This window comes from Phaseolus vulgaris, chromosome 3 (assembly GCF_000499845.2).
Source record: "Phaseolus vulgaris cultivar G19833 chromosome 3, P. vulgaris v2.0, whole genome shotgun sequence".
Lineage (NCBI taxonomy): Eukaryota > Viridiplantae > Streptophyta > Magnoliopsida > Fabales > Fabaceae > Phaseolus > Phaseolus vulgaris.
In genome coordinates, this window is record NC_023757.2 from 42,117,827 (window position 1) to 42,262,005 (window position 144,179).

The 144,179-nt window shown below is 30.1% G+C and overlaps 11 protein-coding genes and 1 non-coding gene across 18 annotated transcripts; 8 read left to right on the forward strand and 4 right to left on the reverse strand.

The window, feature by feature from the left end:
• Positions 1–3,397: 3,397 nt before the first annotated feature.
• Positions 3,398–4,836, forward strand: LOC137807833 (protein JINGUBANG-like). Its single transcript, XM_068608652.1, has one exon. It carries the CDS (start codon positions 3,511–3,513, stop codon positions 4,693–4,695), a length of 1,185 nt encoding a protein of 394 aa, XP_068464753.1. The 5' UTR covers positions 3,398–3,510; the 3' UTR covers positions 4,696–4,836.
• A 3,750-nt stretch (positions 4,837–8,586) lies between these two features.
• On the reverse strand, positions 8,587–17,550 carry LOC137807834 (uncharacterized). 2 transcript variants are annotated; one of them, XM_068608653.1, is made up of 8 exons: positions 17,011–17,288; positions 16,740–16,932; positions 16,546–16,655; positions 15,579–15,657; positions 15,419–15,486; positions 14,410–14,476; positions 9,430–9,516; positions 8,587–9,079 (listed from the first exon to the last, which is right to left on the reverse strand). In XM_068608653.1, the coding sequence occupies exons 1-8, from the start codon at positions 17,197–17,199 to the stop codon at positions 9,009–9,011; spliced, it is 864 nt and encodes a 287-aa protein (XP_068464754.1). In that variant the 5' UTR covers positions 17,200–17,288; the 3' UTR covers positions 8,587–9,008. The 2 variants fall into 2 exon arrangements, with proteins under 2 accessions (XP_068464754.1, XP_068464755.1); XM_068608654.1 differs by lacking the exon at positions 8,587–9,079 and having other exon boundaries at positions 9,108–9,516; positions 17,011–17,550.
• Positions 17,551–26,395: 8,845 nt separating this feature from the next.
• Positions 26,396–29,371, forward strand: LOC137807836 (putative DNA glycosylase At3g47830). 2 transcript variants are annotated; one of them, XM_068608657.1, is made up of 5 exons: positions 26,396–26,828; positions 26,918–27,118; positions 28,587–28,643; positions 28,713–28,896; positions 29,158–29,371. In XM_068608657.1, exons 1-5 carry the CDS (start codon positions 26,472–26,474, stop codon positions 29,307–29,309), a joined length of 951 nt encoding a protein of 316 aa, XP_068464758.1. In that variant the 5' UTR covers positions 26,396–26,471; the 3' UTR covers positions 29,310–29,371. The 2 variants fall into 2 exon arrangements, with proteins under 2 accessions (XP_068464758.1, XP_068464759.1); XM_068608658.1 differs by lacking the exon at positions 29,158–29,371 and having other exon boundaries at positions 28,713–28,992.
• Positions 29,372–31,947: 2,576 nt separating this feature from the next.
• LOC137807835 (alpha-mannosidase I MNS5) lies at positions 31,948–40,861 on the forward strand. Of its 2 annotated transcripts, none has more exons than XM_068608655.1 (15): positions 31,948–32,220; positions 32,582–32,624; positions 32,708–32,773; positions 32,850–32,911; positions 33,055–33,154; positions 33,343–33,525; positions 35,655–35,703; positions 35,785–35,964; positions 36,157–36,277; positions 36,425–36,506; positions 36,596–36,681; positions 36,817–36,917; positions 37,342–37,483; positions 37,617–37,767; positions 40,355–40,861. In XM_068608655.1, the coding sequence occupies exons 1-15, from the start codon at positions 32,087–32,089 to the stop codon at positions 40,571–40,573; spliced, it is 1,719 nt and encodes a 572-aa protein (XP_068464756.1). In that variant the 5' UTR covers positions 31,948–32,086; the 3' UTR covers positions 40,574–40,861. The 2 variants fall into 2 exon arrangements, with proteins under 2 accessions (XP_068464756.1, XP_068464757.1); XM_068608656.1 differs by having other exon boundaries at positions 37,688–37,767.
• Positions 40,862–43,711: 2,850 nt separating this feature from the next.
• Positions 43,712–44,891, forward strand: LOC137807837 (snakin-2-like). Its single transcript, XM_068608659.1, has 4 exons — positions 43,712–44,022; positions 44,155–44,214; positions 44,326–44,368; positions 44,547–44,891. Exons 1-4 carry the CDS (start codon positions 43,966–43,968, stop codon positions 44,729–44,731), a joined length of 345 nt encoding a protein of 114 aa, XP_068464760.1. The 5' UTR covers positions 43,712–43,965; the 3' UTR covers positions 44,732–44,891.
• Positions 44,892–64,226: 19,335 nt separating this feature from the next.
• Positions 64,227–69,407, forward strand: LOC137807841 (calmodulin-binding protein 60 A). 2 transcript variants are annotated; one of them, XM_068608665.1, is made up of 7 exons: positions 64,227–65,005; positions 65,331–65,409; positions 66,517–66,569; positions 66,728–67,215; positions 67,664–67,824; positions 68,229–68,432; positions 68,524–69,407. In XM_068608665.1, exons 1-7 carry the CDS (start codon positions 64,932–64,934, stop codon positions 69,103–69,105), a joined length of 1,641 nt encoding a protein of 546 aa, XP_068464766.1. In that variant the 5' UTR covers positions 64,227–64,931; the 3' UTR covers positions 69,106–69,407. The 2 variants fall into 2 exon arrangements, with proteins under 2 accessions (XP_068464766.1, XP_068464767.1); XM_068608666.1 differs by having other exon boundaries at positions 68,229–68,395.
• A 3,852-nt stretch (positions 69,408–73,259) lies between these two features.
• On the forward strand, positions 73,260–76,433 carry LOC137807842 (LIM domain-containing protein WLIM1-like). The gene is made up of 5 exons (XM_068608667.1): positions 73,260–73,752; positions 74,830–74,926; positions 75,013–75,053; positions 75,192–75,281; positions 76,012–76,433. Exons 1-5 carry the CDS (start codon positions 73,615–73,617, stop codon positions 76,258–76,260), a joined length of 615 nt encoding a protein of 204 aa, XP_068464768.1. The 5' UTR covers positions 73,260–73,614; the 3' UTR covers positions 76,261–76,433.
• Positions 76,434–81,273: 4,840 nt separating this feature from the next.
• On the reverse strand, positions 81,274–83,129 carry LOC137807838 (uncharacterized). Its single transcript, XM_068608660.1, has 3 exons — positions 82,399–83,129; positions 82,134–82,267; positions 81,274–81,674 (listed from the first exon to the last, which is right to left on the reverse strand). Exons 1-3 carry the CDS (start codon positions 82,691–82,693, stop codon positions 81,555–81,557), a joined length of 549 nt encoding a protein of 182 aa, XP_068464761.1. The 5' UTR covers positions 82,694–83,129; the 3' UTR covers positions 81,274–81,554.
• A 17,556-nt stretch (positions 83,130–100,685) lies between these two features.
• TRNAD-GUC (transfer RNA aspartic acid (anticodon GUC)) lies at positions 100,686–100,757 on the forward strand. The gene has a single exon. It is a non-coding gene; the product is annotated as a tRNA-Asp (tRNA).
• Positions 100,758–103,569: 2,812 nt separating this feature from the next.
• Positions 103,570–109,962, reverse strand: LOC137807840 (nucleobase-ascorbate transporter 6-like). Of its 3 annotated transcripts, XM_068608663.1 has the most exons (16): positions 109,501–109,934; positions 109,353–109,388; positions 109,120–109,261; positions 108,176–108,273; positions 107,834–108,010; positions 107,352–107,452; positions 106,973–107,048; positions 106,846–106,905; positions 106,528–106,712; positions 105,883–105,979; positions 105,047–105,133; positions 104,670–104,728; positions 104,488–104,579; positions 104,314–104,391; positions 104,049–104,209; positions 103,570–103,966 (listed from the first exon to the last, which is right to left on the reverse strand). In XM_068608663.1, exons 3-16 carry the CDS (start codon positions 109,229–109,231, stop codon positions 103,748–103,750), a joined length of 1,602 nt encoding a protein of 533 aa, XP_068464764.1. In that variant the 5' UTR covers positions 109,232–109,261; positions 109,353–109,388; positions 109,501–109,934; the 3' UTR covers positions 103,570–103,747. The 3 variants fall into 3 exon arrangements, with proteins under 3 accessions (XP_068464764.1, XP_068464762.1, XP_068464763.1); XM_068608661.1 differs by having other exon boundaries at positions 109,353–109,962; XM_068608662.1 differs by lacking the exon at positions 109,353–109,388 and having other exon boundaries at positions 109,501–109,931.
• Positions 109,963–122,551: 12,589 nt separating this feature from the next.
• LOC137807843 (rac-like GTP-binding protein ARAC8) lies at positions 122,552–126,527 on the reverse strand. Its single transcript, XM_068608668.1, has 8 exons — positions 126,231–126,527; positions 125,872–125,959; positions 125,557–125,666; positions 125,011–125,074; positions 124,072–124,136; positions 123,928–123,993; positions 123,213–123,307; positions 122,552–122,811 (listed from the first exon to the last, which is right to left on the reverse strand). The coding sequence occupies exons 1-8, from the start codon at positions 126,333–126,335 to the stop codon at positions 122,772–122,774; spliced, it is 633 nt and encodes a 210-aa protein (XP_068464769.1). The 5' UTR covers positions 126,336–126,527; the 3' UTR covers positions 122,552–122,771.
• A 4,993-nt stretch (positions 126,528–131,520) lies between these two features.
• Positions 131,521–136,246, forward strand: LOC137807845 (protease Do-like 9). The gene is made up of 9 exons (XM_068608669.1): positions 131,521–132,347; positions 132,725–132,924; positions 133,043–133,223; positions 133,348–133,539; positions 134,229–134,461; positions 135,148–135,249; positions 135,334–135,384; positions 135,487–135,591; positions 135,675–136,246. Exons 1-9 carry the CDS (start codon positions 131,744–131,746, stop codon positions 135,771–135,773), a joined length of 1,767 nt encoding a protein of 588 aa, XP_068464770.1. The 5' UTR covers positions 131,521–131,743; the 3' UTR covers positions 135,774–136,246.
• The last annotated feature ends 7,933 nt before the right edge of the window (positions 136,247–144,179 follow it).

A 144,179-nucleotide genomic window follows, 5' to 3' on the forward strand; every position in this document is an offset into this window, starting at 1 on the left:
CCAGATTAAATGAGTTTTCCAGTGGTTATGACTTATGAAGAAACTCACCATAAACTGCAAAGGCTATGGGGCAACAAAATTCAATGATGAGTTCACAAAAAACAATTGCCACTCGTTAATAGGGTCCATCATTATTCCCATCAGAGGCCCCTCTTTTATCAGACAAAATGGTAAATGCTTCAGTATCACTTAAGGAAAGAGAACTCCTTATGAAAGAAAAAAAAAAGGTCTTAATATGTAGTATCTTTTTATTTTAATTAATGTGTTAATGCATTATTTTCTATACGAATTAAAGATAAACATCTTTCATAATATAAAAGTTACTGTAAATTTTATTTTGTGAATCAGTTTTATAAAATTGAATTATACTTAAAGTTTAATCTTTAATATAATATGAGAATTATTTAGATAAATTCAAAATCAAATTATCTCAATTTAATTTTTTTTATTAAAATAAATTTTAAATAACTTTGATATTATATTAAAAAATATACTTAAAATCTTAGGATGAAATTATTAAAAAGAATTCAGACAAATAATATAATTTAATAAGAAAAATATACAAGATCAATGCGGAGAAAAAATTACAAAAATAAACATTTATCAATTAAAGTTGTTAATATTATATACAACATTAATTAAATCCGTCAATCTCTTACTTAATATTTATTTTTAATTAAAGTAACATATTGAATTGACAAGTTCAGTTTAAATAAAATGTAAAAGTGTATTTTATTTAAATTGAAATTGTTAACAATTGGCAAAGTTAAAAAAAATCTTTCAAAAATAATAATTAGTATCTTTTAAAATAAATAAATATATAATAATAATAATAATTTAGAAATTATTTAAAATTACATTAACTAAATAAAAATAGTGTAAAAATTATTATTTAATAGATAAATAATATGAAAAAAATTAAAACTAAATTTTGTTTTGAAAAAAAACCAATCTTATCTTAAATAAGTTTTGATATATTAAAATTATATGAATTATTTTAAATAAATTGAATTAAAAATCGGTTGTGCAATACATCTAAAATGTTTAAATACTGTTAAAATTAAAAATATTTTTGTTGTTTTAAAAAAATTGGAATATTATGTTCTGAGGTAGTGTTTATAGTTAACACAATTATAAAGAGATAGCATTTAAACAATATTTATATAATAATAAATAAGATAAGTTGATTTAGAGTAATTTTATTTTTTGTGAAAAAAAAATATTTTAATTCTTCAAGTTCATATAGATTTAAAAAATTTCTAAGTTATTACTATATACATATTTTTATTTAAAAAAATACTAATTATTATTCGTGGAAGAAAAAAAATTCAACGCAGTTGCTATCAAGTTGGCAACTTCAGTTTAATATATCAAAATTGCCAACCCAATATATAACTTTTTTTTTTTACATTTTAAATAAAATTGAAATTGTCAAATAAATTCTTTACATTTTATTTAAACTGGAATTTTCAATCCAATTGATGATTTTAATTAAAATAAAATAACAGATTAGTATTGTATATATCATTGATAATTTTAACATAAAAATGTTATTTTTTAATTTTTTTTTACATTTGATTACTTATGTAATTTTCTTATTAAATTACAGCAATTTGTGTGAATTTTCCTATTATTATACCATTACAGTACGGTAAGAATCGGGAACGTGCACATATACTATACGTGTGTAGATATATATTAGATATATATTTCTGATAAGCAAATTCACATGTGTGAGTGATTGAGTGAGACATAAATGAAGACAACTAGACAAGAAGGCCATGCATGGATACATATGGGACCAAGAGTTCCTTAGTTAAAGCCAAATGGCTCGAGTTGACCTGCCCCAACTAGGTTTATAGTTAACAATAAATATATATCTCTACTATATTAGTTTTTAGGAAAAAAACTCTTATTTCAATAAAATATAAAATATTTATAATTAAAGGGGAAACCCAATTTGGATTTTTTAATCCAGTATAAATGTTTGTAAAAGTTATTTGAAGACAATTAATTCCCATTATTCTGAACTTGAAGCTAAATACTGAAAAAATGATCTGAAGTTATATTGGTTGGGTTTTAAACACAATAACATTGATGTTGGGAAGTATGTAGGGGACCTTCACCTTGAGTAAAATAAGTTGTGTAATACTCTGGAAGAGACACAGGGACAACACTAGAATCCCCCACTATTGGTGCAGTCATCACACACCTAATGTCTATGCTGTTCTTTATTGTAACTTACTCCATCAGTTTCTTCGTTGGCATCATATAAGCCAAGTCTTTTAAAGATATAAATGCTTATTATATATATAAAATCCTGTTCTTAACAAATCAGTTTCATAGCTTTCTCTCCATGGTTGTTTCTAAGACATATTGAACAGTATCTGTCTATATAACCGACAATTCTATTTAATGTCCCTGTTATCTTTCATTCATACGAGTAATTGGTGCTGTTGAAATTACATGATATGCAGCAGCAGCAGCTACAAAAGATGATAGTAACAGCCACCATGATTGTAGTGCAATTGTTATACAGTCATTGACACATCCATCTTCACGGATTATTTTATGCTGTTTGTTGCCAACTAGTCCGAACTTTGGTGGATCTGAGTTAGAAATCACATACATGGAAAACAACACAACCTGATGCAGCACGACCTAGTGTTGGACAACTTTTACAAAGATTACCAACAAGGTTAAAAATAATTGAGTGTTTCATTAACTTAAGGGTTTCTTATATAAATGTAGCAAATTCTCAAATATCTTGTACGAATTTCGGTTCAGACAGGTGATTCCTTTATTATGGGTGAACAAAAGTCTATAGGATCGACCCCAACTTTTAATGACGAAAGATATGCTTTAACAATATGAAGCCCGTTAATGACTTCATGTTTCTCTTTATATATAAAAAATTCTGAACTTGAATTCAAAATAAAGGATTAAATCAAATAATTAAACTCTAACAATTTCGTCAAGTCGGTATCAGATACGCATTTATGCAGGAAATCCAATTAGATACTCCGGGTTTGAATTATCTTTAGTCGTGAAACACGTGCACGTATCCAAATGAAAATCCATTGTACTTGCACTGTAACCCTAATAACAAAATCCAAAAAAAAAAATAATGACCATGGATGCACACCTTCTCTTTTAATCACGTTATCTGTGGAAATCTTCGTCAAATTAAAAAAAAATAATGACATGACAGCAACAGAGAGAAAGTGTTACTATTACAGTTCTTGAAAAGGAGGGGAAATTGAGAAAATAATGAGTAGAATTAGAAAAAGCAAAACATAAGAAGTAAGTAAATAGAGAAAGATATTTGAACAGAAATGGAAGGGCTATGGAAGCATGTATATATGTGTATACGTAAGCTCCATGCATGCCCCACTTAGCAGGGTATGATGTTGGAAGGAGTGTGAGGAAGTACCAAATAATTTGTGTTCACCATTTGTATAAAGTCAAAAACTCTCTTTCCTTTCCACCATATACAACTTTTTTCTCACCATGGAACGCACTGCGTCCTTCAACCACACCAATAATACTCTCTCTTCTCAACCAAGTCTCGCTTCAGTTCCCTCCCTCAACTCACCCTCACACCTCTTCAACGCTTCCACCGCCTCTCACACGTGCCTCGCCACTCTCAAACCCCACTCCTCCTCCTACACCTCCTCCCTCACCCTCGCCGGCAAGTTCCTCTACGCAGGTTCCTCCGACAGAGAAATCAGATCCTGGAACTACACTATTTTCCTCTCCGAAGAACACTCACAAAACACCAACATCTTAACGGCGGGAAAAGGTGCTGTGAAATCCATAGTGGTCCACTCCGACAAGCTCTTCACCGCACACCAAGACCATAAAATCCGCGTCTGGAGAATCACCACCCACGACCACGACCACGACCACGACCAGCAGAGGTTCACACGCGTGGCCACTCTCCCCACGCTCGGCGACCGCGTCACCAAAATCTTGCTCCCCAAGAACCACGTTCAGATTCGGCGGCACAAGAAGTGCACCTGGGTTCACCACGTGGACACCGTCTCCTCCCTCGCCTTGTCCCACGACGGAACGCTGTTGTACTCCGTTTCTTGGGACCGCACGATCAAGGTTTGGCGGACGAAAGACTTCGCGTGCTTGGAGTCCATACGCAACGCGCACGACGACGCCATAAACGCCGTGGCAGTTTCTGCAGACGGGCACGTGTACACGGGATCCACAGACAAGAGAATCAGGGTTTGGAGAAAAAAGGAAGGGGAGAAGAAGCACTCGGTGGTGGACACGTTGGAGAAACACAAGTCAGGGATCAACGCTTTGGCTCTTAGCAGTGACGGGTGCGTGTTGTACTCTGGTGCATGTGATAGATCGATACTGGTTTCGGAGCAGGGAGAGAATGGTAAATTGGTGGTGGTTGGTGCTTTGAGGGGGCACACTAAGTCCATTTTGTGCTTGGCTGTGGTTTCGGATTTGGTGTGCAGTGGTTCTGAGGACAAAACGGTGCGTATTTGGAGAGGCCTTCGGAAGGACTATTCCTGCTTAGCTGTTTTGGAAGGACACAGGAGCCCAATTAAGAGCCTAACTGCAACGCTTCATCACACTCATCTCCCTTCCCAACTATCTCTTCTTCTCTACAGTGGCAGTTTGGACAGTGATGTTAAAGTTTGGCAGCTATTTCTTCCTCTTCTTGCAACCTAATTTTTCCCCTTTTACCATCTTATCTTAATACTCATTTATTTTACATGTAACTATTAGAAACAAACTCTAAGAGGACATAAGCAATGTTATATGTGTAAGTTGCTGTATAAATTTGTAATCAACCATTTCTTTTGTGATTAATCTTTTCATGGAGATATTTACGGAATATAATACATTTATATGCAACCCATTAATATTATTTGTATGGATTTATTTTGTCCAACACCTTCTTTAAGAAAGAGAGGTGAGAAGATATTTTGAGGCCTGATATATCCTTAATTTTCTTTAATTAAGAAAAAATGAAAAATATCTTTATTTCATTTTGTTGATTGAAGCATATATAATGTACGAACTAACCCCACCGAAGGTTCCTCTGAAAGGGGAAAGAAAAGTGCATGAACCACAACTCATTAAGCTGCTAATCATTGTATGCTTAAGAGATTGGGATACAAGTAAAAAAATTAATAGTTATTTGCAAAGATACTTTAATATTCAATTTAATATAAGTTAATGAATATGTATATGAAATGTTTTATCTATTATTAATAATATGACTACAAGAAAATTATGATGAAATAATTAGTTGTAATAGTAAGTAAATTAGAGACCATTTTAGAAATTAAATAAAAATTTGGTTTCTAAATTTTTTTTATTATTGTTAAATAGTTTCTAAATTGGTATCTAATTAGCAACCAATGTTTTAACTACCAATTGTTTAGTTTCTAAATTTAGTCTCTTGGTTGCTAATTAGATACTAATTTAGAAACAAATTTTTTGTTAGTTTATAAAATGATCTATAATTTAGTTACTATTGTAACTAATTATTTTGATCTCTAAAAATTGATTTCTATTTCATGATTTTTTATAAATTATATTAATAATAATATATTATTAATATTATATTCATATTATATTAATATTACAGTTCATTTTAGGAGTATTTTTATTGTAATAATTTACTATTATTGTTGTTGATGTTGTTTGATGATATTTTTTTAAAAGAAACAGTTTTAAAAAAACTTTATATCTCTTAGTAAGTCACTATGAATTGCAGTAAAAAGTATTTTATAATTATCTATAATATAATTAAAAATATTTATTTTGTATTTAAAATTATTTATTATTAATAATATTATTATTATGATAATTACACCAAGCTGAAAAAATTTGCTTGCTAGTTATAAGTCAAATAAGATATACAGTGCAATTAAAAAAATAAAGATAATAATAATAATATTTGAATATTTATATCACTACAACTAGAAAGGTTATATTTAACATCAACTTTGACACATGTTAACAATAAAAAAAGTTTACGCTATTTAATAAATAGTGTTAAATTTGCTTTGTATATGTGGTAAACTTTAGAAGTATGGATGTTAATCCATTGTCATTGATTTTTGAAGATCCATTTTATGTAATATTAATATAGACTCTAACCGACATAAATTTAAGTAAATATTAAAAATAATTAACACTGATTTAAATAAATATTATATATATATATATATATATTTTGACTAAACTACACTATAACTTAAATAAAAAAATATTAAAATTAAATATATTACTACCTAAACCAACCTTAACTTCAACATATCAAATTTTATTAATATTTTTGTTCTAAGTTTAACTTAGAGTTAAATCTAGCTTTTTGTTTTGATTTTTGTTAAATAATATCGATTACGTCAGCACAAAGTATTTACTTAATAACATAAATAAATTTTATAATAAATTTATATTTTTAACTCAGTAAAAATAAATTTAAATTATTTTTGTTATCTTAAATTCGGCTAAGCCTACACTTTTGTTTGGAAACTAATTTATTATTTTCTTATAATGTATATTTAATATAAATAGTAGTATTTATAGATATTTATAAACTAAAATTATATAGTTAATAGAGTGTTCCTATACCTAATAAATAAATTTATTATATATACATATTTTTTTTTTCATAATATAGGTTCATCCAAAAATTATATGAAAATAATTTTAAGGATTAAAATAGTTATTAATTAAATTAAAGACTATTTTATAAATTAAAAAAAAAATAGTATCTAAAGTAGTTTTATATTATTAATAAAAAATTATAAAATAGTTTCTAAATTGATATATAATCCTTAGCTACCAAAGTTTTAGTTATTTAATATTTTAGTTAGTCTCGATTAGTATTTTATAGACTAATTTTTAATATAAAGTATTCATAGCTAAAATCTTGTTAGCTACTTTAGATATCAATTTAAAAACTATTTTATAAATTTTTATTAATAATAGAAACTATTTAGATACACATAATTTTTTAATCTTTAAAATAGTATTTAATTTAGTTAATATAACAACTAATTATTTTTATTTTTAAATTTTGTTACTATTTAATAATAATTTGTTTAATGTATAAAATATAACCATAGCAAAAGAATCCATACACCTAGCCCAAGAAAAGTATTTTATCAAGAATTATTATTACAATATAATAATATGTAAATAGTCATGATATGAATACATTTAATTAATCCAATTGATTGTATTACATGCATCTTCAAATACCTATTAAGCATGTTGTACTAGATAGTGACATTACACTCTTTTTTTTTTATCGACAATTCATTTGTCATAGTTTATTATACAAATAATTATATAATTCAGATGGTAAAAAACTCTTTCTCAAATTCTCATTACAAAATATTATAGTATATAGTATATATGATTTAGACCATTATTAAGTAAGAAATACTCCCTTTTAAGAATGAATTCGTATACTACAAGTCACAAACTCATTTTCTTATGGACCCATACTTTTAATTGCATCCTATTAAATAATGATACAATGATTATAGAGTTGATATTAGAAGATCCAATTAACTGATGTTAAATATGTTTTTATTGATTTAAATTGTCGTTTACACTCTCTTAATCTTGTTAAAAAAAAATTAAAATAACATAAAAATATATTGTATTATTATACTATATTTAATCATATAAAAATGAGATACAAATTTATCTCAATTTTAAAAGTTTACATAAAATTGATTTATATTTTCACATCATCTTAAACTTGTATAGATTTTAATTTCATTATCATAATTTTTGCCAGTAATATTTCTCATAATATTTTTCTTGATCAAAATTAATCTAATGTATTAAAATACAAAATTCAACAACTTTAATATCGATAACATTCCATTGTTATTTCATAATTAAATTAAATTAATTTATAATTTAAAATAATTTTCTAAATACAAATAAAACTTGATTTCATATTGGAAACGTACAAGTTGTTTTTGAATGTTTATAAAAATAATTTAGACTTTAGGTAATCTTTCGATTTGCATGTATAAAAATTTATGTGCTCGCATAATCAAAACTGCATTCTGTACATTTCCCATAGTTTTATTCTTAATAGAAGTAAAAGTTTCTTCTCTGTATGATGTTGTCTTCTCTTGTTTCCTTTGTGAGACAGTCTAGCATAATCATTTCTTCATTATTAGAAGTGTCAATTATAAATAAGAATATAAGCATTACTATAATTTTTCTTTGACGGCAGATAAGTAGACAAAACCAGATTTCCAAATTGACACAAAAAATACTATTAATCTACCTTATCCGAATAAAACATCAAATCAACCATCATTTTGTTCCCATGAGTTATCCCTAAACTTGATACTTTCACATCTTTAAAACAACACCTCTTTTACAATTCATTTCAAAAATATCATAATATATATTATTACTTTAAAATAAATAAAAAACATGATTTGAATACTAATATTCTCTTCCTATTTCATAGATTCGTTCTATGAGAAATTTATTCCACAGAACTTTTAATTTAGTGACTTCTATACATTTAAAATAATTCATTCCTTATTTCCTTTTGTAAATAACGAAGCTATTGTAATATATTATTATTATTTACTTTATGATTAAAATAATTTATCTCTTTATTTACAAATTTCCACCATCAATTCAACAACGCTTAGGAAAGGGAATAAATTATACATTTATACTACATTAATCGAATTTGAAAAACAAAACTGAACCTGAAAGGCTTTAAAATTTATTACTTTTCAGTGCAAATAAATATCAAAGTTTCAATCTAGAATCTTATTAGTTGTGTTAATTAGATTTTTTTAAGGATTTTCCCTATTTAACCCAGAAGGGGCTAAGGTGTTAGGTAACGGTCATTTCTCCAGTGCCTGGATTTGTAAACATCAGACAATTTTGGAAGTAGGAATGCTACTTACAAAAAGAACTCACATTTCTAAACTGAATGGGTTCGTTGCAGACGTAGACATCTATACGCATCATCATAGTTATTGTGTAAAAGTTTTGACAATGGATGTGCACAAAACGTTTGCCTCCAGATTCCAATCATAGAGCAAATCTGTAATGAATACATGACAGGCAAGGAGAGGAAGATAAAGACAGCTTGCAATTTCCGTGTCGTTATCTATACAAAGGCAAAAAATATTGTAAAGCTTTGCATATATGCAGGTATTGTAGCATATTCCGAACGACGTCGTAGCACCAGAAACTAAGCTTGTTCTATATGAACTGAAATTCTAACCACTGGTGCACGTTATCTATATTGTTGTACACTACATGCCCCTCTTGCTAGCAAATTTAAATGATTCTCGTTGGTTCAAAGAGTCATGGGATTGGCTAATAAAAATAACAAAACACTGCCATCATAGTAGAATAAACTTGGCTACAATGGCTCTTTAGCTGGTGTACCTGGATCACGGGGATATTTCAATGGGGTAGGACGATCCTTTGAACATATGACAGCAGTTCGCTGACCATATGGACTTTGCGATTCCACTGGAAATGACAACATCAATGTAAAGTTACTTACACAAGCTAGCTGGTAATCCAGGTACGAAACAAATAAATTGAAATGAAATGCAAACACTTCCGATAGAATCAACAATACATGCACCCAAAGAAAAAGGTAAAAAGATCAAGAATACAAGGGCATACCCAGAATTAACTATTTCTGGAAATATGAAGAAAGATCATATACCCATAAGGCCATGCAGGTGAATCTTCTAATATGCGCAATATTGTTTTTACAATCTAATATGTACAATATTATAATTTTAGGGGTCGTGTAATACGGACTAGAGAATGCGTAAGACCATCTTTATTGCTCGATTCTAGGATGAATTCTTCGGTCAACTATGGTGGGAGTAGAGGAAAAGTTCTCCATGCTACCAAGAAAAAAATATGAAAGGGAAGATAACGAGAGAGAACGGGAAGGAAACAAGACAGAAAAAGCTTCAAATGAGTTCTTAATACTGAAAAAAAAAACCTCTTAGCATCTTAGGTGGCAATGTAGAACCCACATTTTGGTTTTATAGTTAGAGATGCTACACTAATATGCATAACTCCTAACAAAAAACATAATATTACACGTTATTGACTTCATGAAAAACATTGCCTTGGATAAGATAATATTATCATATATTAGTGATAAACAGTACAATATTTGGATAGAATAAAACACTTTTTGCAAAAGTACCAATCACTTGAAATAATTATATTTATTTAATTTATGCTAAACTTTACAGAAATAAAAGGCGTAATCTCTATAGTCCACAAAATCATTTAGGTTAGGCATTTTTGTCACGAGATTATAAAAATTCTACGTTAGTTCTTACCATCGTAAAAATCAAAGGTTATTAACAAAATTAAGGGCCTGACACGTCCAAACCATACAATCTTGAGAACTAATTTAGGGATTTACTCAGACGTTTCGAAAGCCTAGGAAAAAAAGTCATAATCCCTATGTACATTCGATTAAAAGAAACAAAACATCATCAGATTTGCATATAGATATATGTCTTATCAAAATCATAATAAGAAATAATATCATATCTAATAGCTAGTGATTGATTTAAGGGGTTCGCAGAAGCCTTGAATCCTCATGATGGCCAAGTATATATATATATATATATATATTTGTGTGTTTTTTTGGAATTGTCAAATGAACTGATTTTTTACTATCATTATGCATTACTATAAAATTAAGCATTGAAACATTTTGTTTTCATGTTTTATATGCATAGTTGATTATTATTTTTAAATACTATATTAAAAAAATTTGATCCTAATTTAACTTATATTAAAATATGAAAAAAGCTTCAAGTTAATAAATTGTAGTGAATATATTTAAATTTAAATATATTAAATTTTATAATATCAATTATCATCTGCATCATTATTTTCTTATTTTCCTAATATGCCATCAACGTCAAACAGTAGAGTATTGACTAATTCCAAAAGTGTGCCAAACGAGACCCTGATATTAAGGGGGTAAATTCAATATGGTATTCAGATTTTGCTAGGGATTGTGCTAATGTAGTAAACCTGTAGCGAGCTAAGAATAATTCAAGTTAATAAAGTTACGGCCTATTTGAGCTGGTTGCATCTCCTTTACATTAATACAAGTTAAAATTATTATCAAGTTTTATAACAAGTTTCTTCAAAAAGAAAATGTTAGAAGAAAAAATATAAAAAATAAAATTAACTATTTTACAAGTTAAAATTAACTTATGTTTAAATGAAAAATAAAAATTTAATGAAATTATGAGAAAGCTTTTACAAATTAACTAGTATATAAATTACAATTTTAACTTGTAAAAAAATGTCAATTTTTTTTCTTAAAAATTAACTCGTTCAAAAGTACTGTTAACTAACTTGTATTACCTTTTAAAATTCTAAAACTTGTCTTTACAGTTACGGTGAAAAATTAATTTTTTATGAGCCCATACATAAAAACCTTATCAATGCTAATTCCACCCCTACGACTTAATTTAGTTATCCATCATTTGATCGTATAAGAGGAATTCGATGGATAAGCTTACACAACAAAGAACTTGCATCAAACAATTGATATAGTCATAATATATAATACAAGCTTATCCTAAATCTGGTAGGGAGAAGAGAAATAGATTGGATGAAAAGAAGTCGATACAGTTGGATATAGTTGAAATAAATAAGAAATAAAGAAGAAACTAAATATGATTAATTGAAGAGAAACAGAAAAAAGATGAAGATATTAAAAAATGAATAGAAATAGATGAAAAATAATACACCGTCTCACCAATTTTAAAATTTTTGTTCTTTTTCCCTCACCAACCTATTTATATTAATTATTTTTACCTGTTCTCTTAATCGGGTTTAGGATTTAGATATTTTAACGTGTGGAATTTAGAATTTTGACAACTTCAGCTCAAGAATTGTTTACTTACAGTTATGGTTGTCTCAATATCTAAAGAAAAAACTCAGATCAAGTTCTATATATCCTTATTCCTTATCATCAAGTTCTCAAAGCAATTCAAATATGGCGAGAGGATGTTCTTTCTAGGAGTAAATAACTTCAATTAAATATTTATTACAAAATTTCAAATAAACATCTTCATGTCATCATTTATTGGAGACATAATGGCAAAGACATAAAGAACTTGATCCAAGTTTTGTCGTATGTTTAATCTAGAATTATTTGTATAGTTTTATTTATTATTTTTTGTTTCAGACACTGTTTATAAATACATAAGTATACACACACAACTATTAAATAAGAAATATTCAGTTAATAAAAATTTACCAGTGATTTACGGGGAATAAGATAACTTTCACTTATAGAAAACTACAATAGGACATTAGTACACTTGCCAATTAAAAGAGTATTTACCCCAAGTCTTCGTTAAGTATTCTGTTGTCGTTCACAGGGGATTATGGTTCCAATTTTATTAATTTGTATATTTTTCTTTTATATTAAAGTTTATGAATTTTAATTTCTTGTCATCAGTTCTAAACTTGCAATTCTAGTACAATTTTTATGTGAAACAAAACTTTAGTTGAGTCTTTACTCTCTGACTCTAAAATAGAAAAGACAACGAGAAGAAATTGTTCAGAGCCAAGGAAATAGAAGCTAGAATTGCAGCAGACAAACCAATCAATCTCAAACTCAAAACAACGCATGGCGGCCACTCGACATGAAGGTAAACAACAAAACCCACCTAGTAGAACTCTGGGGGCCTATGCCATGTGACGAGGGCCCATATGCTTCTCTAGCATTGTTGCTCCTCCTATATGTTAACTTCCTCTTCCTCAGAATTGTTAACACAATGATCACTAGGACGATTCCCTCCAGAAAAAATCACATTCAGATTTTGTTGCCATGAGTTGAATCAACATGGACAACAAGTAGTTGCGGAGGATGTTTGGTTAGAGCTTTTATTTACTGAGTCCAAATCTTATTTTATGCCAAGATAGCATCGCATGTAGTAAGATCAAGCCCTCCCCTTTACGTTGTATGGCTATTATGTTGGGCTTGATGATATGTTGAGGCAAAGGTATCAACAATTCTGTTATAGTGGCTTGTTCAACATCTATAGTCATTATGGCTCCTCTTATTGTTGCATCTAGTATCATCTTTGTTTTAAACCTCAAACCAATGCACAATATACTTAGTTGGGACACATCTTCAAATACATGACTTGAGCATTTTTCAAGCAACAAGGATTTGAATTGCTCTCAAGTTTCACAAAATGGTTCATCAAGTCCTTTACTAAAGGTAGAGATTTCTAGTTTGACACTGATGTGTTTGGTAGGTGGAAAGAACCTATTAAAGAATTTTTCTTCTACGACATTCCAACAAGTTAGGCTATAATTTGGATGACATTGTAACCAGGCTTTAGCTTTCTCATTTAGAGAAAATGGAAAAAGTTGAAGATACACAACTTCATATTCTCCTTGTGGAATTCTCATGGTTCCACACAACTCATTGAATGTTGACAAGTGTGTATGGATCCTCATGGTCCATTCCAATAAATAGATGGGCAATGATTACGCTTAGGAAAGTTGGCTTCATCTCCATTGCCTTTGTAGTGGGAGGAGCAACAATGTCGGACAAGTGTTTGGGCTCTGGCATGGCATGATCACTCAGAGCTCTTCTAGGTGGGTTTTATTGTTGACCTGCATGTCCAAGGTTTGTCATTGGTTGTTTTGAGTTTGAAGTTGATGTATTTGTCTGCTACAATTCTAGTTTTTAATTCCTTGTTTTCGCAAGATTTCTCCAAGTTGTCTTTTCTATTCCAGGATCAAAGTTAAAAGGTTCAGCTAGAGTTTTGTTTCGCATACAAATTGTGCTAGAACTGCACGGTTAGAATTGATAACAAGAATTTATAAAATTTGCAATCTATATACGTTTATACAGAACTATTAAATTAAAAAGATACAAATTAATAAAATTTGGTACTATAATTTCCAGCAACAACGCTAGAAAACTTGACAGGACCTAAGTACGCTTGCCAAGAAAAAAGGGCAATTTACCCCAAGTCCTTGTGAAGTTTTCTCCTCCTAAAGTCACTGGAGCATTGGCAACCATAGCCACTCCACATTGACCTTAAGTTCCCAATCATTTTGCAGACGCATTACATGCTAAGCTCCAAAAAAAACTCAACCAGAGGGAGTAGGAAGGGGTATCAAATCCATAAATTGGTGTTACCCCTTAAGCTTGTGATAAAACTAATCTATTTACGTGGTGGTTAGCAGCTTAGCGCTGTTGGACAAAGAAACCATAAATCTCTCCACTTCATTTCAGAACATAAACTCTTCCATATATTCCAAGAATATAAACATGTTTGAAATTTTTTAACTCAATACAAAAGTTTATATCACAAGAGCGGAGTTTAAAGCCGTGTGTACCTGAGCAAACTTGCAATAGAGATGCACCCACCTTCTGGATGGCACTTTCAGCTTTCTTAATTTCATCCTATCCAAATTTATCATGTAGGAAATAGATGATTCACAACTTCAGAAGTCCATGGGACATTAATAGAAAAGCCACACAATAACTCAGCTTGATTTGAAATGTACTTAATTGAAAAAATAAAAAATGATATAGATTGAATTAGATATTTACATTATCAGCCAATCATGCATCGACAAATTACTAAGAATTTGACCACCACAATCACTATGTAGGAAGTCTAACTTGTTAAATGATGTGCCAACTGCCAACACATCATTAAATGACAGTAAAAATCTTTGTGCTGACAGAAAAACATATTTAAACTCAAATAATATAAGCACAGTTGAGATATAATTTATTTATATAGTCAGTAACAAAGTTTTCACATTAACTTGTACAAGACACATAAGTCACTTGTCTGAGTCATTGCAATGAATGATTGAGTTGAATGTTTATCTAGGGCAAGAGGAATGAAAAACAAACTAAATAGTCAAATCAAATTATTTAAGGGGGTAAAAATAGCCTCCATTTTCTCTTTTTTCAATAATCTATTCCAGCTCCAGGCAAACTGTTTATAAGGATTTGATAAAAATTTCCGAAATCTTAATAATAACAAACTTTCACTGTAACTCCTAGACTATTAGCACATATATATCCTCTAAGGGCATTATCAAATCAGCACTACACCCTAAAAGTGAACTCAAACTAGAGGATGCCTGGAAATAATTCTTGTTTGACATTGTGAACTCTTCCTATGTTTCAGCACAAGGTCCGTAAGTTCTCCTTCAATATTGGCATTCAATTTTAATCCCCTGAGTAGGAGTACGTTTCAAAGTTTAGGGTCATTAATCACTATCAATACCAGTTACAAGTAATATTAAATAAAGCAATCGACCAGGCATTGTTAAATGCATAATATATGAATCGGCAAAATAATTGTTTAACATTTGTTATTACATGTACCTCAGGATCATGACCCTTTGCAGCTATAAACAACCCACCAACACGAACCAAAGGAAGACAGTATTCAGCTGGAAATGCAAAAATAGAAAGCCAACACTAAAGTAGTTACGAATCGCAAAGTGTCAATGCAACGAATTAAATTAGGAAGTACTCAATTTACCTAATATTCTCATTTCTGCAACTGCCCTAGCAACTGCTACATCAAATTGCTCTCTGAAACAAGGATTATGCCCTAAATTCTGCCCTATGCACAGAACAAGACATATTTTCAGGCAGTGGAAGGTATACTGAGATGATCACAAGTTAGTGATGCCAAAAAGTAAAACAAAACATAACAGCAATGTAAAGATCTTTGGGAATTGGAAGTGTTTCAGTTTAAGAAACGTGTTCCATGTTAATTGAGGTTAATAATCTCCATAGTGATTGCTTTAATAATGGAGATTGAGGTTAATAATCTCCATGGAAAATCGTGTTTGGTTATTCTCTCCTTTTGTTTTCTTTCTAAGGGCAATAAATAAATGTAACACTAATATTGATTATGTCCGTTTTGTGATGGTGCCGTGGTCCCATCTGCAGCAATAATGGTGCTATTGCTCAAGCATTTTCTCGTGGGCTTTCTCTTCGTTCAGTTCTCGAGGCTGATTTCATGGTTTGTTAATAGCCCATAATAAGGGACTGCAGAATCTAATTGTGAAGTCTGACTGTCTTGAAATAATTAGATTGGTGAATTCTGGTTGAGACTTGGAGGGTCAATTCTTTCAGCTATTGGATGAGACTAGAAAATTGAGGGATACTTTACAGAATTGTTTATTTGTGCATATTCAAAGGTAAGCTAATCATTTGGCTGACTTCTTTGAGAAACATGTTTTATTGCTTACTAGAGAAAGTTGTTTTTTTATGTTATTCTCATCGTACATATTACTCCTTTATGGAAGAGAATGATGCACCTAATCATACGATTAATAAATAAGTGTGGTTCTGGGGCTTTTGCCCAGACCCTGGCAAAAAAAGAAAAATGTAAACTCTAAGGAAAACAATTCAAAATAGCATAAAAAGATGGATAGACAAACAAAAAATAAGATATATTCAGACGGAATTAGTTAAAGAAAAACAGGAGTGTATTTTACCTCCGCTCTTCCTCTTACAATTTGAACGTTTGAGGAACCGATAACACCGACAACGTGCTCCAAGAAGACGCATCGCTTGTTCATAGACTCCATCAGCGTTACATCCCACTCTATTCCATTGAATCACATATTACGACGGACTCCGCTGACCAATGACACAATTCAGATATTGAATACATCACATAAGAAAAAACCTGGACGAGCTATGGCCAAAACTACTCCGGGAAGGCCGGCGCCAGTTCCAACATCGACGAGACTCAACTTATCGCATGAAGAGCCGCAGTGCAAGCGGTAACAATCGCTGAGCGCAGGCAAAATCGCGAGGGAGTCCTCGACGTGCCTTTCCATCACATCATTCACCTCTCTAACAGCAGTGAGATTCATGCGCTGAAATCGCAATTGCGATGTTCATTTGTTCAGGGAGAGTGTGAGTTGTGTTGTATACGAGTGAGAGAAATTGAATACCTTGTTCCATTGAAGAAGAGTGTCGACGTAGAGATGAATCTGATGTTTCTGGTGGGAGGTTAGCGTTCCGAAGTGGGAGAGAGTGGCTACGGACTTGTGCTGACACAGTGTTGTTAATTTGAATTTTCGTGTCGGAAGGTGTTTGAAGAAAGTCCACCGAGAAAACTGTAAGTTACTACCCAGCAGCATTTCCTCCCGCGCGCTTTTACGTTCCCGCACTTTACGACTTATGTTGCTAAGCTGGCTTGGGTTTACAAGCCCAAACCCAATTGACAAAACTATAAGGCAAATTCTATTTGCAAACTCTCTTTTCCTCGCTACGTCCCTTTCTTGTTTTGGTAAAGTGTTGTTATAAAATTACTCTTACTCGTTCAACTCCACACACTTGTAACATTGTCATCTTCTTTAATCTAGTAGAAATGTTGGGTGCAACAATTGCTATGACTTGGAGCATTATGCAATGGTACAAAATCACGAGCCTCTTCCTCATAAGCAGCTACGCTAATCTGGATTTATTATTGGGATGACATGATACTCACTGGATAACACAAGTACCGGTTGCTTACTAAAGCACCGGTATTTAGGTAATTTTGCACAGTAATAAAAACTATATTTATTTATTTAGAAATAAAAAAAGAGAGTTTTAGACTGTTATACAATAATAAATAATATATTTTATTTATTCTATAAATCATGAATATATTTTATACAATAGTCTAAATAAATATTTTAATTTTATATTTTGTTTATTCTATAAATAAAAAAATTATCTCAATAAAAAAATTGTTACTTAAATATGAAATACATTAGATTTTTTGTGAGGCTCCGTTCAAAATTCAAAGAGAGATGATGGATAGAAGAGATTGTAAGGATGTTTAAAGTGAAAAATGATTAACAGAGATGTAAAGATTATTTAGGGTTTAGGATTTAGGAATTAATTTATAATTTTTTATTAATAATAGAAATTAATATTAGTAGTTTTTAATTTATAAAAGACTACCTAATTTAATTAATATAATAAAAAATAGTTATTATTTAATATTTTTTTATATTGCTGATGTTAGTTAAAGGTAAAACATGTACTTGAATGAAAAATAACGGGAATAAACTTGATAACAAGATTGAAGCTTCTACTTGAAAAAGTTTCATATTTTAGACAAAATAGAAGAAAAAAAACATTGAAGTTAATTATTAAGTAACAGAGTTCAATCCTCCAACGTGAAAAGCTTGATGTTCAATTTTCTGTCTCTAACAAAAACTCTAAGGAGTTCATGATTAAAAAAAGGAAATAATGGATAAAGTGGAGATAAGAAATGAAGAAGAAAAGAAGAAGGGAAAAGGATGAGGAAGGGATGGCTTATAAAGTTAGAAAAAAAAGAGAGGTTAACATGGATAAATTGTAGGATTCATCCACTTTAGTAAGAAATTGTACTATAACAAACTTGTAGGATTACTATTATTATTATATTAATATTGTTATTAATAATATTATTAAATAAACAAATTATATTTTATTAGAGTTAAATATGATTAAAAAATTTAGAGTTAATTTGTTTTTCTTAATTTTAATGAAGATGAAAAATAAAATTAACGTGAACAAATAGTCAAAATCGTTTGTTACGTGATAAAATCGTTAACATCATTTACTTCTTATGTTTTCCATAACGATTAAAAGTGTAAAGATCAATTAACTCTACAATTTCAAAATAAATTATAATTTCGTATCAAAATCCATATAGAATAAAAACATACATAACCTTTTTAGAATGTTATCATTTTGGAACCCATTTTCCAAAAGCATGGTGTGTTGATGATGTATTTAGGCATCTTGTCAAAATGTGTAGATTCTTAGGCATACATATAGTATGATAGCCAATCACTACTTAAGCTTAAAATGGTATTGCAATGTTAAAGCTTCCTGTTATAGCACAAAATAAAAATCAAAACCAATATAGGTTAACCATTATGTTGTCACACGCTTGGAGATTTGAAAACTAATATACAGCTTCAAATTATTACATTTAGTATTGGTATTAGAACGTCTCATACTTATGTAGGAGATGAGTTGAACGAGATCACTTGTTGATGAAAAGTGTTTTGAATTCACCATGGACAACGATCAAGTTTAGATATCTAGATTTATGCATCTTCTACAAAGCAATTACCATGTAGTGGAAAATCGCCAATTATTTCCCTCTATTGAATGTCGATGACACAAAGACATTAACTATTTCTATTTCTTAATTAGGAAGATGATCATCACCTAAATCATTGTCTCGTATTACATTCACTGTCTTTGGTTAACTGTGTTCATTTTTTTTCTTCAATTATAGATAGTGTTTTTTTAGTTAAAGGTTTGTACACTTGTGCAAGACCTCCGTGATTGTAGGATACGTGCACTTGTTTACTACAAATTTAAATATGTTTTCAGTTTATATAAATATGGTGTTTGGTTCCTTTAAAAAAATATTTACTTGTTGGTTTCTCTAAAATTTAGAATCACTGCTTTTTGATCTTTAGTGTTATATTTTGTTTTATCAGTGATAAAACAATATATAAAAAAAGTTATTTCACGGGTGATCTAACCCATTTACATAGATAAAGATAACTCGCTGAAAACCATCCTAACCAATCCCAAAACATCTCCTAGACAAACGCTTTAAAACTATCCTTGTCAAAAATCAAACATCGGCGTAATTAAAGAAAATAAAGACAAATTAAAATATCAATACACAAAGAAAAAGAGAAACAAACAGAAAAATATTTAGTAGATATCAAAAACCAAACTTTTAATTAAACCAAAGAAAAAATTTCGAAATAATCCAAAATTCCACCTTTAAAAATAATCATAATATTCCTGTGACTCCAAATCATACTCATGAAGTTCGTAGATTTTGAAAAAAATATATATTAATTAAACGTTTCTATTAACGCAAGTTAATATTTTGATATAATGTCATTATGTAACAGTTAGAAAAACTCTTAAAAATCTGTAAAATAAAATATTTTTATCCATCATAAATTGAGTATTATAGATTAAAAGTTTATTTCAAATTATTGAGGGAAAAAAAAGTATAAAAAACTATTTTGCAGAAAATAAAACAAAAATTCACATGTTTTTTAAGAACTGTTTAAATTTTATAAAAATGAAAAAATTTTAAAAAAATAAAAATAGCTAATTTTACAAATACGAAAACATTTAAGCCAAATTATTATTATTTTAAAAATAAACTACATTAATTATTTAAAGTACTGTTTTAAGCAAGTAAATTGTAGTAATTAGGTCCGATGAAATCAAGATCATCTTCGTTTACAAAACAAAACGCAAAAAGGCTTTATCATTTCAGTTATAAGTTTGTGAGTGAATCCACTACCACATGCTAAATTTGAAGGCAAAGTAAATTTTTTTTAAGAACTTGTATTTCCTTGTTCATGTGTGGACCAGCAATGATAGATCTAACCAAAAAGGTTTTGGAATAGTTTCTCTCACAATTTTTATTTTATTTTTAATATAATATAAATTTATTGTAATAAATTGTCTTCATAATTAAAATAATTAAAAATAAATTTACAATGTGGGTTTTATTTCCACTAATTTATACTACATCCAGGGCTTGAAACTTGTGGTGAGAAGGTATTTAGTTTGTGTATTTTGGTCCCAATATAGCATGTATATCGGTGCAAAATAAGCCGAATGTGTCAGAGAAGAAAGGCTACTCCTCTTATGATCAGTTAAGTCACTCCTCTTGTGCTTTGATTCGTTTTTCAAATTCCTTCATGATTCCGTCTTTGAAATGTTTCAGAAAAGTGTATCAGATAACAGATCGAGAAAATCAAAATATGCAGGATTGATGTGGTCAAAGATGCAAGAATCAAATTCATATTGATGTATATGTATCTTGGGGATCATTTTGTTTTCATTTTGAAAGCTCAAAAGCGTAAGATTATATCTACTATTGATCTAATAGATGTTGGCATCAAGTAATTTAAAAAAAAAAAATCTTTTATAACTTTCATCAATCTTCTGAAAGAATAATTGTTCGCATATATAATTTAACAAAACTACTCGATTACTTTTCTTTTCTAGCGCTTTACTTTTTATGAGCCGTAGCAGAAATGTTATAACCACACAAAGTTTGACATCTTGAAAAATGAGAAGCATAGAAAGGAGTTTTCTGTTATCCTAATATCCATAAAATTATAGAGTTTTGAAATGTGGAGGGGTAAAAAACATTGTGCAGTGGCGGTCCAACTAATTAACCTCTGCATAAGAAATTAAGGACAAAGGGAACATGGCACACTGCGCACTTTATATCTTGGGGCTTAGACTATGTTGTGTGCCAAAAAGATTTGAATCTCTGAAAAGAAATCCACTTTCATTCTCTAGTTTTACTTTTCCACCAAACTAATTTGGTTTGCCACATTTTCCTCCATTGATGAGAGGAGAAAGTGGAAGAAAAGGCTGGCTAATGCGCGACTTTATCTGAGTCAAACATAAAGTCATAAGCCAAGGTTTAGATAGGTTATTTTCGAAAACTACTTTTGTCCTCTACATATATGCTCAAAACAGCATCCAAACAACACAACAAGGGGGTGAAGCCAATTCATAATCCAGTGGGGTAGAAAAAATAAACTAATGAGATTCTAGAACTGGAGCAAGGGGAACAAAAATGGACATTAGATAGGATAGGTTTTGAGGTAAAAGATAGGAGGAATTTGTTAGATAAAAAGAAGTTAGCTAGAAAAGAAGGGGTTGGAATTGGGGGCGTGCGGCAAAAAATGTTGAAAAAGCAAGAAAGGAAAGGGCAATATAAAAACAAAAAGAATTATGTAAAAGATGTTTTACACACATATATATCAGAGTGTTGAGTGGTGCGAGAATCAAGAAGTATCATCAGACCAGGTATATGGTACTGGACAAACATTCAAAATATGCTTATCTTGGAATCTTTTTCTCTATCTCTGTAAACAATGAATTATTGCTTCCAAGCTTCAGAATGCCGGGAACATTATTGCGTTATGTGTACAGTAACTAACATTTCTGTCCCCATAAACTTGGCTTTTGCACCAGGACAACCATTCCATTCAGAAGCCCACATATTCTATTTCTATCTTGTACTTAGTATGTGTCTTCCTCCTCTTAACATTTTTTTACACTTATATTCTCTCAAACTCTGCCATCCTCATTCTTTTCATCACTTTCTCATTCTTTATTCCCATCGGTATACTATACATATATATATGTCTCTCTGATCTGCCAAATTCCATCTTTAACTAAACCCTATAAAGCTCATCTCATAACCATTTCAATATATTCATCCACTTCATATACAGTCACAAACAGCCTTTTACTGCTTTTCAATTTAATAATTGCCCTTCACATAAACAATCTTCAACCCTCAATCCATTAAATCTCAAACACATCTCACTAATTCATCTACCAGTCAACACAATCACACTGTGTCCATGGGAATAATAATACTGTTACAACCACCCAATCATTTTGTGCCCCAATAATTTTGTTTCAACAAAATTTTCCACAAGCAATAACAGTGGTAGAAGAACCAGATTTTACTAATATTAACAGATAATTAATTCTTCTGTGTTATGTACAAAAAAGACAGTGTATATATGTAGTTGAATATGTGAAAGGATTAGTTTATATTAATTTTGGAAGCATAGATAAATAGGAAATAAAAAAAACATGAAATGGGGTCATGTTTCCTTTTCCTGGCAAACAAGAGCTGGAGGGCATAAAAAAGTTGGCACCACGGTTTTCGTGATAATTCTTTTTCTTTCTTAGTTGCCACAATACAAAAAGGAGAGAGAATAGAGAGGTGTATGAAGTAGTCTCTTTCTCTTTCTCAGAGAGATGGCACGAACTACCTTGGATTTTTCTTCAACCTTTCAACGCCCTCACCCAACAGCAATCATCATGCCCTCACCCTCCTTCCCCCTCTCTCTGACCGTCCATAACCATCATCATTACCCCCTCAAGGCTCCCACCCCTTCCTTTATCAGAAACATCATCATCATCATCATCCACCAACACCTTTTGCTCCTGATCATCACCACCTTCACCATCACAGCCACAACGCACAAGAACAACACCACCAACACAATCAAGGAACATCCAAACATGCTGCTGCTTAGCTTCTACTCATCACAAAACCCTACTTTCGCACCTAGCTAGCTTCAGCAACTTATACATATATATTGAGTCGTGAGAAGGGTCTAGCTTTTGCTGCCAGGATCCAGCCACTCACACTCTTGGGGAATCAAGCGTCTCGGTCCGATCCATTTTCTGTTTCCTTTTCTCTTTAAGTATATTAATTCTATGTTACTTATTAAGTAGCCTTTTTTTTTCTTTTCTTTCCAATTTTATACCAAATTTTAGTTTCATTCGCAGAAGGATTCTGTTAGTTTGCTTTATCACCATCTTCCTTCTCTCCTTCTAAGTGTGCAAGTGTTCTTACTTATTGTGATTGATAAACTTCAAAAATCAAAGGTTTGGGTACCATATACATGCTTTCAACTTTTTTTCCTCCGTCCTAAAATTGTTAGTGTAGAAACTCATAAGGAGATCAGAATATTGCTAGTCAGTAATATTTAATTAATGATTCGTTTCTTTAGTTCGGGCAATCATAGTTCTGAGAAGAGTCAAGGAACTCTTTGTGACTTTGTCACTGTATCCATATTCTGGGTAAAAGAATGATGCACCTATATTTGCTGGGTCTAGCTAGGGTTTCCCAGCAATATCTTTTTAATTTACACTAGTTTGTTTACTTCCTTTTGGTGTAGATTTTTAGTGATGATGCCTGGGAAAGAATATACATAGATACACAGACACAAAAGTATGAATCAGAAATCAGAATTCATGGATGAATTAAGATGAATCGAGTTACCTAATCAAGACTCAAGAGCAGAAAGTCTAAATTATTGACCAGAACTCCTTTTCCGTTGAATTTTCTACATCTTGTACTTCTTGCTTTCAATGTTCTTTGTCCGTAACTCCACAATCTCTAACTTTATCTAACCTTTAATTTTTCCCGGTTTTTGATGTGTTGCACGTCTAGTTGTAGCTAGCAATCACATCTTTCTCATGAACACAACGACCTACACAGATTTCTCTCTCTAGCATGTACGTGAATATATATGTATATATGTATATATAAAATGCAATTCATCAATGACGATACGCATGCTCGGACGGAGGTGAAGTCCTGAGAGTCATCGTTAAGTCAGAAAGAAAACATCTGAAATTAAATACATGTATTACATTATTATTTTTTAGGTACGTTCTTAATCGTAAATTAAAATGCTGCAAATATCTATTCATTTCTTACTTCACGTTTGGATAATTTTGTTCACAGATAAAAGAGAGAAAACAAAATTTTCTTAGGTTAAAAATATAAAAATGGAAGCAACGCAAAACATAACTAATGGTGGCACCCATTATGATTGAATGAATCCTTCACCCTGCAACATGACAGCTAAACAAGTTTCCGTGGTTTGTGAAGGAAGAAGTAAAATTACCATTTATTAAATATATACAGAAGAATAAGAACACAGTTAACCCTAAGAACTTAATTTCTAACCTGTTAAATAAACCATGATACACTTACATATGTAATAGTTAAATTTAATGCATATATGAAGTTGAAAAATAAAATGCTATAATTTTCATGGTAATAAATCGGATTAATATTTCATTCATCGTATGATAGACCAAAATAAAATCAAGAGCGAAAACGAGTTTAGAATTATGTTTTATACAAGGCTCGAAATTAACGTATAGTTTTCAAATTTATGATATATACAAGCTTCTTTAATGTTTTCCTTTTTGAAATTCTGACATGCTCTAAAAGTCTACTAAAAAATCTACTTTATAAAAGACCGTTAAATTAATTAATAAACCTACTTTTAAACATATAAGCAACAATTATGCAATCTCAGAAAATTATTATAACTTTTTTAAGTATCTTATCTTTTAAAAATTATTTACCTAACCTATTTAATATACTATGTTCAGTTAATTGTATGATCTCTTAAGAAATTATTGTAAAACTTGAAACAAAATTTGAATATTGTTCTCCAAAATATTCAAACCTTACTCCTTCCAATTAAATAAAGGCAGCATTTTTCTGTTATAAATATGATAATTTTATTTTGTTTTTCATTTTTTTAAATTAAATTAAAGGAGAGGAGAGAACAACATATTGCCAAAAAAAGTAGAGCCGCGACAACATACACCAATTTTGAGAAGTTCTTGTATGCTCATATAAAGTAAGAAAGAATTTCAATTATATTACTTTAATTATAAAACTAAAAAAATTGTTTAAACTCTTGAAAAGATAGTATTATATAAAAATAATATGGTAGTGAAGAACATCTCACTAGTTTTAAGTCAACGATCAAACTTGGAAGCTTCATTGTATGACTTTGGTTCACATACAGATGAAATGGACATGATATAATGATGAAAAGAAGGAGAGAGACGATTATATGAAAGAAAATTGTCAAGAAGATAACGAATACCTGCAAAATTGATACCAATTAGTGGTAAGTAAGGGTTTGACATGAAAGATTAGAACGTCGGAGATTATAATGGATGAAGAGACTTGAATTTCAGTAGGAAGAGCAATCCTAGTTGTATCAGTAGAAATATTTAGTACATAAGTTACACAGCCATAATTACAAAGATAATAAATGGTGTATTGCATTTCACCAAACACAAATTTCAATTTAATTGAATTAATTAATTTTAGATTATTTTAATATTTTTCCTATCAAATACCATGTTTCTACAGCACATTTACTAAATGAATTGATTTAGTTGACTGATTATGCTCTTGTTTTTTATCTCTAAAGTTTCACTTTTTTCATACGAAATTGTAAACACAAATAGAATTGATGCACCAAAATTATTTTTGCTTAGAATATCAACAGTGAAAGTATTCAAGACTTTCAAGTTGAAGAAATTCCATTAAAATGTGATCTAAAAGAGTTAGTTATTAAGTAAAATTTAGATTTGTTTTAAAGAAACATTCACTTAAAAAATAAATCTAAGCAAGTAATTTAGTTATAGCTTATTCAACCAAAAGTTTATCACTAATTTTGCAGAAAAAAAAGTTGATCATAGAACAACTTATGTATCATAAATTCGACCCGTATATTAAACTCGGGTGGCATCCAAACAAAGGGTAAAGGTTTTATAGTTGTGACTTATTTAAGAAAGTTGCAATTTTTTTTCAAATTTGTTTTAGTTGACATTTAAAAATAGTATTATTTTATTATAATATAATATTTTTTTAAAAATATTATAAAATAATTATTTTTTACTTTTAGAGTTTCACATAAACTTTATTCATTAAAAAATTAGCAAGGAGCGGTGAAGAAGGTAAAAATAACAGAGACTGCACACAAAAAATCACCGAGAGAGGGAGGGAAGAAAGAAGAGAATGGAAAAGAAGCGGAAGAGGAAGCAGCTGGTGCAGCGCGCTGAAGAGCGAAAACCGAAACCGGTTCGTGGCGGCCCAACCCGAACCGGCAATGTGAAAGATCCATTCCCATCCCACGCTCGACCCACCCCGGAAGAATGCGAAGCCGTACGAGACACTCTCTTAGCCCTACACGGCATTCCCCCGGAACTCGCCAAGTACCGCAAACTCCAACCACTCAATGACGCGGTGCAACCGGAGTCACCCGAGCCCGTTCTCGACGGTTTGGTCCGAACCGTCCTCTCGCAGAACACCACTGAGGCCAATTCCCAGAAGGCCTTCGTTTCTCTCAAATCCTCTTTCCCCACATGGGAACATGTGCGTATCAAACGTAATCGTTTGTAATCGCTCGCTTCAGTCTTGTTTTTTCTGTTGGGTTTTAAACGATGCCGTTTTCTGTGTTGAAGGTTTTCGGTGCTGAGTCCAAGGACGTGGAGAATGCCATTCGATGCGGAGGTCTAGCCCCGACCAAGGCTTCCTGCATTAAGAACATGCTGCGTTGTTTGCGCGAAAGAAGAGGTCAATTGTGTCTGGAGTATTTGCGTGATTTGTCCGTCGATGAAGCTAAGGCTGAGCTATCCCTTTTCAAAGGAATTGGTCCCAAAACAGTATTATTCTTTTTCTTTAGCAGTTCTACTTGCCTCTTCATTTTGCAGTTATTCACCTGATATTCAAGCATTAAAAATCTCAACACTTTGCAGCTCTGTTAAAACTATTTGGCCTCAGGGTACTTATGTTGGCTGTTTTGGGTTGTTTATAACATCCCGTTTTAGTCATCTGTACATTTGTTAGGACCTGGGAATACGAATTGCTTTTGATATGCGTGACTTTATGTTTAGATTTATGTAGATCAAGCCACCTTGTGACCGCGTACAATATTTCATGCCTGGTTATATATAAATCTTTGATAGTTCTTAAAATGCACCTTTTTCAATATACCATATATTTTGGAAATTGAGTATCAGAATCTTTTCCTTTAATTCTTTTAAAAAAAAATCCTCAAACGGTGCCTTGAATCCTTGTGAAAGGTGAGATACTTCTGTTTTAATTTGATAAAAATGTGAATTCTGGTACATGATGTTGTTTCCGTCGCAGTCAGTTTTCTGTTCTTGGTCTATTTTCAATTTTATGCTTATTTCAGTTCTTTGTTCTTTTCTCATGATCCAAAATTTTCAATTGATCTCAACATATCTATACTAAACATTTTATCTGCAAAAGAAGTGGCAACCTTGAAAAAATTATAAACATCCATTGTGCTGGTTTGCTTTATCAATAATGTTGATTTTCTATTTGTTGACTTATTAAGAGCCTCGGTCTAGTGGAGCTCGAGTAAGTCAATGTCACAGTAAAATTATTTTTCACGTGCATGCATGTGTGACCATGTTTTAGCAACTATAGGTGGTATATGAACTCTAGAACAGAGATAACACGGACAATGTAGAGAGATAATACAAAGCAGTTTCAGTATATAGAGAGAGAACTAGAGAAGGCAATTGGTCCTACAGGCCACTCTAACACACTAAATTCAAGTGCTTTGAGATATTAGATAGGCTTATTATTTAGGGGAGAACAAGCTTGATTTGGACGTTATGTGATTGCTACTAATGGTCAGGGCAATAGCTAGTAGGTTTCACACTGAATTCCCTCTTCTGTCTTTGCCCATTGGGGTCAAATGATAAGCTTTCTGTCACCATATTTCTTATTTGGTTGAAATATAAAGAAGTTTCCCCGGGGTCACTGTTTTCTTTAATCTGTTTTATGAGGAGGATTATCCTCTAGTTGAAATGAGGAAAAGTTTTCACTGTTTCCCATTCTTTTTTAGATATCGTGGTATGTAGGCATTCAGATCTTTGTAAGAGTACAGGATGGTTTATACTTGCGGTGGATTAAGTATGGCTTGTGTTATTCGTTGGATAATTTTTTGTGTTAATAACACATCAATGATGATTGTATTTGATTACATCCTCGCCCAGTAAGTAAACAACATCATGTGGAAATCTGTAAACTCAATTGAACACATTTATTTGCCCTTTCCCCCTTTGTGTTGGTTTCTCTAAATTGCGGGGTTGATTGTAGGTGGCTTGTGTGTTGATGTTCAATCTTCAGCAAGATGATTTTCCAGTGGACACTCACGTAAGCATGATTCATCTTTTACTGTTTACTCATATTTAGAAGACTTGATTTAGTTGAATATTTATGCAGATATTTGAGATTTCAAAAACCATGGGTTGGGTACCATCTGTTGCAGACAGAAATAAGTCGTATCTTCATCTAAACCAAAGGATACCAAATGAACTTAAGTTTGATCTAAATTGCCTTATGTTCACTCACGGAAAGCTTTGCCGCAAATGCTCCAGTAAAAAGGGTAACCAGCAAGGAAAGAAAGGTAACGATAAGTCCTGTCCTTTACTGAATTATTGTAAAGAGTCAGATTAAACTTTGAATTGGGCAAACTAATTATTTTCAATTTTTGGTTCTCAAACTAATATTCTAACTATATAGAATACTAGTAGTTTAGACTTAGGCTGTTAGGCAAAGGAACAAGTTTAATATTACATGAAAGAATGCCCAACACTGTGTGCTAGTTTATGATGTACTTGCAGGGATTATATTGTCTAAAGTTTTTCCCTTTTTAATCTTGTGGAAGGGATCTTGCTGGAAAATGGAACATTGTTTGAATCTCTCTTAATGGACATTAAACCTGCAGGCTTACTTAGTGAGTTGCGTATAAGGGCATCTCCAATGGGAGAAAGAAACCTATTTGAGTTTCTTAGTACATTAAATTTTTTGTCTCTGTAGTGTCACATCTCTCATAAGAAATCAATACATCGTTTTACTAATAAGAAACTCGAAGAAACTCACATTTATATCCTTTACTCCAATAGTAAGAAGTTGACACTTCAAGAAATAATCTTTTATGACGAAGAAATAGTTTCGTGCACAAGGAACCTCTCTTTAAGGAGAAGATACTCAAGTGGTACATAAACCTCTTTCAATGTGGTTTTTTTTTTTAAAGAAACCAGTTCGTCATCTTAATTAACAGGTATTGGAGTTGTTCTAAGATGGTCCCATTACAACCAGCTAGTTTGTGCTATTAATATTGATATTATATATAATATTAAAATAGTCTACTTTCTATTCTACCCTCATCCCCAATGACATCTACAATTCTTTTTGTTTTTTTTATAGTATAACTGATTTATAAAGTATATTATTTGATTTTTAGAAATAAAAAATTTAAGCCGTAATTAGTTGATGAGAAGCAGATGAATCTTAATTATATGGTTACATTGATGTGCATGTAAACAATTTTTCCTGGTTTGAGTTTTTAGCAGGTTGGGTCAATATATTTTATTTATTTTTTCAGTGAATATGTCAAGTTTGTACTTTTAATTTATGTCTTTGTGATCAAAAGCCTGTGGATTTTGAGTTTAAATACCATGAATTATCAATTCCTTCACAGAAAAGATTGACAATTTTTATGGTAAACTCAGGTCACTAGAATAAATAAAATAAAGTAAAGTATAGTAAAAGACGGTTTTATCCTGAAGGATGCTAGTTGAAAATTCTAATATAGTATATGATATGCAGAGTCAAGAGTAGTTATTTATTACTAAAATGACATCTAAAATTTTCTAATTTTAAAATGGTTATTAATCATTTTTATATTTTGATAAAATCACATTTATTTCGTATACTTTTTAAATGAATATTTGCTTTCATTCTATTTTTATTAAATTATACCCATGTTCTTTATGTTTTTAGTTATTAGTTTTTCAATATAGTGATACTTATCTCTATTATTTTATTTATTAAAATTTTTGAAATTTTTGTTTATAATTTTTTTATATTTTAAGCAATGTTATTTTTCATATGTATTATTTTATTAAGAATATAGAAGAATTGAATATCCTTTTATTAAAAAATATGTATTTTAAAACTAGAGATGATATAAATATTATTTAATGTAACATCAAAAGATGTAAGTACAAGTTTTCCTATGTATAAACTATCTAAAACTTGACTATCTCAAACAATATCCGATAAATAACCAACAAACCACTTGTTGGATATACAAAAATTATTAAATGTGTAAGTATTCATAAAAAAAATGTTATACAGTTGACATTCGGTGTTAAATTTTGTAAAATATCACTTTTGATAACTTTCTACAAAAATAGTTATCAATATAACCATTAATTTTGAAGTTTTAATAAAATAGATAAGTCCATAAGATTTATGTAGCTTAAAAAATTAATTTATATTTCATTATATTACGTTGCTTTAACCCATAATATTACATTTCTCTAATTTGAGGGAAAGTAATTTTTTTTAATCTAATAACACATATTAGATATAATGATTTCATTTAAATTTCAAAAGAAGTTCAAATTTTCAAATTAATATAAAAAGAAAATTCAGAAGGTTAGAAGTAAAAAGGAAAAAAAATGTCCAGATGAATGAAGATTTGACAGAAATATATAGAGATTTTAGTGAGAGAACTTCACTATTATATTTAGATATGTTAGAGGAAAAGAAAGGTAATTTGAAATAATTTATTTCTTATGTATTGTCTAAAAAATACATTTTTATAATAAATTTCAGAAAATGGATATTAAATTATTTATTGTTTTAAATATTTATCGAAATAGATAATTGTCAAGGATAAAATAATAAGTGAATTTAACTTAAAAAATGTTATAATTTTTAATTATAATTTTCTAACTTCAGTTATAATGATAAAATTACTTTGATAATTTATAAAACATTAAAAATATTTAGAAGCAGCTTTTGTCATCTATAAATAGAATTTTCCCTCAAAAAAACAATTTTATCCGAGCATGCCTTCTCTACTGATTTTTATTGTAATTACATAATTATATAACTTTACATATATTCAAATGGCTGATATGGACACACGTGTACATGTAGAACACACAAGATTTTGTCAGATCAACGGTGACGTGTAACATTGCCATTATCAACTGAGTGATAAATTATTATTGCAATAATTTTTAAATAAAAATAGTAACGATATTTTTAATTTTTAAAATAACATTTTTTAAACGTTGAAAACATTAATAAATACCAGTGAATGCATTCCGCATGTATATATATAAATAATTTTATAAAACTGATTTAACACAGTATATAAGAAAATTACCTTTTAAAGTGGAAAAGTTATGTAGTTTCTTTTAAATAGAATAGATAAATTATGAGATTGCATTAAATAAGAATTATTCTAATTATTGAAAGATGAAAATTTTAATTAAAAAATAACACTAAAATAGTTATAAAAAATGTGTATATTTCTTTAAAGTAATAGTAATGATAAAAGAGAATATTATTATTTATTTCTTTATTTGAAGATTTTTTTATCAATGTAATTCTTTTAAAATAATATATACACACATGTATGTACTGTATTTTGACAGAAGTGGAACAAGGGATACGGAAATCCAAAAAATGAAGCATTGATCAGATCTTACCGGGTCCTCTCTCGTTCACTGCGACAGCATACCATAATCCGCCACTCTTCTTTCCCTTTTGTTTCAAACCGAAGTCCTCAAAATCCCATGTTTCCTCCTCGTCATTACACAACATGTCTTCTTCTTCTTCTTTTCCTCGTACTTTCCGACCTCTCCATATCCCAATCACAATCTCCTTCGGCTGCCAAGAGAAAACGCATGAAAGAGAAAGTTCGCAATATGTATGTAAATATCACCTTCCCATTCCGTAGTCTTTTTAACATTTCAATTTTACCTATACATCTCTTTCTCGGCACTGTTTAGCTCATGCGTCCAAGTTTCTGAGTTAGGTATGGGGAAAACACATTATACGAAACGAGTCTTAAGTTTTCCTAGCTAAATACAAGGTGTATTGAACTTATTGATTGTTTTATGTGTTCTGCAACTTCGATCCTTGAATTATACTCATAATGAGTTTTACAGAGGCAATGAAAGTGGTAGGAATTGCCATAAGTAATTTTTGAAGTAGGCTGGGTAATGTTTTCTTCTCTGACGAACAGATATTTATTAATGTTGTTGGTTTATGACACTTTTTGTCCGTAGGTTTTACCACGCATATGACAACTATATGACTTATGCCTTTCCGGTCAGTTAATGTTGCTTTATGCCGTTATTTTTTTTTATTGACATACAATAGTGTGCAATGTTAAGATTGTTATATTTTTGCAGCATGATGAGCTTAAACCTCTCTCTAAAACTTTCACCAACTCCCTAAGTGAGTTGGGGAATTTGAAGGTAATGATATCTCTATTTAAGAACGGAAGAAGAAAATCAGTCAGAAAACTGTGGAAATAACTGTTTACTACTGCAGCTTGAACACTTGCCTCAAGACTATCATGGCTCTGCCCTTACACTTATTGAATCGCTGTCTAGGTATATAAGTTGTTAGTTTATGTAATTCTGTTTTCATTCAATTTGTCCTATTTATTATGAGTTCATTTTGTCTATCTTGTTGAAGTGGAAACTGATATACATACATACATATATATTTATTTATTTTCCTTTTTTTTTATTAGCCTTGTTATTATGGGAAATAGCACTGAATTTGAGAGGGCAGTGCTTTGGCTATCAGAAAATCTGACATTTGATGTCGATGCACGCATAAATCTTTTTGAGGTATATATTTCAATTTGGTTGAAATTCTCGAGTCTAGAGTTTTGTGTGACATGATGTCACTTTGCTCAAATTTTGAAAAGGGCATTGCTTTAATTTCTGCTGAATGATATTGAAAAATATTTATTCTAAACACTTCAATTTTGAAACACTATAACGTGTTTACCTACCACTTGATTGTAATCATTCAGTGCAACATAAGAGTTCTGGGAGGACTTGTCTCAGCTCATTTACTTGCATCTGATTCTTCAAAGAAGTTGTTTCAAGGGGCTTACAACAATCAGCTGCTAGTTCTGGCTGAAGATTTAGGGAAACGCTTTCTACCAGCCTTTAATACGCCTACTGCATTGCCGTATGCATGGATTAACTTAAAGGTATACATAAAGCATTCAAAGTCCTTCATTCTGTAAATATTTTATTTAGAGGGCAAGGACTCAGCTTACAAGTTATTTTCATTTAATTGGGTTTGTAAGCTTTTGAATGTTTGAAGATAAGTATGGTAATATTAATCCTGTAATCAACAGTTCTTTGCATTATTACTATTTCTTAAGAAAATAGTATTTAAGTGTAATCCAATCTTACAAAACCGGCTTAATAAGGTGACATCTGTACCTATTTATAATTTAGTCGTATCTTTACTCGATGTGGGCTCTTTAACACACACCCTCAAGCCGAGGACTAGACATCTCGAGCATGAGACTAGGGGGAACTCGATAGTGGATGACACGATTAATCCAACAAACTTGATTAGGATAAGTTTTGAATGACTCTGATACTGTCATAAGAAACTAGAATTTAAGCCTTACAAAACCAGTTTGGTGAGATAATAGTTTGGTTTTATCTTTAATCGACGTGGACAAAAAATTGAAGTTATGTTTTGATGTCCATGTTACATTTTCAGCTTGTTTTCTGCTGTCCACTGCAGCTGCTGTCACTAGATATTGTTCTTCCCATTGTCAAGTCAACAAGTTGAGCCCATAATTGGATTCAACATTAGCCACTTTGAGGAGGGGGAGCGGGGTTTATGAATTTTCACGTTAGTCAGCCCATCCATGAATGCCACCCCTCTCCATTGACCTCTACCAATGTTCTGGCATGAAACTGCACCAGTCCACTATTCAGTAATCCTCACTCCACAGATCAGCTTGTCTTCTGTATTTGGTTCTACCACAACCCATTGTGTTTTGGTTCCATCACTCGAACAGGCTGTTTGACCTTGTCTCTGTTGTGTGTGGTGGCCATTTTTGTCTCTGTTTTTGTCCATTTAGTTTTGGTGCTGTGTGTTATTCTATTCCATCCATGTTTGTTTGGCCTTGTTTTGTCTTTCTGTTTATATTTCTGCATGAATTGACTTATTGTGTTTATGCATATACTTGCATGACATCTACTTACAATGTTCACGCCACTGTTTGGCTCTGGTAGTGCTGTTGATTGACATTTTATGAGCCATTTTCAAGCCCATTCGAGACAGGTCAAGCGGTTCCCATGCTGTCACACTTTTCAAAGTTTTTTGCTTTTCTGACTTTAGTTTGAGGTTATTCATGTTGTTTAAAGCTTCCAAATCTGTTCTGATAAATTTGAAAAAGCTTGGGACCCACTTTGAATATTTTTAATGATGTTTCCTCTTGTACATCTTTCTTGCAAAGTCTCTTCTCCTTGGCGATGCAACAGTCCAACCATATCTTCTGATTGTACATCATTCTTTTTATGTTATGTTTCCATGGCAATGATTATTTCGGTGCTTATTTTGTTATCTCTTCAGCAGTCAACTGTTTTTTTGGGATGCTTCATTTTTTATGTCGTCTCTTCTCTTCAGCCATCTGGTTTATGAACTCTTATTTTAAAATTATTTTCTGTGTTAAATGTAATTATTTTTAACGAACTAAGAGCTTTATAAGCTTTATTTCACAGAATTTTGAGTCCAACCATGTTAGGAATGTTGTTAGGCTGGGTGTAATAGGTGTACGGCACATCATGATCTTGTCCCTAATATATTAGCATAAAAAAGAGCATTAGGTTATATCTCTTTTTTCTTGATTCCATTGATTCTGGTGGAATAAAAACGGTTAACTTTTACATTTCTGTGCCAAATCACAAGCTGGGACAATGACATGATGCAACTAAAGGCAATAATAGATGGATAGATATTCAACCCTTCTAGATTTACTTTTATTGATAGAGTAATAATTAGTTTTGAGATTGCAAAGAATTCTGTGGACTTAAAGAGAACCTTAAATCGAACTGTTGAATCATTTAATGTTGATAAAGAATTGTTGAATGGAATTAGTTTGGCAAGATTTGCTCATGGAGTATGTGATCCCCCCCCATACACACATCAAAGACTTGTAGATTATAAGATGTTGATCTTGTACTTGAACCATGTTGCTTCAAATATTTAGACATAAAAAATTACAAATTGTAGCCTGTTGTATTTTTAAGCTTTCTTTGTGCTCTTTTGGAATGATATATAACTCTGCACCAATGCAAAATATTCTGTACACAGTATGGAGTAATGGAGAATGAGACTACAGAAACAAGTACTTCAGGGTGTGGTGAGAGGTCTAGCTTAGTATTTTAAGACTAGGGTATAGTGAAATGGTTTAAGGTGCTTCTAATTTTCCATATTTGTGCAGGTTCTCTTATTCTTGAAATGGGTGCTTTATCAAAAATGACTGGTGACCCCATATACGAATCAGTAGCTTTACGAGCTCTTCGCAAGCTATGGAGTATGCAGAGCTCATTAAAATTATTTGGAACCACACTGGACGTGGCAACTGGGCAATGGATTGAATATTCATCAGGAATTGGAGCTGGTAGGTTAACTCTGACCCTGAACCAGAACTGGGATATTCTCTATAGTTCAGTTCATTGGATAATGCAACATATAATTTATATGTTTATTGTCTGTTGAAAGTATTTTATAATTTGTTATTCTAAACTTTCAAATGCTAATGACTTGCCTTGATGTTTCTTTTGTTGGATTTTATTTTCCTGGATTATTTTAGGGGTTGATTCCTTCTATGAGTATCTACTCAAAGCCCATATCCTTTTTGGGAAGGAGGACTTTTGGAAAATGTTTCACTCTGCTTATGTTGCCGTGCAAAAATATTTCAGACACGGTTCTTGGTATCACACTTGCTAAGAAAGTCTTTATTTTTTGTTTATGCTGTCTAAAACACTACTTTTATGATGTACTTGAAAGATGCTGATGGGACTCCCATCATGGGAGAATGTGATAAACAGTTGTAACCTGGACTGGTTGGCCTAATGCAGGTACCATGAAGCTGATATGAGGACTGGAAGAGCAACTTATTGGCAGCTTACGAGCCTTCAAGCATTTTGGCCTGGCCTACAGGCTAGTAGCTGACTTTGAATTTTACTCACTTAAAAATTAGGTTTGATATCTTTCTGAGTTTGTAATTGCATATGACTTATTGAAAGCAGGTTCTTATTGGGGATCTTAGTGCTGCTAATTCATCTCACCGTGAGTTCTTCCATGTGTGGAAGAGATACGGAGTGCTACCAGAGAGGTATTTTCTGATTTTGCTAGTTTCATTATAACATTACCGCCTCTTTGTATTTTGCCATCAATCTGTCATCAGGTTTTTGTTCTTACAGTACTATATAATATATGTATCACATTCAATCATAAATCCGTGTAAAAGGTATTTGCTGGACCACCAGATGATTCATCCTACTGAAAAATATTATCCCTTACGTCCTGAATTGGCTGAGTCAACCTTCTACTTATATCAAGCCACTAAAGGTCTGATAGTTCTTCCATCTTTTTATTTTAAGTTTGTTGATATTTAGGCATCAGGTTCGTCTGCTTCTAAAATAGTGTGCTATTAAAAAGATTGGTGCACATGTAAATACTTTTTTCAATGATAAAAAGGGTCTCTCAAACTCTAAATTTAACAGGATAGCTATATTAGCATATAGCAACATTTTAGTCAAATAATCTGGGAGCTAGGTTTGTTCATGCTGTAATACATTAGTACTTGCTTAACCTAGAACTTTAGTATAAAAATGAGTATTATCTTCGTATTTTCTATCAACACAACATCATATCAGTATCACAATTATTCAATTTTATTAAATATATTATCTTTTAAATTTAATCTCTATAACATCAATAAAGAGAATCCTACCTGACCAATGGTGATATAATCAAACTTTATTAATTTCAGATCCATGGTATATGGAAGTTGGTGAATCAATAGTCAATTCCATTAATTTATACACCAAAGTTGAAGGTGGGTTTGCAAGCATTAAGGATGTGACAACTATGCAGTTGGAAGATCATCAGCATAGTTTTTTTCTTGCTGAAACGTGAGACCTTTTCTTCCTCTTTGTATAATGCAAAAGTTAAAAATTATGAAACAAAAAAAAAACAAATGGAATTTTTTCTCAAATGATTATTCTATTTGAGATTTTCTGATTAGCGATGCTGTGTTTTCTTCAGGTGCAAATATTTATATCTTCTATTTGACGATTCGTTTGTACATGAGAATAATTATGTATTTACAACTGAAGGTCATCCTCTTCCAGTACTCAGCAATTGGCATGAAGAGCTTCCACAAGCTTATGTTCCAACTAATTGGACTTTTGTGAAGGTATTTTTGCAATTTACTGAAGTGCTTGTATAGATAAATTGAAAAAGTGTGTATAAATCTCCTAAATTTTCCATCATTTGCAAAACGCCTCCATGAACCTTTAAAGTCGTCCCAATTGGTCCCTAAACCATAACAATTGCTTCATTAGATCCTTCCATCCACCTGCTGTTGGGTACTCTAACTAACGAGTGATTTGGTAAAATCTTAGCCTCCATCCTGATCATTTATAAATCTATCCTTTAAAATATACTTTTATCTAATTTTTAAACTTCATACTTCAAAAAAAGAAAAAAAGGACTTAGGACAGAAGGACAAAACTTAGATGCAGTTATATAAGTATTTTTTGTGCTCTCTCTCCTATCAGAATTGAAGTTTTATCTTGACAACTTTTCTTGAATTTAATGAAAACCTTTTGTTACATCTCATGCGAGCTGTACTCTTCTGTATAATTAATATACTTGCAGTTAGAGTTAGTTGGAGTCTGCTTAGATTCTCCATAAACATTTCTAGAAGAAGAAAATAGTAAGTAAAAATGAAATAAACTTGTTCATAAGGTAAAATTAGCTTATGCATAAATTAAAACATCATCTTATAGACAAGCTAGTATGAGAACTTCTACAAATTAGTTTTTACCCAAGTTAATTTTAGCTAATGGATTTCATTTCATTTTTTCTTGATACTTTTCTTTTAAAAGTACTTATAAAGAAATTTATCCAATCAAAGCTTCGATCGGTTCTGTTTGTTGATAGCCTGTACGAGATAGCGGCACATAGGGGCTGGCTTAAAAAATGCTATCAGTATCTCTAAATGCATGCTTATAGTTTTGATTGAGAAATCTAGGGAAGAGATTAACTCTAAACTTGAGTTTTGGTGATAAACATTGAAATCAAAGAATTTTTGCTTGAGTAGGAGTAAGACGGAATATATGCGATACAATTTTAATTCGAAACAAGAGGATGTTTCGGAAAATGTTATACTACAGGTCTAAATTTAAGTTCGTAGGTTTAAAATCACTGAATGTTTGGAAAATTAATGAAGACATCACATAGGATACAAGTTGGGTTGTTGTTGACACAGAAAAATACTGGGATTTATTTGCGACTACATAGTAGTTACCAAACTCAATGGTAACTTTTATTATACTGTTAATGTGACCAGCTATACTCTATGGCAGTCAATGTTGAGCTTTAAAGGGATAAGAAAAAAAAAGGAGTAGTAGGAAGGAGTGTGTTAAGATAGATATGTGGTTACACAAAAATGGACAAGATACATAATGATTGAATACAAGGAGATATTGGATAACCCCTGATGATAAATAGCAGAAAAATTGGTAAAGGAGGTTTGAACGTGCGAAGATTAGTGGAAGCATAAATGAGAGTAGATTGTTTGGATTGCAGTCTTATGAAAAGTGGGTAGAAGGAGATTAATGTGGACCAATTATTAGGACTATTGTACTGTATCTCTTTATTTAAATCTTAAATTGTTTCAGTGTATTTGTTTCCTTATCTTTCCCTATATTGATAAGATCTGCACATTATAATAGAATCCCTGATTTAAGATCCTTAGAATTATTATTTTTTATTAAGAAAAAATTCAATTATAATTTTATTAATTAGGATATTTGTTTGATATGGTCCTACTAATTACGGATCTTTGTTTTTTATTTTATTAATTAGGATAATCGTTAGTTTTTATCTTATTAATTTGGGATATCTTTGTAGTCTTTTTAAAAGGAAAGTCTGATTGGAATATTATCATGATAAATTTTCAGAAAAACTTGTGTTAGTCTAGTAGGAATTCTACGTTAGATTTCTTTCACAACAGGTTTCAACTCCCAATATTTTGCTTAGTTTAGTTTTCTTTCTCGGAGTGTTTTGTATCTTTCTCACATGGATCTTGTTTGATCCTCATATTTTGAACTTTTTTTCTTCTTTGTATGGTATATTTCTTACTGATGCCTAGTATGAGTTTTATTAAAAAAAACTAGTAGGAATCCTATGAAGGATGAGTCTGCCTCTTGGTTTCAGCATCGGTTGTAAGAATGATTCTTCCATGTTTAGACTGTGACTTGATCCTACGCAAAAGTTCGTAATAGAGATCAACAATATTGGAGGAAATAATTATAAGGATTTCATAACAATTAATATTCCTGAGAATTAGTTTTCACCTGGGTCAAATGACATCGTGTGATATAACCTTGTTGGTCTCATCTAGTGGATAAAAATATTGTTATTATTGAACTCTTCCGAAGTAACTTCATCGCAGGTGGATGAAAATTGTTGTAGTTTAGGACTTGTTCAAACAATTTTAGAGTTCTGGATGGCATTTTGCATATAGGTCAAGTTGATGGCCTTTATATACAACTTTCCCAAAACAACACATTTTTTTTTATGTTTTTTCCGTTTCATTTGCACATGATGCTGAAAAAATAATCTTAGAATGTTCTTAGCTGTCACTAAAAAATAGAATATAGAAGTATTTTTATTGATTTTTGTTTTCTTGGAAAAGAAAACAAGACTTTCAACAAGTTGAGTGGTGCTCAAAATACACAAAACTCCTAAAATTGAATATTTATCTTACTGTGCAGAGGCAACCAAGAGTGAGTCGAATCAGCTCAATGTCTCTGCAAGTATGCCCTGCTTTGAATTTAAAGTCAGGTCAACATATTGAGAGTGCTTGCCATATCCCTGATGCTCGTAGTGACTTCAGGTGTTTGACCGATGAAGATTGTGGAGTTGATGCCACTACATGCAGAAGAAGATCATGCAGCATGGCTGGTTATTGTGGGTTATGGCTCATCGTATGATACCATGTTTAAAGGAGTTCTTTTAGGATCAGAAAGGATAAGTGAAAATTTCATTATACAAAAAATAAATGCAATGTATGGCATCTTTGTAAACCATTAATTAGCACCCGTCTAATGGTACATGATTAGAGTAAATTGGTAGGTAAACATTTGACCAGTTTTGTTTAGAAGGGTATTAGCTTTTATTCTGAGGCATGCTTTCACAGAAGTAAAGATGGGAGAAACCTGAGTTCATTGTATTCTGCCATTGCACATGCCTTAATTTGATACAAGGAAAAATTGTATTTACCCTTTCCATTTTAGACCTACCATTCATGCTGCTCTTACCCTTTCCATTTTAGACCTACCAAGTTTATCTTGGAAAAAGAAAAGAGTAATCGAAGCTTGAGTTAAATGATAAAACAAATTATAGTGATTTCTAAATAATTTGAAGGTGATATATTTTTTTTCCATTAACAGTATTGTTTTTAAATTAAACTCAATTAGATAAGGATACACTGAGGCTCATGGAAATTTTTTTCCTCTTAATATGAGAATAAAATTACATGACGAAATCTAGAAACCCTTATCAGTAAGTCCCTGAAAACATCATCGATAGAAGTAGAAATTAACACAGTAAAACTCATTTCGCATTACTTCATCAGAACATTTTGACTCTTTCTCAACCAGCAAGACATCTTCTTGGCCAAAATACCTTTTCAAAGCTTACTTGATTCTAAGGACTGATTAAAAACACTTAAAAATGAAATTAAGGATGAAATGACATCAAATTTCCTGCCTAACATAGTAGATGAAGGGTGAATGATGAAGTGAAAAGAACCCGAAAAATTATTAGATGACAAATTTTTAAGGTATTTTTACACAGATTAAAAACACTAATAAGTATGTCTTTTATTAGTATAATTTTACTAAAAATAACTCTTAATAAATATTATCTACACCATGAGTAATATATTACATTTTTCAATGCATATTCAGATATTTTGAAGCATTGTATCTATTCACAATCCTTCATTATTGATTTGCACCAATATCCATTCAATGAGTAATTAAAAAATTCACAGTAGGACAGATTTACTTCATTATTGGAAATGAAATCAAATGTACTGCATAGCTAAAGTATTCAAAATCACTGTTTTCAAATGAGTGTGTGATTGACTAATTAATGGACATAGCATGTGAAATAAATTAATCCTAATACAGATGTAATCTAACTAGGGTGGTGAATTGGGAAGAAAAAGTAAATACCCTATTGAAATGTTGAACATCGGTCAATGAATTTTTTAAAAAAGAATAATAAGGTAAAATCACAGTAGAATGAAAGTAATATTATAAAAACCTAGATTAAGATATGACCAAATTATAATATTATATAAATAAAGTATAAATTTCACCTTTTTAAACTAATTTTGTGATTATTAAGAAACATGAAAATTAATTTGGATCATGTACTATTACCTAACAGTTGAAACTTTAAATAGCAATGATAATGGTGGTTGAATAGAGAGAATAATAGAATCCATTTTTTGAGTATAATAAGGTACCAAGGTGACAAATGAATATATGTCAAGATAGTTGCAAAAAAAGCAGCCAGTAATTTAATGGGAAAGTATAATCCTTTAGGATCAAGAGCTTTAGTTCCAAGTCTGAATTTGAAAATAATAACACAAAATACACTTTACTCATTTTAAAATACAAATTAAAATATATTAGGTTGTAGGAAGTTTCAAAGAAAATAAAAGGGTAAAAACCTAATAAAGAATAAAAGAATATACACACTAAATCTTAACTTTAAGATAACTCGTCAATTGCACAAACAAGGACACCTAAATCTTTTTATTTTTCAAATAATTTTATTCATTTCTGACTTACTTCTATTAATAAAGTAATAAACAGACAGTTTCTAAATAAACTTGATCTATGACGATGACATGAATATGTGATATGGAAACACGTGCATTGTATTGGAATGAGTAAAATTCTTACACACATCTGCACTCACCAACACATGCACAAGCCATCTTGGTTTTCAGGAATTCTTTCACATATTCTCACATCTGAATACTCATTAAGAATTGCAATGATAAGTGTAGCAACTACTTCTCTATTACTCAACTTTACTCATATTTATACATATTTAATATTTACTATACTTTTATGAAACAAAATCAATTACTGTTATGTTTCTTATGTTTTTTACTTTGGGTGGAGGTGCACTATCATGGAAAAATAATAAACTAACTATTATTTCACCATCTTTCATGGAAACATAGATTATTGTTTTTAAAAATATAAATTAGAGTTAAAATAATTTTTTTATAAAATTTTAAAATAAAAACATCAATTTAGGTTTAGATTTTAAAAATTTGATGTGTCGATGTTCAAAATATTTCCATTGTCATTTATAGATAAATGTTACATTGTTTTTAGCATTTTTTTTCCTCGTTTTCTGAACTTTGGCTTTAAATCCTTTCATGTGAAGAGTTAACAGGCAAGAACACGGGATTAATCTCAACAAAGCATTAAAGTCGTTTTGCACTGAAATAATTTTGTAAAATCTTCTTTTTTTTTCCTTTTGAATTGTGGTTTGATGAAAGGATTCATAGACAAGGTACTCTTCCCCATGAAATAATTTAATTGTTTCTCTATTCCTTTGGTGAGTGCTGATACTGAAAGAAAGTAACAGTGTCAGAGTGTATCGTTGTTGTTCTCACCAACTATTGGGATAAGGATTGCAGAGAAACCGATAACATTGCTTACAGCCTTCATCCAGCTGTATGCAATTCATCATTTCACCTCAACAATTTGGATTTATCTCTATGCATTCAACCAAGTTCCACTATTTTTTTACCCCACTTCTTAAAAACAATGCAAAATCAAACAAACACATTTTCTTCAATCAAATTTCCACAAGCTTTTGGTATCATATAAATGAGACATGCATCTTGATACAAATAAAAGAAAAAAACAGTTGTGCAACGTACTATTATCTAAAATACTGGAAACCCAGTTCCATGTTTTCTTCTACTGTAATCTTTATAATTCTCATTATTTTTTATACAAAAGCATTACATAAAACTAAATGCATTATTTATAGTAGTTAAGAAGATATATATGAAAAAATCGTACACTGAAACAGTGTACTTAACTGGCTACCACTAGCAGGCACTGACACGTAAAACATGTTTTTTTCTTTCTGGCATTTGGTAGATTAAAATGTCTTCAAAAATAGGGTTATAAAAAACTCGAGTTTAGGCATTTTGGTATTTTCAAGTTGCAAGATATGATTTTTTTACTACCCTTTTGCCTATATAAATGTTAGCATAAAGTGATCAAATCACTAACAATTGAATTCAAAGATTTTAGCATTTGCAGGCATACTTTCTGCAGCAATGGCATTACGGGAGCTTCTACTCATGGGGATATTCCTGCTGGTTTGTCTTGCCAAGGTGCACAAATTAACATTACTTTTGTCTATCAGATATTCAATTCTTTAACTCAAGTTCTTTTTGTTTACATTTAGGTAAAGATAAGACTGACCATTTTCCTTCTTTCTTTTGTTGTTGTTTTCTCATACACAGGTTTCATCCGATGTTAACATAGAAAAAGAAGAAAATGAACTTCCCTTTCCTGATAACTCTGTATGTTTTGTTTTCTTGACAGAATATTAGTCAAAAATGCTTCTTTAATTTTTTTCTTATGTGCTTGATGTAACAATATACTTATAATATTTTGACTGGAATTCTCTCCAGCTGATAGTGAGAGATGGGAACAGAAGACTAATGCAAGACATAGGTAAGCATAATAAAAGTAATCTTTGTACACTTTGTTAGGTTTATTTTGGTCTTGTAACATGGAATACCCATTTCCAATTTTCATTCTTACCAATACACCATAAATAATTACTACCTACACAAATGTGTACTTGTGTGTTCTTAAAAATAAGATGAGAAATTGTCTGGTGTTTACACAGATTGTGGAGGATTGTGCAAAACAAGGTGTGGTGTTCATTCAAGGCCAAACTTGTGCCATAGGGCATGTGGGACGTGCTGTGTGAGGTGCAAGTGTGTGCCACCTGGTACTTCTGGTAATAGGGAGCTCTGTGGGACTTGCTACACTGATATGACCACCCATGGCAACAAAACTAAGTGTCCTTAGACCTTAACAACCCCAAGAAAGGTTCTCTTAACGTATCTCAGCTCATCTCTCCGAAGTTATAGTTTAGTACAAATATGTAGGCCTTTGTATTTAAGGATATGTGTGGTCTTAAGATGTTCTTGTAATGCTATTTACTTTAACCTAGTTCCACGCTTATATATGTGTGCCTCTTCTTGATTATGGATCTTCGAAACTAAACCAAAATCAATATATCATAATACAGCGAATCAATATATCATAATAGAGCGATATGATATAACCTGTCCATTTAGTGCTTGAGTTTGTAAATATTAAATGTTGGTTTGAAACTCATTAACTTTAAATAAAAATATAAATGAACATAAATTTTTTTGGAGTGTTTTAAGTTATGATAATATGAATTTATGGTGTATTAATTTGTTGTTGAATAATTAGTAAGTCCTATAAAAACTCGATGTTACATTTTTTTCTATTGGGCTATCAATTAGTATAATTTGGAATCTCAGTTTCGGGCCATATGAGGCAATTACTACCTGCACCCCCAGGCCATATGAGGCAATTACTACCTGCACCCCCAACCCGATCAGTTGAATCTGAACTCTGCAGGACAAAAATGCTCTAGGAACCCCTTACCTGGAATACTGGAGAATAATTTTAGAATTTTTAAATGAAGAATAATTTTGGAAATTAAAAGGTGTATATATCACAGTGTATAAAATACAGGAAGAATTTGCTTCCATATGAAACCTTATTTATAATAAAAACAACTTTGGGCTATCTTCTTTTATTTAAGTAAGCCCACTTGTTATGAAATAATACTACATTCAATGATGAAATATACTTAATAAACTGTAATTCACATTTTTCCTATTTTATACTCTAAAAGAAAGATTGTATATGGTATGTAATGTACATAAAATATAATATATATATATATATATATAAAATCAGCTATAGTAAAATATATTTATGATAAAATTATTTAATTCGCTTGTGGATTAAAATCCATTTGAAAGATGAGGATATTCTAGATCTCAATGTGTGGTTGTTATAGATAATATATAATAGGTTCTTTTATTTGGTCTACAAAAGACAATTTAAAATATATTTTGAATAAATTATTTTTTTATAATTTTAGTTGTAATATTTAATAACAACTTGGACTATTTTAAAAAATATATATAAAATATGAACATGACAAACAAAATACGTTCCTCTTTCATGCAACATCACGTCAAGGGTTCTTACTCAAATTTGGTTCTTTGCACAGCATATATATTACTATTTTTTTATTATGTATTATAGTTTCACACTTCTATGAAATGTAATTATAGAAAAAAAATGAAATAGTGTAATATCATCTACTGTATCTAAAAGTCACATAACACGTCTACTTAGACAAGTGAGGAAAGTGAGAAAGCATCCATTGGAAAATTCAACCAAAAAAAACATTACAAGGGTTCTTTTTCATTTTGCTTAGTTTATTTTTAAATTATTTTTTAAATTATCAGAGTGTCGACAGTTTAAAGATATATAAAAATAGTTATAGTATATTAATAGTATTTTTTTACAAAATTATTATTTAATCGGTTATTTGTATAATAATATTATTGACTTTTATAATTACTTTTTTATCGAAAGTTTTATAATTACATTAAAAACTAGGCTTAAAGACTATTATTTTTGTTGATTTACACTTGCAATACATTATAATTAATTTCTAATACAAATTTCGTACTACAAGAAAAATGGTAATACAAGATAATGCATGTTTTTCTTTTAAGAAATCAATAAAATATAAACATGTGGCTTAATGATGCTATACTTATTGTCTTAAATATTTGAATAAAAAATTTTGTTGTAATTTTATCTATCCCAAACAATAGTATTTCTCATGAAAACATATAATCTTTGTAAAGAAATACACAAATATTTCACATTAAAAGTGTTAAAACCAAAATTTTGTAATTTTGATATGCATATCCCTTTATTAATAATCTATACCTCTTTATTAATAATCTATAGCTATATATAAAGGGAATTCCCCTCTCCTCTTAATTTTTTTCCATTTTATCCTTACTTAATAATTTATTGTATTAATTTATTTTGGTTATTTGGATATTGTATAATTTTAAAAATTAATAAAATAATTTTTAATTTTAAAATTTATTTTATTTGTTATTATTTAACTCGAGAGTGGAGAGAATGAAGAGATTGATTATTTACTTGTATGTTTTAATGTTAGTAAGAGAAATTGTTTTTGAAAAATAAAAAAAAATATTTACGTCAGTACCTGTGTTCCGCTAGTACCTGTGTTCCGCTAGTAACAATAATATCTTTACTTTGTCATTTAAACAAAATTAAAACTAAGTTAGATAAATTCAAGTTAAATCAATATGTAAAATAGTCCGTACTACATGACTTGCCATAATTATACTTGTAGTATTCAAATTTAAGATAAATTTGTATTTTATCTCTTAAATTTAAAATTAATTTTCGATTTTTATAATTTTAGAAAAACATTTTTAAACGACTTTAAATTAAATGTGACTAAAATAAAAATTCAAAAGAAAGATAAATATATAATAAAGTATTTGATATTAAGAATACAAAAATTTAAGCATATTGTCGTATAAATGATTTATAATTTTTTAATCTAATAAAAAATATTTAACGGAATTTTTTTAAATATACAGTCAAAAAATAATATTTTTATAAATTTACATAAATTAAAAATTAATTTTAAATTTAGAAGTTAAAAACAAACTTACTCTTAGAAATAAACTTATTTATTTAAGTGATTCTTATATAAAGAGAAATCGACATAGGTTTCTGTACTGTAAACAAAAGTTTTAATTAGATAATTTTTCTCTATATAATTTTTTATTTTTTAATATAAATTTACTCAAACATATTCAAAAGTACAATAAATGTTTATTTTATTAAAAAAATAGTTTAAAAATAAAATAAAAATACCCATAAACTTTTAAAGATGTGCGTGGACTCTTTTGTTTGTTTTTAAAACTTTTGGGTTTGTGGGTCCATCTAACACCGGCCCATAACCCAGTTGTGACGTCCATCGGCCTATTTGATCACAGCCCACCCACCGACCCATGACGCATGTCGCGTGGTCTTTACGCCGTAACAATTATAATATCACTTGGGAGTGTTTATCCTCCAGGACAAAATAAATTTAATATATAAAAGCTATTTATTTTAACAAAAATGTCTCATTAATTTTAAGAATTATGTTTTAGGATCTTAGATAAATTTTAATTATAATTTAGGTTGATAAAAAACAACTAGTAACACATTTTATAAAATTATTATTATTATAAATATTACATTAAAAAAATAATTAAATAATAACTAATTTAGAAATAAATAAGTTAGATGTTATTTTATAAATTAAAAATTATCATTATTTAAATTAAATTTTTAATAATAAAAAAATGTAAATTAATTTTAAATTAGTATCTAATATTAACTATCAAATTTAGTTACTAACTAACTATTTTATATTTTAAATTAATTTTTATAGTAATTAATTTAAAGATAATGCAATTAATAGTTAAAAATTGAATATTTTATATTTGTTTTTCATAAAAATTGAATTTTTTACTTATTTTTTTAAATCTATTGAATATTAAAAACAAATTATATTTTTAGTTTGAGTTTTTGTTATTTAATTTTTGTCATTAGTTAAATAATATAGTTGTTATTTTTTTCTCATCATCTTGTTTTTGTTTTCATATATTAATAAAATATGAAATTTATGACATTACCTTTATAATAAAAATAATAAATAATTTTTACTATGTTGAATAACAAAGTTTTCATGTCATCGATAGCTTCCACGTCATCAGTTACATCTTTTGAAAACTATTTATTGAAGAAAAAACTAATTCTAAAAATAGAAAAAGTTTTTGTTTGTAAAATAAATAAATTAGACAAATGAAAAATATTTAAAAAAGGGAAAACATATGGATTCATTATTTTGGTGGTTGAAGTTTCCTTGACAGATTAAGGTGATGAAGAAAATGATTAAAAAGTTGTGTTTCTCCTCTCTGGGAAAGATGTGTGTTTTGTGTAATAATAATTGTTCCAGCATGTAAAGATGTTTATATAAGAATGTTAAGTAGAAATTATGTAGATTTCACATGGAGCAGTTGAAATAAAGGCTTATTAGGTAGGATAAGATTATCTAATGTGTTAAATAAACTATAGTATATTAATAATCAGTGTTGATGATTCTTGATGTGGGGAATTTTAGCTAAGTTCAGTTTGGTCCTCAAAGGATCAAAGTTATGTGTACGTAAAGCGATGCATGTGCTCAAATAATATATATGCATGTGAATGGTCCATAATTTATATCATCCACGTTTTTTAAAATTGCTACCACTCTACGAAACTACTGTGGTCCAACTTCATTCACAATGAAACATACAGCAATTTATTTGGTTTGGAACCTAATGAATCACCACTTTCTAATTAGAATTTTCTAGATTATCCATCAAGAAACTCTTCAACTTTCCTTCTGACGTTTTCTCAATCAGAAACATAACAAACTTAAACAATATACACGACTATAGCTCATGAATGCCTAACTTTTTACTACATATAAATATTTATGCAGCAAAGCATCTTCTGTTAAGGCAAAACATACTGCAGAAAAACAAGCCTACAAAGTAAAATGTTTTTCACCCCATCTACATTATAACCAACACAAACCAGCAGAGAACTAAAGACTTTGACAATACTGCAATATATCATAATGAATTTGAAAATAAATCTGCAGAAAAATTACACCAGAGATGCATCCATCAGCTTTACATCAGCGTTACATGATGCAAACCAATAATATCATCTTCTCCTATTTAACGTAAATTTTAAATTTAACTTTTTATTTTATAAAATAAGTTTATATTCATTTATATATCCACGTTGTTTAACATATATATATATATAGGTTGGTCCTAATTCAGCTTTAGGATACGAGATATATTTTTGGTGGAGTCCTGATAACATTTTAATATAAATTTTATAAATATAACTTTTTTTAAAAATGTTTGTAAGAAAATTTTCAATTAAAAAAATGTATGCTAAAATATTATTTTTATTGATATTTTTAAAAAACATTATTACTCCAATGCAATTACACTTTAGGTTATTTACGTGAATTATTTAGCTCCTTGATGCTACTACCGAACTCAGCGGTTTATGATGTTGGATGAGTTTACAGAATGGAAGTGTGTTGTTAAATCAATAATCTATCCATGGTCACATCACATCAGCATTCGTCTGTTAATTAATGGCATGTAAACAACATCATTGGACACATGGCCTCTTCAGTTTCGTATGTTATCTTTTGCATCTTCATGAAATTATTTCTAATTATTATAAAAAGAGTACTCTAATAGGAAGTAGAAAACAAAAGAATGAAAGTGAAAAAGAGTAACTAACCTTACTTGGAAATTTGTATCTACACATTTAGGTTTTGTTTGTTGCTTTTTTAGAGAAAGTGAAAAGGAATGAAAAATAAAAGTTGAGTTCTTTGAATAAAGAGATTGAGAATAAAAAATAAGTCATTTTTTTATAGTTAATTTAATTAATATAATAAAATAAGTATTTTATATTATTATTTTTTAAATATTTTGTAAAATTAATTTTATATATAAAATAATATTTAAAAATATAAATCATAGTTAAAATAAAATAAAAATGTTGTTATAAAATTTTAATAAAATAAAAATTATATTTCAAAATAAAATAATTAACAAAAATATCAAAATTTAAACTAAGCAATTTAATTTATTATTTTAATATTTTTATTTTAATCATTTACCTATATAAAATGTAACTATTAATTAAATATTAAATTAAATTATTTTATTTTATTTTAATTTTAATTTTTTTTCCGTAATAAATTTATTTCTTTATTTCTTTGATATTTTAAAATTAATAAATTATTTTATTGTAATATAAAACATATATAATAAAATACTAAAAATGTAACAATAATTACATAAATATAAATAATAGTAAAGTATATACAATGATGTAAATATTTTATTATTATTTATCTATACGTAGAGATTTCTTTTAATTGAACTTTTGATATTTATCAATTTTATTGCTATATTAATATTTATTTTATTATTTTCTTAGACATTTAAATTCTTTTATTATTTTTTAAAATAAATAATTAATTATTCTTATAATTAATTGAAATTCTGTTTTTTTTTAAATTAATATTTTATTATTTTCTTTTGTAAAACACAGTTACTAATTCTAAATTTTGAATGTAGAAACATTTATTAAATATTTTGTAGGCAGCTTTTTCCATATTTTCATCTCTCTTAACACTTTTTTTTACAGCTTATTTCTTTCTATCAAATTGATTATTATTTTATTTTTATTTATTTATTATTTTAATTAAATTAAAAATTATTAATAAATATAAAATATAAAAATATTTTTTTCTTTGTTTAGTAATATTATAACTTTAAAAATGTTAATAAAAAAAAATACGTATGTATATATAATTACTATGTTCTTTTACATAATTGATTATATATATAAAAAAATTCACATCGTGTTATTCTATGGTGGACAGTTTATTGTTTAAAATTTCTTTTGTTTTTATTTCGTTCTTTCACTTTCATTTTTTTCCATTTGTGTGAATAGAAAATTATTAGAAACAACCACATAATTACTTTTCATTTGAATATAGTAATCTGAAGTCACAGAGAGGAAGTGAAAGGGTGAATATGCAAAAACGTAAGGATAACACGTACAAGTGTTTTTGCACCATGCAATTCAGGTGGGATTTGAGGGTGAAAAATAATAATAAGACAATTCCAATTACTCTATTTATCTTTTCTTGAGGAATCACACCACATGTCTATTTTGTCATGCATATAACAAATTCATATATTGTCATGCATATAACAAATTCATTTATGCACTGTCTATATTCGGTGATTATTGTTCATCCTGAAAGAAAAAAATGTTTTTTTATCTCATAATTCACCAAAAATTACTGTTGAAGAAAGGTGTAGAAATATAATCTTGATTTTTTTGTGTGAGGTGAAGTGATTTGTAGCGAGTACAATAAAAAGGTGATTTTACTATTCTAGTATTTGTTTGTGATGTAGTAGTAATTACTTACATCATTTATTAGAGATAATATTTCAATTACTAAAAATAATATTTTAATTCAAAATAATTATAATTCACAAATAATCAATCAAATTATTTTTTAACAATTTTTAAATACAAGAGTAAATGTGTAAAATTACATTTTTATCAATTTAAAAAAATACAATTTCAATCATATTCATGAGATCATTCACAAATTTTCATAAATTTTCTCTTACACTTTTCACACTATTTCTATTAATTCAAACATCCTAATTTTTCTTACATTTTTTCTTTCAAATCATCTTAAATTTATTCACTCAATTCCACTTCCTAATTCAAATAAAGCTTAGAGATTTTTATTGGATATTCACATCATATATTTTAGAACCAATATATTTATTTAAGCTAAGATGCAACATTACAAAACATTTCATGTACAAATACCATTATGCAAAAGCAAATGTCTTCCTTTCAACCTCTAGCACCAAACAATGCGTTTGATTTAAAATTTAAAATAAGAATATGAGAAAAAAAATTAATTATCTGGATACATGACATGTCTATTAGTTGTGTTCTATTCTTTAATAGTATATTATGATACTTAAGATTATTGTATAAATTTTTTTCCTTCCATCACTCAAGGTAGATTGTTATTAGTTGTCTTTTTTACAATATTTTGAATATCCTTATTATACTTTAGGTTCAATTCTTACGTCCGCTTTAAGAATGACTTTGTCTAATTGTGACTCATATTCAAGTTAAAGTCTTACATGCCATTCATTTTGTGACAGAAAATATTACCTAACATAATGTTCTTAGTTGGGAAGGAACAACACTTGATTCCATGACAATGAAGGATGCCTTAAGGAGGATCCACTCATGACATACTTATAATTTGAATGAATAGTTGTTTTTCATTATGGGTAAACAACATATTACGTGGAAGATGTTAAGGAACAAATTACTATATAACCTTCAAAAGTATTCCTGAGAGATTCACAAAATTTACAAAAATATGTAATCATCATTATTAATCAATCAATCAATAATACTATTCAAAGAAGCTTTTGTATACTCTTAAAATGATGATCCATCATAACTAGTGGAACAAAATCCCGTTATTTTTTTGAAACAATGAGAAAAGTAATTCTAACATATTACATTTTAACAATTTTTTATAAGAAATGGACAATGACTAATAACTTGTCAATGATGTCGATAGAGAGTTTATGAAATAAAAATGTTAATAGATTTGTCTCTTAAGTTCAGTAGCTGATTATATACAATGGACAAATTTAAGAGATATTATAATTAATTATATATGAAGAGGTTCTCAAAAATTAAGTTGTAAAAAGGCGATATATTGACTTTTTATTTTCAATAATTTATTATTTATTTGTTATTTATATGAAAACCTAATGTGATTGTAAGTAATATATCACATATTGATTTGTGAGTGTCTTGTGAATGAGACGATTTTGACTCTACTGATATATGAAATTGCATAGATGAAGTTATTCTGTTGGCGAGATTCGAAGGAGATCTATTTGGCTAAGTTTGAGGTTTGAAAGAACTGATCAAAGCAAACCAAATAGATTTACCCTGTCTTATGAGATGATGAAATGATGAGATATTGAAATGATTATGCGCATGGTTGTGCGGATTTCACAATGAGTAGTATGACAGATGTAGGTCTTTGGATGCTAATTTCAAGTAGAATCAAGTGTCTATGTGTTGTGATTCAATAGAAGTTTGACATGAGAAAGATGAATTGTGAATTTTCATAAACACTTTATGGTTATGTGAAAATGCATGAGAATTGATGACTTTATGTGACTATTTAAAGTTATACTTATATTAGAAGTTTTAAAAATAGCTAGTTTACTCTTTGTTTTGTTTTGTGGTTGTTTTCCTTTATTTGTGATGATCGTGTTTTTACACGAGAGCAAATGATGTTACAGGTGGTAGAACTCCTCAGTGACAAGCTAGAGGATGGAAATGTGATTTCATTTTGAATATTTTTTTTTTAAACCTTTGTATATATTTAAAATCCCTATGAAGAGAGATATATTTTGAAACATTGTATGAAAGAGTTATATATATTGCAGATTTTGATTATTGGATGTGGAAAAATATAGGAATGTTACATTGATATAACCCTAGGAATTGATTTAACTAACGAAGGGTTTTTTTAATCTTTGTTAAGTTCAAAAAGTTATTCAAAAACCTCAGCAAGATAACTGAGAATTTTTTACCTTCGTTAAATTTCAAAGGTTTATTTTAAAATTTCAGCAAAATAACAAAAGTTTTTTATCATTCGTTAAATTCCAAAGGTTTATTCTAAAACTTTAGCAAAATAACAGAGGTTTTTTTTAACCTTAGTTAAATTTCAAAGGATTATTTTAAAACTTTAGCAAAATAACGGAGGTTTTTTTAACCTTCGTTAAATTCCACAAATTTATTATAAAATCTCAATAAAACACTCTATATTTTTCAAACTTCAATAAATAAATATAATTAAATCTATTTATAAATATATAATTAAAAACAACATATTTTTAATGTATTTTATAACTAAATTCTCTAAAATTTTGAAAGTGTAACTTTACATTACAAATAAGTTTTCTAAAGTTTCAAAATTTTATTTTAAAAACTTGGTCAAATAACTTTGGATAATAAGTATATCAACAACTAATCTTGGATAATAAGTATTTCAACAATATTTGCATATTTTTTATGATTGATGGTAGTTGGTTTATATAACTCCTAGTTTTTTTACGAGCTTATACTTCAAAAAACTTGACTTATTTTGTGTTAGCTCTTGATGTACTTATATTTTATGTGCAAATTTAGTTTTAGTTATAATTGTTAATATTTAATTCTCATAATTTTGAAATATTTTAAATTAAGGTCTTTATTTTAAAATACATCTAATAATTATTCACTGTGAAAGTGATAAGCAATAAAGTTAATTTCTCCTAGCAAATCTTTAACCAATAATACATAGGGCTTTGAAGTGCACATCCAATAGATAATGCAATTATTTAGGACATATAAAGCAGTGATAAACACCAATTGTTGTTGAACTAGGTAATAGTGACTTGTGACCCAAGTTGGAGCAGTAAGGTGATTGAAGAAACAATATTGAAGTAAGAAGAAGATAATGCCTTATTTAGTGTTTCTTCTCCTTAAATATAATAGACAGAAGTGTGGCTGAATTGTAATTCCTTGTTAAGACTGTTGTCGGTGGCCATTGAGCTTGTGTCGGAGAGCAGTGTGTTTATGGTGGAAGAGAGAGGTCAGGAGGATCGCTAGAGATGGTGGGAAATATGATTGAAGGTTATTTCAAACGACAAGTTATTTTACAAAAATTTTGAAACTCATGATATTTTTTGAAGGTTTTTAAACTCATGGTATTTAAAAAAGGTTTTGAAACTCATGGTATTTTACGGAGGTTCTTAAACCCATAGTATTTAGCAAGTGTTATGAAAGGCTTTTCCCGAGGTTTAAAAAACCTCGAAGAACACATTTATAAATGGTATAGCGAAGGAAACTGCAACCCTAAAAGTAAATGACTTAATAGAGGTTTTAACCCTGAAAAATGTAAAAATAAACTTTCGTTAAAATTATTTTTTATTGTAGTGTTTTCTAAATATTTATAGATCTGATAAAAGAAAATGAGAGTTGAAATGTGTAAAATTGTGATAATAACTTCATTACAAATTATTGAATAAAAATGGAATGAAAGGTTCAATTTACATATTAATTTTAAAAAAGAAGTAAATCTACTAAGAGAAAATAATGGTATTTTTATTATATTAAATAAATTATAAAAAATTAAATATTCGGATCTCTCACACTTAAGTTTAAGTTAAGAAAAACTCTTTCAGCACTTTTCTTCCTACCAAAAATTATAAGAATATATCAGTAAAATGTGTACATTTTTAATTAATAACTTGAGTATAAACAAATTTGTCTCCATTACTATTATTTACTTGTTATATCTATAAAAATTAAAATATTTATCAAAAAGAGAAATTTAACCTATAAATTTTTGTAAATGTTAATATGAAATGATATATATATATATATAATATAAAATAATTGTTGATTGAAATTCAAGTCTAGTAGTTATCCTCAAACATAAATCCACACAAACTATAATTAAAAGATGTAGGGACATACTAAGTACTACCTCGTAATGATTTTTGGTGTGTGGTTTAACATGTTTTGCTATATTTTATACTCACAGCTTTAGTGATGTTGGATAATGACCATATACCTTTCTATTAGAATTAGAAATAGAATAACTAACACTATAAAAAATTTATTAATAAAATATTTTTAAAAATAAAAAGTAATTAATTATTATATTAATTAAATTATATATTATTTATAAATTCAAAAAAATATTAATATTTAAAATAATTTTTAAAATTGTATCTAATTAATTATAAACATTTTAAGTATTGACTACTTTATATTTTAGAATTGATGATTAAAACTTGACAGTTTATTAAATACTATTAGATATTAATATTTTTTAATTTCTATAATAATATATAGTTTAATAAATATAATAATTAATTATTTTTTATTTTTTATTATTTTTATTTAAGAATTTTTTTAGTATATTTTTTAAAAAAAATCGGTTATGGATTGAAGTATGTTAGTCCTCTTATTTTATTAGTTTTTTTTTTACTTATTAAAAGAAACTATAATCAAAAGTTAAAATTTCACAATTATTAGGAGACCCCACTTAAATGAGGCAAGCACCAGGTCATGTATTATATTTATCTTTTTTCTTAAGATTATTTTGTCAAGTTTAATGAAAAAATTATTGTTGGCGTATTAATAGTTTTAAAATAATTATTATAAAATTTAATAAATTTATTATATGTCATGATCATGGTTAAATGATAAGATAAAGAAATTATTTATAGTGCAATCTAGAATACATTATAAAGAATACAAATTTATTTTTATTTAATTAAAATTCACAAGAAATAAGTTTTTAAAATAATGTATATAATAATAATAAATAAATTTCTCTAAATACATACATATATTTGAAAATATAAATTATAATTTTATTTATAATAACAATTTAAATTGTCATATAAATTTAATTTTACTTATCAATAATTTCCTTATATATATTGACGTCTAATTAAGGGGATGGAAAAATAGAAGAATTTCACTGTGTAAGAGTATATCAGTATTTTGGATATGTAGTTCATAATTTACACACAATTCAAAGACAAAAACATAATCTCAAATATTTTGATGAATTAAGAGTAAGTTTTTACATGGAGTTAAAGTTATATAATACATAATTAAAAAACGCATTATCTTATTTGGTTTGATATCCACCAATTCTCTAAATTATAAGGCAAAGACTTAATTATACTCTTTTATATTTTAAATATTATAATTGTGTAACTTTAATGTTAAATAATTATATCCATTGAATTTCCGAAATGTGTGGTTTATGATCAAGTTGTAATTGAGTCAATTTGTTCTCAAATATTACAAAAAATTATATTTTGTTGTCCTTTGAGTTTAAATCAATGTTAATTTAATCTTCAAAATATTTTATTTAATTGATTCTTTTATATTATATTTCTGTATTAATACTGCTTAAAATTTGTATTTGATTCAACTTACTCTTTTAAATTATTTTTAACATTTTGTTAAGTTTACTTTCGCTTCCAGCTTTTAATGATCTAGAAGATGTTTTGGTACTTAGTATGGATATATAAATTCATAATGAGGTGGTTGGAAATGTTCAGAAGGGTTTTGATGACAATTTATAAATTTTGTTACGTACTAAAAGAGTTTTTATACAACTCAAAGACTTTACTCAACCAACTGAATAAAAACATTTTAATTAAAAAGAGAATAAAATATCATAATTTCCAACTTTGTATGTCAAGTATAAAACTTGGATTAAAATGGGGACAAGGAGTATGAAAAATCAAATGAAAATTTGAACTATCTTAAAAGATAAAAATATAGTTTTGTTTAAACTTCAATAACCCATAATACATTTTTAAATAAAACCTTTCATATTATTAGACATCATTATGCAACTTAAGATCTCAGATACCTTAAGTAACCACAATCATTTGTCATCATATAAAAAAAATATTATTAAAAAAATACAAAAATACGGAAGAACTAAACCAAAACTCATATATTAACAAAAATGATACATATTCATAAAGAATTTTAAGAACATACAAGACGAAAACCTATTATACCAATGAAAAGATTCTTTATGAATAAATTCTAAATTAGCCAACTTATCAGTACACGCATTCCCTTCACAAAAAATATGAGTAACCATAAACCTAATTTTTACATAGTAATTAAGACAAGTATTCCATCGATTACAAAACATCCAATGTTTGTCCTAGTAATAAACGCAACACAAACCAAAACAGAATTACACTTCAACCAGACATAATAAACCCCATCTTTTGAACTTCCAGACATAATAAACTCCATCTTTTGAACTTCCAGACATAATAAACTCCATCTTTTGAGCTTCGTATGTATAACCTATAATACATTGCAAACTAAATTCGTAGTAAAAATATTTGCACTTTTTTTCCAAATGTAGTTTGAAAAGATTGTTAGGATTTATAATTTGAAGGTGGAAAAACGTAAGTTTGTTTATTGTTGTCGATTTGTGTTGAATGAAGGATGGGGAAAAGTAGTACTTTTTGGAGTGTGGCATGCTTAATATTGAAGGAATGAGTAAAATATGAATTAAGTGGAAACAGTGATGTAGGAAGGAAGATTCCGGGAAGATGAAAACGATAAAAAAGGTTGACCTATACCTTACGCTATATTAATTATAATAAGACAAATACTAATTATTTCCACTATCTTCCTTATTTCATCAGTAATATCACGTTTCACAAAACGACATTAACTCTCTTGTTAATAACTTATAACTAATCACAACTTAAATACAACATTTTAGGTTATTATTATAACATCATGACGTCATCTCCTCCACATATAAGGATTCATAAATTGCTACGCTGTCATCTACAAAGTTTTATTAGTTATTAAGTTTTAATTTCTGTTCAATTTTAGAGGACATTTTTTTATTATTTGTAATAATTTTACTCATTTTGAATAAAATTTACTTATATAAAGATACATCTTATTTTTTTAATAAAATATTTTTTTTTGGAAAAGTAAGAGTGGTAGATGTTTATATGAGAAGATACACTAACTAAACTTATCTTATTTTTATTTTTCGTACGAAATTTTACAATTTCTAAAATATTTAATATATTAAATTTTAATTTATTTTAATATTTTGTTTGAAGATAATTTAAATATTTTAAATTTTAAATTTTAAATTTTGTTTTTGGATAAAGTATTTCAATTATCTTTAAACTTTATAAACTAATAATCATATAATTCAAAAAATCAATATTTATAAAAAAAATCGATCTTTGATGATTTTATTTTTCAGTTAAAGTGTGTTAAGATTTATTTAACGAATATTTATAAATTTGTTTTTTAATTGATATCAAGTGATATTATTTTTGGTTGATGTTAATCATAATTATTTAGGCTGATGACAATTAAACATTTTTTATGAGGTTGATGGTTTAAGTTATTTTTTTTACTTTATAATTAAAGTTGATTAAAAAAATTTCCAAATTTACACCGAAAAAAAATCGTTGTAGTTAATATTTACAATTAACATATAAATCATAACAAACTATTGAAAAAAAACATATGTATCAATGATAAGAAAATAATTATTGTAAACATTAATAAAAAAAATATCATGACACACATTGACAAAATTCAATCCACCTTCGAAAAAAAATACTCATAGACATTGTCTGAAGAAAATTCTTATTTATATCAAGTAAAAAGTAGCAGTGGTTTAAAAAAAATCTAACAATTTAAATCGTAAAATAAGTTTTATTAACCTCATAAAAAAACCTAGTTTAAATTAATTGAAAAGTACTCATCCAATTTATCTTGGTCAAATCAAACCCAAATTAAGTTACAGAAAAAATATAGAGAAAAAAAAACTTGAATTTGAAAATATAAAGAATTCCAAATTCTTACATTTTTAGGTAGAATTTAAAATTATCTAATCCTAAGTAAGTTTGTTCTTCAAATGAAATTCTAGAATTTGAATTTATTTTGAATTTATTTTGACTCAAACAACATACTTTATCATAAAACATTCAAATTTTTTTATAAAAATAAATTATACTCTTAAAATTCTATATCCGAATACATTACTTTAAAATATTAATAGAATATTTATATTGAAGTGTAAAAATATTATCCAAAAATGAAAGTCAAACATTTTTCCAATAAAGTCATCATCTTTAATTTGATAAAATTAACTCCTAAAGTCATTAGACCTAAAAAAAACAAATAGACAATGACTTGTGAGATTGTCTTACCACTTTCTCTCACAAATTTGCATAATATTTTTTGTGTCTCAATTAAGAAAATATGTACCTAATTCTTATCATAGTTCGAAACTTCAAGAAGTTCAAATAAGAAAAAGTTTATCTTTTAAAAATAAATTGACCAAAATTGAGAATTATAAGATAAACAATATTGTGTGGTAGAAAATCAACATGGTTAAAGAGATAAATATTTTATATTAAGAGATAGAGTTTAAATTAAATAGAGAGTGAATATATATATATATATATATATATATATATATATATATATATATTTTAAAACATATTTATAAATATGTTAAAAACAATTAATTGTTCATTTATTCTAAAATTTCATTCTTGAAACCTAGATATACTATATATGTATTTTCTTTAATATTCAAGAATAATTATTCATCATTTTTATGATTAAGTTCCTCATTTGAGTAAACGATAACACGAGGAGATCAAGATAAGTCAATAAAAAATTTTGATCTAGTTAATTTTTCATTTCTCCTATAATATTTTATATTTATATTTTCCTTATTATAAGAATGTGAGTTTTCTATTATGCTATGTGAGCATTTCTTTTTTTTGAAAATATTGATTGAGAGTCGAGTCATTACTTGAGCAAAAACTCAAGAGATGACAATTATTACATGTATAACACTATCATTCAAGCATGTGTTCAATTGATATCTCAATAGTGCAATTGGTCATCCAATAGATACTCCTTACTTAAGTCATAATTTAACATTTGAGTGAGAAATGTCAAAACAAATATTTTTTTCTCTAGATTTCTCAACATTTAGTTGATAAGTGGTCATTGAAGTGATAAAAATAGTCTAAGATTTGAGAATTTAAAGTTCCTAGCTTGTTATCTTGGATAATGAATTAGTAGTTATGAATTTGAGAATGTATGTGAATATTGAGCTCTTTTTGAGTTGAGAGTGTGGAATGTATTTGATATCTTGATAGATATGCTTTATTTCACTAACTCATTCTTGTGCTTATTTTTTTGTAATTGTATGTGAGATGTGAGCAAATAATATACGAATGCGTGAAACAATACCAGAATAAAAAATTATAAATTCGATGTAAATTATTGTCCCTACTAGATTAAGTAAAAAAATTAAAATCAAATTGGTCTTTTAAATTTAGAAATTAAATAATTATAGTTAAAACCTTGATTGCTAATTAGATACCAATTTAGAAACTATTTAACAATAATATATTTTAAAATGGTTTTTAATTTAGTTATTATTGAAACTAATTATTTTGGTATCTAAAAATTGGTTTCTATTTCATGATTTTTTTTGTAGTGTTTGTGTATATTTTAGATTATGTAATATGGTAATTCTCTATATTACATAATTTAAAATTAATTGATTTTTTTAATATTTTTGGATTAGACAATGCAGAATTTGTATTAGGCAATTTAGAACTTATTTCTAAATTAAGTAAAATATTTTGAATAACCATCGTGTACAATGTAAATTTAAATTTTAGATTATATAATTTAGAATATTTTTTTTAAAATATTTTAAATTACATAATCCAAAAATTAATTTATAATTCGTGAGTATTTTTCATATTGGTAAAATATTTAGAAGAATTTTTTTAAAGAAAACATGTTCTGAATTACATATGAAGTAAACTTCTAAATGGGTTAAACCTGATGTTCTACCATTGAGTTTTTAAGAATGTAACTATTTATAAAAGGTTTAAATTTTTCATCGATAAGGATTTACTTGACTAAACTTAAATTAGTTAAATACCAAATATAAAGTTACAAATATGTTAACTAATATTAATTATATATATATATATATATATATATATATCCTAAAAAAAGAGCAAAATAAAATAGGAAGCATATAATCAAGGTAAAAGAAAATAATTTTACTTTTAACACACAATCTTCGTAATTAATTTAATATTGAATGCACAGTTTAATTAAATGAGAACAATTTATTTATTTTTAAAAAAAGTGTGAGGTGTTGTTGAGAACAAAATAAAACAGCACACGTGACGGGAATTTAGACACAGCAGCATACCGAATCCAGTCTTCTAAAAACACAATTCTGTGAGCATAATGTCTCCGAATCAAAGTCCAACGTAGTTTTGCACTTAATCTGTGGGTCTCACATATGTTACTGTTTTCTTCTAAACACCTCAAAGTAGTTAACATATCAGCACTACGTCAGAAAATAATAAGTTATCATACCATTGCCCAACACTGCAACCTTCTTGTCAATGAAACAAAAAAAGAAAACAATCTTACTTTCATACATTTAGGCACAAATTTGACTAATCCAATTTATCATGCCCAAATTAATTTACTAGCTTTTACGTGTCGACAATTTTGGAGGTTAATAAGTGAATTATTTGGTAAGGTTTTAAATAATTCATGTACATATAATAAAATTGCGACGTGTTTCTCCAGCCATGATATCGAACACAATTGACTTTTCACCGTATATATTAACAATTAATGCACCCATACACTAAATTTCATAGCTTCATTAAGTTGTTTGTTGGATGCACTTTTTAAAAATAAATTTGTTATTTTGAATCAATTTTGTTCTTAATATAAGAAAATAATGTATACTTATTTTAACTTATATAAGGTATAAAATATTCTGATGAGAAATTGTTGTTAGTTGAGGTGTTATTTAAAAATGTTAATATGAAAATTTTTGTAAAAAAATTATTTGTAAAGATAAAGTTAGTTTACTTATGATTTGTATTCTTAGGTCATGCTCACATAAATTTACACAATATTTGTTTTTTAAATTGTATTGTTTTACCTCTGCCCTTAACCTATGATGACATGACTTTGCCTAGGCATGCCTACAGGAGATAAGTGTATGTTTCCTTTTCGCTGTCCAGTTTTCGTTAGGTCAGACACAGATCAAAAGATAAACCCAACCCTCGTTCCTTATATATCCAACTTTCAAACTCAACTTTGTTAAGATTATGAGTTATAATAATACAAAATATTATTTCAAATAATTCTTTAGTTAATATAATTAATATATATATATATATATATTATGAAAATCAAGTTGATTTTAAGTTAAATATCATAATGTTCTATAAAAAAATTCTCAACAACCAAACATACTAATTTATACTTTGTTTGGTGTGAGCATTTTTATTATACTATGCTCTTCAAATTCAACAACCAACAGCCATGATTATGTGTCATTGTGTTCGTTAGTTGGGAAAAAAAAAACTTTTTAAAGAGGAATTAGTTTGGAAAACTTTATCTGTACAGACTTTTATAAGGAAAATATACGAAAATAATAATAAAACATATTTCTTAATTTAGGTATGAGTTAATTTGAATTTAAAAAAATATTTTCACGTTTGTTCAAAAAATTTATTTAGAAAGATTTTTCCAAACTAGACCTGTTTCCATTTTGAACTGTGGGTAAACATAGAAAATAAGTACTATGATCCTCATAATGAAATGTATTTAATAATTCCAAATAAAAAATAAAGAACTTTAGTCATATGAAAGGAGTTAATTTAAGAATTAGAGTATTATAAAGTGAACTTTAAGCATAACTCAATCTCATAAAATCAGGCTCAAGAGGTGAGGTTTGTACTCACACATTCCTTATGCTGAGAGTGACAACTCGTGCGTGAAATAACATATTATGGGTAGTTCGATAACGGTCGATAGCGGGTGTCCTGATAAGGACAACAAACACTTGTTAGGATAGACTCGAAATGACTCTTTCAAATATCAAATGGACTTTAAACCTAATTCAATTTTATAAAACTGACTAATGATGTGAGATTTGCGCCCACTTATATATAATAAATTGTCTGAATCTATATAGTCGATGTGTAATCTTCAACGTAGAGTTTCATCTGTAATTGAAGAGAAGAATAAGAAGGTATGAGAGAGTGAAAAAGAGTTTGGATTTTGTTTTGCTCTGTTGGTGTGGAAGGATAGTTATGAGAAGGTTTGAAGGAGAGGGATAAGAGAGGTTGGAAACGTATATCACATATACTTCACTCACGGGAAGCGCGTTGAAGGGGATATTTATGTGTTGCTGCTGCGGACCCCGTTTTACCAAGTCGTAAAACGCGCTTATAATGGACCCCACTGACTCTCCCTTGGCCTAAGATGTTATTGTGCTGTTCCTTCTTCTTTCACCTACTTTAACTTAATAACCGTTTCCTTCTTCTCTTCCCCTGACTCAACTCAATCATCACACAGTGATGGTGGCGTTGTCGCTGTTTGCGAAATCCGAATCCAAAAGTGGCAGTAGATGACGAGAAAAGTTGAAGGCAGAGAAGCATCCCAGACGCAAACAAACTCGGACAATGGTTAGAAACATGACACGCAAGTACTAAAAAGTGGAACTACGAGAAGGAGAGAAGAAGAACGCACGCTGCGCTCTCTAACCCCTTTTATCATTTTTTGTTTGGACCTTACCGCTGCTTTTCTTGTCCTTTACCGCTTCCTCCATCTCTCCCCTGTCGTATCCACACACTATATATGTAACTTTCTGCTTCCTTTCTTCTTCCTCTCTATCTTTCACCGCTCCCTGTCGCCGCATGTTGCTCGATTTCAATACCCAACACCGCCGCGCACCCATTTCTTCTTTATTCCCTCACCCATGTCGCTCAAGCGCCGCCCCGATGATGGCAAGACTCCAGACGACAAGCGGAGGAAGCCGCCTCCTTTCTCCAGGTGCGTGTCCCACTTGCAAACTCCCCAATCGGGTTTTTCAATTCCCGCTCAATGCGTCTTCTTTAGGTTCAATTTTATTCTGGGTCTCCCTGTTAAAATGCTCGCGTGGGATCAGGGACTTGCATGTGTTTGTTTAAATGTAGCGCGAATTCGACTCTCTTCTTGATTGTTTAACCTGAAATGTATACTTGAATTTATGTGCTGCTATGGATTGTTAAATGGAAAAGGCAAATCAGACTCACATGAAATTTGTTGAGTACTATCATTAATTAACGGAACTGTGAAGTTTTTCTTTTTGACTTTGATTGTAATGAATAATGTGTAGTGTGGTGCGTGACGTGATGAGATTACAATCACTCGGGCATTTGCTGGAGCCAATTCTTGAGCCATTGGTTCGTAAAGTGGTACGAATTTCACCCGTCATATTATTATGGATTAGTTGCTTTTATTTATTCCATTTTCTTTTCTGTTTATGCTGTTTCATGGAGTTGTCATATGTTTATTAATCTTGGGCGTTTCTTGGTGGTTTGTGGACATCATTGTGCTTCTTGAAATGATTAAATTCATTTAGTGAGACGATTTAAGTATTGCTTGTGAGTATCACCATGGGTTGCAGCCTGCAGATAACTTGTGTTGCATCCACTTTATGGTGCCTATTGTTTTGGCCGAACACCAGGTGTCACCATTCCCCATTGTGGACAACTTCAGACTGCTTTCTAATCAATCCTTTTTCCATGTAAAAGCATCTGAATATTAGTTCTATGGTATGCAGTGACATTCGGTGATTGGATTTTGAGCATGTTGTGTCACAGCAGACTCACAAACCAAAGATATACTTTAGACCTACTTTGACTGGTTTCAAAACCTGTAATTGGGCTTAAATAGTTTTGATGTACTAAAACAAGTTTGGAAATATTTAATTTGATAAAATTGAGCTACTCACCTAGTTTCCTAGACTTGTCTATAATCTATAAATAAAATGAAAAACAAGGAAGCGTGAAGGGGAAGAAAACACTTGAAGAACTTCCCTGGTTGAATTTGTGCTCGTGCACTTATCCCCTAAGATGCCAACCTTTCTTTTTGGTCTTTGATTGGGACGATCATGTGGAGGACTTACCAAAGATGAATTTTATGCCTCCATTATTTATTTCCTGTATCGGGAAAGCATATATACTGATTTACACAAACAAAATACTCGTTGCTTTAGGTTATGCATTTCATAATTTAACCCTGCACCCTGCTTATTATATTTGTGAGATAAATGAACCAACAAGATGTAGTCGTGTTCATATTTTGCTATGAGTGTTAATTCCAGTAATGCAGCAAAACAGAATTCCCTTTCTAGGACATCAATGTTATGAATAATTGTATGTGATTTTTTAAGGGAATTCCTATGTTAGTTCTCTCTCTCTTCTAAGGTAGCATGCTTGGATTTTGATCCTGTAAATGTTAGTTCCACTTTTACTGATAGTTGATGTCAGATACCAATCAAATATGTGATCTCTTTACAGGTTAAGGAAGAAGTTGAGGCAGCCCTAAAGAGGCATTTAACCAGCGTGAAACAGTAAGAAATAATCTCCTGCTGATTATTTAAATTCCAGTATCTTGGACATGGTATTGAGCTAAAGGAATGTACTGGGAAAAAAAGCTGTAACTGAATGATTTGAAGTTGTTTAGCTTGACTGAAGTTGTTTTTTATGCATCCTTTTTACTTGTTTTCAGGACCTGTGGAAAGGAGTTGCATACTACTGAATTAAGAAATTTGCAACTGCAGTTTGAAAACAGCATTTCTCTGCCTGTCTTTACAGGTGGTCGGATTGAAGGAGAGGATGGCTCTAACCTAAGAATAAGTTTAGTTGATGGTCTAACAGGGGAGGTTGTCTGTACAGGACCTGAATCGATGGCTAAGGTGGAAATTGTAGTTCTTGAGGGTGATTTTGAAGAAGAAAGTGATATTTGGATGCCCGAAGAGTTCAAGAGCAATATTGTGAGAGAGAGGGAAGGAAAAAAGCCCCTTCTTACAGGAGATGTAATTTTATATCTTAAAGATGGTGTTGGTATGATGGGTGAAATTTCGTATACAGATAATTCAAGCTGGACAAGGAGTCGCAGGTTCAGGCTTGGGGCAAGAGTTGTGGACAACTTTGATGGTGTTAGAATAAGAGAAGCAAAGACAGAATCATTTATTGTCAGAGATCACAGGGGAGAATGTGAGTATTTATATCTGTTTAGACGTATCAAGATCTAATGTTTGCAGAGGCTATCAAAATTTACCTTTTAGACTAATTTTGAACTCTAGACGGCTGAGATGTTTATGATATGGAACAAAAAGAAACATTGAACAACACAAAAATTTATGCATTTGACATAATGTCGTGATGGGTTTGCTTAACTTCTTTTTATGTCGAGAATGTAGTAACAGAAAACCAGGATACATGCTGTTTACTGGTCCTGATTTTTTAATCTGATTATCCCATGATTTTCTTTTTGGTGTAAAGCATTCTGTATTTCTTTTTGGAAATGAATTAGAAGTCTAAAAAACTAAGCCCCTTCATTACAGTAAATATATATAATAGAACATATTTGGGTTTTTCGAGTCACTTGTCAAAACAAGAGAGGAATTTAAACTTAGTTTGAATGTCTGATTTTTGTCTGCAGTGTATAAGAAACACCATCCTCCGAGTATGTCTGATGAAGTTTGGAGACTGGAAAAGATAGGCAAGGATGGAGCTTTCCACAAGCGTTTGAGTCGGGAAAAGATCCTCACTGTTAGAGAGTTTCTCACGCTTCTCAATCTGGATCCAGCAAAGCTGCGCAGTGTAAGAATTTAAAGTGTTTATTTACTTGCAAATTGATTTTATAGATTGTCATTTGAAGGGTTTTGGCAATAACTTTCATTGGCACAGTGTAGTTTTCACCAGTTGTGTTAACTGTCAAGGCATTTAGATTAGATTTGTAATTATCAAGTCAGAAACCTCCTAGGTAATAGATTCATACATTGATGAGGACATCCCATTTGTTCCTGTCACGAGCTTGATTAGGCTCTATGGGAGAATCATTATATAAAACATATATGATCTTATTCTCATCCTCTTATAAAAGTAAACCACTCCTTTGATTAACCAAAGTTCTGAATGTTAAACATTCTAATCATTTCTTAAAATAGTCAAGTACTTGGTTTCACTTGGGCAAATGAATAAATTCATTGCTTGGAAATGTGCAGATACTGGGCACTGGGATGTCTGCAAAGATGTGGGAAGTAACTGTGGAGCATGCTCGAACTTGTGTACTTGATACAACTAGGCACGTGTACTTCCCCTCTAATTCTCAACAACATGGGGTGGTCTTCAATGCTGTGGGACAAGTGACTGGACTGCTTTCTGAATGCGAGTATGTCACAGTAGATAAGCTGTCTGAAACTGAAAAGGCATTTATCCCTCATCACCTATACTACTTGCTTTACTCTTTCCTTCTCTTATTTCTCTTTAACAATTAGCAATATGATTTTCCACCATCAGGTTGAGGCTCAAAATACAATTGCCACTGCATTAAAACAAGGGGAGAAATATGCAACTTTTGAAGATGAAGATTCTCTCATGGATGGGTCTTCACACTTAACTAATGTGCTTCACTCCCCGAGCTCTCCCAAGACTGAGGGATCAAGTGCCAACAAGCTCTTGGGTCCCCAAAAGACTGGAGGATTCAATTACCCCCAAGCAAGCGCTTCTTCTCCGGATATCATGTCATCCATTTATTCTGTTGGTGGAACTAGTAGCTTGGATGACTATTGCTTGCCTAATTTCGATAGCATGGGCCTTAGATATGATCAGACCCTCAGTTTTCCAGTCCAAGTCTCGAACTCTTTGATCTGTGACACTGATTCAATTGCTCATGCTTTTAGTGATGAAGATCATCTGAAATTTTTTGATACTGATCTTCAATCTCACGTTGAAGCAGATTTACAGAGTGCTGTTGATAGCTTCATGCACGCACGTTCTACAGCCAATGGTGGTGCGCAGAGGAGATGGAGAAAGGTATGCAACGTCCTAAAATGGTTCATGGTTAGGAAACGGGGAAACCAAATACAGGTAAGATTGTGAAGAATATGAAAGTTCAGTTAGTAATGTACATTGCTCATGAATGCGCCAAAAAATCATTCTGCCCTTTTTAAAGAGAAAAAGTTATGGTTTCTCTTAAATGTAAATACATCTGTGCATTTGTTCTTAAAGCTTTCCAGATGTCATAGAGTTACTCTATCCTTTTGTTATTAATTTTGTAAATACGGTCAGGAGAGGATTTATGGTTGTTGGCAGATGCTTAGTAATTTCAAGATCCACTTACCTTTCTTCTGGATCATATTTTTGTAAGCATGTTGTCTAATAAAATCAGTTTTTCCCCAGAATCTTGGTTCACCATTAAACTTTATAAAATGTTCGCACCCAACCTACTAGCTCAGATGTGGTTCAGTTGGTTTTAAAATGAGCTTGTTATTAAAGTCAAATTTGATGTGATTTATTTGCCACTATCTTTTTGTTATAAAGAACTTGATATGGCTTCGAGAAAAGCTTCGAAATCGAGTGTTGTGAACAAGAAAATAAACATAGTTTTGTCTGTAACTAATTTACTAGATTCAAAATGACTTAACTGTGATTCAAAATTACATTTGATTTTGGTGGAATTTAGTGAAAGAAAATTTAATGAAAAAAATAACTATGAAATGCGATTATGGACAAGATGAAGGAAATAATGAAAAAGTTTGATATAACTCTCTACACGAGAAATATACATTGGTTGAAAAGGAGTGTGTCATTCACTCATCAATATTAACATTTTGCAATTTACTGGAGGAAGGAATTGAAATCAGGTCCTAATATATATATATATATATATAACAACGACTAACATAAAAAAAAAACATAACAAGGGCTAAATACAAAGTGGTAACAAAATAATAAAACTTACCATATCTAAAAGGATGAAACAATTATCTCTAAATTAAAACAAAATCAAATTTGAATTGAAATATTGAAATTATAATGAATTAGTTAAAAATCTAATCTAAATGAAAAAGAACAATGCTTTACTAGACTTGTGAGTAAAAGTGAATATTATTCTTTATCATTCAAAGAGTAGAAGGGTCATTATTTATATAACTTTGATCGCGAACACTATGGTTATGGACATTAGATAAAAATTGACTACTACAAATATGGAAATCCTTCCAAGACAATCCTAATGAAAATAAATTAATCTAATTAAATTTCTAAAGAAAACAAAGCACATTTTGTGTTAGACATGTTACATACTTCCACCCATAATTGTGAATAAAATCTTAAAATCGTTCCATAAGTAACCTATTGTTTAGAAATTCAGTTGATTTTTTAGAAAAAAACATGTTATCTCTGTAAAATAATCATGTAACATTCCCTCTTTGAAGTGCTGATTTATTTCTGTATGTTTTTCTCTGCTTGTTAAATTGGATTATGAAAAATTCTAATGTAAAAATATTTTTTAATTACCAAAATATGATATTTTTATTATGGAACTGTGGGTTGATTCATGACAATAAATGTAAGCAAAAAGTTTATTTCTTCAGTAAAAATACAAGAAATTGAATACAAGAAAAATACAAAAAAAATACAAAAAAATGGGCGTATGAATGTTTTATAAGTAGTAATTGAATACAAGAAATTTATAACAGCTTATATATCCCATTGAACCAAAGACTACGTTTTAACAAAAAATAATTCACTAGGAATCTTTCTCTAGGTGTATTTTAAAGTTAATATAAACAAATATTTAATGTAGATTATTACTGATTTAACCAATTATAATAAATAAAAAATTGATCAGCTAGTCCAATTGTGCTCTATGTTTTTTCCTTTTGAATTTATTTTTTTAAAATTCGATCTTTTTTCCTTTTTTTTAGAGAGAAATATGTATTGCAATGTAACTTTTCTTGGCTTATTGTTTTTTCTTCTTCTCTGGCTCTGTAGTTATCGACATCAACGAAAAAAGAAGATCGATCTGTTACATAATTTTTTTTAAAAATAATTCATTTTAATATTTTTTTATTATATATTTTCTAAAAAGTTTAAAGATTTATCTAGAAACGAAAACTAATTTGATATCACATGAAATACATATTTAATAGTGTTTTATAATTAAATTCCATGTACTATATAAATATAAAAATTTTACACTGTTAATTAATAAAATAATAGGAGGCTTAAGGTAAGTTCGGAGGCTGAACTGCACTCCCAAATTCTGAGTTGCCACACATCATTCTCTAGTTCAATAGTAAGATTTTTAAAGTTTATCATAATATCAAAGATGAAAAATACCATTAAAAACTCATTTTTAATAGTTTAATAGCATTTTATTTTTTATTTTTTTCATTAAATTTTTTTAAATAAGTTAAATATAATGCATTTTCATTAATTAATAATATCAAAACACACTCACTTCTATTTTTCTTAAAGTGGTACTATTTCTGTAGACGTTAACGCAAAATGCCTTAGCTTCGTATTTAGTACACTTTACAGGAATTGTCAACATCATTAAAGTCACAACAATGAGTTTGAAGAAGTACGAGAATATATGCTTGCAATAATTTAGTCTTCCATTAGCAAAAAAAGAATATTCTCAGTGTTTGTTCTGTACATGAGATTATGTATCATATATTTAAACATTTTGGAACCTTCAAAATTTTAGGATGTTTATCTCAATTTTACTTTTATTAACTTTTGAAGTATTCGTTGAAGTTGAAGCTGCTGATTATTTGCATTCTATGGATTTTGTCTACTATTCTCTTATCTTGATAATGATAGCACCAGCCTCTCAAATAAAATTCATAAGTGATTCAAAATCAAACATATCTAGATCATGACGGTACCAGGGTCTCAAATAAAGTTTAAAGTTAATTATTTTATTTTTTAAAACAACCTCTCTAAACAACTATAAATAAAGTTATTCAACTTCAAAATACCTAATGATGAAAATCACTAATTTTTGCTTACAATTCTTAAAAAGAAAAAAAGAGGAGGCGCCTCCTATGATGTTTGATTACACTGGTCAGTTAAAATGACGGGTCACTAATTTTTGCTTTCAATTCTTAATTTGTTTGTTCATCAACCACACCTTTTTGACTTAATAATAATAATAATAATAAAAGTGAAAGTCAGATATTTCGGCAGGACAATTTTTTACAAATTAGTTTTTTTTTTTAATTAACAAGGCATGGTCACTGCTCAACATAATTTTTTAACAATTCCCTTCTTATTTGAAATAATTCACTGCTATTTTCAGTGTTTAATTTAAGTAAGATGTAAAGAAAATCATTTGCGATTTGATATGACTTTTTTTATATAATGTTTTTAAAATTAGATCAAATTGAACAAAGTACTAGTTCAAGACTCAATCGGGGGTAGAACAAATATTAATAAAAATACTATAATAATTAAATAACATGTAAAATAATTGTTCTAATTAAGATAGATGACCTAGATGACCCTTAATTGTTGGTCCCTTTCCTGTTCGTCTCCCTTATTTCTTATAGAAAACTTTTGCTTTATTATTCTTTGTAACTGTTTTCTTTCATAGCTTAATTTCTTCATAAATTCTCGTAACCCTCCACCTTCGTTAATTTTGCACTTTATTTTTTATGAAGATTCGGTGGGTATCGTCATGAATTTCTTAGATCGGCCCATGACCTCACAGCAGTGATTGTCCCATGACTTCATAGCCCCTCAGTGATCGGCCCATAACCTCACAGCCCGTCAACCTCAGACATGAGCCAATGAGGCTAAACAGGCCTTCAACACGTCATTCTTACCTTTAGCATGATCGGCTTATGCTTCCCTCAGCCTCATCTTGATCGGCCCATGACCTCACAGTAATATTAAAAAGTGTGATATTATACTTTTATGAAAATAAAATATAAATTTATAGCTTATTAATATTTAAAATATGTCTAAAAATTAAAATAAAATATTTGATCATACTAAATATTTTAAATTGGTATTTATATTTTTAAGTAAAAATTAAAATAATATATTATTAGATAACTTGTAGCTGAACCGATTTAAATCCATCAAAAATCAACTTTACTAATTTTTAAATTCTTTAATCGGTCCAATGTGATTTTGAAAATAAAAGTTTTATGGATGGTTGGTAAGTTTTGAAGGTATATATATATTTGAGATGCAGAAATTAGTGGGAAAAGTACATAAGCTCTCTTGCACCAGATGAAAATGTGAACATAAAACATGACATAAGAGTGAATGATTGAGACATGTACATGGTTATCTGTCTTGGTCGATGGTAGAATGGTCATTTTAGCAGAGGCTCCGTCAGTGCCATTGGTGGCCCAAAGCCGTAATCAGCTTGCCCCAAATCAAATCATCAAACTGGCCATTATGAAATACAGCTAACTTTGTTTTTATTTGTCTTTTGTTCAACTCTTAAATATAGACCAATGGACAATTGAGCATGATCACCACCCGTTTGTAAATTTTCCATTGCAGAATTTTGAAAAAACTACAAGGAAAAAAGAAAGTATTCCACCCTCTATTCAATTCTCCAACTCGGATTCTAAATCACCATTTGAGATGGCATCATTTGCAGGCACTACACAGAAGTGCACAGCTTGTGAAAAGAAAGTGTATTGGGTGGAACAGCTAACTGCTGACAACAAGTTGTACCACAAATCTTGCTTTAGATGTCACCACTGCAAGGGCACCCTCAAGGTGAGACCGAACATAGGATCGTGTTTTTAAATTTTCTTTGCTTTGAATTTGATCAAAGCTTCATTTGAGCTTTCACTCTTACATTGGTAGAATGATTCTTTTCTTTTCTTCTTTTGGATTGTTGATGATTTTTATGATTTAATGCATGGAAAGTGGAGACTTTTAGGAGGACATGTTGCTAAAGAGTACCTGCGAGAAAAAAGTTGTTGTGTTTCCAGTAATAATCATACAATGTGAGTTGAATCAGATATAGGAAAAAGTAACATTGTAATCATAGAATTGAGGATTGGAAATAAACCAGAATTGATTATATGTATTGGATCTTAGAGAGAAAGGTCTAGCGTGAATAAGAGATAGAGATACATAATACATTATTTGCTTTAACAAGGAGAATGTGGCGAATCCATATCGTAAGTGTAGAATAAAAGGATATTCTTGTTGACACGAGTTCTGATGAATTGGTTCCTATTTCTACTTCATTTCTTTCAGAGTGTTTATCACTCTTCTCCAGATGTCATTTCCATCTTTAGACACGAGGAAGGAAAATCCTAATTTTCACAAAAGGAATTTCAAGAAATTTAAGCAAATTCACGTGGTTGACTGGTAGAATACGATTACTTTGTGAGGTTACATTTTTCCTTTATCTGATAAACTTTCTGTATCTTTCATGAACAGCACTCCTGGTGGTAATCTCAGATGCTTTATTTATATTTATCTACTAATAGTAATTTAAGAATTCGCATTTGGATTCTGAAAACATACCATTTATCTAACACCTATTTTCTTTTCCATGTCTGAGATTTTGATGCACTTTACTTAATTCACATTTCTATTTTAGTTTTTCTTTTTTCAACTTTGAATCTATAAGCCTCTCTCATCAGACACTGACTTGATCTGTGGATGAATTTTTAGAACCATGTGACAACTTTCTATTCCATATTATTTGTTCAAAAATATCACTTTTGAAATAAAAAATTATTTATTGTTTTCTCAACAATATTTTCTTATTTATTAAACATTAATTAGAGACAGAAAGAGGAAACACATTTATCTTGTTTTTATTCTGCATCCCTGCAGCTAGGTAATTATTGTTCCTTTGAGGGTGTCCTATACTGTAAGCCCCATTTTGATCAACTGTTTAAGATGACTGGCAGCTTGGAAAAAAGTTTTGAAGGTGAATTAATGCTATATATGCAGCTATTTCTTTTAAATAAGTTATTGTTTTCTCCTTTCATCTGACTGTTATATTTATGTTTGTAGGTATTCCAAGAATTGCTAGAGTTGAAAGATCTGCTGATCAGGTTTTTACACATTATTAATACACACCCAAAAAAAACATTTCTATCCTTAGGATTCTTATTTAGGATTGTAGATAAATGCATTCTCTACTTGTCAAAAAAAAAATAATTCCCTCTGTATTGTCTCTGGGAATTCCACAGGTCCAAACCAACAACAAGATTTCAAGGTTGTTTTCTGGAACTCAGGAAAAGTGTGTTGTTTGCAAGAAAACAGTGTACCCTATTGAAAAGGTATATGATATAGTTAGCGATATTCAGATCGTCCCATAAATAAACATTTCTCTAAAATAAGTGTCTTTAGAAGAAATGAACAATTAAGAATCTGTCTACTTAAACTTTAATAGATTAATATCATGACAGGCTTTAAATTAAATTAGCAGTAGATACCTTCTTAGTGCTTACTTTAAAACCAAATTCACTTTGGAAGATGATTATCCTAGTTATACAAAATTATTACCTTAATATTATTAAATATGGAAGTAGCAGTAGAAACATAAATATCAATTAAAACAGAACCATTATATGATATTTTTTAACCCTGGTATAATCAACTATAATGAAAATAGAACCATGGTATCTTGTGGTGGATCTACGATCCTGACTTAGTGGAGGTGATTTATTTACAGATAAAATTTAATAATAATCATCATTATACATATAAAAATATAAATGTTACAATTTTAAAACATCAAATAAATAGAATGCATGCTTTGCAATTGAAACACACAAAAATAGGAGACAGTGGATTCAAATAAAATATATAAAATTAGAGAAGATAAATAAAAAATGTTATAATTTTTTGAAAGTCAAATGCACACACATTCATAGGTCTGGGCTCTTGGTATCCCAAGATATACCCCAGAAAAGAGTGACCATAAACAGCATAATGAAAAACATAGTGTGAAGTACCTTAAACCAAATTAGATCATGCCTTTGACTGATGACAGAGTTATTTCTTCAGGTGGCTGTTGATGGGAAATCTTACCACAAGTCTTGTTTCAGATGCACCCATGGAGGTTGTGTGATCAGTCCATCAAATTATGTTGCCCATGAACATCGTCTTTATTGCAGACACCACCATACTCAGCTGTTTAAGCAAAAGGGAAACTTCAGTCAATTAGTCAAGCATGAAAATCTCCAACTCACTACTCAAAACACTACACAATTACATCCAAGTAATGGCAGTGCAAGTCCAGTTCATGACTCTTAGGTTTCATCAAGTGCCACTGTTACACTACCGAACTTCTATTTCTTTCATTATTTATGTTGTAATACTTTTTAGGCAAGCTTGTAACCACAACTTTAAATTTCTTTTGGATTACTTTGGTTATTTAGAATTCAGAAGCTATTCATATATACTTTGGCCAATTACTTCATTTAAAATCCTATTGTTGGCCGCTTCGGAATATTAGAATAAACTTATCCATAATATTTTTAGAAAAGAAAATAAAATTATTTTGTTAATTAAAATTAATCTATATATATATATATATATCAACTTTTTCAAAATGTAATTTTTGACTCGTACACAAATTAATTTTAATGAAAGTTTAAATGTTACGTGAGAAAACAAGGAAAAAAAAGACACAAAGAAAAAGATCATGGAAAAGTTTGTTGTATCATTATGCAAACAATGCTCAGCGCATTGTTTGTGTAAAGAAAAGAACAAAAAGAACAACACAAAAAATACAGCTCATAGGTACACCTTATTCCCTTTCTAGAAAGATCTAGTAAAAACTCAGAAAATATAGATTGGTTGAAATTATTTTGTTGTATTATTCTGCAAACAATGCTCAGAATATATACACATTGTTTGTGTAAAGAAAAGAACAAAAGAGAATAACAGAAAAAATACAGCTCATAGGTACACCTCATTCCCTTTCTAGAAAGATCTAGTAAAAACACTACATAATAGATTTGATTGAAATTATTTTATTGTATTACCCTACAAACAATGATCAGAATATATACACATTATTTGTGTAAAGAAAAGGACAGAAGAGAATAACAGAAAAAAAAAATACAACTCATAGGTACACCTCATTCCCTTTCTAGAAAGATCTAGTAAAAACTCATAAAACAATGTATAATAGATTGGATTGAAATTATTTTGTTGTATTATTTTGCAAACAATGCTCAGAATATATACACATTGTTTGTGTAAAGAAAAGGACAAAAAGAGAATAACAAAAAAAATACAACTCATAGGTACACCTCATTCCCTTTCTAAAAAAATCTGGTAAAAACTCATAAAAAAATGCATAATAGATTGGATTGAAATTATTTTGTTTGGGCTGTTGTAGAGCTTTCTTTTAGCCCCTCACATGCAAGAGGTTGGAAGATGTCAAGAAGCTTCAACTTGGATAAATTGGAGTGAAACAGTCGTGGTGGAAGGGCTTTAGTAAGAATATCTGCTAACTGATGTGAGGAAGAAACTGGTAGAAGATGCATGAGTCCAATAAGTAATTTTTCCCGAACAATGTGACAATCAATCTCTAAATGCTTTATTCTTTCATGAAAGATGGGATTGCCAACAATGTATAAAGCGCTTTGGCTATCACAATAGAGGACAAAACTCTTAGTGATAAGAATTCTCAAATCATCAAGAAGAAAAAAGGGTCATTGAAGCTCACAAGTGGAAGAGGCAAGGGCCATATACTCGACTTTTGTGGAAGATCAAGAAACAGTAGATTCTTTCTTGGCTTACCATGACACCAAAGAATTGTCAATAAAAAAAAGTAACCAGTGATGGAACGTCGTGTATCAATACATGTGGCCCAATCAACATCACTGAATCCAAAAAGTTGTGTTGATGACCTGCGGCTAAAAAATAAGCCTTTTCCGGGGCATCCTTTCAAATATCGAATTACTCTCAAGGCAGCTTGAAGATAAGTATGAGTTGGTGTGACCATGAATTGACTGAGTTATTGGGTCACAAAGGCTATATCAGGTCTAGTGCTAGTTAAATATATGAGAGGTCCCACCAATCGTCGATATGAAAAATGGTCAGGTAAAGGTTCACTAGAGTCTTGATGAAGACGTAGGGAGTCATCTATTGGAGTAGAAAAGGGTTTGTAACCCATGAGACCAGAATCCTTAATCAAGTTCAGGCAATATTTGCGTTGACAAAGAGAAATGCCTTGGTTGGAGTAAGCTACTTCTATTCCTAAAAAATATTTCAACTGGCCAAGATTCTTTATATGGAAATGAGAATGGAGAGTGACTTTAATCTTAGTGATCTCAGAAGCACAATTTCCAGTAAGCACAATATCATTGACATAAACAATGAGAGCAGTGAAAATAAAACCAATATTTTTTATAAATAAACTATGATCAACATGGGCTTGAGCATATTCCGAAGATTGCAGTAAAAAAGATAATTTTTCATACCATATGTGCGACTTGCTTATTTCAAGCCGTAGAGACATTTCTTGAGTTTGCAACATTGATTAGAAGGATAATTGGATAGAAGTTCTAATTGGGGCGTGCACCGATATGCCCATAGGATCTTTAAGAATTTTTCTATCCATTTTTCCTTAATGACCCCTAAGTCCTTTTTTAGCTTGTTTAAGATCACCTTGTTTGCCACATCGTCTTGCCCATTAGTTTGGAGATGCTCTATCGAGCTAGTAATGTGACAATTTTTGAAACTTTCATAGAATTCAACTATATTTCAGTCAAGGAATTGGCGATATGTGAGATGTCTTATTCATATATAATGTTTCTCCATACAAATTTTTGGACATTCTTTGTCAAGATGGAGGTCATTTCGTGAAGTAGTAGATCCCTACCAATAAGAACATGCATTGTCCTTTAGTGGAAGAGAATAGTCCCATGATATGCATTCCCCACATCGCAAAACAGCCACAGGGGAAGTGATGTGGAGTAGTGTCATAAGTAGAGTCATGTGTTCAATCTTGATTATTCTCGTGTTTGTTGTCTTCTGATCAGTAGTCGTGTATCTTGTAGATACCATCGAGATCTTCCGCGATGTTCCTTCTCGATCCTATGATGGACGTCAATTGTTCTTGTATGGATTGACTTGCTAATCTGGAACACGTGTATATAGGTCATTTCTCAAATCTCGATCGCTTCCGAGATCTAAATCGGAATGCAAAGATTCCTAAAAAAAAATTCAATATTCAAGTCAATATTTGATAGTTAGAATAATAAATAATGTAAAAACCAAACTTTTATTAGGTAACAGTCACCTATTTATAGGAGTGAGGGTAAATACTATTCACATTTAGCTTGAATTATATAGCTCTTTAGATTAATTTCATTTTAATTTGAAAATATAAATTTATTAGAGTTTATTAATTAGTTTTTAATTATTATTGATTTATTTATCGTTGGTTTAGGTTACAGATTGTCTCGGTATAAGTATAACCTCAGTCGATGATATGAACCCTGTCTAGTAGAGTGTCCATGGGCGAGTAATCCGCAACCACTCTAGATGCCCTGTGTATGAGGGATTTGTTTCCAAGACAAAGATTACAAACAGTTTTCTCATTTATTCGATTCTTTGGTGCAGCCTGGAAAAAATATTTTATAATGAATGGCATGCAAGCTAACTTAATCACCTATAAATTTGTTTGCTGAGGGTACATGCTACTTGGAGAGAGAGAAAAAAATCTAAAAATCATACATTATCAGTCAAACTTTGAAGGCGGTTTCTTAAATTGTTTACTAGCTGTTTGTTTCTGCTGTCCAACAACTATTGGTCACTTTCTATACATGTGTTCACTTTCAGTTTAAGATATGTTTGGTTGAATTTGCTTCCAACAAATATTAACGTCTCTTTAGAACCATAATTTAAAAAAGCAATACAAAAAAAAGAGACAAAATAGACATCCACTTCCTCTTTTTCAGGTATGTATATCACATACATGCATCTCTAGCTAGTATTCTTGTGGTGCTGCGAAAGAGATAATACAAATTAATGACCCAAACACACGTAGCTCCAATCTGAAAGAGAAAAGGCACGTTTTGCTCGAATATCTATGCGTAGCCTCCATGATTGTTCATCATACAGAAGGGAAATAAAGTGGAAAAAAAACAGACAAACAAAAAGCAAGAAAGAAAGAATGCAGTGGCTCATGTTATGGATTTTTTAAACACTGGGAAAGCACTTTGGGAAGAAAAGATAAAGAAGCCAAATATTGGTGGGCCGTGTGGAAGAAATTCTATGTAGTCGATGATGGAATCTTGAGACCCCTCGTGCAGTGCAACTAAATTTCATGCGTAGGAAGTGCACGAGTGGTGAGCTGGTTGCAATTGTCCTATTCTATAGTTTTTCTTTCTTGTTTTTTTAATCCTTCTTGATGCAAAATCTTTAAGTAAGGGAAAGAAAACATTTAAAAAAAGACAAAGCAAAATAAAGGGTCTTTTGCTTTACCAGCAATAGACAGAGAGAAAGTATAGGGGCGAATAATGCAATGGGCCACAAGAAAAAAAATTCTTCTGCTTCTAATGCAACAAAAAATATCCCTGGGTGTCATGGTTGTCTAAAGTGATGAACTGCACAGGCACATCAATTGCAAGTGTTTTAAAGTAAACCTTGTGTTGTGTCACATCTTCCTTCTCTTTCACCCTTTAACTTTTCATTTGTACTCCACACATTGTTTATCTTACTACTACTTTCTTCATACTCATTAAAGCCTCTTCTTAATTTTAAAATTACACAAGTGGATGCTTGAAGACAACCAAGCTCTTGTCCCCATCTCATAATTCATACATTAATACTGTTCAAATGAGATGTATTAATTATTCATACATCAAAATTCTTAAAATGTTTTGTGTGTGTGTGAATGATATGTGCTTTTAACAGGTCATAGATCTGGAAACTATTAGTACTTTAAACATTACTCTTAAATATTTTGTAACACGCCCTCCCCTCCAAAAATATAAAAAAATTCTGGTGTGGAACTTGTTCTTTTCTTGAACAAAAGAAGAGAAGATAAGAGATCAGACAATAGCTGATCAGAAAACCTGTTCATGTTCTCGCAGTTAACGCCTTGAAGTATAAACTACAAAACTTCTTTTGCAACCTTGATTTACCTTAAGCCTTCTGTGACAGTACTCACAAATATATTACTTTTTTTTGTTCGCTGAATTTATGTCTTTGGTAATTATCTGTCTGATGTTGATGTATGATGAACCATATATTTAAAAACAAAAAAATACATAAGAATAAAGGTGAACTTATGATGTTGAAGGGTGATTTCACCAGAAAGTAAGATCTGATACATTAATTGATGTTCAATATGTCAACCTTTACTATACACAATTATTATGCATGAACCCAGTTGCTGAACCGAAGGGAATTTTATCATCTCTCAGTTTTCTCTGGCTTCCCTGAATGTACTATATTTAATTTGATTTAATTTCCACAGATCTAAGCAATCATGAAGAAGGATTGATTAATTTGTTTGTGGTGGTTTGAGTGTCGCTCAATGCTCCTCTGTCCCTCACATCACATGTGGGAAAGATTGAAAACACAGATCAGCTGGCTGCCTCTGAGATGCTTTGCAAAGAGGGTTGCCATGTTCTTGACTTAGCTGTGGCACTTGAAGCATTATTAGTTGATGTTGTCCTTGACCCCTGTCTTTCACCTTTGGATTCCTGAAAATCATAATTAAAAATTAAGAATCACATAGGTGAAACCACCAAGTACATAATAGCTTTAAACAAATCTCTCTCTCTCTCTCTCCCTTTCCTTTCTTCAATAAAATCCACTATTATAATTCCTTGCAATTGAGCATAAAAATCGAAGATTTCCTTGGTTCGTGTAAGTTTTCTTAATTCTATACAAGTCACCACAGAAAAACGGGTCTGCAAAATGGAGTTATGAAGTATCAAGCTCCCAAACGAACTAGCAAAGCCTTAATTAGTCATTAGAAATACATCTGAATCAATTTGCAAAACCAACCCTTCTTACAAACACACCAACAATTATTTAACGAAAAATTGGTTGTCAATAAGCACAAATACTACATAAAGAGCCTGTTTTAAAGATTTAATTTGACAATAATAAACAAGGAAGTAGAAACAGTAAAAATCCAAACTTTGATTGAGATTTACCAGGTTGTCCTCCGACTCAGACCTCCTTGCTGATTTGTCTGTCCTTTCCTTCGTCAGATTTGGCTTTTGTGCTGATTCCGACAAGTTTCTCTTCAGTTTTGCTTGTTTCTTTGCCCAAAGACCCTTCATAACCTCTGAGAAAAACACCACTTAAAGATTCAAATTTGGAACAAAGCATCAACAATCTAAGGGAAAACAACAACATAAAAGCGTTAAAGAAACAAAAGGGTCGAACTCAAAACTGAAGCTGAGAGTTGGAACTAACCTTGAGCCGAGATTAGTCTATAAACTTGGCCAAGCATAAGGGTATCTGTAGGCTTGAGAAGCTTGATGCGGGTAAGGCGAACAGGGTTGGTGGTGGTGTTGTTTTCACTCTTATTTTGGCAATTTTCATTGTCCTTGGATGAGCACAATGTGGTGGAGATAAGAAGAGCAACATAGTGATCAGGGTTGGTCTTCATGACTTCACTGGCACTCACAGGCCAATACAACCTTTCTACTTTCCCATTGGGTTGTTGTATGACTAGAGTTGCAGTGTCAACGGCTTGGCAGTTTCCCATATCTGAGTGGCACACACAGAAGAAGAAGAGGATAACAGAATGGAAGGTGGTGGAAGGGAAGGGAGTAATGAAGTAGCTTAGTGCAACATTTATAGCAGCCACAAGTTTGAAAAGGGGCAAACAAAGTGATATACAAGGAGGCCTATAAATACTGGTTGGTAAATGGGAAAGGCTTGAGTTGTGGAGTTGGAAAGTTTATAGAAATGATAATGATAATATGTGGATTAAAAAGGGGCAGTAGAAAGATAGATTTTGGGAGAATGGGGTGCTGAAAGAAGAGGAGAAAGAAAGAGAAGTGGTGAAAGTGTTATCCAAGATGGATTGGAAGAAGGGTGAGGAAACAGTCTAAAGTAGAAGGGGACCTTGGCAGCTTAGGTGATGTGATGTGCACCTCTAACACGTTACATTCTCGTGGTCTACCTTCTTAGGCTCATGTATTCACCTTTTACACCAAATCTTCTATTTATCACAATTCATAAAGTAAATTAATTATATTTTTGGCTAAGATGTATTTCACCTAGTTCCAGATTATTTTTTTTAACTCCACTTCTCACAAAATTTGTGTGAGTCGATAACAATTTTAATTAACAATGAACTCATTACTACATGGAACAAATTATGTGCAAAAGAGACAAAGTTGAAGTCGTGTATATAGAATATAATTTCAACGGTCAATTTATGCAACTCAAGTCCAGTGTGGAGGTGAGTCTTTAATTGTATAAGTTTTACACCCAGATCTTGCAGCAGCACGATTCTAATTTTGCAGGGTTTTTTTTCTTATTGACATTGGATTCAAACATGAGATAATTTGATTAAGTTGTTAAATATTTAAAAAAAATTAAAACAATAATTTGTTGATTGATTTAAGAAATAATAAACTATTTCTTTTTTAAACTGAAAAACGAATAAAAAATAAAAATGGTGTTAAATTATTGAGTAGATGAATGAAATCGCACTCTGTAAGTTCTGTAAAATGCAATAAAAAAATTGTTTGAAAAATTGTATAATATGGGCAAAATTATTATTTTTTATTAATATATGTTAGAAATTTTCAAATAAGACATAAAATAAAATAAAACAAAGATTAAAACAAAGTAAAAAAATTGTCATTATAAAAATACAAAAATATGACATTTTATTGTTTATATGAAGAATTTATACTAATGTGACCAATATTTTTAAGAATATTTATTCGACTTCTTTGAAATTGGTTCATTAATTTTTTTATTATAAGATTATTAGTTGGTATTCTTAATTGTTTAGGTTGTATGAAGGAATTTTGAATTAAATTTCGTCTTATAGAAATAGATTAATAATCTTCGTTTCGAATTAGATGAAATTAAACTTAGTAAACCTTCTCTATATTATATAAATTGTAAATTGACTTTATTAATAATAGATAACATGCTAAACAGATTATGATAGTATCAACACAAAATGTGAAAATCTTAAAATTCTTGACAATCACACTATCCATCATCTAATCTGATTGTATATAACTTAAATTAGTGAAAAAATTAAAGAATGACTAGTTCCTAAACATTAGTAAATTTTTTCTATTATACCTTTTCAACCTAACACATGATAAATTGATCTTCATTGCTGTGCCAAATTTGATTTTAACAGATTTTACAATTAGAAAAACAATAATTTTATTAATTTTTAAATTTTATCAAATAAGTATTTCTTATACATTTTTATAAATTATTTAACCACTCAATCTTTAAATTTATATATTTTATAAATCTTACTTACAAAATTTCATTTACTAAATATATTAATTATTTTTTCTTATTAATCATAAATTACTAAATAACCATAAAACCAAAAAAAGTTTAAACTAAAGTCATACTACTTACTTATCCATGACTTCAGCTTTACATGTTTTAAGATGACTTCACTAATTAAAATTATTTTAAAATCTCGCCACTTCTATACAATTCAATTCAACACCAAAATCATAATATATGAGAACACAAATTTCAATTTAACTTTTTAATAAAAATGTCGTTCCACTAAAACATCTGAACTCACTTGGCCACTAAACACTGAACACAGAAGAAGAGACTAGACCAACTTATTTACATAATTAATTTTTGTTTTACCAATTCTAATAAATATATGATAAATTTGTAGTATTTTGATGTAAAAACTAATATAGTGAAGTCTCTCCTCTTAAGTTAACTCTTCTCATGGATGTCACCCACTTACCCTTACACAACACATCCCTCTACCCTTTATCCCTAGTCTATACCCTAGTTTATAGGGTATAACTCTTTTTAATTTGACCTTTTGGATTTCAGAACTCCGACATTGACGCAAGAGCAGTAGCATTACACTCCAAAACAAACAAAGAATAATGGTCATTAAAGTAAGAGCAATGGTGCATGCAAAAAACTATAAACTTTTCTACATAAATGACATAACTATATTCTTACACTATTTTTTCTTTGCACTATGTCACTTGTAACATTTCCTTTCACCTTTCTATTATTCTGTTACTTTCTCGTTGAGTACCTGAGTCTTTCTTTAAAGAATCTAAACTGTGTAATTCATTTTCATCCACAAGTTATAATGATTAGCAAAGATTATCCACTTTTTAACTATTTTTTTTAATATTCACATTTTCTATTTTATCTTTAAAATTATATTAATTATTTTTACTAGTTAAAATAAATAATTGATAATAATTTATTTGTTTAATAGATACTTTTTATGGACAAATAAAAAATGTTTTTATGCATATTTTATTATCATTTTACTTTTCATATTTTAATAATTACTTTTTATTATAGTTATATAAAAAAATTAATCGAACTCACTGTATTTTGTTATCAAATAAAAAATTAAATATACAGGCCGTGGTGTTTATATTTCAACTAGCTTTTATAAAAAAAATTGATTTTCTTATCGAGTAAAAGTCATCGGTATTTCAGATTATGAGTTTATAAAATATAAGGCAAGTAGAAAATAATAAGTACTATGTTAGATATTTTGTAGTTTAATTATTGTTACTCTCAAAATTTGAATAAAGTTCCTCAATTAAAAAACAACTTTAGATATTCTAAATTAATTATAACAAAAACCAATAATTTACTCCAAAAATAAACGATTTATTATTAGATAACAGTATTAAAAAATTTACGTTATCAATACATTCTAATAAATATATACTTAGATAGTAGGTAACACTTATATGAATATATACAACTTTTTTTTTTTTAATATAAACTATACATATGTTATTCAGCTTTGCTTATTATTATTATTTTATCATTAAGTGAAATTTTCTGCTTGAGATAATCAAGTAAATGTAAATAAACATATTCATACAAAGATGAGATTAGTATGGGAATTTGTATTTATTATTTAACTTTTGTATGTTTTTTTTTTATATTTTTCAACACTAAAAAATTAAAACAATACATTTGCATTGTTTATTTTTTAATGATATATTATGTCAAATATTTATCTAAATAGTTTATTGTGTCAAATATTTATCTACATAGTATATTGTGCTAAACAATTATTTAAATAGTATTATTTACTCTAATAGTTCAGATTTTCACTTCTATTCTAAATTTTATTTTTTTATTTTATTTTTTACTTAAAACTTAAAAATAAAGGAAAGAGAATTGGTAATTTTATGTTTTTAAAAAATAATTATTTAAAAATTATTTTGAAAATTATTTTCTTTAAAAATTAAAAAAATAATATTACAAAATATAATAATTTAAAAAATAATTATTTGAAGAAATAATTGTTTACAAAAAAAATATTTTAAATAATCATTTATAAAAATATATAAATAAGAAAAAGTTGTCAATAAAATTAACATTTATAAATTGTGATATAATTTATTTTAAAAAAAAATGTCTGAAAATTTCATAGAGAAAAACGAAAGAAATGTATTTTTTTAAATAGTTAAAAATATTTTAACTATTTATTTTCTTCAACAGGCAAATTGAAGTTAGATTCTTGGAAAGGTAAATCTCTTAGCATGATGGGTCGAGTTCAGTTGGTCAATACGGTGATTACGGGTCTTCTAGCTTATAGTTTTAATTTGTATAAATGGCCTGTTTCTCTTCTTAAGCAAGTTGAACAGTGGTGTCGAAATTTTATCTGGACTGGTGATATTCTGAAAAAAGGTATAGTTATTGTTAATTGGGATACGATTTGTTCTCCCCTTGAGAATGGAGGTTTGAAAATTATTAACCTTCACCATGAAAATAATGCATATCTTCTTAAGCTTGCTTGGAACTTTGCTTATAGCAACAAGCCTTGGTCTCTGCTCTTGAAAGCTAGGGTCCTTAAATCAAAATATGAGTTTCGAATGGTTTATAGGTCGTCATCTCTTTGGCCTGGAATTAAGCAGTTTTATTCTACTATACTTGATTATACTTCTTGGACTGTTGGTACAGGTTCTCTTATTAATTTTTGGAATGATAAATGGTGTGCTACTACTTCTTTAGCAAATATTGCAGGATTATCTGATGGTGCTAGTATTCCGGATACACTCTCTCAGTTTTGGATAGGTAGTGATTGGAATATTCCATTGTCTTTACAGCAGATGCCTCATCTTTTTAGTCATATCATGGTTAGGGCGGTACAAGATATTCCTAATTGGATTCTAGATGAGTCTGGTCGTCTCACTCTTAAATTAGCTAGGACTTTTTTCTTGGATCCAAGGGTTTCCTGTGGTTGGGGTAAATTTATTTGGTCTTCATATATTTCGCCTTCCAAAACTCTTGTCCTTTGGAAAGTTTTTCATGGGCAGCTTCCTACAGATCAACATATTCAAAATAAAGGTTTGCATATTTGTTCTATGTGTACGCTTTGTGAAAAACACGAGGAATCTATTCAACATTTATTTTTTGAATGTGCTAATGCTTTGCGTATTTGGAGTTGGGTTCAACACATTTTTCCTACTTATCATTTCTCTAATAAGGATGATCTTCTTTCTTTTATTAAGAGTGATGGTAGTCCGTTGGTTAAATTAATTAAGCTAGCTGTGATAACTTTTTCTATTTGGATGATATGGCGTATGAGGAATTATGCTCGTTTTCAGGATAAGATTGAGGTTTCTAGGGCTATTTTGGTTATTAAAGACTTAACTTGTCTAGTGGGTAATTCGTCTAAAGCTTCAATGAAGAATGATATGTTTGATTTCAATGTGCTAAAGTTTTTTAGTATTAACACTCGTACAGGTAAAATTCTACGTCCTCTTCCTGTTAGATGGGAGTTTCCTTCACCAGACTGGGTAAAAATTAACACTGATGAGGCTGCTAGGGGATATCCTGGTCTTGCTACTTGTGGAGGTATTTTTCGTGGGAGTATGGGAGAATTTATTGGAGCTTTTTTTGCGTTTCTTGAAGTTCAGACTGCTCTGGTTGCTGAGTTTTATGGGGTTATACATGCTATGGAGGAAGCTCAAAAGATGGGGCTTACTAATGTCTGGCTGGAATGTGATTCTGCTTTGGTTTGTGCTGCGTTTACTGCTAGGACAAATGTTCCTTGGATGCTTCGTAATCGATGGAATGCTTGTCTTATTTACTGTGGGAAAATTAGGTTTACAGTTACTCATATTTTTCGTGAAGGAAATGCGTGTGCTGATAAGTTGGCTAATTTAGGATTTTTTCATAGAGAATCTTTTCTTTGGTATAATAGGCTTCCACCTTGTCTATTCTTAGAATTCTTTATGAATAGGTATAGTCTACCTATGTATCGTTTTTGTTAACATATAGGTTTTGGTCTAGTCCCCCGTATTTTTGTATTTTTTTTTTCTTTTTTCTTTTGTTTAATAATATTTTTTTGGTAAATGATTGTTGTTACTTGAGGTGTCAGCCTAGCTCAGATCTTAAGTGACATAGTGATACCTAACATGAAAGCTTTTATTTAAAAAAAAAAGATATTTTACATAAGTTAAATTATTTATTTTTGAATAATAAATATAATAAATTTTTTTAAATAATTATTAAAAAAAAGTAATAACTCATAAAAATATTTTTTCTATAAAGAACATTATTCCTTGTTACTATCATAATTATTTTATTAATTGTGCATGATTGAAAAAAAATAAAAATTTATAAATAAAAAATAAAAATTTGACTTAGAATATTTCTTAATATAGGATTTTATTTTACATTTTTTATATATACATTAACTTAATCTGTAATTCATTTATAAATAAATAGCTATTAATATTAATTTTTTTAATTTAATACAAAACTAAATAATCATTTCTCTAAATATTGAATTTTCTAACAAATTAAATTTTACATTTTTAATTTTTCAATTAATTAGTTCTTAAAATAATTACTTTTCTGAATAATTATTTTTAAATTATAATACTTTTCAAATAATTATTTCTTAATAGAACTAGTTTTCTAAATTATTGTTTTGTAATATATTTATTTTTCTAAAATATTATTCCTCAATATAATTACCTTTCTTAACTTTTATTTTTTAAATGTATATTTCTTCTAAAATTTTATTCAAAACAACATTTTTTGTTTTAAAATTTTATTTCCTTCATTTTTAAATAAAAAAAATTAAATATAGAAGGAGAGTGAATTTTAAACTGTTACATTAAACTATGTTATTTAAGTAATTATTTGATATAATATATTATTTGAATAAATGTTTAACACAAGAATGCTACTCGAGGAAATAAATGTTCCAAGTGCGCTCTTTTGGTCAAAACTTCACACACTTTGAAGCCTAGTTCTTTTAGAGATATATAGTAAAAGATGTACTATCATAGTAATCAACAACGAGAAGTTTGGTCTAAACTAAAATTGAAGCATTAAACAAAATAACAATACTTATATAATAAAAAATATTATAAGTAGTAAAATGACATAGTCAAACGTGTCATTGACATGTCAAAATCAAAATAGGAAGGGCTACAAATTTTAGCTCTTTCCTCTTGAAGGTAGACTGCAAGTGAGTTCACCAATTTTTTCTTTTATTTTAGTATATATAATATTTAAAAATACATTGTTAAGAAAAAGTTCAATTCCAATGGAATTTTGATGGAGTATTGAAAATAATTAAGTGTAAAATATAATCATACTTTATCTATAAGATGAAGACTTTAGTTCAACTATAAATTATATAAGATACTGTGAGGTCATGGGACGATCACTGAGGGGCTGTGAAGTCATGGGACGATCACTGAGGGGTTGTGAAGTCATGGGCTGATCCAATTAATATATTATAACAATCCGATCTGAGAAATTAATGACGATACCCGTAGAATCTTCATAAAGAATAGAATGCGAAATTGGCGAAGATAGGGGTTACGAGAATTTATGAAGGAATTAAGCCATGAAAGAGAACCGTTACAAAGAAGGGCAGGGGGAGACGTTTTCTATAAGAAAGAAAGGAGGCTGAACAGGAAAAGGGACCAGAAACAATTGGAGACCACTATTTCCGAATACATTTGATGCTCTAGTTAAGGGTCATCTGTCTTGGCTAGAACATTTGGTGCCCACCGTGGGGCTAGGTAAAACTTTTCCTACCTCCACAATATATATGTCAATTTGTCCTTATTCACACAAGATAGCACACACCACTCATAAAAGAGTCATTCTAACATAGTTGATGCAGCAGTTCGCCGCCACCATGACAAGTACACGACGTTGTTCATTGTTATTTTAATTCACCTTGAACACAAAAATCGAATCGTAATAGAAAAATATGTGAATAGATGAATGGAGTAGAATGGTCGTATCATTGTACTATAAATTGATTTGGTGTTCATGCTTTGTCACATAAGATTATTAGAAAATTTTCTAGATAAAAAGATAATCAAACCTCTAAAGAGATATCATTATAAAGAAAGTAAAATTGAGTTAAATGTGTAATATGCATAGTTTGGGATGTATCAAATAAATTAAAATAGATGCATGTACTCACAGCACTCTACAATAAGTTATTATTATTTTATAAATTAGTAATATTGCCTCTTGTGTCATCATAAAATGTAATAAGGTGTTTTTGTGAGCAATGAAGTTAACTTCTTATAAACGTTAATATACCGGAGAACTTATCTTTTTATCTGATTCTAAGATATTGTGTCTTATTAGTATGAGAATATGTTAAGAAATATATGTTTCTATACAAGAAATCATGTTTTTTGATTCGATATCCGGATTTATTGTTATGACTTTATACTATTAATGTTTTGTTTATTTTCTATTTTAAAAGATTTAGTTAATAAAATATTATAATAATGAATTATAAACGTCTCATTTTACTTGTTATGTTGATTGAAACTGTTTAAATATTAATTGGGTAACTAAAAGAAATTAAAAGAAATGAAAACTTTAATTTGCATGTTATTAAAAAAATATTTTGTAATTTAATATAGAAATTAGTAAGATTCTGTTATAAATTGGTTATAAATTGGAAAGTAAATATGATCATATATTTCTAATTAAGAATATGAGCGGAAATTTATGACTACAATTAATAAGATATTTGGTAAAAATTGGGTAAAGAAAACTTTGAAAGTATTTGTGAAATTTTTGTCAATGGTGTATATAATACATTTCCATGAGTTTAGTTGCCTTTGCAACAACCTCGAGCTGCTAAGAACACCTTACATGAAGAAAAACCTATTAAGAAGACCATGCAATGCATGATGAGATCTCCTCAATTTAACTGGGTGAGAAGCCGACCTCGTTCTATTAAAATAATCAATTACGAAGACCATGCACTGCATGATGAGATCTCCTCAGTTAACTAGGTGAGAAACCGATCTTGTTCGGTTACAATATCAAAATCATTAAGAAGACCATGCACTGCATGATGAGATCTCCTTAGTTTAACTGAGTGGGAAACCGATCTTGTTCGGTTAAAATATTAATTATTAAGAAGGTCATGCATTGCATGAAGAAACCTCACTCGTCTTAACTAGGTGGGGTGTCGACATAGCTCGGTCCAGTTTATAAAGGAAATGCTAATCTATCAGGTGAAGGAAATGTCGATCTCACTCAGTCCAGTTTGTAAGTTTTAAATCATATCTATAGCAGGGTTAAACACGTGGATGGAGGCAGCAAAAATAATGGCCGATGGGATGTGTTCAAGATAATAATAGGGTGTGAACATCAAGAAGTGCTTGCACAAGAAAGTCCAGGATCATTTGTGCCATCATTGAGTCGATCTCGCTGCAAGGGCGATAAAAGGGGCTGATATCGAAAGCTTATTAAGCCTCATTGGCTTATGCTTGAGGCTGAGGGGCTATGAGGTCATGGGTCGATCAAGATGCGACTGAGGAAAACAAAATCCGATCATGTTAAAGGTAAGAAGGACGTGTTGAAGGCCTGTTTAGCCTCATTGGCTCATGCCTGAGGCTGAGGGGCTGTGAGGTCATGGGACGATCACTGAGGGGCTGAGAGGTCATGGGACGATCACTGAGGGGCTGTGAGGTCATGAGACGATCACTGAGGGGCTGTGAGGTCATGGGACGATCACTGAGGGGCTGTGAAGTCTAGGGGTTACGAGAATTTATGAAGGAATTAAGCCATGAAAGAGAACCGTTACAAAGAAGGGAAGGGGAGACGTTTTCTATAAGAAAGAAAGGAGGCCGAACAGGAAAAGGGACCAGAAACAATTGGAGACCACTATTTCCGAATACATTTGATGCTCTAGCTAAGGGTCATCTGTCTTGGCTAGAACAGATACTAAGCTAAAACATAATTTATGTTTACTTAGTAAATTAGAAGAGAGAGCATAACTTTGTATACGCAGAAAGATGTTATCACTATCTAGTGAGCTACTGTGTGATTTGTGTATCATTAATCATATAACTTATTTATCTTAGTCATGAGTGATTGTTTGGCAAAGAATACTCAATTATTAGTCATGAATGGTTCTTGTTCAAAGAATACTAACTTTTATTCAAGAATGATGGTTGTTCAACTAATATTTAGTTTTAACTATAAGTGGGGGCGTAAAAAATATACCAAATTTTAGTCAAGAGTGGTTGCATTCAAAAGAATACCCAATTTAGTCACAAGTGGTTGTATTCCAAATTATACTTATTTTAATTAGAAAGGACTATTATCCAAACAATACCTAAGAGATTAGTCAATAGTTATTACAAACTCAAATAATACTCGATTGTACTTCAGAGCATTAGTCTGCTTAGTATAACTCAATTTGTTGATTAATAATTGGTTGTAGTTTGTTGTGTTAGACAAACTAGTATAAAACAACCGTATGTATTTATCTTTCCCCTTGTCTCTTTAAATTTACATGTTATTATCGTTTATATTAATCTAAAAGAAATAGTAATTATAAGAAATACTTTAAATAAATAGTTTTACAAGTAAAATTGTTTAAGTTACAAATTTGAGCCTCCAACATTCAACTAGATGAAATAAAAGATATTAAAAACATCAATAAATCGTTTGTCATATAAAACTATCATCCAAGTAATCATCATCAACTCTCCCTTCTTGTATTTTTTTTCTTATTTTCTACATAGTATAAATATTTTCTAAATTTTTAATTAATTAATTAATTAATATCTATAATTTGATAAATTAAAACTATTATTAATTTTGAAATTTAATTTATAAGTATAAATAATTTAAGTTATAACACCATTGCATATTTTTATTTTCAAAATAACATAATATAAGAAATAATATTTTAAATGATTTGTTATTTGAATTTAAAGAAAAAATGGGTCGATTTCAAATGTAGCAATGTGGTGGATAAACATAACATATGAAAGCGAAGTTAACAGATTGAAAATATTAATTGGGAGCGGTGATATTATATTATGGGGATGGTGGAGTGACCACTAGATTGAGACCCATTTCTATATTCATATAAATTGGATGGTGAAGATCAGATGGGAAAGCTTTCGCTCACCATTACTTGTTTCGGTGCCTAATTCTTTTCAGGACCATTTACAAACCCAACTTTATTCTATAATGCCCACAACATTCACTTCTCAATAAATGTACATCAAAAACTCCTACCAATTTCCTATGGATTCACTTTTTTTTTGGGCCTCTATTGTGAACATCTATAAAACTAAAAAGTAAATATATTTGTTATAAAAAAAATTGATTAAATTTATAATTAATTATTTTTTTTACTCATTATATTAGTTTCTTTACGAGGAAATGTTATCAATTTGGTATTTTAAAATTGAATGTCATTTAGGAATTTTTAATTTATTTAATATAAATAGATTGGATTCTTAGTTTGATTATTAAATAAGTGTCTCATTATTGAATAGCATTACAAGTATAGGATTTTATTATACTTTGAGTTGGAATAATTTCCCCAATTTATAATTTATATATTATAAAAAAAATTATTTTTAAAGTGTATTTTTATACGGATTTTATCAATTTCAGATAGTATGTGATCTGATAAACCTCATCAAAATATTTTAGATGACTCTGATATCATATTAAGGAGTGAATTTTAAGTTTAATCTAACTTTATAAAATTAATTATAGAATTTTGACCTACTTATATATTATTAAATATATTTATTTCAGTTGATATAGAATCTTCAAATATTATACATCATATCTATATTCTTTAAATATTATGCATATATCATGTGTCGATACATTTGGTTTAAAATTTACGTGATAAGATACATACATTTTAGAAGTCATAAAGCAAGATAAACATGTAATTGTAATTTAGTAAGTTTAGATTGAGAACATAACTTTTGATAACTTTTGGACCAAAACAAAAATGTAAAGAATATTGTTGTCCTAAATTACTTTTTATTTACTTATAAGTAGGGATATTATTATTACCTTTTTTCCCCTTAAAATCATCTTCAAGGAGAACAATTTCATTTTTGGGTTTAGCAATGCACAATTTTTATGTTTCTATATTTTAAATGTGTATGTTTCGTGTAGCTTTGTTTTTTGGTAGTGTATATATGTTGAATTTTCATAATACAAACTTGGATTGCTTTTTTTAATATATATATATATATATATATATATATATATATATATTATATATATATATTATCTAGATACGTATTGAAAATAAAAACATAAAATAAATTTAATAATAGATGATTAAGAACTATAAAGACCAAATTAAGAATGTATTATACAAAACCAAATGAAAAATATATAAATGATGTTATGATGTCTGATGCTTAAATTATCAAGTACAAATCTAATATCTAAATTTTAATTTTTGATTAAAAGAATATAGTCAGATTTATTTATGAGTTGGCATGTCATCCATTAATAATTATAAAGATCTTTTAAGCATTTTCTTTTTTTGAATTCTCAATTATAACATGCAATAAAAATTACATTATTTATATAGTATTTCATATAACATTTTTTTTATTAGAATTTCATTCTGTAAATATTTTTTTCTCTAATTAGTAGCATATAAGACTTTAATTATTTGTACAGGAGAAAAGATATAACTATTAAATTTTGAAAATTATTTTATAAGTTAATTAATAAGTAGTAATAGTGTCAAATTTGTTATAATACCAAAGACTTTTTGGGGATTTTTTGGAAGAAGTCCTTTCAACTTCAAATTTATTGACATCTTTAGTGTGGTTGAAGTATTCTTATCTTTATATAAAAAAAAATTGATAATAATTTTTTCTATAAATTATTCTAATTTCAACTCTAAACAAGTAAAAAACTTGGATTACCAACTATTTATAAACTAAATAATTATTTAAAAAAATTAATTAAGTTTTGAGTATCTTATATTTTTATATAAATATTCTATCATTTAATTTTATCATTAATTGTTACTTACATTTTCTCATTTTCAAGTTCTCGATCAATTTGTGTCCTCCCTCTCTAATCTCCCGTAACTTGTTCATCAACTCACTTTTATAAAGGAAAGAAGGAAGTAAGTTATTATCAAGAAGTTAGAGCTGATTGAAAATGAATGAATTCAAAATTTATCGATAAGTTTAAGATGCTTGATCCTATTGATAACAAAAATCAAATGGTAGGATATTTAGATGAAAATAAAAAATATTTTATATAATTAATATAACATTTTTTTAATAAAGATTTAATTAACAATACTTAAATTTTTGAAGTAATTTAAATTTAATTAAATCTTTTTAAAATAATATTTTTTAATAAAATAACAATATATTTTATGTGATCAGTCTTAAAACTTTTGACAGGAAATGTATATTTTATTTGAGATTATAAAATTAAATAACAAACATATATCTACATATATTTAATTTGAAAACGTAAGAAATTATTAATAATATACTGTCAAAGTATTAACATGGAAAAAAATCACATTTTGAAATATTAGTATTAATTTAAAAAACAAACTATTAATGTAAACAAACACTGTGGGAGTATAATAATGTATATTTATTAAGAAATATTTTTTTGACATAAAAAATTGATATACAGTACCAATGCATCAGTTTTTTAGTATAATATATGTATTATCTAAAAAAAGTTATAATCCCCATACTAATAGTTCAACTTTTAACAAACAAGAATTATATTACCTAACTTGTTTTCTTCATTAACATGTGGCCCTTTTTTAGTGAATAAAAAAACTAATACACAAATTAACAAAATCTACTGTCTTACTAATTGCATTTACAATCTTTACAACATCAGTATATGCTTATGAAAAAAAAAATTAATTAAAATAAAAAGGCTAAACGAGCTCTTGTTAAAAAAAAAAGTAGTGGTATTTCATCATCTCCTATTATTTTATTTTTTATAAAAGTTTTTATATTAAATATCATTATGCAACTTGACATCTCAATTAGGCTAACAACTTAAGTAATAACAATCATCCACCATCACATGAAAAAATATTATTAAAAAAATAAAGAAAATACAAAAATATGGCAGGATTAGACCAAAATTCATATATTAACAAAAACGATACATAGGTAGATTATACATATTCATAAAAAATTCTAAGAACAGACTGGATGAAAACCTATTATACCAATGAAATGATTTTGTATGAATAAATCCTAAATTAGTCAAGTTATGAGCACACGCATTCCCTTTACGAAAAATACGAGTAACCCTAAACTTGGTTTTCTCACAATAATTAAAACAAATATTCCATCAATCACGAAACATCCACGAAACATTAGTCCTAACAATAAACGCAGCACAAGACAAAATCACATTCAAGCCAGACATTAGTAAGTCTTATCTTTTGAGCTTCCTCTATAGCATGTATAACTCCACAAAACTCAGCAACCATAGTAGTTTGAACTTCAAGAAACGCAGAAAAAACACCGATAAATTTCTCCATACTCCCACAAAAATACCCTCTACAAATAACGAGATTGGGATACCTCCTAGCAGTCCCATTATGTTAATTTTAACTCAACCTAGTGAAGAAAACTCTCATCTAACAGGAAAAAGACAAAGAACTTTACCACTACGAGTATTGATACCAAAAAACTTAATCACGTTGAAATTCAACATATCATTCTTCATTGAAGTTCTAGACGAATTTCTCATTAGATAAGTTAAATTTTTAATTATCGAAATAGCCCTAGAAACCTCAATCTTATTCTAAAATCTAGCATAATTTCTCATACGTCATATCATCCTAATAAAAAAAATTATCACAACAAGCTTAATCAATTTAACTAAATAACTATCATCACTCTTAATAAAAGAAAGAAGATCATTCTTATTAGAAAAATGAGAAATAAGAAAGATCTGCCGAACCCAACTCCAAATATGCAAAACATTAGAATATTCAAAAAAAAAATGTTAAATAGATTACTCATGTTTTTCACAAAGCGTACACATAGAACATATATGCAAACTTTTGTTCATGAAAAACTTTACAAAGTACGATAGTTTTGGAAGACGAAATAGATAAAGACCAAATAAATTTACTTCAACCACATGAAACTCTTAGTTGTTTGATACAAAATAATATTAATAAAAAATACAGAATAATAGTTATATAATACGTGAGAAATAATAATTAATTTACATTTTGTTATATTTAATCATGTAGTGCAGCTGTATTTAACAAGAAATTGCTTATATTATGAAATTCCTAAGAAAAAAAAATAGAAATACAAGTTGGTTAGATGATAGGCTGGCAGTGTCACAGTAACGGACATGGCCCATGTGTTCTCTCATCACTCATCATCATTATTCATTTTTATTTTCTAAACAGTGTATTGGTAATTTTAGTGTAGGAAAATATAAAAACATATATGTGGAAAATAAATATATAATGTTTGATATAGTGGATAAATAGTAGAAGTGGTTAAGCTTAGCATAATATTGTTAAGTATTGGATAAAGAGAAAATGGATTTGATGGTGAGAAATTAGTGTGGAAATTGACAGTGAGAAAATGGTGTGATTGGAGCAAGAAAGATGGGAAGAGAAGAGAGAGAGAGGAGAGTGGTGAAAGAGACAGATGATGGAGAAGAACATGCATTCCATGCATCAAAATTTGAATAAGTTGTTTTGGGGACTATTCTGCATGTTATTTCTCCATCGTACCAGAATGAGAATGTGCATAATCACTAGACTAAAGTAGATAAAATGATAGTAATTTGAAAAGGAGGTCACACACATACACAAGAGTAGAAGAGTAATAAAGAATTGTAGTGGGTTTCATTTTCAGCTGGAGGATCAAACTTCCATTATTTTTATGCCATGGACCACACAACATAACTGCTACATCTTCGATCCTTCTCGCAAATAATAACCTAATCTTCTTTAATTTCCTTCGTATTAACTTTTTAAGAAGTTGGTTTTTAATTTCAAACAAGATAATGTTAGTTTATAAAAATAAGAGTTAAATATTTATAATATATGAAAATAATTAGAATAATTTTTTTTTGTATGATTTCAATTATTTTTATATTAGAAATATTTAGATAATTTAAAGTTTGGACAAAAATAAAAATCAGTTTCGTATTATACTAACAAAACAAGAACGAAAAACGAAAGAATTGTAATATTTTCTTCGTGTTTATAGAAAAGTTTATCAGAAAATATCTAATGAGTCTTGAGTAACTTATTATGAGTGACTTGTGACATGTGGGTGACTTGATCTTTGCTTGTGTAGGTTCGAATCAACTCATGTTACATCAAGTTCATAAGATATTTTATTTTTTTTTTCTCCATAAGCTTTTTAAGATGCCTTATAATACATGTTAATGCAAAATTTACAGAAAGCCTTAAAATTATACCAGGACAAAAAATATATAAATCTTGTATTACGAAGTAGACTTTAAGCCTAACTCAACCCTATAAAACCGGCTCATAGGGTTGAGGTTTGCACCCACTTATATACAATGAAAGGCTCTAATTTCTAGTCGATGTGGGATCTCCAACACACCCCTCACGCTGAGACTACCAACTCGTGCGTGGGACTATATATTATGGGTGGTCCGATAGCGGCACGATAGCGGGTGGCACGATAGGCCCAACACAAACACTCGCTAGGATAGGCTTGAAAATGGCTATGATAGCCTATTACGAAGTGGACTTTAAGCCTAACTCAACCCCATAAAACCGGCTCATAAGGTTGAGGTCTGCACCCATTTATATATTATGAAATGTCCTTATCTCTAGTCGATGTGGGATCTCCAACATCCTGCGTATTTGTTTTCTTTTCTTGAATAATTTTTTTCTTCATCTAAATTAATATAAATATTAACATCTACACAAAATGTTAAAATAACTTAATTTAGTTATTCTTTTTTGTTTAAGTAGTAGGACGTATTTAAGCCCATTATATATTTTCTGGTGATTGCCATATGTTTAAACAAAGTTTTTTTTTTATAAATATATCACTGTAATTTGTTTATTAAAATATATATTTTCATTTATTTTTTTTCATCTCAGATTCTCAATCTCTTTCTCTCATTATTGTCATTGTTTTCTTACACTTTTGATTAGGGTTCATCTTCTCTTGCTTTCTCTTGATTTCTTGTGTTTTCAGATTGAAACATCATCACATCATCAAGGGTGTAGTATCTACTACATCACTGATTGTAATATAGTATCAGAGTTTTTCGAATGAAGAGCTTTGTTACACTTCTCTAATTTTCTTTTCCATTCTTGATGATTTTTTTTTCTTGCACAAATTTTTACTATTTCTTTATTTGCAATAATGGCTGACAAAAACCCAACATTGTCATCTTCATCAGAGCAACCAACAAACAGTTTTCTTTATCTACACCCTTGTGAGAATCTCGTTGCCTCACTAGTCTCACCCGTTATTGATTCAACGAACTGACATTCGTAGAGTTGATCCTTCATCACAACACTCAGCACCAAGAACAAACTAGAGTTCATCCTTGGTTCTTACTCATGCCCTCAAAAAGACGATCCCAATTTCTTGGCACGATGTAACAATATTATGGTTTTCTGGTTAGTGCACTTCGTTTTTATCCCTATTAAGCAAAGTGTTAGTTGGATGGATGTGACTCTTGATATCTGGAATGATTTAAAAATTAGATATTGTCAAGGAGATTTAGCTCATATTTCTGATTTACAACTTGAGGGATCTTCTTTAAGGCAGGGTGATTTGTTTTTTATTGATTACTTTACGAAATTGCGTTATTTGGGATGAATTAGAGAATTTCATACCTCACCCTGTAAGTACTTGTTAGTGTTCTTGTTTTGTTAATCTTGTTATAAATCAACGAAAATGTGATTATCGTGCTATACAGTTTCTAAGAGGGCTAAATGACCAGTATAGTAATAGTTGTTCTCATGTTCTGCTCATGAATCCTATTCCACCAATATCTAAATTTTTTTCTTTGGTTGTACAACAAGAAAGATAATGATCTACTGTTGTGCCTACGTAATTATTTATCCTATTATTCTTTATCTTCTTCTTTTAAAACTATTATTTCTTCCATTAACTCTCACCATGAACCAAGTTCTTACACTGAGGCTTCCAAAAGTACTTGTTGGCAATCTGTCATGTAAGTTGCGCTTCAAGTTCTTGCCACTAACAATAATTGGTAGTGGGGTCGTTGTAGTATAGTGGTAAGTATTCCTGCCTGTCACGCGGGTGACCCGGGTTCGATCCCCAGCAACGGCGCCAAAAACTTTGAAGACTTTTTTATTTGTAAATGATAAAACATCATTAAACCATTGGGATTATTTTATATGTAAATTAGCAATAAACCTTATAAGTGTCTATATTTTAATATGAAATATTACTGAAATTAGACACTTATCAAGCTTCAAGCTCTTGCCACTAACAATACCTGGCAGCTTACTCTTATTCCCCCAAGGAAGAAAACCATTGGTTGTAAATGGGTATACAAAGTAAAACACAATTCCGATGGCACAATTGATCGTCATAAAGCATGACTAGTTGCCAACGGCTTCACCCAACTCGAAGGCTTAGATTTTTTAGAAACATTTGCACAAGTTGCCAAACTCACCACCCTCCGTTTACTCCTTGATGTTGCCACCACAAAAAACTGGATTTTAAAGCAACTTGACATTAATAATGTTTTCCTTCATGGTGGCCTTCATGAAGAAGTTTATATGACCCTCCCTCTAGCCTCCCTCTCCCTTCTCCCCAACATGTATACAAGCTTCAACGCTCTTTATATGGTCTTTGTCGAACTAGCCGCAAATGGTATGCCAAGCTCTCCTCTTCTTCTTTTTTTTATCTCATAAATACTCTCTTTTTGTTGTTGATCATTCTCTTTTTCTTAAATATATTGATAACAAAATCATTGTCATTCTTGTTTATGTTTATGACCTGGTCTTAATTGGTGATGTCACAAAGGAAATTGTTGCCATCACTGCTGCTCTCCATCACCACTTCAAAATAAAAAACTTAGGTAACCTTACCTACTTTTTGGGTCTTAAAATTGCTCGTAACAGTGTCGGCCTGCATCTCAGTCAACGCAAATACACACTTGACCTCCTTCAAAAAATTGACATGCTTAACTTTGAACCCGTGGCCACTCCAATGACTCACACTTCTCACCTTTCTCCTAGTCAAGGAACCCCCTTGATGTTGCAGCCACTTCTCAATACAAAAGACTTCTTGGCCACCTCATATACCTCACCAACACTCGTCCAGACATCGCCTTTGTGTTCACAATCTCAACTAGTTCTTCTCAGCTCCCACCACTTCTCATCAATAAGTTATTTCTCGTCTCACCTTAAAGGCAACCCTGGTGATGACCTCTATTTTCTGCAAAACAATAATCTTCAACTTTGTGGTTTAAGTTGGGCCACATGCCTTGTCACATGGAAATGTGTTACGGGTTATTCAATTTTTTTAGGGAACTCCCTTATCTCCTGAAAGTCAAAGAAGTAGTAAACTATATCTCGCAACTCCTTTGAAGTTGAGTAGAGTTATGGTCATCTTTATGTGTGTACTGCAATGGTTGACCTATCTTTTTCAGGATCTTCATCTTTCTCTTTCCCAACTTGCAACTTTATATTGTGACAACCAATCTGCTCTTCAAATTGCCTTCAATCAAGTTTTTCATGAATGCATCAAACACATTGAAATTGACTGCCACTTGATTCGTGAAAAGCTCAATACTGATTTATTGAAACTGCTGTTCATCACTTTTATTATGCAAGTTGCTGACATTTTCACCAAACCTCTTGCTTCTCCACAGTTCGACACTTTTAAATCCAAGTTGTGAATGACATATATTTACTTCTAAACTTGAGGGGGTGTTAAAATAACTTAATTTAATTATTCCTTTTTGTTTAAGTAGTTGGGCCCGTTTAAGTTCATTATATCTTTTCTGTTTATTGCCATATGTTTAGGCAAAATTCTTTTTCTTATAAATACACCAATGTAATTTGCTTATTGACACAAATAAAATATATTTTCATTCTTCTACGCTTTTGTTTAGGGTTCTTCTTCTCTTACTTTCTCTTGATTTCTTGCATTTCCAAATTGAAACATCATCAAGAGCATAATATCTACCACATCACCGATTGGAATACAAAATGAATTATAATTATTTATTTCTAAAAAAATTATATCAAAGATAAGGAAATATATAAAAACATCTTTTAAAAATAAATAATTATAGTTTATAGTTGGATATGAATAGATAAAGAAAAAATAATTTGTCTTTATTCTCTTCATAATAATAATAATAAGAATAAGAATATAAATATTATTATTATTCGCACTACGAAAAATCCTATTGGTATTAAAATGTGAATCATCATGAATAGCCTCGAAGTCTTTACCTTCAAGACATTATTTTGTGTCTTCTGTTCATTTGCATTCTGTTGCCAAGTGAACTTGTATTTGTTAGATGAGTTCAAAATGAAATTTCTTTATCTGTTGATATGCATATAAAGGAAGTCGAACAATCGAATATGAGAATTAGGAAGACTCAGTAACGAATTTTTTTTACTAAGATAAATTTTAAATAACTCTTATTCCTTCTTAGAAGAGTGAATTTAGGCATAATTTATTCCTGTAAAATCAATTTAGGAATCGATATAAATCGATTTTATAAGTTAAAGTTAAAGTTTGTCATCTTTATATATTATAATTTTCTTGTACTTTGTCAAGAATTATGAAATTATGGTTTGAAATTGAATATTTTTGGGATAAATTTTCAAGGGCTTACTTAGACTAGGCTGTATCTCCAACGTTTTCTCTAAGAGATTGGCTATGAATGAGGAGCAAAATGTTGGCGGAGGTAACCAAAGTTGACGAAGCTTTAGAAAGGCAACAAGAAAACACGGACATGATGCTGGCAAAGGCAAAGCAGTGATAGAGGTGGTGATTCATGTGGTGATTCAGTATTATTATTATTATGTTCCAATTTTTATTGATTCTGCTACTGCTATGAGAATGAGACAAGCCTGTTTCTGCCAGAAAATAAAGATTAAAAGTGAACAATACATAATGAAAGATAAATAAAATGTGCATTTTCCACTTTCCCAGTTCAGCATTTACAGAATGAAAAGCAATAGAACAAATGTTTTAGAATATTGTATAGCAAAAGAGGACTTCATATTACTATAACCTGTAATAAGATCCAAGTCAAATCACGACCTTTCAGAGACTCTAGTTCAGCTACAGAGTTACACAGATGGGAAGTATTTGTTTAGGTTGAAAGGCAGTGAATAAAACTCCTCACTTCTAGTGTCAGTCTTGAAGGAGCGGTACTTGTCCCACCAATGTTTTCCTCTGTCTTTCCGAATAGCACCATCCTTCTTATGTATTGTGTTATCTAGGAAATACGCCATGCAACCAGCAACAAATGCTTTTGATTGGAACGGCACATTGATTATATCATTGAACTGCAAGGTACATAAATTGTCAGCAAAAGCTAAGAACAAATCCAAGGTTTTTACACATCACATCCATAGATTAGTTCCATACCCATCTTGCTTTGGTGTGAACTGGACCATAACCATTAATTGCTGTGTACTCATTGAAGTACTGTGAGACAGATAGACCAATGAAGATGGAGAAGCCTAGTACAAACTTTGTTCTAAAACTATTGAGGTTGCAGAATTGAAGAAAACTTAGACCTCCCGCTCCTACAAATAATGAATGAGAGTGGAACATTACACGCTGTTTAATGTAAGTATACAAGTAAACCAAAGTCTGAATGTCATATGAGTACATCTTGAATGAGGCATACCAACATAAGCGAAGAACAAGCAGTACAGTGCAGCAACAATAGGAGGTGGAATGGATGCAAAAACAGCTCCAAATTTACCTACCCGGTAAAGAAAAATTAGCAAGAGTTTAGTCTGTCAAGGAAAACTACATATTCAAATTAGAAGCACTGCACTGAGCTTCATCTTCAACTCACCAAGAATTGAAAAGAAAATCATAAATCCAGCTGATATCTGCACCACTCTTCGGCTGCCTACTCGTGTTAAAGCCAAAAGACCAGCGTTTTCTCTATATGGAAACCAAACAAACCTCATCAACAAGAAAGTTGTTTACCCTAAATTGAAGTAGGGTATACAAACAGAATGATTTTAGTCTTACACAGATACAGAGGATCCATTGCCCGTTCCAAACAATCCTGATAACAAAATGGCAACTCCCTGAAGATAAGAAATATGATGCATAATCATCAGTATTATCAAAACTACATTAATTATGAGGATTAGATCAAGTCCCTTATCTTAGTCATCAAATTCTTAAATCAAATAATGAAATGTGATAAAAAAAATCGCCATAAGAAACATATTTTCAATGGAGGCTAAACAATGTTGAAAAATACATCCTCGTGTTGCTGTTTGATTAGAAAATTATATCTCAGTTTGATTAGAAAATTATATCTCAGGGATCTAAGGAACTTGATTTAAGTTCCGTTTTACAAATGTGAAAACAAAATGCAGGCATACTAGCTATCTTCGTACCTGCCAACCGATGCCACGGCTAAGAATAGATGGTGGTAATGGTGTTGCGCTTGCATACCGATAGACAGCAATAAAAGCACCACTGGACTGCTTGCAACAAATGAATTAAGAATATATAAATTAATTCTAGCAAATCAGTACCATTCAATGTAAACTGGAAATTGTAAAACACTAACTGAGAGTTAGTGCATTGTTATAGAATAGAAGCCAGATAGTCTCAATGACATACTCATCGTGCATGTAGTAACACAACACTGCCATGTGCAAGGCCAAATTTTAGTATGTATTAATCATTACTATTTCCCTCATTCGTTTGCATAAAAAGATCAAAATTATTGCACTGGTCGAACATAACTGACAAACTAAGAAAAAGAATCGAGATACCTCCCTCCTTTTATTTCCATTACCTTTTATAATTCTTCCAGGCATACATTAACATACCAACCAGTCTCCAACCCAATATTGCGAATTTATGTCGCAATTAATTTTCATGTAGTTACTAAGGTTTTCTTATAAAGCTATTATATACATTCAGTGATTATTGGCATCAATATGGTTCCCAAATTTTAACTGCCCTCAAGAAAACAAAATCAGCTATTTTCTGCATATGCAATATGCCAAACTATTAATTAAATTTCTCAGTGTTAAAATCCCGACTTTAGTACCATATGCTTCTTCTAAGAAAGAAGAAAAGAAAAATAATCAACCATGAAGCTGAGCCACTAGATTTGATAAAAGCTAATAGGATAAATATCTATAACACAAGAAGAACGATAGTAGTTAATAAATCAAAAGTTTTTCTCATTCCAACTTAAATATCTACAAAAAGAAATTACCTCTACAAGAGCAACAAAGGATGCCATCATCATGGCAAAGGCTTCACCTGCATCAAATGTAGGGGCTCCCCATTGAAATGGATATGGAACACTTATCCTGCAAACCCAAAAAAACATGTTGAATACTTCCCCATGAGTAGATTCCTCAAAAAGGACAAAGGTGACAATTATTCAAAAACAATGATACACAATTCCTAATTCAACACACTCAACAACCCAACATAGAAGTAGCTTCTCCTGGAACTGATATCAACAGATGGGTTTGGGAAGAAAAGTCAATACAAATTTAGCAAAAAATAAGAAGATAAAGAAGGTGATCATAACTCTAAATCAAAGTCAAAGCATCCTGAGGTTCTTCTTATTTGAAACTCCAGATGTGATCATTCACAGATTTTGCAACTAAGAGGAATGTCCCTAGTTAACCAGAAGTCCAAAAGGCTCCACTCATAAGATATACTATATTAAATGGAAATCACAAGAATAAATCCACATAATAAACCCCATCTGTGGATGGTGCATTATTATTTTGGGAACCAATCACGTAGCCATAAAATGTTAGTGAAAAACCACACCCCAATTTACAGACCTTTTGGTAATTAAATAACCAGTTGCCAGCGAAAAAATCAATGAAACTTCACTACTAACCATGGGGCTGCTTCTATTAAACCAGCACGATCAGTACGACAGGTTGTTTGAGTTTTAGGGGCAGCATGATTGTATGCCCCTCCAACAGTAAGCAGATAGGCATATAGCCACACAATTGCAACTGTAAATAAAACAGTGAACCGTTCGAAGACATGTTTTCCTGCATGTAGAACATGGGGTACAAACTGCATGAAAACCAATAACTGTTATTAACAAAGATTCATAGAAGCTATCATGCCATAAAAGTAAGGAAAGCAAGAGCTCAAAATGAACTGAGATCATGATGCTAAGAGTTTTTGACACTATAAAGAACTGTACCTGTGAAACAAATACTAGCAATATGAGCTCTGGCAGTCCAATCTCTATACATTTAGCAACCTACACACCAGCAAGACATCAACATTTATATTACCTTTGAACCCAAGCAACTGAAATGTGTACTTACCCCAGGAAAGCCTAGCTCGTAAAGCCCAAAACCAACAAGAGATACCAAAGGAACTGCTGAAAGTGGACTTAAGAACCTGAAAAAAAAAATTGGAAACTTACATCACTTGGAATATTACACTCAATTACAGGAATATTAAGTTATTTCGATGTCTTTAGTTCATGGGACTGCATTGTTGATACATATTCCGTCACACATATAAGTTAAGCATGTCAATATATTTGTACTTCAAACAAAATTTCAATTCAGAGTAACAACTGTCAAATAAGTATTCATGTCAAACACGACCCTAAATCCAGATTACATTTCTGTTTAGACACTTTTTACCATATAGGAAGACTAATGTAACACAGACGCTTACTAAGGACTTGAAACCAACCTTGCAACATTACGCCAAAGGCCACTAAAGCCTAGTACTATTTGAAGAGTTGAAGCAACAATAAGAGCACCTTGGGTTGCCCGCATTATCTTCTTGAATTTCTGAAAAGAAGAGAAATGAAGTCAAAAGGCAGAGGAAGAAAGTGATTAAAGTGCTCATGTACACCCAAAAAACAAAATAGTGATCAAACAACTCCATCAAATAAGCATCAGGATCCTATGTCATATTCAGCTCCGTGAATTAAAATAACACTTTTTTTTCTTCTATATAAATTGTTTCCTTGAAATTTGAAGGTACCACAAGCACACCAGGAACTAAACCCAACTTTACTCTTTACACAGTTTCTAATGCATTGATTAACCCACCCCTCATTGGAATAAGTTTTTGCTAAAAACTATACAGATTACAAATCATGTGGAAGTCTTTGTTTGGCAAGTATATAAATCACACAGAACTTATAAAAAAAACTTCAGATACAAGACCTCTACAGGATCTGGCTCATCACTGAAACGACCAGCAAGAATAATAGAGATGGTTGTTGCAACATAAGTATAAGACCCTCCAATTACTGCAGGCAATCGAGTTCCAAACAGAGATTGCAGCAATGTGTTAATTCCAGCTACAAAGAGTAGAGTTTGAATAACTTTTGCCTTCTCCTCCTGCAAGAAATGGACTATCAATTCTCTATTTTTTTATAAATATAATTTCTGCTAGGAGAATAGTGCAACTTCAATCAAATGGTCCGTCAAGGACAACCCTTTTAAACTATTCCATTTACAATTACAATTGTTTATTTTAAGTATATTTAATTTGTTAAAGCTTACATTGCCACCTCCCATCTGGGGAACAAGAGCAGTGGGAATAAGCACAGTTGTACCGAGCATCACAAAATAATGTTGAAACCCAAGAAGTATAGCCTCAGCTGCATCAGAATGGCACCAACATTTAGGCATATCAATAACATAAGCCCAGGAAGTAGTCATTTATATTTTAAGAAAATCAACTACGTGTCATTTCAGAATACATCATTTAATTTGTCCATAAAATCCACATTGTTCAATGATGTTGTTGAATGTTGACTGCATGAACGTTCTAAAATTCAATAAATTAATAAAAATATTATTTTATACAAAAAGGGATTATTTATGATTAAATACTTTTAAAATTATTGCAGCAGAAGCAAGAATTAGATTTTGGACCCGGATCTGGAAATAACTGGGAATAGCCTCAATACGAATGTAGAATAAAAATAGTGCCTCAAATGGGCAAAAACAAGAGGTTCAATTTAAAAGAACTTCAATCAAATCCAAGTTTGAGACCAGCCAATAGGGCATTGAATTGGTTCCAATCAAATTAGTCAGAGGTAAAAACACCTTTGGCTGCACTTTCATAAACCAGAACCCAAGTCCCTATACCAAAACCGTGAATTAAACGCCAATATTTTTCTGGTTCCCCCTTGAAGTCATTCATAAGCTTTGTTGAACATAAACTTACAATCGGTTTAAGAAAAAGTTCTATTTTCCAGAATAATATTTTTTTTCTTCTCATCGAAGCGCCTAAAAGGAAAGAATTTACTGAAAGCCACTTTAATGCTAAAAAGCAAGCATGCGCAAACAAGTAATGTCAGAATCACAAAGCATGCTTTTAAATATATATATATTTATAAATAAACCATGTTGATAAAGATAACAGAGGAGGAATCAGGTTCAAAGCAAGAGCACACAGAAACCGAATCTATGATTACAGAAAAACAAAAACAAAAACTCACGCCATGGAGGAGGACTCGTAATGCAGTACGAAACATTCGGTAGCTGATCCTTCGGTGGATGTGGCTGTGGGTCATCTATCTTAGGCGCCGGAGCACCTCCACCTCCTGCCATAACTTTCTTTCAGAGACCCTCAACAACAAACTGCAAGGATCAATAAATCAAAACCCAAATCAGAAAAAAAAAAGTTAAAAAAACACAGTCATAATAAACAAGAAGAAAAAGAGTGAGCTACCTAACAGTGAAGGTAAAGGGAAAAAATGGAGTGTGGCTAATAATAGCAAAAAAACGATAGAGTGAGACTAGGAGAGAGTCCCTTTGAGTAAGCAATAGTTACAACAATAATTGTGCAGTTCAAGAAAAGAAGAGAAAAATAAAAGCACCTTTTGACGGTTTTTGAGGGTGCAAAAGAAGGGGACTTTAAAGTCAAAAAAACTAAAATGACCCACACCAACCAAGAACTAAATAGACTAAAAAAATGGTTTGAGAGAGTGAAAAGATTAATGAAAACGCTGACGGTGGAGGTGTTATAGGGCAGTGTAGAGTGTGGAGTGAAACAGAGTCCAAAGTCTGAGAGGGAAACGATAAACTCAACACAACACGGAATGAACTCAACACCCTCTCTCCTCCTTCACTTTCTTTGTCTCTCTAGCCGTATACACTGCACCACCACGAGTTACACAGTTCTAGTAGAAAGTAGAATCGTATTCCTAAGTTTTTCTTCTTTTCTCATTTTCGTATACCTCCAATTTTACTTTCCGACATGTTTTTGTTTTTCATTCATATATATTTTTCCCTGTTGTTTTCTTGTTGCGACACTCGCATATGATATGACTGCCAAGTATAAGGAAAACCAACACTCGTGTCATCATGGTAATCGTTTGAGAATAATGTTGCTTAGTTATACAATAAATTATACATAAAAAAATAATAGTAAGAGAATGAACCTAATGTGATAAGTATCATTGTATTAATTAACTTAGCAACTATAATCACTACAACCAACACTACGTAAACTTCATTTTTCTATCAACTTTGGTAAAAAGATTGTCACTAAATATTAAACTTAATGTATTAAAAGTATGCACTACTTCTCCATTATGTCTTTTGTCTCTCTTGTTTATTATTTGTAATCATTGTAAAAACTGCATTGTAGGAAATTATGTAAGTACTTTGCAGCTTCCTTCCACACTTGTCCAGTAAGAAAATAGGATATGATTGTTTGGTTATACTGACTTCTAATTAAGATTTTCTTAAAACTTAAAGTATACTTCTTTATTCCTTTTTAATTAACAAATTTTAATAAACAAAATTATCTGACATTTTTAAAATTTGAAGATAATATTTCATTTTTCTAATTATATCCTCAATTTAATTAAAATAATAAAACTGAATCATTCACTATTTTAATAATATTATTGTATACAAAACTATTCTAATTTGTTTTTTTTATCAGAGAGTATATTGTTTCCATAGAAGGAAAGGTGACCACTCCTCCCATTTATATAGAGTGATTTGTGAAGAAAGTTAAAGTAATAATGTAGAAGATGTGAAGAATAAATATGAAAGCCAGTTGGCAGAGAAAATATTAATTACTCACTCTTACTTCTCCACGTTACAGTAACACTAATATACACTACACAAAATTCATTATGTGTTTATGTATAATGAACTATAATTATATAATATTATAAAGTAATAACAATATTTTAAATAAAAATCATAATTAATAATAAAAATAAATGTACAATTTTAAATAATAAGATTAATAATAATAATAATAATAAATATATTAATAAATAAGAATAATAATATAAAATATTGATATGATAATAATAAATAATAATATTAATAATAAAATAAAAATCAATAATAATATTAGATAATAATAATAATATTAAATAAAAATTTATTATTAATAATAATCCCAGTAAAACAAAAAGCATATAATAACAATAATAAATAATACGACTAATACAATAAAATCATAAAATAATATTATTACTGATAAAAATATTTTTAAAAAATTAATTAAAATATAATTTAATTTATTACATTAATCATTCACAAGTCTTTTAGAAATGTTCTCTTCTTTTTCTATTATTTTCTTCAAATTCAAACGAACTTCAAAATTTTATTTATTTCTATTTATGTATTGTAAACACGAAATAAACAATTATGGTTATATGATTTTAAAAGTAACAATAAATTTTGTATGATATATACATCTTAGTTTACATTAAAAAATTAAAAAAAAAACATGTAAAATATATAAAATTACATATTTATTTTTTTAAATTGTATTATACAAAATAATATATTATATTATATAACGTAATATAATTTATTATTTTGTATAACATAATCATTTATTTGTGGTATATAATGTAATATAATCAGATACATTATATAAGATAATATAATATTAATAGTTATAGATTATAAAATTTAAAATAATAATAATAACAAAAATATTAACTATAATAAAATTAGAAAATAATAATAAAATCATAAAATATTAATAATAACAATTAAATTAGAATAAATAATAATAAAACATTTATAAAATAAAATATAAATATAAATAATAATAAAAGTAAAGTTATAAAATAATAATAAACTATAATTTAATAATTAAACTTAATGTGATGGTAAAAATAGTTTAATCATTTTATAAATATATTATTTATAATTTCCTTTAAATTTATTATATTAATAAAATTATTTACAAAGTTTTATAATTTTTATTTTTATTTTTATCCAAAAAATGTTGAATTTTTTTATTTATAATATTTTGATTGTTTTCTTGTTTTCTGTAGATAAAAAAAAATATCTATTCACTCAAAAACTGATGAAACAACAAAAGTCAATAAATACAAAGAAAGGAAGAGTTACACAATCTTCCACATAGACGGAAAAAAATGTTACTCATTTGCCTATAAGATGGATAGGTGATTCCTTATATTATTCATATTGATTTTAATATGAATATATATAAGGTAGAATGATAATATTATATATACACATCATTTACATATATATTCACATTCTAATAACATATAACACAAATTATGTTAATATATTATAATTCTTAACAATACTATATAATACATATATATTCACATTCTAATAACATATAACACAAATTATGTTAATATTGTAATTCTTAACAATACTATATAATGTAACTTGACAATATTGTCTAAAAGATACTCATATATTAATATTATGTTAAAAATGAATATTTGACTTATACAATATTATTTAAAAGATTTAATATATTAAACATGTTCTGCTATATATAAACGTTTAACACATTTGAAATACTACCAATTAAATGTAAATTGCATTCAATTTATTATCACGTGATGTTTTGATCTATATGATTAGATCATTCATGAAGTTAGGATATTTTCTTTATTTATTGAGTTAACATGTTTAATGCATTAATCCTTAAGACCTAAGACTTCATCGCTTAATCGGTCGCATACCACATGAGAAAGACACTTTATATCAAACTTGATTGTATCTTCTCTTCGCTTAGACACTTACCCTAATGCTTAAGTGTTTGTTAATTGAGTATTCTCACAACACTTAAGTGATGTACTTGTTAGATAACTTTCAATGAGTTATAAGAACATGCAACTCATACTTCACTAAATTGCATTCAATTTATTATCACGTGATGTTTTGATCTATATGATTAGATCATTCATGAAGTTAGGATATTTTCTTTATTTATTGAGTTAACATGTTTAATGCATTAATCCTTAAGACCTAAGACTTCATCGCTTAATCGGTCGCATACCACATGAGAAAGACACTTTATATCAAACTTGATTGTATCTTCTCTTCGCTTAGACACTTACCCTAATGCTTAAGTGTTTGTTAATTGAGTATTCTCACAACACTTAAGTGATGTACTTGTTAGATAACTTTCAATGAGTTATAAGAACATGCAACTCATACTTCACTAATTTGACCGACAACCACTACTTAAATGTCCTAACATAGTTGCATGATCTCTAAGATTTCAGGATCTATGAAACACCATTACACTTTACACTTGAGTGATCAACATGTCGTTTGAGCATCGAGTCTTCCATAGAATAGAGAAGTATTTTTGCCTCTCTCGCTCGAGCTAAATATGTCATATTTATCCTAATATTATACTCAAAGTTATACATATATTAACTCTCTCAAACACACACAACAATTCAAGCATCACTTTCTCCACACATTTAAAAAATAAAAATATTGATTACATGCAAATATTAACCTTCTTTGTTTACATGTAGTATGTCTACTAACTCAAACTTCTATTCACACTTCCAAAATTTCAATGAAACTTTAGGTATTTCACCTACTATTAATCATTACACTAAAAACATCTTTCATTTACCAAACACCAAAAGAACATCCTTAATAAAAATTGAATCAACTACCAAAACTCAACTTTTTATCTTTAACTTTATTGAGAAAATCAATTTGACACCATAATAATAGTCAACTTTTCTCTAAACTTATAAATAGATCACATAAATGAATTTTAAAGATAATTTTTTAAATGAAATAAATATTAAATAATAAGCATGTATTGTTTATTTATAAAATTTATATTATTTAATCATTTAAAATTCATTTATAAATAAATTTTAGTTCTTACACTACTAATATAATTTATTTATCTTAATAGTTTTCCCTTCCTTATTATTTTTCTTACCATTAATTTTGTTAAGAATAACATATGTGTATTTAATTATTAGTTTATATTTAATTTTAATTAATTAATATATATATATATATATATATATATATTGTTCAGTAACTACAATAGACTTGTTATTTCAAAAGTATATGTTGATTGAAATATTAATTTTCAATTTTGTTTTAGTTTAATACACAATATATAATTTAGTAACTATAGTATTCACTAACAACATAGTTCAATTTGGTTTTTAATATAGAAATAGTTAACTAAAATTAGAAATAATTTAGTCAAATTCACTTTTAACGTTAACTAAATTATTCTAGTCCGATTTAGTTTTTTTCTAAAGTAGAATATGAACAACCCCAATAATTAACACAATTTCATTCTTATTAGTTTATGAATTAAACCTAATATTAATTTATTTCACTTTAAACTGTTTTATTCGAAATTATATATTTTAGTTATTAAAAATATTTTAGTTATTAAAAATATTTTAATTTATATTTAAATATATTTATTTTACATGTGGTTAATGTTGTAATGGCTTATCCTCAATCACCTAAAAAAACAATGCAAAGTTAGTGCACAAAGGAGTAAGAAAGATGTAATGAAAGATAAACTAACTACATAATATCCAATTAAACCTATGTATTGTTTTTGTTAACATATGAGTTTTGGTATAATTCTTCCATATATTTTGTATTTTTTTTTTAAATAATATTTTTTTCATGTGATGGCATATGATTGTTGTTACTTTAGGTGTCAGTCTAACTGAGATGTCAAGTTACATAGTGATGTCTAACATGAAAGCATTTTTATAAAAAAAAAAATAGGAATTCATAGATCTTGAAAATACCAAATACTATTTTATCTCGACGTATAAGGATCTAGAATGTAATGTTGAGAACTTTCATACCAAATACCTCACCATCGCGGCGTAGTTAGAATACGAAACTAATTACTACTAGAGACATTGATTTATACTTAGTGTATTTAACTTGCTAAATTTCCACAAATATTAGCATAAACATGACTGCGATAAATTAGGATGTGCTAAGAATATAACATTGATTAAGAAGCTACCAAATCACATAAATAAACCATGATCCTTGAAGACTTGGACTTGCGCGAGTCCCACAAGTAAATGTTGACCTTAAAATAATATAAACAAGAGGCAATATCCACAAGTAAAAGACTTTTGAATGAACTTTATACAAGAGAAAATATACATTGACAACCAGGGAGTTGTAAAATATACATTTACGATTAGGGAGTTATAAACCATCATTGATGTGATATTTTAACAAAAATAAAATATAATAAAGGATAAATTTGTAATTGAATTATGTGAAAATTATTAAAATAATAATATTGATAGTTATTATGTGGGTGTAAAAGAAAAGTGAGTTGTAAATGTATCATGACTCGTTTGTAAAATAGAACTTTACTTGAGTGTCGAAGTGTACTATATCTCTTAAATATTGAGACATCCAACTAAGAAGAAGAATCAAGATTAATATCGCTTGAAACGAAGTCTAACAAAAAATAATGCTTCAAAAAGCAAAAGATATTTTTCGACTGACTTTGTTAGAGTTACAAAATTCTTGCATATTCACTAATTATTACAATATCTCATATAAAAAATATTTAGAGATTGCCTTGAATTAATTGAAATAATTTTGTCATTAGAATAATTTTAAGTAATAATAATATTTTTTATAGTATCTCTTAAATATTTATATAAGTAACTTTAAGCAACTTAACATAAAAAAATAATAATATTATTTTACTTATTTAAATAATATTTTTCATTAAGTATAATAAATAAGTAGTCTAGATAAAAAAAAATTATAAGTTTGTGAATTATTTGAAAAAAAAGATCTTCCATTAAAGTACAACTAAGTATAAATTGCTTAATAATAATAATGTGAAACAATGATGATGATAATTCATGTGTCTGTTCTTTTTACAGTATTAAATGACACCAACTATTGGAAGAATTAACTTGATTCACAATTTATAATTTTAAAGACTATTTCGTTGTTTTGTTAATTTCGGAGGTCAAAATATCTCAAGGACGGAATTAAGTTCATAATTTCCTCCAAAAATCAAATTATTTTCTGTAGTATGGGTTGATCAAAATATAGAATTTATTATACAAATATAAAGATAAATACTTAAATTACTTAAGAATAAAAATTGGATATTTTGTGTGTTTGTAATAACGTATAGACATTCCATTTTCATGTATAATAATGTAATAAAGCCTTGTAATAGAGAACCTAGAAAAATATTTGAATTACCTCTTAGCCTAAAAATGTACAAAACACGAAAAAGTCATTCACAATAAAGGGTTTTTACTCTTTTTCTTTTTCCTTTCTCGTTAGTTGTCCTTTTTGTGGACTAAGATACCGTCGCAAGAGTTAGTGTATAAAGGAAATAAGTGGCAATGTAGAAAGATATGCACGAAGGTACCTTTTCATTGTGGCTGCCATATTTTTATCTACTTCTTCATTCTCTAATTTCTTTCTCTTCCCAACTTCAAGTGTAGAAATAGAAGGAACCAAAGTAACACTACAAAACTTTTACATTGGTGGTGATGCTTGCATCCTTATCCCAAAAGCTCCAAGGTCTGAATTATCCAAACGGATCAGATTCTGGTTATTCATTAGAAAAACGATTTTTTTTCTTCCATATCTCGATTTTATCAAGTCAAAACTAATCAAGACCATATAGCCATCCATCACATTTTGAAAGAGTTTTTACATTTTTACCTTTTTTAGTATTCAAAAATTTATGTGTGGATTTTATTTAAACTTCATTAATTTTTATGTGAGCCTAATAGAGTAGAGTGTAAATAAAAGAAAGATGGTATAAATAGTATGACATAGAAAATATGAGGAGTCTCTAAGTATAGGTAAGAAAGACATGAATATTTATATGTTATCTTTTCAATAAAGAATTTTTTTACTAGTGAAGAGGAACATTTGTCGAGTTTGAAAAAATTTACTTTAATCAAAAAAAATTATTTGTGGAGTGGAGAGTTTTTAAAGTTAAAATATACTCCTTAACTATCTTTAACATAGTAAATAAGTGTATAAATCTATTGTAAATACAACTTAAATTAACTAAAAAAATTATCTCAAATTAATGTATTTGGACTATGACTTTTTTTAAAGTTTGTCCCCCCTCTTTTAAACATATACCTCCACGTATCAACTTCACATTTTTTATTTGACTTATACCTTCAAAATTGCTTCCACACCGTCTCCATAAAATTCAATTAAACTATAAACTCAAAAAAAAAAAGAAAAAAAAGAATTCAAGACCGGATTTATATAAAAAAATAATAAAAATTACTTAATAATTTGAAATTATAATAGAATATTTCAATCAAGATTTGAAATAACCTAAAACTGACGAGTAATTATGTAGTTTTTTTGTGTGCGTTTGTATATATATATTTATTTCAAACGAAAAGGGAGATTCATTCCACGTGTTGGAGGAACAATCAGTGTGCTACTTTCCCATATTGTATTGGAGAGAAACAAAGGAGAAAAAAAAATATTACAGTAGAAGCTTCTCTAGTTGTCCTTTACTATTTGAATCTTGAATTTGTACATATAATAACATCATCATCAAACATCACCTTTCTTTGTCTTCAATTTCTCAAACAGATAAATACTCGTCAAATTTATAAAAAATACTCAAAATTAATATCAATCATCAACATAGTATTTTGGATATTAATTACTGTAAAATAAATTAAGCCTTTCATTTCTAATAAAATTCAAGTTTCTAAATATTATAGTTACTATTTTGATCCTTGCATAAAATATTCAAAATTTCGTAAATAAAAAACTATCAACTGAAACGGGTGAAACAAAGGGTTCACCAACCAACAGTTAAACCATATTAATAAAATAATGTAAAAATAACATTAGAAAAATATAATATCATAACTTAATAGTACTAAATATTTAAAATTAACATATTTTATAAATTTGTAACACTCAAAATACGCTAAAAAATTAAATATGTTATACTATTTATATTTAAGTTTCAACCACACACAATAATATTATTTAAAAATAGCAAGTTTGTTTAAAAAATTATTAATACTTTCTATTTTTATTTTCAAAGAGAAAAACAAAATAAAACAAAAGAAATATTTATTTGAAATTCATTGAAGTGTTTTAAAACATTTTTTATTTATTTTGACCGACTTATTGATTTTTTGACCAATTCAATTGAAGGTCCTCCTCTGATTCTAATAAATCAGATACTAGTCCAGTTTATGAACTTTTATTTGAATCGACCAATTTATTCTTGACAATAGAGAAAATTGTGTGTGTATTCTAAATTTGTAAGAAAATGTTATATTAATCATCTTTATAAAAATTATTAAATTAAAGTGACTGAGTGTTGTTTTTTTTGTATTTTATATGTTAATCAACCCTATGATTATTTTTATTTTAAATTTATTGATATGAACTAAAAGTAAACTTTAGAAGATATATAATGAAAAACGATAATTATTTATGTTCCTACTAGGAGATGAGACCTAGAGAACTATTGAAGTTTTCGTCTCCTTTTTTCGGTCGGACAGGTTGCTGGATGATGAACTAGGGTTCTTTTCGTCTTTGTGTTTCTCCTTCGGCTTTTGGTCTCGGGTGAACACCAAATGGGGGTACCTGCGGAAGACACTCCGACGTCCAAGTCAGTAAAACGGGTGACAGATACTCAAGTAGGTGTATAGTAATAAATGACATACATTTCTTCTTCGGACGTGTGCTATTTATATTATTTTAATGGGCTTACCTTATTGGGTCTAATTAGCGGAGTGGATCCCGCTTAGGGTTGCATTACCTAATCATTAATGACAGATTAACTTCACTGACCTTGGTTTGAGTGTTAACGGTAGTATGGATCGACCACCCAGGCCGACCGTGGCGATTCCCCTTGTCTCGGCCAAGCTTCTGTGGTCTCGACCAAGTTTCTCAGATCTCGGCCAGGCTTCCCTGGTCTCGGTCATCTCAGCCAAGTCTCTCAGATCTCGGCCAGGCTTCCCTGATCTCGGTCGTCTCGACCAAGTCTCTCAGATCTCCGTCAAGTTTCCCTGATCTCGATCAGATATACTAGGTCTCGAGCAGCCAATGGGTCTCGGAGTTCTCCCCAATACCGGTACAATTTCCTTCTTCAAGGTTTATATAGCTACATGTTTGAATCTATATATTTAAATGAAAAAAAATCTGTTAAGAACATCATAATCACTATCTTAACACTAAAGAAACATATAAAGAATAGGGTAAGAGTGACACAAAAAATATTTGTTATCAAGTCTCAAACTTTAAACTATAAATCTTATATAAATAATTAGTAAATAATACTAATAATAATAAAAGACAATATTTTATAAAAAATATTATTACATTTAAAAATATATAATTTAAATTAGAAAAGGTAGGGGGTGTAGTAGGTCCAAGGTCTCTTAGCCCCATGTGGTTGTGTCTCTTGCCATATTAGTATATTATTATATGTATTGGAGAACCACAAAAGTAGGTATTAATATTATAAAGGAGTAGGAATTAATGCGAAATCACAATCAAAGTATTAATAGGGTTTAAAGGAGAAAGGGCATTTACATATAATAAACTTATGTTGTCTCATCGTAATAAGACAATAAAAACTCAGACCTACTATATACTAAATAAATGAAAAACGTTGTCCTTTTCACTCAACCATTTATTGTTGCTATACACACTATACGGACATTCAGAAAAAAAATCATAAGAAGAAAATGTCCTTGTCTCTGTTACATAATTGCAGTATTTAATATAAGAAGAAAATCTCACCACTCCATCTTCAACTAACACCAACATTACCCCAATTTTCAACATCCATTTTTCTTTTATACTGTCAGACCAATCCATAAATAAATAGTACTATTTAATAAATTTTATAAAATTATAAAAAATTGCTTATTTAAAAAAAAAAACCGTTTTGAGGTATGTACGTAAGACCTATCTTTAAATTTAGAGTCTGGTGGGTTTTTTTTTTTCTCAAACTCTATTTCCTTCTGTTTTCTACGATTTTTTCATCTATGGAGATTTCTAAATAATTTTTTTTTTTGTGTGAATTCCTTTTAACAATTTTAAAGATTTTCATTATAATTATATAAAGTTCGATTATTACTTTTTTTTATAAAGCTAGTTGAAAGATATTGATTTTCTAAATTTTAAACATTTTTTAGAAATAACTAAATAAATAAAATAACGTAAGCAAACTTTGCTGAAGTACTTTTAAAGAAAACTGTAGTCAAGATTGTTAAAATTTAATAAAAAATATATATATATAAGACAAAGGTTAACTGAGAAAGACTAGATTGCTCTGTCTAGTGGTTACAGGTTCCCTCATCTACTTAATCTCAGTGAACCTGAATTTAATTATTTCTTGCAACAAAATATTAATATTATATTAATATATAATAACAATATTATTTAATTATCAACAGATGTTTGTCCGTGAAATAAAATAAAAACTGAGGAAGAAAAAAAAAAGAGTTATGATAATTGTAAAAGAATAAAGTAATGAATAAATTGAGAAAGAAAATTAAAAATAGTTATGATAATTGTAAAAGAAAAAAAGTAATGAATAAACTGAGAAAGAAAAATAAAAAAATAGTTATGATAATTTTAAAAGAATAAAGTAAAGAATGAGAATGAAATAAAGAAAATAAAATAAGCAAACTGGAAAGGAAAATATTAGAAAGAAAATGATTCAATATTTGCCATCTATTGAATTTTATGTGTTACATTATTACTTTCACTAAAAGTAAAACATGATTATTAGAAATTTTAACTATATATAAACAATCTACACTATACATACACTTGTCAAGTGTTATAATATATTATATTTAAAAACCTACACTATACATAGTTATTACGCCACTTGTTACATTTCTTAATGACATTTTTTTTTTTTAAATTTATGCCGATTCCACCTGTGAATTATTTAGACAGTTTTTATAGTTAAATATTTTCGTTAAAATAACTTATTTATTTAGTCTTCTATCATTCAATATAATTTATTTAGTCTTCTATTAAAATTATATACAAATAAAATATGTATATACTCTAAGAATAAATAGAGTGAAGGATTTTTTATTTTTTTTAAATTAATAATTAAGTGATAATACATGTACTTTAATTCTTTCTAATGAAAAAAAGTAACAAAATAGAAACAGCAGAGAACTAAAAGTATCGGCACGAATAAATAAATATTTAAAAGTATTTAAAAGAAAATAAAGTTATCTCATATTAATAATTATAATTATTTATTATAAAATATATTCATTCCATTTATCATTTTATAATACAAAAGATTTTAGAAATAAAATAAACATACAATAATAGTAAAGTTACTTTCATATATCACAAGTCTTTTCTATTCCTTGGAGATGTATGCAATTTGGACATAAAAATTGGACATTACTTGCATTGCATTTGTCCTCAATTTCTCATTATTCATTACTGCAGCCAATCATCATAATTTTGTTTGTCTCCGTCTCATCTTAAAACTAAACTACGTTTTTTTTAACTACTGCATATCTTCAGGATAAAAAACAACATATAATTAACTTTTTTTAAGTTAAACATAATTTATACACAAGTTAAAAATATAATTTTAAAAAATATAATTTTTTTTCTAGAAATTAACTTTGCTATAAATTAATTTCAACTTTCATCTTTGTCCATATAAGCCATCTTACTATTTCAAACCTTCGTTTCAATTCAATTCGTGTTTAATTTTTGGGTCTGGCAAACTTAAATGAGGCAATGACTTCTTTCACCATATCACTGCACCCAATTACAGAGAAAAGACAACAATATCCTTAAAAAAGATACATATAAAATTACATTTTGATAATTTTTTTCAGAATGTATTATTTTTAATTCTGGATTTTTTTTTATCTGAAATAAGATTTTGATTTTTTTTTTCCAGATTTTTATATCCAGAACACAATAATCTCTTCTGGATTTACTTTTCCCAAATGTATTATTTTCAATTTTGGATTTTTATTTTCAAAATAAAGGGTATTTTCGAAATTTTGAAATTGTGTAGGGTTCAGGTTTAAAAGTGTTGGGTGCAGAAAGCAATTGCCCTTAAATGAATCCGATCAGAATAAACATTGGTAAATTCTTCATACACCATATTAATTTTAACCTGTAAACAATTTGTCATTAAAATAACGAAAATATTCTGAAAAATAACGAAAATGATCTTAAATATAAAAAAAAAATACTTCCAAAATCCTTTGTTTAAAATACATTTCTGGATTTTCGGATTTAGATTTTTAGAACACATGTTTTAATTTTGAAATTTTTTTATTAGAATGTATTTTCAGATTTTGTGTTATGGATTTTCTTTTCTGGAATACATTTTAGATTTGGATTTTCAGAACACATTTTTGAATTTTAGAAATTATTTTCCAGAATGCATTTTTCATATTTGTGTTATAGAATTTTTTCGTTCGCAATTTCTTTTTTGGAACAAAATTTTGACTTTTTGAATTATATTTTCGGAATTCTGGATTTTTAAATCTAGAATAGAGGATAATTTTAGAAAATTAAAAAAATATAGGATGCAGGTTGAAATTGAGAAGAACTTGCCTAAATATTTTGTGTTTTGGGCTTCAATAAACTAAACTTGACATGATGGACTTGAAATTAGTTTTGGATTTTTTAATTTATCCACTTTGAAGTTAAATATAGAATAATAAAACATTGTCAAAAAATGGAGCGGTTCACTAAAAGTAACAAATAAATTTGAAATTTCCTTCTGATTCATCTATACAATAAATTTGCACCAAAAGCTTAGTATTTCCTCCAGACATAACAGACCTTCTCCCTCCCAAGAAAACTCTTCGGATGAAATGTCTCACTTAAAACGGACTAAATTCCTTCCACACATGACATTTCTGCAATTTCATTGAGATGGATTCAACAAAACATGATAATCCTCAACAACAACAATAGTAATAATAATAATGTTCAATCAATAAATCTGCAATAAAAAGCTTGTCATTACTAATGATGTCTTATGTCTTCATCATATGCTATCTCCACTGTCATTTAAGATAGTTTTATACATATTAAAAGGTCAAAACAATTTTAACCAAAATAATTCTTCTCTCACAATCAATGCGTTTTTTTTTGTTTGGTGGAAAGACAAACATTGATATAATTTATTTTAACATAAATTAGTGACAAAATAACTAATGATCGTAAGCAGTGGTAAACAGTTAATGATGAATCCCTTTTCAGAAGTAAGAAAGTTTGATGTGCAGGAGTTATTATGATATGAAAAAAATCTACTAACAGGAGACACCCTCGACGTGGTTTTTTCTTCTTCTCTTGTTTTTGTGGAGGCTTGATGACCACCTTGATAGCAGCATCAAAAACTGACTTCACGTTCTGCAATTAATTGGATTCACAATAGGGTCATTTGCAGAAGAATTTCAGAAATAACAGTGACTATTTATCTGCAAAAATGGCAAACATTATCTTCTGAACCAAAAATGAGATAGAGATCATGAACCTAAAGCTCAGCTTCATTGTAGATATTTCAGTTCCAAGGCTATCATTGGGGTCAATTTACTTCTTTCGCATATTCTCTTTAGAGAATTAAATTTCCCTTAAGTATACAAATCACCAGATAATTGATTTAACTTTTTCCACATACAACAACTAAGCCTGTCTCACCAGCCACCAGGAGTACTCAGCCAAATGGATCACTGGCATTATTGATCTTTAACAAGAATAAAATTTTCAACACATTAATACTATGATTAAAGTCATCTAAGGTTTTCCTTAACCCTCCCTATCAATTGTAAAAGAAACGCTGCCTTAGGTTTGCATTTCCCACTACAATGAGTAGTATGTCTGAAGTATGTTTTACTCAGTAATGCACTGGTGAAGAATGTGCTGATGCTTCTAAAGTAGAGAGTTGAGATAATTTTCTTTAGAACAGAATGCGAAAAAATTGCCTTTATATTGCTTCAGACATCAAGTATTGTACCTAAATTTAAACATACCTGCTGAGTTTTTGAGCTGCACTCAATATAATATGTAGCTCCTACTAGTTTACGTAATTCCTCACCCTGATAAAACCCAGCAGTTTCAACAAACACTGTCTATTGAATTCTTTAGATGATGGCTAATAAAGTAAGAAATTTTACTTGCTCAGAAGTCACAGCCACCATGCCAGGATGCTCCGCCAAATAGTACTTGTCTTCTCGGAGATCTACAAGATTACCATACATAAAGTATTTTATTATATGCAGATGTCAATAAACTGCACAGCCAACTAATTACCATATCCATGAAAGAAAGGTGTAAAATCTATACAATTGGTAGATTCAATATTTTGCCATTACTTTTGTGTCCACTAGGCTGCTATTGATGCTAGGATCAATGAGTAATATTATCCACAAATATGGCAACCAAAGTCAGAAAAGGTTCATTTCAGGACTATCTTCTTAAATCAGAAATAGCAAAGTGTTAAAGGGAAATGACCATATGACTAGCCAAAAGTGTTCTGGAGGAAAGGAGGGGACTGAAATTTGTCCATAACCAAAATTTAAATAATCTCTCTGAAGTAACAAATTGAGATAATCGGCTGTTAACATATTAGATTGTGATTATGTTGGCAATTTGCCACTGTAAATTTCCCTCTTAACAAACCTTCTGGTAGTTAACAGCAGGACAACGTTACATGGTGAACATAACACATTTTCAGCCCAAAACTTTTAAAACATTAAATTGTAAGTCTTCTTCACCTATACATTACTCAAAAAGTTTACTTTTATACTGTGATACTTCATCTCATACTTAAACCCCAACAATTCTATAGAAATAAGCTCATATGTTTCAGCACAACAAAAGGACCCTCTAAAGAATCTAATCTATATCTATCTATACAACATAGGCCTATAACTATAGTTCTTGAATCAAATATGGTGGCAATATAGATGGATTCTGGTTGAACAGATAAAATCTTTACACCATTAAGCTAAGGAGGCCTTATGAACAAAACGGCCATCACAAAAAAGACTAAAAGCAGATGACGAAATAATATTTGATTGAGAGAGATTGCAAGATCAGTTCTTGAGACTTACCCAATTTGGTGCCAACAAGAACCACTGGGATGCCAGGAGCAAAATGCTGTAGTTCAGGAACCCACTGAAATGTGTATATGCAAATTAGAAAATACAAGAGAAACCAGCAAGACATCTCAAGTATCAGACCAGAACGGCTTGTTCCACCATTCTGATTCGGAATCGGTCATCAATGTAATGATTCTTAAAATCTAGACACATTGTGTCAAAAAACTAGTCAAAAATCAATGTAGAAAACTAAACTGATTTTTTTTAAAAATTTAATATAAATTATTTTAACAATAAATAAAACCTCATCTTCAACAAAGATTACATATCATATACTCATTTGTATTAACTAACCATTTTTATAATTTTATATTATATTAGTTTATCATTTCTTTTTATTGTAAATATAAATCTGTTATTGTTAATATGTATTATTATATTTTTATTAAAACTTGAACTTAAGAATTAAGTAGTATTGTTTAAGAAATGATTTATGAATATTTTATTAATATCATTCAACTACAATTTAATAAAGTTTGAAGAAGCAATGAGCAATACCTTCTTCAACACATTTTCGTAGCTTGCATGACTAACTAGAGAGAAAGCCAGGACAAAGACATCTGCTCCCCTGTAGCTCAAAGGCCTCAGCCTGTTGTAATCCTCTTGCCCTAAGAAGACAGTGCAAGCAATTGAACATCACAAATCACAAAATTCATGCAGGCTAATAAGAAATTAAATTATACACTGTGAGATCAGAAGAGCACTCTTGTTCATTAATGTAACATTGAATAATTAAGGGTAACTACTCTTTTCTCTGACACTCTTAGCCACTCTATATATAAATGTATATACTACAAAATCTGACAAACATACCTGCAGTGTCCCAGAGGCCTAAATTCACAGTTGTGCCTTCAACCACCACATTTGCACTGAAATTATCAAATACTGTTGGAATATAGTCCTGATAATAGCCAAACATCCCCCAAGCAGAGATGCATACCATAGGGGGGCAAAAGGCAAAAATTAGACTCCAAAACACAAGGCAGAGAAACCCAACTGAAACAAGATATTAAGAAACAACCCACATGAAAAAGTTTTGTTCTTTCAAAGAGAATTCCCTTCTCCCCCAACCAGAATGCACGAAATGAGAGACATTGATTTCATGAAATATAATATGATATCAGCAATAACACATAAGTGAAGCTAAAAGATATCCAGAAAAGAGTTGATACCGTGGGGAATTTGTTGCTTGTATAGCAAATGAGCATGCTAGTTTTACCTACAGCTCCATCTCCAACTGTGACACACTTGATGAACCTTGAAACTGTTGCAGCCATTGAACTAGAATTGGTCCCAACACCCCAACCACAAAACAAGAGCAACAAGTTATCACAAAAGGTGTGTTTTTTTGGTTGAATTTAACTGACAGTGTAAGAGAGAGAAAGAGAGTGAGTGAATGTGTGGGTATGTGGCGGCAGTTCACATGATTCTGCTGTCCCTTTCTTTCCTGAAACACCTTGTAGCATCTTTTATTGGTTGCCTTATTTTTCGGCTTTGGGGATATTAAATTTCACAGTTAAAACATGAAGATGACATAACGTAACATAAAGATAAATGTGTCAAATGTAGCATGTTAAATTTGAATAATGAGTTTGCTACCCACTCTTTCATCACGTGGACAGATTCATTTCAATTCTTTTTATTAGGATGATGAGGCCTGAGGCTGGTGAAGGTAGTTAGATGCATTTATAAGTTATAGCTAACAACCATGGTGGTCACCATTACCATGTCTGTGCTGTACCCATCATCATCGTGGGGACTAATATCAGTAAGTACTATTAACTTTTTTTTATTTTATACTCTCAAATTTTTAGTGAACCAGGAAAGAGGCTGTTTTGTTACAAACAAAACACGTGTCTCAAATCTCACGTAACATCTACTGTTACATACTAATGTATTGCTCAAAAGGGGTAGCGGCAGTAATGGAGTCTAAGCTTTTTTTCGCAGAGTTTTGGTTCATAAAAGCTCAGTGAACTCGAAAAAGTCACATTTTCCTAAGTTTGCTTGCTCTTAACTTCTCACAAGGAGTATCTCAAGCCCAAGTATTTATAGTAAAGTGTTTTTGTTTCTTACTATCTTTTAGTAACTCAATAAACCAATAAAGAAATGCACATACTTCGATATTTTTTTTTTACTTTATGGTTTTATTGGCTTGTTCTTGCTTGAGGAAAGTTGTTGGTAACTCTCTCAGTTATAACATATGGGAATACATGTGTAGTGTTTCATTGTAATTAACGACAAATCTAGTAAAAAACCATTTTCACTATTTTTAAGCTTAAAATAATAACTTAAAAAAGACACTACAAAAATGTTTCTTTCTTTTCAGAGTTGTTGGAGATCCCACGTCGACTAGAGATAAGGACATTTCATAATATATAAATGGGTGCAGACCTCAAGCCTATGAGTTTTATGGGGTTGAGTTAGGCTTAAAGTCCACTTTGTAATAAAAGTTACCAAATCTTTAGTAAAACAAATAGAATACAACAACTGTAAAATAAGAACTCAAACAACTTGAACATTGTATGTGAATTTTCAGTTAAATTAACAAAATAAAATGAAAATGAAACTGGTTGGAATGCTTGGCAATGATCACTATGATTGTTATACATAGATAAAGATATGCATTTGGTCTCTTTAAAAAAACCTGCTCCCTAGCATATTCCTTTTTGTAATAGTAGAATGTTATTTTCGTCCATGTTGTATGAATAAGAGAATTTACAGAAACAATAAACGGGAAGTTTAAAGTTACAGAAAAGTTCTATTTTATTTATATAAAATATGCTGCATAAAGATTGAGTTAGTAAGATGGGTAAGGGAAAGGGTTGTGCAATTGTGGTGGCTTTATGGTGAGAAAAGGATGAGGGGCTACACATTATTACTGACATTATCAGGTTGGTGGGGGTGATTAAGTAAACATTAAGCAACATGAATAATAAAAGGGGATCCCCACAAAAGGATCAAGGAACACACTATGCACACTACATTGTTTTCTTTTTTACCTTTTTTTTAAACTCCAAATACTGTTTGATGCTTCATTTTATTGAAGCAATTTGTGATGCTTATGTTTGAATACTAATAATAATGACCATTCCCTACTGCATTGGTTTCTTATCATTTAAATGGAATGGATTCTATTTCCATTTCATTGATCAACTACTCTCTTTTCACCTCTAATTTAAAAGTAAGATACGAATGGTCTTTGTTTGTTTGTTATCTATCGTAACAATGTCTAAACAGTGAATTAATGACATGCTTTATTTTACTTCATTCAAATTATTCGCTATTAAATTAAAAAGCCAATGTGTTTTTATCAAAAAAACAAAGAGTAACGAGAGTGCGAAGGGGATAGTGTGCTTTTTAAAGTGCGAAATTAATATTCTATCACAAAAATTCTATTAGCATGTATAGTTTCTAATTATGTGAACACTAGAATCAAATCTTATAAACTTTGTTGTAACAGATGTTAATAATGACTTATATATATATATATAGAGAGAGAGAGAGAGAATATTTCTTACATGAATATAACCTTAATTCCATATGATCAAATCAATAAATAAATACACTTATATAAATTTTGAAGCTATTAAGTAAGTCATAGCATGTTACTATTACTATTTGTTATTTCTACAAACATATATAAATGAAAAAAAAACACTAATCCATCACGGATCCAGTTTTTAGTGCACCAGAGCCTTTTGCTTCCTGCACCCCATAATTGATACCTGCACCATTTTCGAAAAGGTAAAAAAGGCCAAAATAATCTTGAAACCTAATTGTCCCTCCTTTCCCTTTGTTTCTAGTTTTGTAATTTGCACGAGTTAGCTGCTTTCCTTAATGTTTTGTCCTTAATTGATTGTTTCCCTTGTTTTCCAAGCCCATTTTTAAAAGTGATATGATTCTATGTGTTTTAATTTTCTTAACGATGAATGCTTACATGTTTTTAGTTTTGTTAACATGTTAATGTATTGATCTAAGTTTTTTTACCAATTCCTTTTGAATTTGGTTGAACTTTATCTTATTTTGAGTATAAATTATTTAATTGATCTAGTTTCGAATATAACTTTTGTTGCTTTAAGTTTAAGTCTCTTGCTCTTTAGCTTTATTTGTTGCAAGTGTTGAAAACTTTTTAGGAAGCATGCTATTAGATTGACTTGAGATGTACAAATAATTACATTTAAGTGTTATAATTCCTACTTTCTCTTATATTTTTAAATTGGGATTTGAGTTCAAGCACTAAGAATGAAAAATATTTATAAAGGAACAATTAAAATCAAAGTTGTCGAGACAATACAAAAGCCAAATGACATATATAAAAAGTGAAACTAGTTAAAAGTGTTGAAAACAAAGTTCTATAAATTTCTTTAATCTTAAAATCTTTAACACAAATTTCTAATTGTTTTTTTCTTGAAGACGTGGAATTTGATTATTTAATTTGTGGAAGTTTTGCCTTTAATAACTTGTCTATTTTGGTAAAATTTGTGGAGTGTGTTTTAGCAGGAATCTTGTGATAATTATTGTTGCTTAATATTTATATGATATTTAACATTTTTGTAAAGTTTTATATAGTAGTTTGACCTTTTAAAGTTTCTATAAGTATTTGGTGATTTTTTTTTATTTCACTTAATTATGCATTATTTATTATATTTGGAAAAAGTTATCATATTACTTTATACCTTTGAGTGTTTATTTGAATTCGTAAACTCTTTTGAATTTATTTTAGTGAAAAACTTAAGTAGAATAAATGATACACTTACGAAAGTAATTATAATTTTTACTCTAATCCAAAGATAGTTGTATTTTTGTCTTTGTGTTTATTTCTTTTTATATGTATTTTTTAATTTCTAGTAAGAAAGAGAATTAACGAAGAAAGGAAAGATAAAATGATAAGAAGACACTCAAGTACTCCCTCCTAATATGAAAGTGAAAGAGATAATGAATATCATAAAGATAAGGTGCAAAAATATAAAAAAACAGTAAATTTAAGAAATACAACTACTTTTATTAGATGTTCCAAATGTGAAGGTTAGGAACTTATTTCTGATTAATGTACTAATGAAAAGCCAATTAGAAGAAATGACAATTGATCGGAGTGGTATGGGTAGTATCCATTGATTGTTCACTTTGTATATTTGTGTGTGTTATCATGTCCCACTACTCCTTGTATAAGTTCGTTACAAAATATCCAAGAATTTGATTTGAAGTATTAAACTAAACTGAAAATTTTATTACAACAATTATTACAATTATTACGTAATATTAAGTGTTACATTAGTGATCTAATTACACACATTAAGTTGTAAGAAACTAAACAAAATTATTGTGTCAATTTTTTTTATAACAAATGTAAGAAATGATCATGACATAAGAATTTACAAATAATATTTATATATAGTGGGTCATATGCTAATATTTGTTGAAATATTTATAATTTGAGTATTATGAAAAATGTTGAGAGTAATAAATTAGTCACTAAAATTAAAATGGAATTAAAAATTATTGTATTATTTGATAAATGTAATTTGAGTGTATGTAGTTTATATGAGATATGTGTATGAGTATGACATATGAATTATATTAAGATTTATAAATATTTATGTATATATATAATAAGAACGATTATGATTATATTTAGGATCATAATAGAAGCTTAGAGGACACTAGACATTATATCTTTAATATTGTATTGTTGACTAGTTTTGTTTACTCATTAGTTGACAATTATTTAAAAAGAAAATTAAGAAAGGGAAAACATTTACAAAAGATAGAAACAAGTGGTGCAACATAACGTGGAGATTGTGAGAAAAGAGAGAGTCTCAATGAATGAAGTGGAATACAATGATTGGAGAAGGAAGAAGAGTAGCAGAAGAGTTAAACGTTAAACAATTGATGAAGGTGAGAGAAATAATAAGGTGAAATCACAAATGAATAAAAGAACAGAGACTATAAACTTTATTTTGTTTAAAAAAATTGTAAAAGGTGAAATAAGGTAGAGGGAAGAAGAAGAATAAAAACAGTGAGAAATCATAAATGGAAAAGAAAGATAATCTCCCATTTATACCTCAAAGTTAAGTTATTTTCTGGTTTTGGAAAAAATGGATAGAATATTTTGATGCAGGCAAGTTATTTTTTTTTGTCAAAAAATGGATGGAGTTTAAATACGTTTTTTTTTTAAAACTTTGTAAACAATAAACCCTAACACGTTAGTACTTTTCAAGTCTATTTTTTTTGTTTAAATTATGAGATACACAATGTCTTAATATTTTTGCACAAAATTAAACTCCTTGAAGACAAAGCAACCAAGAATCTACCGTATACTCATAACTTATAATTATAGTATGTAATCAAATAAAATATTTGAAAATTAAAGAAAAAATATTCGAATTTCACTGTAATTTTTTTTTATAGATATCATGAGAAATTTGATACATTTAAAAGTTAATTGTAAGAAAACTAAATAGTAAATTGGTATTAGTGAATTACTACGGAAAAATCGAAATGTGACAAGAGGCGCATAAAAGTAGTTCAGTTTGATTTGGATTCCCTCCTCCGCCTTCATTTTCTCTGTTCTTGCTTTGTTTCGCTCTCTTTCTTCTTCCTTCTTTCGTCCTCTCTCTCTGCGCACAAATTCACATAATCTTTCTCCCATCTCAAATAACATTGACAAACACTTCCCCAAAACAAGATGGGACCTGTCAAACGAAAGAGAGGACGCAAACCCAAAACCTCCGCCCCCGAAACCCTAGACATCCCCACCCCTTCCCCCGTCACCGATACCGCCGCTGCCGCTCCTAACTCCGCTGCCACCACTGCCTCAATGGAGGACGTCTTTGCCGTCGGCAACGTCGAGCTCATCGATAACACCGCCTCTACCCACGTTCGCCGCCGTGGCCGCCCCAAGAAGCTCCCCACCCACTCAGACAAGCCTCTCTCTCGTCGCCTCGCCCGCCCCCTCGACAACGGCGTTGGAGACTACTCGGTTCCCGGCGACGCCGGGGTGTCCGCCTTGGTGGCGATGGAGGCGGACACGGAGTGGGAGGCGCGTGTGATGCCGTCGATGGACTCCGTGGTGAAGGTGTTTTGTGTCCACACGGAACCGAATTTCTCGCTGCCATGGCAGCGGAAGAGACAGTACAGCTCGAGTAGTAGCGGGTTTGTGATTGGCGGGAGAAGGGTTCTGACGAATGCGCATTCGGTGGAACACTACACACAGGTCAAGCTCAAGAAACGTGGCTCTGATACCAAGTACTTGGCCACTGTGCTTGCCATTGGAACCGAATGTGATATTGGTAACTAACTTCTAACCTCTCACTGTGCCTGTTAACTTGTTTCCTTTATCTATTATTTGCCTTTGCAGCATTTTTTATGGATGTCTAATTGGAATTCGTATTTACATTGGACAGAAAATAAAGATTTAATATTTGAAAAGGATTTGTTGATATTCAAAGCTATTTTATGAAATATGAAGAATAAGTTGTGTCAACCTTTCTCATTATGTGCTTCTGGTTGTTTATACTCATAATGGGTGTTTGCTAACACATTGGGAATCTATGTTCACTGTAAAATCATGTTAAAATCAACGCAAAAGCAACTATTTGTTGCCCCAGGGACTTTTGGTTATACTTTATAACAGTTCAAATTAATGCATTTGATTTTACACTTGCAGCCATGCTTACAGTGGATGATGATGAGTTCTGGCAAGGGATGTCACCTGTAGAGTTTGGGGAGTTGCCCGCACTTCAAGATGCGGTTACTGTTGTGGGCTACCCAATTGGTGGAGACACTATCTCTGTGACCAGTGGTGTTGTATCACGCATAGAGATTCTATCTTATGTTCATGGTTCTACAGAACTTTTAGGTTTACAGGTTAGGTTGATATTATTAGTCTTCCATCTGATTAAGCATTTAATTAAGTTGTATAACCCAAAACCCAAATTTACCTTAATGTATCCTGATTTCCCCTCGTTAAGATTCTTTTTTGCAGATAGATGCTGCTATAAATTCTGGCAATTCAGGTGGACCTGCATTTAATGATAAAGGAAACTGTGTGGGAATTGCGTTTCAGTCCCTTAAGCACGAAGATGCGGAGAATATAGGTTATGTCATTCCAACACCAGTTATCATGCATTTCATCCGGGATTATGAGAAGAACGGAGGCTACACTGGTAATATGGTTGCTACAAACTAAGATTTAGATTTCACTTTTACAAGATGCTACCTGAGTGTGCTAATTTTTTCAAGAATTGAAGCTTTATATACTGAGATCGTTCTTTCTCAATCTGTTGTAAGGGTTCCCTATTCTAGGGGTTGAGTGGCAGAAGATGGAAAATCCTGATTTGCGAATGGCAACAGGCATGAGACCTGACCAAAAAGGTGTGCGCATTAGAAGAATTGATCCTACTGCTCCAGAATCTAAGGTTTTGGAGCCATCAGATGTTATCCTTAGTTTTGATGGGATTGATATCGCCAATGATGGAACAGGTGAGTGGTCATTTTTCAGTTTCTTTATGCATTATGTGCACTATATAGCTTATATTTGTTTAGTTAAAAACTAAAAATATCTTTTGAGTAGAACTATCACTTCTTATTTGATGGCAACTGTTATGGAGGAAGGTAGTTGTATTAAACATGTGACCTCGTTTAGAACAATGACAACATTAGTTGAACTAAACATGTCACACTCAGCTCCTTGGCATGTCTATCAAAGTTTTGTCTTTTACATAAACTGTTGCTTTTATGACGAAAGTGCGTTGCTAAAGGAGCATAACACCTAGGACCCACTTTTAAGGAATGTCAAAAGTCCATTTTGAATTGAATTCACTGTATTTCTCTCCAGATCTCTCCACTTTTTCCATTTGGATTAGCATTTATTTTCTGGTTAAGGTTTTGCGCTGCTGATTCCAGTCTAGATAAGACTAGTAGAAACAAAACTTTGCTATCTCTCATTAGTCACAGTACACATTACTGGATCAATTCTAGATCTTTAGTCATAAAGTCACTGTCTATATATTGGTGGACTGTTTTTTCTGTGTTTGTTTATTGTTTTGGTAGCAATAATTTTGACTTAATAAAATAAGCCATCTTTCCTGTGGCCAATATATAATATATCAAAGATTTGAGTTTAACAGTTCATAATGTTTTAATCTCTTGGTTTTGGGTGTTCTTTTCAGTTCCATTTCGTCATGGAGAGCGCATTGGTTTCAGTTATCTCATCTCTCAGAAATATACTGGGGATAATGCAGCAATAAAAGTACTGCGAAATCCAGACATTTTAAAATTTGACATTAAACTCGATAGTCACAGAAGGCTTATTCCATCACATAGCAAGGGCAAGCCTCCCTCTTATTATATAATTGCTGGATTTGTTTTTACAACTGTTTCAGTTCCATATCTTCGTTCGGAGGTCAGTGGTTAATCCAGTATCCGCATGCTTTAATAGTTAAGCTATTAGTTGTCCTGCGTGATGCTGTTTGTTTTACTATTGTTCAATTGATATGGATGCTTTTGCAATGTTTCTTCTTCCAAGTGAAGGTTTAGTATACTTCTGTGAACTGAACAAACTTAATCTGATCTTCAATTTGAACTTGTGGCATATCCATGGATTCCATGCCCAAGTGGAAAATATTCATTATTGCTGCATGGAACTCGGTATCATGATTGATGAGAACATTGAGTTGCTTAGAAATTAAAATTATTCAATATCTATAAAAATGTTGCACAGAATAATTTGGATTTTTTGTAGAAATATAAAAGATTATCATGCCATCTGCATTTAAAAGGCCTGTATGACGTGTAATAGTTTCTGTGCAAGGAATGTGGTGCTGTAAAAGTTGGAGCTGGTGATTTTGTTTATTGCAATAGAAAGTTGTCTTTGTTTCAGTAGCAATGACATGTAGGATTTTGAAATTATAAATATATAGGTTTCACCCTAAAGTTTCATGATACGAGAGTGTATATTGTACCTTGTACCTTTTATTATTTACTTCACTTTTGGCACTGACTAGTAAATTCATTTATTCAACCTGCATTTGCTAACTTTCTTGTGGATGGGGCCATTCCTTTACAACTCATTTTATCATCTATGAACAGTATGGAAAGGATTATGAATATGAAGCTCCAGTCAAGCTTTTGGATAAATTGCTGCATTCATTGCCACAATCCCCAGATGAACAACTTGTTGTGGTCTCTCAGGTATGTTTTCTTGTCAGTCTTTTCTTTCTGTCGTTTCTCATAAGGATCTTATGAAAGTGAGATTATCTCTTTGACACTTTAAAGGTGCTTGTGGCTGATATCAACATTGGATATGAAGATATTGTTAACATCCAGGTTGTTAATGGTTCTGTTCCATTTTTTTGATTTCCTTGCTAACAGCTATATTGGCTTAACCACTCAAGTGTTTACCGCTTTTTGTTCTGTATATCTGTGAAGGTCCTTGCTTTCAATGGTAAACCAGTGAAAAACCTGAAGAGCTTGGCCACTATGGTAGAGAGCTGCAATGATGAATATCTAAAATTTGATCTAGATTATGATCAGGTTCCCTAGCCATCCTTCCCCGTTTTATGTGCTTGTGTGAAAATGGCAGTAGCTTTATAACTAGCTCATCCTCTTGTATGCAGATAGTGGTGCTTCGCTCAAAGACTGCAAAAGCAACTACTCTTGATATTCTTGCAACACACTGTATTCCATCAGCGATGTCTGATGATCTTAAGTTATGATCTGGATCACAACGTGACAGATCATGCATCATGACCAAAATGGTACTGGGAATAATGTTGGTTCAATTGCTAATACCTGTCGGGATCCTGGTGGTTCCACATTTTGAAAGGGGATGAGAGGTAGAGTAAGCAGGATTTACATTAAAATTCATTATCTTCTGATACGTTGGCTTTTCTCAAATTTTGAAGGAACTTAGAGATGTAAAGAGTCATTACTTTCACCAATGTGACATATACCAGAGCAGGCAAAGCAGAATAGAAACTAGATATTGGCGGCGAAGTTTCAAAACAATATAGTGCATGTTTGGTTTTTCTTCATTTAAAAGTTGATCCACAACCTGAGAAACAAATATTTATAGTAACAAATGTTTATAGCTTCCGCCTCTTATAATATATTGACATGGTTTTTCCTGTTAACGTACATCCTCAGCGGGTTGGAAAATATATTGAAAGATTATTCCCACATTAACGTATCTCGACTTGAATGGTTGTGTTAAAAAATTGCTTTCATGGGACCGTCTCTTGTTGATGACTCTCTCGAGAAGACTGGGATGATTGTCTATCAACTTCCAGGCCTTTTAAGTTCCCTCTTTTCATTGCCCCCACAATACTATGTAAAATCCGATGGCAATTTTGATTGTGCCAATGATACTAAAATAATGGTAATGCATCGGTTATTGACTGGTATGGGAAGGTCTTGTCACTACGATTTTGTTTTCCGGTGTGTTCTTGGCTTCTATCTTGAATAAGCCTTGATGATCTGCACAAGAGGGGGTGATGGTATTTGCAAAATGTTGTCTAACTTTCAAGTCAATCTTCAATATTCAGTGATTATATATAATGAATGTGAAATTTGACATTGATCAATATATTTATTGAGATGTGTTGGGTGCTTGTGCTGGTAGACATACATTAGCACAAATATATCATGGTTAATCTTGAATTAGTCTGACATTAGGTATTAATTCTTAGCAAAGACAATACTTAAATGACTTGTGCTTTAGTTTACCATGGTGGATATAGTTGTGGTGATTATTGCACTATTTGACTAGTTACACCTAGGACATCTCGACTATATAATACACTTGCCTCCTAAGATTGGCAAGCATTGTGTGTAGATTGGCAAGCATGTTCCTAAGTTTTGGTCGGAATAGGGGTGCAAATTATCCTCGAAACCCGTGCTTGACTAGTTATAATAGTTAGATAAGAATCAATCCAATGATTGGTAGTAGCTGCGACGTTTTGGGTTTGTCACGTTTTGTTTTCTATAAGTAGGGGGTTCAGTTGCTGGGACCACCCCTTGCTTTCTTCCACATATTGAATAGTAGTTATGCGTTGAGAATTTCCCTACCCTCCAAATTAGTGATGTATTTTTCCACAAGTTCATCGAGTGGGTGCTTTTTGGCAAATTTTGGAGAGTCCTCGGTTGTTAAAGGAAGTAGTAGTGCATTTCAAACGAGATCTTGTCGGCTTGATGCTCCTGACAGGGTCAAGCAGTTGGCATGGAGTATGCATAAACCAAATTGTCGCTTCGGTCAGCTACCACTAGGTGGATAGGTGAGTGTCAAACAATTCTCAATGGTCATCAAAGGTCTAGTATATCGATGTTGAGTCCAAATGTCGAGATGGGTATCGTCTTGGCCGAAAGATGTTGTGCTATTGACAATTTCTGTCATGGCCGAGACAGTGTTGATTCTCTGACCTCTTCGTTTACTCTTGCTTCTTCACCTACCTCCATATATGTTTTCCATTTGATGAGTTCATGATTAGTATGCTTTGTGTCCTCAACATCACTCCCACACAGCTCCATCTGAACTCGTGGGTGTTGCAGCAAACGTTTCGTTTATTATGCTTCTCCATCTGAACTTGAGGTTGAACCCTCCCACCAAGTCTTTCTTCACTACTATACTTCTCGGTCGATGGACCCAGTTGGTTGACTTTCCCTCATAAGCCATCCGAGGTTTTGCTTGTTTGCGTCATACACTTCGTCATATAAGAATTTTAGATGTAGATTTTTTAAGATTTTTGTGGAGTTAAAAGGCTTATCATTTTTCTTTGATAATAATAATAAATCAAAGTTTTTTTTATTGGACTCAAAACCTTGTACCCTACCAGTCATGGTCGAGGTCATCCATCACTATTAAGAAACGAGAGGCTTTCAAATTTTTTTGACCAACTACCGATGACTATTGCTCATGACGTAGTCATGGCCAATAAAAGAGGATGCCATGATGAACTGCTTAAATTTCAAGATTTCATGATAAAGGCTTTGATCAGACCATCCGACATGGATCTTTTTTGTACAACATTCCTATCGAGGAGAGGAAGTTTGACATCTCGAAGGATGTGCATAAGGACGTCTCAGTTGATGATATTTTGTCCCAGGGGTTAAAGATAATGTGTCGACTTGTAGGAATCCCTTATTAATTAATGAGAGACAATGATCAATGAATCTTGATAATTGATCAACGGAATATATTAAATGATGGTCATTCCAAAGTTTTGGAATTATACATCTCTTGAAGACTATGAAGTTCAACCTAGAAAGTTGAAAATAGTTTTTTTCAAGGTCTTGAAAATGTGAAACAATAATTATCCAATATTTCTTTATGAAGAAGTCTTTCTTTTCTTCTCTATATAAAAGAAACTTGCGAGGAAGAGAAATGAAAGAGAGGTGAGAAGAGCAACATAAAGAGTAAATGAGAGAATTGATATCCGTTATAGTGTGAGACTAGAAATCCTAGTGAGAGGGTAGAAAGACATTTTTTGGACTAGGTCTTGTGAGTTTCTATCTCCTAAGTTGAGGATGTTTTCCCACATTAAACATTCTCGGTTTTATTATTCTATTTTGCTGTATTTTCTTTTGTCAACTTGTTGCTTCTGGAAGTGTCCATTTTGTATCTACATAAAAGTAGGAGAATTAGTTATGATGTTTTCCAACAGTGGTATCAAAGTTTGGTTCTGATATAAAATATAAGGAGCCATTACTAATGGACACGTGTTCCTGTTGACAACAAACAACTAGTATTATTGCTAGCCCATGATGGAAGACCACTTATATCGTAAGATATGCAAAAGTCCATTTCTTGCAAAAACATGCCAGTAGGTAAGACTAACAAAGATTGAGATCTTTCGAATCAATAAGTTGTTGCAATGATTCGAAAGTATATTGATAGAAGTTTGTTTGAGCATGTATCAACATACACAAAAGCTTATGACTTGTGGTTAAAACTTGAATCTATGATTCAAAAGAAAACTCTAAAAAATAATGTATTTTTTATTAGAAGACAAGTGAAACTTAACTACAAGGGTGGTCAAAGTATGTTGGAGCAATTGAATTCATTCAAAGGTCTTGTCAATCAATTGGAAAAGATAAATATGTAGATTGATGATGAGTTATAAGCACTTATGCAACTCAGTTTGTCGCCTGAAAGTTGGGACACATTGGTGGTCATGCTCAGTAACTCAGTCCCAAATGGGCAGGTCTCAATGGATACTGTTTCACATAGTCTATTGAATGAAGAATCCAAAAAGATGGTTGAAGGGGGTTTTGGTTTTCTTTAGTGATGTAATCTGGACACTTTTGTATGGTGAGACAAATGGCTCAACTTTTTAATACGATGAATACTTGAAACTTTTTTGCTATTTCTTTGGATTTGTATGTTCTTGGTTTATTTTTGTTGTTCACTTCCCGTTTTTTGATTTCACCCGTCTCTACCGAATGAATCTTTATATGGTTGTGTTTTGAAAAAAAATGTTACGTTGATTATCATTTGTCATAGACAACTCAGACATAGCGTTTTAATTCAAATTTTATAATCTTTGTGACATTATTTGATGCATAGCTTATGTGGAGTCTTTCCTGTGTTAAAGGCATCTCAATTATTATTCCTTATGATGCGTAATTGTTAAGCCTTTTGCGTGTCGGCTAAGGTTGTGCAATTCCCGGGTAAGACTTGCCTTTATCCTTTTGCACAAAGCATCTAAGTTAATGCTTCATTGTGTGCTTGTTGCTACACGGTGTGAGCATCTCAGTTGATGCTTTGCTTTAACATCTTGGTTGATGTAAACTTGTATTTCTGTTGGTTCACGAATGAGCATCTTGGTCGATGCTTGACCTATGCATCTTTGTGAATGTTAAGCCTTGGGTGTGTTGGTTCACGCGTGAGAATCTCGATTGATGCTTAACCTATGCATCTTGGTTAATGTTATGCTTTGGCGTGCCGGTTCATGTTTAATGTGAGTATCTCAGTTGATGCTTGACCTATCTATCATGATTGATTTTAAGCTTTGGGCGTGTCGATTCTTGTTGACCGTGAACATCTTTATTGATGCTTGAATAAACATTTATTAAGTCTTGAAAAAGGAAGATTTTATTGGGTGTCTCATGAAAACCTTATCGGTTGAAAGCCCTTTTTAGGGAAAAAAAGGTCAAGTGAGGAAAGAGTAGACATGAAAGTTCAAATTTCACTGTAAAAGAAATATTAACTAAAATAAAATTCCAATTGCGTGAAATTTCATGTTCTCGATATTGGTTTTCCTGAGAGGTGTTTAAGTTTATAGGTCTCGTTCTTGCCTTCATCTTGGATTCAAAAATGTCCCTCTCAATTGGTCAAGAATTTGTCTTGATTTTTTCTCACGTTGCTGCACATTCTCTAAGCGAGGTCTCTTCGATAGAAGGATATTGACTTTACCTTGAAATTTTAATTTTAAGATTCTCAGATTTTACAAGCCTCGTCTCTTATTCGAGCTTTATCCCGCAACTCGCTTAGTAGATCTAGGTTAGCCATTGGACTTTCGTTGTTTAAGTTAAAGTTGAATATTTGCCTTATGAGTCACGACTCTTCAATTTTCACCGAAATCATGTTGTTCATTCCATAGGTGAGACTATATGAGGTTTCAAGGGTGGTCGACTAGGGGGGTTCATATGTATGCCCATAGAATATCTAGGAACCTCGACTTGTCCATTGGTTTGGGAATGTTTGACTGAACTCGTTACGAACATGATGCCCAGTCGTTGGTAGAAGTCAATGAGTCCTTAATCGATGAACTACAGACCATTGTTTGTAATAATGGTGTGTGGGACACCAAACCGACATATAATATTTTTACATATGAAGTTTTTCACACTTTTCACCGAGATGTTGACTAGTGGTGCAATCTCAATCTACTTCATGAAATAGTCGACGACCATGAGTATACTTTCTGAGTGTGACAAAAACTTATCCAAGTCCTCGATGTGTTTCTCACAGTACTCAAATTTTACCACAATATCATTGACACAGGCTTCGATTTTTCAACCAATGAGCCTTCATAACACCGCATCCATGAGCCTCTAGTATGTGGCTCCTACATTTTTTAGATCGAACGATATGACTTCGTAGAAATTGTTGTCTTCTTTCATGAATGCGATTTTTTTTATCACTTGAATACATTCAAACTTGGTTGTATACGGATTAAGCATAAAAAACCTAAGGATCTTGTGTCCAATTGCTTTGTCTACCAATTAGTCAATGTTCAAGAGGGGGTATGTATCTTTTGGGAACATTTTTATTGAGATCAATGTAACCGGTGCACATCCCGTTTTGTTTTTTTTCACCATGACCATATTTTCTAGCCATGTGGTGTAATTTGCTTCCTTGATAAACCCAACCCCTAACAATTTCTCGGCTTCTTCCTTTGCGGCCCTACTCTCCTTATCTTCTACTTTTCTTTTCTTATGGGAGATAAGTTGAGCATCCCAACAGACAAATAGTTTATGCGATATCACTCATGGATCCACGTCCAACATGTCAACGACAATCAATGCGAATAGGTCTATATTCTCTATGAAGGAGTGCCAGATTATTTTGGCCTTGGCCACGAATAGCGAGGTTCCTATGTGGGTGCCTTGGTCTTTTCCTTGGAGTTTGACAAACACAGTGTCTTCATTTGGCTATATCATATTTCATCGTTGGTCCTAACATCTTGATCACTTTCTGACCTGAGTTGTTAAGGTGGTCTCGACCTATCTTCTTCCCAATTTTCATCTCGACCCCTTTCCCGATGACCAATTCCATTATTGATACTCAATGTATTTGATGAATTTTCTCAAGTGACTGGCCTGAATCGTGTGCCCAAAATTCCTCAATTGTGTGCCCAAAATTCTGATGATACCTACATTCTTTTTAGGTATCTGGCGGAGTTGACACCTTCATGGGTGTTGGGATGAATGTTGACTTTTTAATGGAAAATGTACCAGATCAGAAGTAATAATTTGTCCCTAAAGAAGGATATTAAACCCACAAGGAACAATTGAATTATCAAATATAAGATTTACTAAATAGAAAACAAAATAATAAGTTTGTTGGAAGTTTGTTATAATGATTGCAAGAATTATAAAAAAAGAAACTTAAAGAGTTTGTTGGTCCAATTGAGAAAATTGGGATTAAGGTTCATCCTTCTTACTCTTTTGTATTTTGAAAAGCATAGTAATACTCTATCCTTTGATTGATGTTGATGCCCATATAAAAGTGTCATTTATATTGATTCCTCGCATATTTATAAAAACTCCTTAGCATTACGATTAAATGTCAATAACAAATAACATTTCAAATTTATTCCTAGTGTTAAGTATTGTTATTTGGGTTAAAAACTTATACTTTTCAGTGAAATCTAAGGATCTTGATCATGGTAAACAAGCATTACAAATAAAATGACAATACCAATCATCAATCAAGAACCAAATATTATATTTAAATATCACCTCAATACATAAGAGTTTGAACAAATTCCCTCAATCCCAAAAGGTAGAATTAGCCCCTCATGTTGGTCATTGCAAGCATGGAAAACAAGAAAAGAAGATCTAAGATATTTATCCTCGATGACCGCCTCCTCTAGGGTTTTCTAACACCTTATATTCAAACAATTGATGTCTAGGGTTGTTCCTTACGCCTCATATTTAACCTAGTTGGGTTTGGCTAAGTGACTTCTCACCTGGGTGTGATAGGGCTCGTCTGGGCGAGATGGACGAAAACAGGCCCAACGTCACTGGAGTGATCTCGCTTGAGCGAGATTGGATTCACTTGGGTGAGATCCTCTGGGAGCTTTTGGCTTGGGCGAGATCCTCTAGAAGCTTCAAGCTTGGCCGAGTGATGGAGCGTTCCAACTTTCCCTTTTTATCTTTGTATATTCTTCTTTTGCCCTTTCATCTCCATTCTTTCCTAAAATCCTGAAACTAACACAAATTCAGGAATAAATCGTTTTTATTCAAATTATAATCACAAAATATGTAAAAAGGTTTAAATTGATAAATTAGGGGTTATATTATAGTTATTTTATCAATTAATATTCAAAAGCGTCTGTATATTAATATGCAATATTGCTTAAATATGACAGTTATCAATGAGCTCTGCATTTAGTGCCTCCTCCAAAATATGGCCTCGATTTACGCTTAAAGGGGTGTTTCTATTGAACTTGAACATTTTTAGCTATTTTGCTTTAGGGGCATTCAAGGTCCTAAAGAACTTGTTGACCTCTTTCTTTTCAGGCTACAACTCGACCATGACTTTGGCCCCTTTTTTCGTAATTTGTTCAGGTTAGCAACAAACTTCTTGCACAAGCTATCTACAAATGACCCCAACCTCAATGTCATAACTATGTAATGTAGAGCTACCTTGGAGCTTATGTTTCAAATGTTCATGGATTTTTTTTTCAAACCTTTCCAAGAACATGCATAACGATTCCCATTCTCCTTGTGGATGTTCACCAAGGCCATGGAAGTAAGGTGATGGGATTTGCTCAAACGGGGTTCCAAACTTGGTTACAAGTGTGTCAAAAGAATCAATTCAGTGAGGTGGGTGGGGAGTCAGATGAATCAGGTGAGTTTCATTCAAGGAGGTAGGAAAAATTCGGCATGTGATGACATTGTTCATGGTATATAAAATCATCTTGATAGTGTAGACATCAATATGTTTATCTAAGTTAGTCGTCCCATCATATTGGTCTATGTTTAGACCCTTTCAGATTGGTGGTACCTAGACTTCCATTATTTCATTGATGAAAGGATGTCAGTGGGTTCCTTCCACTGTTCCATGTGTGTTGAGGTCTTCGACAGGGATTTGACTTTCTAGCTCTCGACCTCCAATGGTCGGGTCATCATCGACGGGAAATGGACTGGTGGTGGTATATTCTTGGTATGGGAAGCTTGTCTAAATTTGGAGCTTTGAGGTGCTGAAGTGTTTTATACTAACTTCTTCCTCATTTCTTCATTCTCTTTGTGGGTTATGACTCACCTTTGACCGTTTTCTTGGCATAATTGGGAGGTTACTTGTCACACTTAATTACAATCAAAGGGAGGTTACTCACCACAATTAAATTGTAATTAAATGGAGGTTTCTTACTACAATTAATTGTCATCAAAGGGAG

Excerpts from the sequence above, each read along its gene's own strand:
- LOC137807833 (XM_068608652.1), top strand. The coding sequence starts at position 3,511 with ATGGAACGCACTGCGTCCTTCAACCACACCAATAATACTCTCTCTTCT.
- LOC137807834 (XM_068608653.1), bottom strand. The coding sequence starts at position 17,199 with ATGCTGCTGGGTAGTAACTTACAGTTTTCTCGGTGGACTTTCTTCAAA. Across the intron at positions 16,656-16,739 it reads TTTGGCCATAGCTCGTCCAG|AGTGGGATGTAACGCTGATG; the intron begins GTTTTTTCTTAT and ends TCAATGGAATAG. Across the intron at positions 9,517-14,409 it reads TCTATTGCAAGTTTGCTCAG|TGGAATCGCAAAGTCCATAT; the intron begins GTACACACGGCT and ends TGTCATTTCCAG.
- LOC137807840 (XM_068608661.1), bottom strand. The coding sequence starts at position 109,231 with ATGGCAGGAGGTGGAGGTGCTCCGGCGCCTAAGATAGATGACCCACAG. Across the intron at positions 107,049-107,351 it reads CTTTGGCGTAATGTTGCAAG|GTTCTTAAGTCCACTTTCAG; the intron begins GTTGGTTTCAAG and ends TTTTTTTTTCAG. Across the intron at positions 105,134-105,882 it reads CCTTTGTTGCTCTTGTAGAG|TCCAGTGGTGCTTTTATTGC; the intron begins GTAATTTCTTTT and ends TGTTGCAAGCAG.
- LOC137807837 (XM_068608659.1), top strand. The coding sequence starts at position 43,966 with ATGGCATTACGGGAGCTTCTACTCATGGGGATATTCCTGCTGGTTTGT. Across the intron at positions 44,215-44,325 it reads TTCCCTTTCCTGATAACTCT|CTGATAGTGAGAGATGGGAA; the intron begins GTATGTTTTGTT and ends AATTCTCTCCAG. Across the intron at positions 44,369-44,546 it reads AAGACTAATGCAAGACATAG|ATTGTGGAGGATTGTGCAAA; the intron begins GTAAGCATAATA and ends GTGTTTACACAG.
- LOC137807838 (XM_068608660.1), bottom strand. The coding sequence starts at position 82,693 with ATGGGAAACTGCCAAGCCGTTGACACTGCAACTCTAGTCATACAACAA. Across the intron at positions 82,268-82,398 it reads TAGACTAATCTCGGCTCAAG|AGGTTATGAAGGGTCTTTGG; the intron begins GTTAGTTCCAAC and ends TGTTTTTCTCAG. Across the intron at positions 81,675-82,133 it reads CTGAGTCGGAGGACAACCTG|GAATCCAAAGGTGAAAGACA; the intron begins GTAAATCTCAAT and ends TATGATTTTCAG.
- LOC137807836 (XM_068608657.1), top strand. The coding sequence starts at position 26,472 with ATGGAAAAGAAGCGGAAGAGGAAGCAGCTGGTGCAGCGCGCTGAAGAG. Across the intron at positions 27,119-28,586 it reads AAGGAATTGGTCCCAAAACA|GTGGCTTGTGTGTTGATGTT; the intron begins GTATTATTCTTT and ends GGTTGATTGTAG. Across the intron at positions 28,897-29,157 it reads TAACCAGCAAGGAAAGAAAG|GGATCTTGCTGGAAAATGGA; the intron begins GTAACGATAAGT and ends ATCTTGTGGAAG.
- LOC137807841 (XM_068608665.1), top strand. The coding sequence starts at position 64,932 with ATGTCGCTCAAGCGCCGCCCCGATGATGGCAAGACTCCAGACGACAAG. Across the intron at positions 65,410-66,516 it reads AGCCATTGGTTCGTAAAGTG|GTTAAGGAAGAAGTTGAGGC; the intron begins GTACGAATTTCA and ends ATCTCTTTACAG. Across the intron at positions 68,433-68,523 it reads AGCTGTCTGAAACTGAAAAG|GTTGAGGCTCAAAATACAAT; the intron begins GCATTTATCCCT and ends TTCCACCATCAG.
- LOC137807845 (XM_068608669.1), top strand. The coding sequence starts at position 131,744 with ATGGGACCTGTCAAACGAAAGAGAGGACGCAAACCCAAAACCTCCGCC. Across the intron at positions 132,348-132,724 it reads TGGAACCGAATGTGATATTG|CCATGCTTACAGTGGATGAT; the intron begins GTAACTAACTTC and ends TTACACTTGCAG. Across the intron at positions 133,540-134,228 it reads TATCGCCAATGATGGAACAG|TTCCATTTCGTCATGGAGAG; the intron begins GTGAGTGGTCAT and ends TGTTCTTTTCAG.
- LOC137807843 (XM_068608668.1), bottom strand. The coding sequence starts at position 126,335 with ATGGCTGCAACAGTTTCAAGGTTCATCAAGTGTGTCACAGTTGGAGAT. Across the intron at positions 125,667-125,871 it reads AGGCCTCTGGGACACTGCAG|GGCAAGAGGATTACAACAGG; the intron begins GTATGTTTGTCA and ends CTGTCTTCTTAG. Across the intron at positions 124,137-125,010 it reads TCTTGTTGGCACCAAATTGG|ATCTCCGAGAAGACAAGTAC; the intron begins GTAAGTCTCAAG and ends GTAATCTTGTAG.
- LOC137807835 (XM_068608655.1), top strand. The coding sequence starts at position 32,087 with ATGTTTCCTCCTCGTCATTACACAACATGTCTTCTTCTTCTTCTTTTC. Across the intron at positions 32,625-32,707 it reads ATATGACTTATGCCTTTCCG|CATGATGAGCTTAAACCTCT; the intron begins GTCAGTTAATGT and ends ATATTTTTGCAG. Across the intron at positions 32,912-33,054 it reads CTTATTGAATCGCTGTCTAG|CCTTGTTATTATGGGAAATA; the intron begins GTATATAAGTTG and ends TTTTTTTATTAG.
- LOC137807842 (XM_068608667.1), top strand. The coding sequence starts at position 73,615 with ATGGCATCATTTGCAGGCACTACACAGAAGTGCACAGCTTGTGAAAAG. Across the intron at positions 74,927-75,012 it reads CTTGGAAAAAAGTTTTGAAG|GTATTCCAAGAATTGCTAGA; the intron begins GTGAATTAATGC and ends TTATGTTTGTAG. Across the intron at positions 75,054-75,191 it reads TTGAAAGATCTGCTGATCAG|GTCCAAACCAACAACAAGAT; the intron begins GTTTTTACACAT and ends GGAATTCCACAG.